Genomic DNA, 144179 nt, shown 5'->3' with positions numbered 1-144179 from the left:
AACTTGCTGAATTTGTGAACCTCTTTCTCTCGAATAAATCGTCCAATTACTCTGAATTTTAATCATTTGTTTTTCCTTACATGCGCAGCAAATCTATCGATTTTCGTTCCATTCAGATAATTCCTTCTTGGTCCTTTTTTTTCCAGAGTGACATTTGGGGTTTCCATGACACCTTCGTCGTATTCCAACCACACTCGTCATCTGTGGAACGCGCTACGCATCTCAAGTGGCAGCGAGCAATTGAGCCTGAAGACAGACAAGGGTTTTTGGCGGTAGGCGGGCGGCCGAGACAGATGGAGCTTCGCGGGATGTCGGACGCAGGCGGCGGAAGACGGGCGTAACCGGGCGAGGAGACGGCAGGTCGCGCCCCCTACACATCATCATCTGGCGCTCGCATAGCTTACGAGCGGCCGCCATCCGTCACGCGGCGAGCACACGTAGGCCGTTAGCAGGCGGCCCACGCGCCAGCGTCGCATTCGCGGAGCCGGCGCGAACGTGCGCGCGCTGCAAATAGCGCGGCCATCGGCCACAAAAACCACGCCGCGCAGATTCGCCCCGTAATTCCCGTCCGACCCGATCGTGACCGCGCCCCACGATGGCTGCAGTGTGGCCCCGATACTTCTTTTTAGGGAGATGCCTGTGCCGCGTAGAAGCCTTACAAATCTCCGTGTGCCAGAGACGCTACGGACTGGGGGCAGGTATTCTCCGCCGACGGCCTTAAGAAGCTAACAGCTTGTCTGGCCTGGCTGCGGTCACAGTATTACCGATATCTGTGGATTCCACCGACGATCGACACCGTCCAAAGGCGGCCGATGTTTTCAAATTAGTACGCCACTAAGTGCGCGGTCACATTGCAGGCGATCGCATCGCCCGAACGTACAGATTTCGGACGACAGTCGGTGAAATTCAGATCACATTGATTTCGTCAATCATATTGGTCGACAAAACATGGATTGTAAGAAACTGATAAGTTTAGTCAAATGAACTGTTTGTGGCATCCTGAGGTAGAAAAATATCATAATCGGGATATAGTTCGGAGTCTATGGACTGAAACCGCAGGTTTACTGAAAATAACGAGAAGGCAAAATCTTTAGCGGAAATTTTAGATGCTGGAAGCAATTGACACCACGAATCCTGCAGGGCTGTCTATAAATCCGTAAGAGTAGGAGCGGGTAGAGATCTCTCCTGGGAAGCACGTGTTAAGGCATATTCATGTCTGGGGAGTTTGGTGGCCATCGGAAGAGTTTAAACTCAGCAGAGTGTTCCTGGAGCCACTCTGCCGCAATTTTAGACATTTGGGTTGTCTTATTGTCCTGCTGGAATTACCCAAGTACGTCAGTATGCACAATGGACATGAATGGAGGCAGGCGATCAGACAGGATGCTTACGAACGGTTCACCTTTCAGAGTCGTATTTAGACGTATCAGGGGTCCCATATCACAACAACTGCACACGCCCCACACCATTACAGAGCCTCCACCAGCTTGATCAGCCTCTACTGTCATGCAGGGTCCATGCATTCACGAGATTGTGTCCATGCCTGTACATGTCCGTCCGTTCGATTCAATTTGAAACGAGACTCGTCCGACCGATTAACATGTTTCTGGTGTTGACGGGCCCAGGTGACGGTAAAGCTTTGTGCCGTGCAGTCATCAAGGGTACACGAGAGGGCCTTCGGGTCCGAAAACCTATACAGATGATGTTCCGTTGAATAGTTCGCACGCTGACACTTGTTGATGGCCCAGCACTGAAATATGCAGTAATTTGCGGAACGATTGCACTTCTGTCACATTGAACGATTCTGTTCAGTCGTCATTGGTCCCGTTCTTGCAGGATCTTTTTCCGACCGCAGTGATGTCGGTGATTTGAGGTTTTATCGGATTCCTGATATTCATGGTACATTCGAGAAATGGTCGTACGGAAAAATTCCCACTTCATCGCTACCTCGGAGATACTGTGTCGCATCGTTCGTGCGCCGATTGCAACACCAAGTTCAAACTCACTTAAGGCTTGATAACCTGCCATTGTAGCACTAACAACTGCGCCAGACACTTGCTGTCTTATATGGGCGTTGCGGGTCGCAGCGCAGTATTCTGCCTGGTTACTTATCTCTGTATTTGAATATGCATGCCTATATCAGCTTCGTTGGCGCTTCAGTGTATTAAGACAGTATTAAGCAGAGAATACGCTATCAGTGAAAGAGGGAATCATAGTATGTAATTGGACTGGGTTTCACACTTCATGAGATGGGTGGACCGTATTGTCAGAAGGAGGAAGAACGAACTCGCCTCTTCCCGCCACATGTACGTAGTGAAACTGAGTTATTGCTTCGACTTCGACCAAGTACGTTTTCGAAAGGTTCTCTCACCGTGTTTTGTAGATGCGGTTGGTAAGCCGTTTAGCATATGCTCATTACGTACAGCTTCGGCAGGTGACGGCAGAGGCGTCCAGTAACGCACGCGGCCCCGGAGCTGGCAGGCCGGTGAAAGCGGCGCTCAGCTGTCGCCGTGGCGTGTGTCTGGGAATAGAACCGGGGGAGATGCGACAGCGCGGCTGACAGCCCGAGAGGCGAACAGCCGTCACTTGTCTGCCGGGAGTCGCGTGGCGGCGGTGACAGACGTTGGCGCGCGGCTGGAGGAGGGGGGGGGGGGGGGCCTTCTGTCAAGGCGGTGGAGGCGAAGGCGCAGCTTAAGTGTCCGAGCGACGCGCTCAACACGGCCTACATCCGGGGCAGGGATCCGCGAAGCGCCGTGCCGGCTAGCGGCAGCAGCTATTCGAGAACCACCAACGGAAAATCTAGCACTGCAGCGAATCAGTACCTCGGACATAGAAGGCTATGGTCGATGACCTTCACTCTCGATCGGCATCGTAGGCGTCTCTGCGGCCTTGGTCAAACTGTTGTACACTCCTGGAAATGGAAAAAAGAACACATTGACACCGGTGTGTCAGACCCACCATACTTGCTCCGGACACTGCGAGAGGGCTGTACAAGCAATGATCACACGCACGGCACAGCGGACACACCAGGAACCGCGGTGTTGGCCGTCGAATGGCGCTAGCTGCGCAGCATTTGTGCACCGCCGCCGTCAGTGTCAGCCAGTTTGCCGTGGCATACGGAGCTCCATCGCAGTCTTTAACACTGGTAGCATGCCGCGACAGCGTGGACGTGAACCGTATCTGCAGTTGACGGACCTTGAGCGAGGGCGTATAGTGGGCATGCGGGAGGCCGGGTGGACGTACCGCCGAATTGTTCAACACGTGGGGCGTGAGGTCTCCACAGTACATCGATGTTGTCGCCAGTGGTCGGCGGAAGGTGCACGTGCCCGTCGACCTGGGACCGGACCGCAGCGACGCACGGATGCACGCCAAGACCGTAGGATCCTACGCAGTGCCATAGGGGACCGCACCGCCACTTCCCAGCAAATTAGGGACACTGTTGCTCCTGGGGTATCGGCTAGGACCATTCGCAAACGTCTCCATGAAGCTGGGCTACGGTCCCGCACACCGTTAGGCCGTCTTCCGCTCACGCCCCAACATCGTGCAGCCCGCCTCCAGTGGTGTCGCGACAGGCGTGAATGGAGGGACGAATGGAGACGTGTCGTCTTCAGCGATGAGAGTCGCTTCTGCCTTGGTGCCAATGATGGTCGTATGCGTGTTTGGCGCCGTGCAGGTGAGCGCCACAATCAGGACTGCATACGACCGAGGCACACAGGGCCAACACCCTGCATCATGGTGTGGGGAGCGATCTCCTACACTGGCCGTACACCACTGGTGATCGTCGAGGGGACACTGAATAGTGCACGGTACATCCAAACCGTCATCGAACCCATCGTTCTACCATTCCTAGACCGGCAAGGGAACTTGCTGTTCCAACAGGACAATGCACGTCCGCATGTATCCCGTGCCACCCAACGTGCTCTAGAAGGTGTAAGTCAACTACCCTGGCCAGCAAGATCTCCGGATCTGTCCCCCATTGAGCATGTTTGGGACTGGATGAAGCGTCGTCTCATGCGGTCTGCACGTCCAGCACGAACGCTGGTCCAACTGAGGCGCCAGGTGGAAATGGCATGGCAAGCCGTTCCAGCATCTCAACGATCGTCTCCATGGGAGAATAGCAGCCTGCATTGCTGCGAAAGGTGGATATACACTGTACTAGTGCCGACATTGTGCATGCTCTGTTGCCTGTGTCTATGTGCCTGTGGTTCTGTCAGTGTGATCATGTGATGTATCTGACCCCAGGAATGTGTCAATAAAGTTTCCCCTTCCTGGGACAATGAATTCACGGTGTTCTTGTTTCAATTTCCAGGAGTGTATCATTTCACCAAGCCTGCACACAACACTGCATTTCATCCAGATAGCGCGAGAGTTTGAAGGTGGATCTCTGTGCAAGCTAAACGGTTTGATAACCTGAATCGTACTGTTCCGCGTTCTTTAATGGTTCAAATGGCTCTGAGCGCTATGGGACTTAACTCCGGAGGTCATCAGTCCCCTAGAACTTAGAACTACTTAAACCTAACTAACCTAAGGACATCACACAATTCCATGCCCGAAGCAGGATTCGAACCTGCGACCGTAGCGGTCGCGCGATTCCAGACTGTAGCACCTAGAACCGAATGGAAACCCTAGCCGGCCGCGTTCTTTAACTGTGGAGTACGTTTCCAGCTGTCCCATCTATAGCACAGCAGATCTGTACCTGCAGGACATCCAAAATGTGTACAGTCCTCTGACAACGTGCCACTGTTGCGCAATGGTCTTAGCGTGGGACGACAGGCGTACCTTATTTTTCAAATTCCCTGCTTATATGGTCCATCTGCTATTTTATTATGGAAATGCAATGAAGAGTTCCAATTTTACATTTAATGTGCCGCGGAAATCTGAAACCTTTACATCCAGGCAACCCACATCTGGAGCGGCTTCTTTGGATTTTATTCAACAAGTTTAAATTCCATATAGTGACAAGTGGCAATACGTCCGTAATGTTTGAAGTGAATACCCATCTGCCATTTTTTCTGTGGTTAATGTCGTCTGCTATGTCGCCTGCCTTGAATTTGACTAACTTCAAACAGCTCATGTTAGATTTATTTAATTATTTACATTGTTTAGACCCTTAGAGGATCACATAAAGCAAATTATGAACTATGGTTGTTACTCTTCTCGTTCGTCCATAGCTGTTTCATCAACCCGCTATGCTTAGCTCGACGTTCATCTGCCCACTTCCTTCTAGGTACCTTGGGCTTGTCTTCTGACGAAATTTCCCAGCTGTAGACTTTATGTCTGAAGACGTTTCGATCTCCTATGTCTGTCGGTGAGACTTTGACGTTTTTTTACATCAATTTGGAACTGTTTTATCCAGAATGTTGTCGTTTTCAGTTTCTGTCAGTACGTCAAAATTTTCTTTGCTGTCGGTTGTCATCTGGTTTCATGATGTAGCCGTAGAATTTCAGTCGTCATTTGCGGAAATCTGTTTCGATATTGGAATATTCTTCTGCGACTGATTTTGCGGATGATTTTTGTTTCAGACTTTTTTGGTATTTCCGAGGTCTCTTTTGCAATTAAGGTTTAGAGTCTCGCTGGCGTAGAGTCTTTCAAGTTTGATAACAGTCATGCAGTGTCGAACTTTTGTGTTGCTGTTCACGCATTTTTTATTGTAGACTCTCGCAGCTTTACCATACGCTTTCCGCATTTTGAGTTCCCGTGTTTTTTGTGCTAATCTTTCTGTACCTGTAGGATGAATAATTTCTCCTAAGTACTGGAAGCGGTTAACCTCGTTTAATGTGCCATATTTTGTGATTAAATTTTATGTTTTGATGTGTTTTGTAACCATGAATTTAGCTTTAGAAAAAGAAATTTGCAGTCCAAATTTCTCGGCACATTCTTTGAGGACTTCAATCTGATGGATTGTTGTTTGTTTATCACCACAAAGGATTGCGGGGTCACAGCGAAGGCTAGGCATGTGACGTCGATGTTATCCTCCTCTTTTCCTAGTCTGATGTGTTTCCAGATGTTTTGATTTTCAGTTCTTATTCCCATTCGTTGATGATTTTGTCTAAAACGATGTTGAGAAGTAGTAGAGAGAGGCCGTTGCCCTGCCGGACGCCAGTCTTGGGAAAAGGTTGTGAGATTCTCCGCTGAAGTTGTGTCTGTTAGAGTTTGTTGGATGAGCCGTTGTGTTAGCTTCTTTTTTCTCAAGAAACAGTAAACAGCGTTGATTTATGTGTACACTGACAGCGACAAGGGAAGTTTCAGTCGAAATATGGATAAATTTTTCGATGTAGATGAAACTGCAAGACGACACAACACATTTTCGTCCACCCATAATAACTTCCTGTTGCTCGCAAGGCAAACGTAAATCAGTGCAAAATGAGCAGGTACCACTTGAAGGTTATGGAGTAAACTTCGAAATGCTTTGTGGTCAGCTAAAAAAAATGTAGAGATGTAAAAGCTGTATAATTACTAAATTACTGACTTACTACGTGCTACTGATGAATCATTAAGAGTATTATTGATCGACTTGTCGAAAGCTCGCTTTCTGCGTCCTAGTTGTGAGATTTCATCTTTTTTTCTTTTTCTTTTGCCTTGAATAAAAGGCGCGTCTGATCATTTGTGTCGTACACACAGTTCTCTTAAAAGTGATTTGAGCAGATGAACCCCGTTGTAGTTCGCAACAATTTGTACAATTTCATATTTACCATACATCTGTACGTTAGCTACTTCGCTTCGTGCAAATGAACACTAACCACACTCTAAAAACTAAACTTAACTCCTCCCGAACAGGCCATGAAGGCCCAACGCTACCGACAGGCCGCCGTGTCATCCCCAGCCCACGGGAGTTACTGGATGCGGATATGGAGGGGCATGTGGTCAGCAAACCGCTCTCCCGGCCGCATGTCAGTTTCCGAGACTGGAGCCACTACTCTTCAATCAAATAGCTCCTCAGTTTGCCTCACAAGGGCTAAGTGCACCCCGATTGCCAGCAACGCTCGACAGATCGGTTGGTCACCCATCCAAGTGCTAGCCCAGCCCGACAGCGCTTAACTTCGGTGATCTGACGGGAACCGGTGTTACCACTGCGGCAAGGCAGTTAAACACACTTTAAGCGTGTTGAATTGATATTTCTCTAAACAAATTACAAAGAAAAATTAAACGATTCACCAAACAAACCAAATAAAGCAGTTCACTGTACACACAGACAAACGATAGACTGGCTCGTCTCAATTTTCTGACCACCGTCAATATAGCGGCTAAGTTGCCGCTGGTCGCCGCAAGAAACACTGCAACTCGTGTGTTAGCTACTCTATGAAATTTAAACTCGTTGGTGTTATTCATCAATTCTGTTACAGGGGTTGGACGAAAATTTGGGAACAACGCGAGAAATGAGATTTTCACTCGGCAGCGGAGTGTCGGCTGATATCAGATTTTCTGGCAGATTAAAAGTGTGTGCCGGACCGAGACTCGAACTCGAGACCTTTGCCTTTCGCGGGGAAGTGCTCTACAATCTCAGCTACCCAAGCACAACTCACACCGCGTCCTCAGAGCTTTACTTCTGTTAGTAACTCGTCTCCTACCTTCCAAATTTCACGGAAGCTCTCCTGCGAACCTTTACAGACCTAGCACTCCTGGAAGATAGGACATCTCAGAAGAGCCTCGTTTTGCTGCCCTCCATGGTAGGTCATCCTGGGCTTACATTTCAGCAAGATAAGGCCCGTCTACTGCTTTTCTTCGTGTATGGCAAATCCTACTTTGATCAACAAGGTCGCCAGATCTCTCCCAAGCTGAGAATGTTTGAAGCATTAAGGGCAGGACCATAAAACAGCCTCGATATTTTGACGATCTAATGCAGCAGTTGGACAGAATTGGGCGTGATATCTCACAGAAGGACATCCAACAATCAATGCCAAGCCAAATATCTGCTTGCATAAATGCTAAGGTTGGACCAACGTGATATCGGCTTGCTCGGTTTGTGAACCTCCTTCTCTTGATGAAATAATCTAATTTTACTGAATCTGTAATCATTTGTTTTTCTGTATACGTACATCACATCTATCGATTTCCGTCCCATCCGGATAATGCCTTTGTGGTTTGTAGTTCTTTTTCTTTTTGTCTTCGAGTATATTTTCGTCACGTGTATGCTGCGTACAACAGACCCAGTATCGTGCTCACAATGGAGATTTAGAGCCCCTAGAGGGAGTTCTTGTCTCACGGAGGGGGCAGCGGCGCCTTTGAAGTCGGAGAGGCGTGCCGGGGCTAGGCTTGCAGCCGGCAGGGTCGTCTGTAGGCACGGTGCACTCTCCGCTCTGGCTTGCAAGGCGGAGAGGACGTATTGGTCTGCGATGAATGGGAGCTGTTGTTGGTCGATATATGGTAGCTTCTTCCTGTTATGAAAGCAAGATTACTGAAATCATCAAAGTTCTGAAAGAACGGGTAGAATTTTATCTTTCCGTCGACATAGAAATGTTTAACGGAATTCTAACCAACTGGAGAAGGATGCTGGAATGCGTCACCATGGAGAATGAGTTAACCACTCAGGCGTCCACCTGAAAATGTTTGGGGAATAGCTTTTCCTTTCTAATACACGGTGGGGAAAATAAAACTGGCCCTGACGAATGGATACGATAGGACGAGAATGTATGTAGCATTAACGGAGGAGGAAGAGACCTGCAGTTACTCTAACAGGATGGAGCGATTTCCCACACAGCCGGCCGAACCTCGGAACACATTTACACAATACCCACGCCTCAGCAGAGGTGAGTCTGATCGCGGCCCCAGCTGGCCACACAGGTCAGCTGATCTGTCAGGGTGCGGTTACTCTGTGTGGAGAACACTGAAGACTAGGGTGTGCCGCAACAACCCTCATAGTCTTCAAGAACTGCAACAGGACATGTCGGATGAGAATGCAGCAATTCCAACAGTCCAGCTTCGATCTGCCTTCTGCAGTTTGCTGAACAGGGTCCAAAAGTGGCAAGAGATGAATGGTGGCCAGTTTCAACATCCTTTCCGCCGCTGTGTTTCTGTGTACCCTGGAACTCTGATCTCTAGGCCACTTTTATTTGCCCCGCCCTGTAAAATTTCATTGTCTCAGCTTAATTCTTTATTTTAGTTTTGCTTCTTTATTACTAGTTGTATTTTGCATTATGAGGAAAGCAGTGAGAATGACCATAAGCTGAGTGTCCTAAAATCACGAGATGGGTTCTCCTATTTGAAAACGTCCCGTGTTCGACGCCAGAATGCAGCGGCGAAGGCACGGTGGCACTGACATCGGTGGATTCCGTCGCCGAACGACACAGACCAAAGGCGGCAGTTCTTTCCAAATCACTATGCCTGCACGGGCGCAGTGTCACAATACATGTACGTACAGACATCGGACGATATCCGGTGATATTCAAATCAGACTGTATTCTTCAGTCGAACTTATAGACATTCTCACATACGAAAAAAGGACTGTGAGAAACTTTCAAGTTTAGTCTAAGAGAGAAGTATTTGGCGTACTAAGGATGGAAAGTATTATAATGGAGATATGGATCAAAAATAAGGACTGAACTTGCAGATTTACCGGAAAGCAGAAGCAGGCGAAATCTTTAAAGGCTTTTTTTTCATTTTTAAGGTACAGGGTGTTTCAAAAATGACCGGTATATTTGAAACGGCAATACAAACTAAACGAGCAGCGATAGAAATACACCGTTTGTTGCAATATGCTTGGGACAACAGTACATTTTCAGGCAGACAAACTTTCGAAATTACAGTACTTACAATTGTCAACAACAGATGGCGCTGCGGTCTGGGAAACTCTATATTACGATATTTTCCACATATCCACCATGCGTAGCAATAATATGGCGTAGTCTCTGAATGAAATTACCCGAAACCTTTGACAACGTGTCTGGCGGAATGGCTTCACATGCAGATGAGATGTACTGCTTCAGCTGTTCAATTGTTTCTGGATTCTGGCGGTACACCTGGTCTTTCAAGTGTCCCCACAGAAAGAAGTCACAGGGGTTCATGTCTGGCGAATAGGGAGGCCAATCCACGCCGCCTCCTGTATGTTTCGGATAGCACAAAGCAATCACACGATCATCGAAATATTCATTCAGGAAATTAAAGACGTCGGCCGTGCGATGTGGCCGGGCACCATCTTGCATAAACCACGAGGTGTTCGCAGTGTCGTCTAAGGCAGTTTGTACCGCCACAAATTCACGAAGAATGTCCAGATAGCGTGATGCAGTAATCGTTTCGGACCTGAAAAATGGGCCAATGATTCCTTTGGAAAAAATGGCGGCCCATACCAGTACTTTTTGAGGATGCAGGGACGATGGGACTGCAACATGGGACTTTTCGGTTCCCCATATGCGCCAGTTCTGTTTATTGACGAAGCCGTCCAGGTAAAAATAAGCTTCGTCAGTAAACCAAATGCTGCCCACATGCATATCGCCGTCATCAGTCCTGTGCACTATATCGTTAGCGAATGTCTCTCGTCCAGCAATGGTAGCGGCGCTGAGGGGTTGCCGCGTTTGAATTTTGTATGGATAGAGGTGTAAACTCTGGCGCATGAGACGATACGTGGACATTGGCGTCATTTGGACAGCAGCTGAAACACGGCGAACGGAAACCCGAGGCCGCTGTTGGATCACCTGCTGCACTAGCTACGCGTTGCCCTCTGTGGTTGCCGTACGCGGTCGCCCTACCTTTCCAGCACGTTCATCCGTCTCGTTCCCAGTCCGTTGAAATTTTTCAAACAGATCCTTTATTGTATCGCTTTTCGGTCCTTTGGTTACATTAAACCTCCGTTGAAAACTTGGTCTTGTTGCAACAACACTGTGTTCTAGGCGGTGGAATTCCAACACCAGAAAAATCCTCTGTTCTAAGGAATAAACCATGTTGTCCACAGCACACTTGCACGTTGTGAACAGCACACGCTTACAGCAGAAAGACGACGTACAGAATGGCGCACCCACAGACTGCGTTGTCTTCTATATCTTTCACATCACTTGCAGCGCCATCTGTTGTTGAAAATTGTAACTATTGTAATTTCGAAAGTTTGTCCGCCTGAAAATGTACTGTTGTCCCAAGAATATTGTAACAAACGGTGTATTTCTATCGCTGCTCGTTTAGTTTTTATTGCCGTTTCAAATATACCGGTCATTTTTGAAACACCCTGTATGAGTCTTCTTTCTGGTTTGATGCGGCCGGCCATGAATTTCTCTGCTCCGCTAAACTCCTCATTTCAGAATAGCGCTTATACCCTACGTCCCCAATTATTTGTTGGGAGTATTCAAACCTCCTCCTCCCCCTACAGTTTTTTTTTCTCTCTACAGCACCATCTAGAACCATACAGTTTATTCCCCGATGTTCTACCATTCTATACCTTCTTCTTGTTAGTGTTTTCCAAATGTTCCTCTCTTCACCGATTCTGCGGGGAACCTCCTCATTCTTTATCTTACCAGTCCATCTCATTTTCAACATTCTTCTGTAGCACCACATCTCAAACGCTTCGATTCTCTTTTGTTCCGGTTTTCCCTGCGTAAACCCACAGAAGATAACACAGGAAGAGATGAAATATTTTTGGATAAAGCAAAACTAAACAAACAGTACCTTGCATACGGCGGAATTTCAGTCCAATTTTTGTTAGTAACCACGGAAAGAATTAAGAGCCTCTGCGTCGAGATGAAGATTATTCTATAAATTTCGCTAAATCAGAGCGATGCTTTCCGCGACAATTAGTCCTGTACTCAGCCAGTGCCGGCCAGTGTGGCCACGCGGTTAAAGGCGCTTCAGTCTGGAACCGCGCGACCGCTACGGTCGCAGGTTCGAATCCTGCCTCGGGCGTGGATGTGTGTGATGTCCTTAGGTTAGTTAGGTTTAAGTAGTTCTAAGTTCTAGGGGACTGATGACCTCAGATGTTAAGTCCCATAGTGCTCAGAGCCATTTGAACCATTTTTGAACTCAGCCAGTGATGCACACAAGACTTAAAATAAAATTGCCACAAGACGTTTATGCAGCGTTCTGGCTTCAGGTATTTACGCCGGCACATTAGACTGAGTTAAACGTAAACAGCACGTGTGTATTTTTCCTCTAGTATTGTGTATTACTTAGGTGATGCGACTATTCAATGTCACCGAAAGGTAAACAACACGGAAATTAATCCGTAGAATGTTGGTCACGAGATCGTTTACTCGGCGGGAGAGCGCTAGGGAGATGCTCAACAGGCTTCAGCGGCAGGCGCTACAGGAGAGGCCTTGTGCATCACGGCCTTACTGCCGAGGTTTAGAGGACGTGCTTTCCAAGAAGAACCCGGCAACACATTACTTTCTCCCACGTATGCTTCGCGTAAAGGTAACGACAAGAAAATTAAAGAAATGGAAGGCATTAGTGCAATAACCAGTTGTTACGTTTACGTAATTTCGTTTAAAACAAAAAAATTGTCCATTTTGAAAAAAAATGTTGCAATAGACCTTTCTTTTTCAAGTCTTTATTTAGGTCACCAGCACACTGCAGTATCTTATTACATAAGCAAATAAAGATTAATTATGATATTTAATGTATTTTAGAAAAATGGACTTGTCTCCCTCTTGCACCAAACAACTTTGTTTTTAATATGATGTCAAATAAATAAACAGTAACTAAGGAAACAATAACTAATAGCACTGTGCATCCTTTCAGGTTATTGAATGTTATGTGGGGTCTGATAATTTATAAAAGCGTACCATAATAAGAGTCACCTTTACAGAAGTTAATTGCGCTTCTCATGAACTGTATGTAGCACACGTAACAATTCTGCCACAGACCAATTTATTATAAAGTTCAGTGTCCGAGCCCGGCCCATACCTGTGGAGCTTCATGGCATCTTTATATTTCGCAACTTTAACCACCAAAGGCACTTCATAAAATTTTTCCTCGGGAGAATTCAACGTAGTTGAGGCTCTCTGAATGACGAACTCATGATACACAAGTTGTGATAATAATACACCACTGCGAAGTAAAGGCTTCCTTTCAGTGGAGTATTCAAAGAATTTGCACTTTGAAACAGTTAACTTCTCATTATCAGCATTCGTCGTGTTGGACGGAAACAGCTTTAGATGTGGGACAGGAAGTCTAAGAATAACTCTTGTCTAACATGAACCAAAGTGAACTTGTTGGATGTACTTCACGTGCCAGAATCTGACAACTGTTTGGGGCAATGACAAGGCAAGCCCTTGACATGTCTTGTTCTTGACAAAACAGCCGACGTCAACAAGTACATTCCCTATGTTATTGTTTATTGATCCCTACAGACAGGTCTCTTTCTTACACCACACGATTGAGCAGTTTTCAAACTGTGGAATGATAGCAAAATTTTATTTTATGCCTAAGTGGATATATTTGGTTATTGCAACAATGCCTTTAATTAGAGGTCATACGGATATTTACCAACAATCATTGCTTTTCACGTGCCATTCGTGTATGCAAAAAGAAAGGGGTGAAAGATAGTGCTAGCGGAAATAACCTGTGCCTCTCACCGTAAGGCGGGTTGCAGAGTATGGCTACAGATGTAGAGTGTAAATTCTATTCTCGGTACTAGTTTTTTTTTTCCTTTTGCTTTATTCTTTTGAGTCACAAAGCACTTACATTGATCAATCTATGGAAGAAGTGAGGGAACTATTCTCGTTTATGTTTGTGTTAAGGGAGCGAAAGGAAAAGGGTCGTCCATTAATGGACCCAACTCCCCCTTGGTGAGATGTTGTGGGACTCCCACCTCCCCATCACGTGGGGCTTACCCTACAGTTTTTAAATAATTAAACTTATCTATGTTTTTTGCTTTTGCTTCATACTCCTGAAAATACTGCTAGGTACCTGAAATTAATTTTATGAAAGAATATGTTATTAGTTATAATAATAGACTTTTCTGAATATTCTCGGCCATTTGGCAGCATTCAAGAGAATTAATTTCATTAAACTCGTTATAGAGCACCTTCATCGTAGTTATCATTTTCACCTCTAATTTCACGGAAAAAAGTAGTACATTGATTTAGACTGTGTATTAAACAGCATTTTTAACAAATTTTCTTTAACCTTGGGAATCCTGAGTAGTATTCGAACGGACAGACAAACATACAGATTGTCGGACAAAAACTCCGCGAAGTAGTACTAACCACCCCGCAGATCCATGAAAAAATGACCTTTTATTCATTATGTTTGTATTAGGGGAGCGAAAGGAAATGTCATTGGACCTTTACTTACTTTGCAAATGAAAGACAGCATTGTTCGTACCTTCCTTTGAACCATATGATTACCTAGTTCTTCAATCTCTTGATTTATGCGATCACTAAGAGAATATCGTCGGTGAACTTCGGCTTAGCTTCCTTCCACAAACGATTAACTTCTTGGCTGCGCTTTTGTTTCGACTTGTCGGCATGCTTAACACACATACTGTAATAGTTTTTACACAAATTTATTTTTAACACAAAATATCGACTTTATATGCGTTGCAGAATATCACGAGTGACTCCCTCACTGGCTGACACGCAGTGGTTTCGATCGGCGCGGCAGGAAGCTACCCGTATGAAATCTGACACATGGTGTGGCTCTTGTTTCAGATCGGAAAATTGCGGGCATGCACACGCTTAAAGCATTCAGCTCACGGAGGCCATAAACACTGTTGGGCACTTTAATATTGTCTACGCTCGGGATTTGCTATCCAAAGCAAAATACTGTCCGCTATAATAATGTATATCCTCTGACGCGAGATTTTCATAGCCCCCCCTCATCTTTAATGAGATTTTGTGAGATTTCTGCCGGACTTCTTCTCCCTCCCATTTTTTGAGCTCACGTAATTAATGGGCATCCCCAAAGGTAACTGCAGATGACGAGTCGCGGACTCGAGAACATTCAACGAGGGTGGTGCTTAAGGCCTAAGCTAGTTCCGACGGCTGCTCTCACCTGGCGGCCGGTGCTACCTCGGGTTGTTTGGTCTGCCTACGTTTACAGGAGGCAAAAACGAAAAAATCCGGCCCTGTGAGCGAAGCCCGCAGACTGTAAGGGCGTCAGCTGCAATCTCCGACGCCCTTTAAATGTCGGCGGGCGTTTTCTCTCCTTCCCTCCACCTCTCTCTCTCTCTCTCTCTCTCTCTCTCTCCCTTACCCCCGGGAAAACTCGACTGTAATTCGACGCGACCGCAGCGCCGCTCTGCGGTTTAAAGCTACAGGATGTGGCGGGTAAAAGCTGACTACTGAACTCCAGGAATCCACATCTCAGGCATCCACCAGCGAAAGATGCAGACAGCGCGAGAGGGAGATAGATGTCAAGTGCACAATTTCTCTCTCCCTGACCATCCGCGCAAAAAAGTTTGCTGCAAGCAGGTAACGGAATGTTATACAGGGTGAAAAGTATTTAAACCGACAAACTCTTGGAGGTTGTTGGGGACATCAAAACAAATATTTTTCCCTAATGTCATTTTTTACTATGAGGATTATTTAAACTGGTGGAGGGCGTATTACGCTCTTCAGTTGTTAGCGCACCACAACGGACTAGCTGCACAGCGGGTTTATCAACAACAATATCCTAATCGCCGTGTCCCGCATCATACGACCTTTGCTGCTGTGTACCAACGTCTGCGTGAGACCGGGTCATGTAGCGGATTACCTGGACAGGAATGCGGTCGTACGGTAAGAACGCGGCAATTTGAGGAAGCTGTCATGCAGCATGTGGAGCGGGGTCCTTCAATCAGCACTACACATAACATGGGGACGAATCAGAAGAATGTAAGAACAATTCTTCGAGAGCAATTGTTACGTCCATTTCACTTACAGCGTGTTCACAACCTGGAAACAGTTGATTATCCACCCAGAGCACAGTTTTCGCAGTGGTACCTCGAACAGTGTGAAATGCATCCTACACATCGTTCGCAACGTTCGGGTGTGATGGAGTCTTAAACATGCACAATTCGCATGTTTGGATGAGGATAACCCACATGCCACAGTTACTAGCGCTCATCAAGTGCGGTTCTTCGTTAATGTGTGGGTCGGTGTTGTTGGGGACTGTTTAATTGGGCCGTATCTGCTACCTAGACCATTAAATGGCGGGTACTATTACAATTTGCTCGCCAGAGCATTGCCAGAATTGCTGGAAGACGTCCGGCTCCCTACAAGATAACGCATGTGGTTCTAACATGACGGGGCGCCGGCACATTTCAGTCGTCGTGTGCGTCGATTCCTGGACCGACAGCTCCCAGAAACGTGGATTGGCAGAGGTGGTCCTGTACCACGGCCTGCTCGATCACCAGATATGTCCGCTCTGGATTTTTTGTGTGGGCAGAGATGCGCAACCTTGTTTACGCAACCTTTGTTGCATCAGAAGAGGATCTGGTTGCCCGGATAGTAGCACCAGCAGGAACAATTCAGGAAACTCCTGCAATGTTTGCCCGTGTTAGACAGAACATGATCCGACTGTGTAACCTTTGTTTACGTGTCAATGGAGGCATTTTTGAAAATCTACTGTAATTGAAATTGGGTTGTGTTAATGTGGTGTCTCTTGGTCATAAAAAAATGGAAAAGTGTTTGTTGGTTTAAACAATTTGCCTCCAGAGAAATCTTCCTCTACTGGTTTAAATATTCCCCATAGGAAAAAATGAGAGTTTGTCGGTTTAAATACTTTTCACTCTGTATACTGTATGAGCGCTACCGTGTACGTTTCTGTAGCAATGCGAGAAGTTTTGCACGTTACAAGTTGAAAGTAAATTGCACTTAGTGGCATCATATGTTTTATTTACATGTTCTCCTGTTAGCGTCTCGTTGCAGTTCCAAACTGAAAAAGCCTCTTAATGTCAGGGAAATCGATTAATGAAACGAAACCAGCACCCCGACTTGAAAATTCTTTTGTGGAATAAAAGGAGTGTCCAGAGCAGAACTATAGTTCACTGGTGTACTCGTCTCACCAAGTGAAAACATCCACTAATGTTATATAAACGTATGTACGTATGTACATGATGACAATTATTGAACTATACGAAAAAAACGTAAATTAGTTACAAACTACGACGTGCACACATTTTATTCAACATGTAAACGTTATTACACATATTCGGATTTAGGTTATGACATGTGCGACATGCCTGCCATCATTTGCGATGATGTGGCCCAGAGGAATAGCGAAATTCCGCATGATCCGCTGAAGTGTCGAAAAGTCGATGATATCGATGACCTCCTGAATGGCTGTTTTCAGCTCAGCAATGGTTTTGGGGTTATTGCTGTACAGCTTGTCTTTAACATAGCCCCACAAAAAGGAGTTTAATGTGTTCATATCTGGATACTACGGAGCCAACTGAGGCCCATGCCAGTGGCCTCTGTGTGCCCAAGATCCAGAATGCGGTCCCCAAAGTGTTCCTCCAGATCACCAAACACTCTCCTGTTTCGTCTGGGTGGAGCTGCGTCTTGCATAAACCACATCTTGTCGAAATCAGGGTCACTTTGGATAATGGTGATAAAATCATCTTCCAAAAGCTTCACGTACTGTTCCGTAGTCACCGTGCCATCAAGGAATATCCCACAGATTATTCCGCGACTGGACGTTTCCCATCACATAATCATCCGCTGAGGGTGAAGAGACTTCTCGATCGTGAAATGCGGATTCTCAGTCCCCCAATTCACCAATTTCGCTTATTGACGAACGCATCCAAATGAAACTGGGCTTCGTCGCTAAACCAAACCATACTAATTCCCATCGTGCCCCGCGGCCAACCGCGCAGGTTGAACGTCCTAACGGAATCCGTTCAGAAGTTAGGACTATTTTATTTCATATAATTCAATAATTGTTAACCTGCATGTATGTCTGGATGTTTCCCATCTCCTCCTGAACCACTGAACCAATTTCAACCAACTCGCCACGCACATCGTTTACTGTCTGGCAAGAATCCCTGTTGGGATAAGAACCACGTACCTATCAATACCACGACGGGCGAATACTCATATTTTAGTCATCCAGTATTTGGCACTCACTGACTTGCAAGAAACTTTACACATAATTTCAAACCTCCACGTAACTTTCTTTCGCTGACGACCCCCACAAAATGATCAAGGGGAAAAAAGTTTTCGCTTGCTACATTTTAGATGTTCATGCTTTAAAATTTGCGCATGTAGCATGATGTTTTAATTTGTTTCTTCTTTGCTACTAACAGTATTCACATATATCACTGAACGAACCAGTAAAATTATATCATTGTACGGTATATAGTTTACGATATACGACGTCATAAACACTGAGCTGCAAGAAACTGATATTCGCTGGAGTTACAAGTCAAATATGTGTAAAAATATGGGTGAAATATTTTAGATACATGTAAAATATGTTTGACATGTGCGTACGTGGGCAAACCCACGGTTAAAAAGCCCATGCTACAATCCTAGAATGATTTAACCAAATTTTGTACACATATTAGTTGAACTGGAAACAAATACTGTGGGGGTAAGAACCATCAGGCTCCTATTTGGGGTGAGCGTTATCACGTGGAGAGAGAAGAGGCAGGAGGAAGTGGACAAATAGCAAAGAGGAGATGGATACAGGTGTTGAGAGGAGATTGTGGGCAGAGAAGGGGGAGGAGAACGGACAGGACAAATACGGGGGGGGGGGCGAAGAGATGGGCAGAGAGAGGGGGAGCCAGAGATGAAATGAGAGAGGGAGAGGACTAAATTGACGGAGAAAGAGAAGAAAAAGAGATGGACGGGGAGAGGGGGGGGGGGGGGGGGGAGGAGGAGATGGAATAACAGAATGCTGTAAGCAATTCACACGCCGGTTACTCAGCTAGTCTCCTTATGTTTAAAATGGCATTGGACAGTTAGACGAGCGAGAGAGAAAGATGCTAGCAGTGAGAAGCCACAGTGGAACGTAACGCAGAGTTGCCTAGGCTGTAGGTCAGATAACATTTCTTCATCACATACAGCGTTCCAGAGTGACCAGTGCGCACTTTCAATCTCTAGTGACCCCTTATGTCATAAACGATACAACGGGCGAAATTACGTTCGTTCGCAAAGTGCTGTCGTCGACTTTATCTCATCAGACAAACTTAGCAGGAAGACCACACCCACTATTTGTCATTCTCAGAGCAAAAGATGTGCGTCAGAAGCAATGAGCAGCGAAGCATGACTTCACGATGGAAAGGATAAAATTTTTCATTTAGCTATATTTCCTTCTACAAAAATGCTGTAATTCTGTTAACAGCTCCCCATCCCAAATCTACCAAAGAGAATGAAGTGAACAGTGGGTTTAGTGCCTCAAAACTGTGCTTCCATAGATAAATCGTAGTTCATGTGTAAAGTCACGGCGACCACATTTCATAGGCCTATGAGAAACAGGCAGTCGATATCATATTACTTTGCTTATTATTCGTTCTAATAATGCTTCATATTACTTTGAAAGGGGAAATATTATTACAGGAAAGGCAATAACTGAGGAAGTGATGCAAGAGAAGAGGAAAACTGAAGGGAGGGAATATCAATTCAAACACTACCTCCAGTGATCCAAATAGATAACAGCGCTTCTCACATTTCAGCAATGGCTCCTGGAAGCACGAGGCAAATGAAGGTTCGTGGGACTAGTTTGTTAAAGCAAATGGTTGTCGTTCTTCTGGTTTACTTACAAAACTTTATACAATATTACTGTTTTTATTAAAAGAAGATTATACTCTGATGCATACGCTCTATAAAATTAGTACATATTTTACCTCAATAAATGACAGCCAGCGGACAACATTCAACAATATTGTGCACTTTACATTGTGAAAAAAAGTTTGTATTACGTTATTAAAGTCAAATATACTAACATTTATTTTTTACTTGTGTCTCGTGTTGTCTTGTTAGAAGCCGGATATGTCGTCTATAACACACAGCTTGCCACTAAGTGTAAGCATAAGTCATAAATATTTTAATAATAATTTATTACGGCACGATTGTTTTAAAATATCTAATATTCAAATTACTGGCTTCGACGCCAAGTTTCCATCTTCAGATGTGATTAGCGCACTAAAAAGTATCGTCAACGTATTAAATTAGACAGTATGAACATCATGAAGTTTAATATGTGTCAATGAATGTACATCGTACTGCCACACAGTACAGAAAGATCGTGACGTAATAAATTATTTTCAAACATTTGTGAAGGTCGCTTGCTTCCATTTGGCACTATGCCAGTTTTTTAAAAAATATGAATATTTTATCAGCAGTGTAGCCAATTAAATATTGTTAAATTTACTGTATATTTTTTGTTCAGATATTTAGATTTTACGGAGGCTATTAGTAGAGGAGACCGAGGCACATTTACGCGGATTTATTTTAGGAATTTTTTAAATTCTTTCATTAGGTTTATCGTGTTTGAAATAGTTTAGTCTTATAAAATGGTTATTAGAGTATAACTTGGTATCTATCCTTCTAACTCAACATTATATTTAAGAGTGCAGCGTGGGGGGAAAAATGGCCCGAAGAACAGAGATCCAGAGTGCAAAGAAACAAAGGGGAGGAAAGGAAATACAGTACTAACCTGACTATACCAGATGTTGAAAGTGACAACAATTCATCTCTTGGCACGTTTGGGCCCAGTTAGCAAGCTGCTGAAGGTAGATCGAAGTTGGACTGCTGGAACTGATGCAGTCTCATCCGATATGTGCTGCTGAAATTCTTGAAGACTACGAGAGTTGTTGCGATACACTTTAGACTTGAAGGCTCCCCACACGAAGTAATCGCACACTGACGGGTCCGGCGGCCTAGGTGGCCAGCTAGTCACGCTACCAGACTGACCTCTGCTAAAAAGTTTATCAGACGTGAAGATTGTGTAAATATGCTCCAAGGTTCGGCCGACTGTGGGGCAGTTGCTCCAACCTGTTGGGGCATGGTTATGTGCAAACGTTCAGGTCCACTCATCCGGACCACTTTTATTTGCCCAGCCTGTTATTTTATATGGGGTCAAAGTGCCAGGTATTGGGCAAGTTTACACATCTATGGGTGCACGCTTACGCATGTCATGCAACACAATAATAAGTATCCAAATCATAATACTAAAATTACTCAAAATGTGTCTCATCGATATCAAACAAAATTACAGGTTTACTTACTCTAATTAACGTGGTAAAGTTCAAAATTTTTCTGGCAGTAGACAAACTTTTTGGCGAACTTCCACCTTTTAGAACAATATGGCCTAGATAGAAGTTTGAATGTTAATTAAAGGCCAATTCATTATCATTGTCCGAGTTGCAATTTATGCACACAAAAATGTGTTTTCTGTGGCACAATCTTCGTGAGCCCAGCTTTTAATCTAAGGCACTCGACCGATTCTTGGTTTCTTTTTATTGACAGCACAGTTCCAAGCAATAAATAAAAAGGCTTTTTTCATTCACATCATCAGAGTGCTGCACATTATAAGAGAAAGAAACATGAGCTGGATGGGACATTCCTTGAGACTGGAGTACTTGCTAACAGACGCTTGGTAAGAACTAACCTGTAAGAGATGATCGAGAGGAAGGAGGAGATACAAGATGATAGACGACAATAAGGGAAGTAGAAATTACACTGACATTAAGAGGATGGTGCCGCGCGGGATTAGTCGAGCGGTCTCAGGCGCTGCAGTCATGGACAGTGCGGCTCGTCCCGGCGGAGGTTCGAGTCCTCCCTCGGGCATGGGTGTGTGTGTTTCTCCTTAGGATAATTTAGGTTAAGTAGTGTGTAAGCTTAGGGACTGAGGACCTTAGCAGTTAAGTCCCATAAGATTCCACACACATTTGAACATTTTTTTAAGAGGATGGTAAAATGCAGGACAACGTAGAGAGCTACTACGTGAAAACCTGCATTTGTGCAGACCACGAATGATATCAGAAGTAGAGCTATCCACATTTTTTCTTGTTCTTGCTTTCACCAATTTCTTACGCTTATCAGTCCTTGCTCTCAGGTATTTAATTCTTTCTACTTCAGAGTCATTAGGTTTAAATAACTTCTGTTTAGTTATTTCTACTTTTCATTCTCCTTCCTTTCATTTTTTGGATTGCATTTCCAACTGTTGTTGTTTTATAGTTTCCTTGACTGGAGTATCAGTGCTAAATAGTGCATAAAAGTGCGTAAAACGTTTCCCATCGACATGTTTGAATTAGTTTCTAAACTGCAGCAGTAACGTTCAGGCTTTCCAATTATCCAAATCCACCTTGTAAAGTTGAATAATCTCTTCTGAACGAAGATGTATTTATGTATTTTCAATTCTAAAAGGTACACTCCGTAGCGGCTTCGATATCTGAGCAATAAAATTTTCTCGCCTTGCACAAAAACATAAATATGTTCACTCGACTGGCTCCGTGAAGTTTGTGAGAGCCCTCAGTAGATGGCATTGTCGGTAGCACTGTAGCAAGAATGGTTCCCGAGAAAAATGCTCTGTGTAAACGTGCCCCGTGCGTAGAAGTGCTCCGGTCTCCTCTGTTTCGTGAGGTTAGTTTACATAGAATTAATATGCAGATTTCCTTACTAAATAATTAATAAAGTGTATCAACTATATTTTGGCTTTGACTTCTTGCTCTACTTATTTCTACGTAATTTCTTTCTTATACACTACTGGCCATTAAAATTGCTACACCACGAAGATGACGTGCTACAGACGCGAAATTTAACCGACAGGAAGAAGATGCTGTGATATACAAATGATTAGCTTTTCAGAGCATTCACAAATATGGCGCCGGTGACGAAACCTACAACGTGCTGACATGAGGAAAGTTTCCAACCGATTTCTCATACACAAACAGCAGTTGACCGGCGTTGCCTCGTGAAACGTTGTTGTGATGCCTCGTGTAAGGAGGAGAAATGCGTACCATCACGTTTCCGACTTTGATAAAGATCGGATTGCAGCCTATCGAGATCGCGGTTTATCGTATCGCGACATTGCTGCTCGCGTTGGTCGAGATCCAATGACTGTTAGCAGAATATGGAATCGGTGGGTTCAGGAGGGTAATGCGGAGCGCCGTGCTGGATCCCAACGGCCTCGCGTCACTAGCACTCGAGATGACAGGCATCTTATCTGAATGGCTGTAACGGATCGTGCAGCCACGTCTCGATCCCTGAGTCAACAGATGGGGACATGTGCAAAACAACACCTGCGCGGCCCCGGCCGCATTGTGCCCCGAGTGGTGTCTGCGATCCCGCCTAAGCAGCAGGGGATCTGCGAGTACTCTCCACCGGGTCACCGCCTCCGGAGCGACCCGCGAACGAACAGTTCGACGACGTTTGCAGCAGCACGGACTATCCGCTCGGAGACCATGGCTGCGGCTACCCTTGACGCTGCATCACAGACAGGAGCGCTTGTGATGGTGTACTCAACGACGAACCTGGATACACAAATGGCAAAACGTCATTTTTTCGGATGAATCCAGGTTCTGTGTACAGTCGCATCCGTGTTTGGTGACATCGCGGTGAACGCACATTGGAAGCGTGTATTCGTCATCGCCATACTGGTGTATCACCCGGCGTGATGGTATGGGGTGCCATTGGTTACACGTCTCGGTCACCTCTTGTTCGCATTGACGGCATTTTGAACAGTGGACGTTACATTTCAGATGTGTTACGACCCGTGGCTCTACCCTTCATTCGATCCCTGCGAAACCCTACATTCCAGCAGGATAAAGCACGACCGCATGTTGCAGGTCCTGTACGGGCGTTTCTGGATACAGAAAATGTTCGACTGCTGCCCTGGCCATCACATTCTTCAGATCTCTCACCAACTGAAAACGTCTGGTCAACGGTGGCCGAGCAACTGGCTCGTCACAACACCAGTCACTACTCTTGATGAACTGTGGTATCGTGTTGAAGCTACATGTGCAGCTGTACCTGTACACGTCATCCAAGCTCTGTTTGACTCAATGCCCAGGCGTATCAAGGCCGTTATTACGGCCAAAGGTGGTTGTTCTGGGTACTGATTCCTCAGGATCTATGCACCCAAACTGCGTGAAAATGTAATCACGTGTCAGTTCTAGTATAATATATTTGTCCAATGAATACCCGTTTATCATCTGCATTTCTTCTCGGTGTAGCAATTTTAATTGCCAGTAGTGTATTAGCGTGACATCGCCACCCTCTGAGAGCGTGGCGGCACTAGAGAAGTTCTGCTGAACGACCGGACTGCAGAATCCAGGGCCGCGGCCCCTGCAGGAGCTCCCCGCGCCCGCAGTCACCCTTCTGGGTAGGCATAGCTCGGAGGTCCGTGCCCCGGGCCGGAAGAACAAAGGCGGCCGAAACAAAGGGGCGGTCCCATAAAACGGTAATCACCTGCGCGGCCCCGGCCGCATTGTGCCCCGAGTGGTGTCTGCGATCCCGCCTAAGCAGCAGGGGATCTGCGAGTACTCTCCACCGGGTCACCGCCTCCGGAGCGACCCGCTGCTGCTGCTGCTGCTGCAGCCGCCTCAGCCGCAACGTACAGACGCAGTCGCGCTGCACTGGGGATCACCTGGTTGCGCCCCTCACCTACTGGTTCCCTCGCTACTCGTTAAACGCAAGCGGCGTCTGACAACTCCCCGTACGCCTCTTGACTTTGTACAGTGGGGAAATCAAAATTTGTGTCATTAGCATCCCTGCTTTAAAGCTGACCAAGACACAACCGTCAGTATTGTATTGTTTTGTTTCCGTATTGCAGTGTTTCACTTGTGAAGCGATGGCTGATATGAATGGACAGCGTGATACTGTTGTGGAGTCACTAGTGGCTGTGTGTGTGGGTGCACGAACGTCAAGAAGAAGAACAAACAATACAAATTTGTAATATGATGACATGGTTGTTATTTGAAGACAAATGTTGATGGTGTTGAGACAGCAACCAGCCACACATTTACTTACCATTCTTTTATTCTAAAGGTTCCGTTACCGGTTTCAAATCATTACGATTCATCTTCAGATGGTTTTCATGTTTTCATTACAACATGTGGTGCGTTTTTTTTACAGATTAATTGTCGAGAAATGTCGGTTTGGAGTGTTCGTTTTCATAGTTTTCGTACATTCCCACTGCATTCTTATCGTTGCACACGTAAAATCGATTCTGTGACAAATCTAAAGTGTTCAGTAAGGAAAATTTACGTGTGCAACAATAAGAATGCAGTGGGAATGTACGAAAACTATGAAAACAAGAGCTCCAAACCGACATTTTACGACATTTAATCTGTGAAAAAACGCACCGCATTTGTAATGAAAGCATGAAAATCGTTTGAAGATGAATCGTAATGATTCGAAAACGGTAACGGTACCTGTTGAATAAAGGAACTGAAAATAAGTTTGTGGCTGGTTGCTGTCTCAACACCATCAAGAACAAACAATGACAGCCGCGCGGGGTAGCCGCGCGGTCTGTGGCGCCTTGTCACGGTCCGTGGCGCCTTGTCACGGTCCGCGCGGCTTCCCACGTCAAGGTTAGAGTCCTCTCTCGGACATATATATATATATATATATATATGTGTGTGTGTGTGTGTGTGTGTGTGTGTGTGTGTGTGTGTGTGTGTGCTGCTCTTAGCGTAAGTTAGTTTAAGTTAGATTAAGTAGTGCCCGACGACCTCAGCAGTTTGGTCCCACAAGATCTTGCCACAATTTTCCAAAACAATGACAGATGTAATGAGTTCGCTTAGAGAGCGTTTCTATGCGATCTGAAGCAGAACTTGGACGTAAATTTCAATTTACGCCTCGAAACTTAGTTATCTTTGGTCCCATTTGCAAGCTGTCTACTCATGTGGTTGCCGGTAAGTATCCCCAAGAAACAACTAGTTCGCTCACTCGGCTGCAGGAATTAGGTATATGGATACGTTGGATGTCTGCCTTTCACCAAAATGCGAGAACAGATTAATAAGATATGCTACTGATAGACCCATGGTACACGAGACATGTCAGAACACTGTCGCAGAAGCAAAGGAAAAAGCAAGCCAAACTTAAAAGAACTGAAAATGCACAAGATTGACGATGTTTACTAGCACTATCTTCAGTACGATATGCTTTTAACAGTCTCCAAATCAAAACTCTGTCTCGAAATATGGCATCAAACGCAAAGAGATCGTATGTAAAGTACACCAGAAACAAGACGCAATCAATACCTTCACTGCGCAATAGCAATGGTAATATTACTAATGACAGTGCCACTAAAGCAGAGTTACTAAACACTGTTTTCCGAACGAAATTCTTTCACCGAAGAAGACGAAATAAATATTCCACAATTCCAATCAAGAACTGCTGCCAACATGAGTAACTTAAGAAGTACATATCCTCGGTGCAACGAAGCAGCTTGAATCGCTTAATAAAGGCAATGCTCCGGTCCAGACAGCATACCAGTTAGGTTCCTTTTGGAGTATGCTGATACAGTAGCTCCATACTTAGCAATCATATACAACCACTCGCTCGTCGAAAGATTCGTACCTAATGACTGTAAAGTTGCACACCAACACGCATATTCGAAAAAGGAAATATGGGTAACCCACTGAATTATAGACTAGTATCAACAACGTCGATCTGTGAGTGTGTGAAATGTGTGTGAACTCTTATAGGACTTAACTGCTAAGGTCATTAGTCCCTAAGCTTACACACTACTTAACCTAAATTATCCTAAGGGCAAACACACACACCCATGTCCGAGGGAGGACTCGAACCTCCGCCGGGACCTGCCGGCCGGGTTGGCCGAGCGGTTCTAGGCGCTACAGTCTGGAACCGCGCGACCGCTGCGGTCGCAGGTTCGAATCCTGCCTCGGGCATGGGTGTGTGTGATGTCCTTAGTTTAGTTAGGTTTAAGTAGTTCTAAGTTCTAGGGGACTGCTGACCTCAGAAGTTAAGTCCCATACTGCTCAGAGCCATTTTGAGCCGCCGGGACCAGCCGCACAGTCCATGAATGCAGCGCCCTAGACCGCTTGGCTAATCCCGCGCGGCACGACGTCGATCTGCAGTAGCATTTTGGTACATAACACTGTATTCCAACATTATGAATTACCTGGAAGAAAACGATTTATTGACAAACACCCAACACGGGTTCGGAAGGTGTCGTTCTTGTGAAACACAACCGGCTCTATATTTTCAGGAAGCAACGAGTGCTATCGACAAGGTATGTCAAATGATTTTGACACCATTCCTCACAAGTGACTGCTAATGCTAACGTAAGGCGCATGAAATAGATAATAGTAAGGAGGTGAAGTATTCATGCATAAACTGCGTTTGCATGCGGCCCATGTTTTTCGTTTTAAATGCTACAAGAATTTTCACAGCTATTAATAACTCACAAGCACAAATTTTCAGGACTCTCTGCATGGGATTAGGATCCTGCATGGTGCTACGAGAAATTATTTTTAGCTTTTTAGTCCGTTTTAAAAACGAGTTATATTAAAAAGTTTTTTATTTAAATAATAACTTTCTGGGTTTTAGTCTTCTGTGTGTCAAATTCTTCAATCGATGTCAAACATTTTCATGAGATTACAACAGGGATATGTAGTCGATTCCAGGATTATTTCAGTTTCTCTTCACCCGAGTCGACAACCAATGCACTACTTCCTCCTACGACTATCTCACGAAAAGATCTCGAAGGTAACAGAGAGAATCGAACTCACACGTAGAGCTACCAGCAAGCGTTCTTACCACGAAAAGTGGAACAGGAAAAGGGGGAAATAGCAGTGGTACAGAAAGTATCCTCCACCGCACACCAGGCAAGAAAGCGAGTCAATATTGCACTGCCATCCAGATCTGAGCTAAGATAAAATTTTCAAGTCTGTAGCTCATCGAAAAGTTAATTTAAAATCAGTTGCAAAATCTGTATCGAACAAACTGACAAGAAAGCGACCTAATAAATATGTGCTTAAAAATGGTGCCTCAATTTCGTACCTTCACCGCATGACCTCTGCATTGACCGTATCGTGCGTTGCAAGCACTACAGGAAGCACATCACCTTCCATCGTTACTAAGTCGTCGTGAGTACGCCCACTAACGGATTCCAAGCATTAACAACAGAGAAAGGTTGATATTTACCATTACACGGAAGGGGAAGGTTTCATAATTGGCTGCCTTATGCGGGAGAAACTGTTTTACTGCTGAGGGAGGGCAAACTGACTATCATCTTATAGCGGTAAATGTTAAGACGCCGTCGATCGGCCATCAGCGTCGCGTCGTATAGAGACGTGCAGTTTCGTGGCATAGCGACAGACTTTATGGCAGCGTTAACGACGCAGCGACTGGCGCCAGTCCGTCGATAAAGCGCGGTAGTTAACGACAGTGTCTCACTCAAATACTTTGGAACGTTTCTCCGCCATCATTCTCCCACCTCTCTACAGCTGCAATAGTTCAGTGCTGCAGTGGAAACTTCACAGCACCTTCTCCTGTAAGCCCTAATTGTAATAAAGGAGATTACGGCTTAACATTCGCCGACCACTTGCTTATTCCGCCTTCAGAGATACAGAACAATACAGGCCACAATGTCTATAATTTGAGGAGAATATATCTCCTTAATGGGAGTACGTATGCCCAAAACCTTCAATTTAAAACTGCAATACTGATGACACCTTAGAATCTTTAACACAAAGAAACCTGAAATTTTTAAAGAAGTTTGTACAACTCCTTTGCTGATTTCTGAAGCTGATTCACAACGTGCAGATTAAAACCGTGTGGCGGACCGAGACTCGAACACAGGACCTTTCCCTTTCGCTGGCAAGTACTCCACCAGCTGAACTAGGCAAACACGACTTAAGGGCTGTCCCCACAGCTTAAATTCCGCCAATACCTCGTCTCCTACCCTCCAAACTTCACAGAAGTTCTCCTGCGAACCGAGTTTCTGTTAAGTTTGGAAGGTAAGAGACGGAATTAAAGCCTTGGGGTGGGTCGTGAGTCGTGCTCGGGTAGCTCAGTTGGTGCACCTCTTGGCCGTGAAAGGCAAAGGTCCCGCCCACTGTCAGGTCTCCGTAGACATTCTGCAAGCGCCTATGATTACATGTGTTGCTCTGGTTTTCTCCCAAAGGAAACTCAGTGACAGCTGTCTACTTGGAACGCCATTTTGAAGGCTACGTATAGCGACGACACCTATCGGAACTTCATGAGACTATAGGCGCTGAAGCGGGAATATCCCAAGATCTCCCCCAACAAATTCCGCATTTTTTTCAACCGAAATTGGCCGAGAAAAGGAAGTGTTGCACTACTTATTGAACGACTCTCTTAAGTGTATCTAGTAGATAGTGTCGGAAGTTCCATGCGGCTTTTCGCGGATGATGCTGTAGTATACAGAGAAGTTGCAGCATTAGAAAATTGTAGCGAAATGCAGGAAGATCTGCAGCGGATAGGCACTTGGTGCAGGGAGTGGCAACTGGCCCTTAACACAGACAAATGTAATGTATTGCGAATACATAGAAAGAAGGATCCTTTATTGTATGATTGTCTGATAGCGGAACAAACACTGGTAGCAGTTACTTCTGTAAAATATCTGGGAGTATGCGTGCGAAACGATTTGAAGTGGAATGATCATATACAATTAATTGTTGGTAAGGCGGGTGCCAGGTTGAGATTCATTGGGAGAGTCCTTAGAAAATGTAGTCCATCAATAAAGGAGGTGGCTTACAAAACACTCGTTCGACCTATACTTGAGTATTGCTCGTCAGTGTGGGACCCGTACCAGATCGGGTTGACGGAGAAGATAGAGAAGATCCAAAGAAGAGCGGCGCGTTTCGTCACAGGGTTATTTGGTAACCGTGATAGCGTTACGGAGATGTTTAGCAAACTCAAGTGGCAGACTCTGCAAGAGAGGCCCTCTGCATCGCGGTGTAGCTTGCTCGCCAGGTTTCGAGAGGGTGCGTTTCTGGATGAGGTATCGAATATATTGCTTCCCCCTACTTATACCTCCCGAGGAGATCACGAATGTAAAATTAGAGAGATTCGAGCGCGCACGGAGGCTTTCAGACAGTCGTTCTTCCCGCGAACCACACGCGACTGGAACAGAAAAGGGAGGTAATGACAGTGGCACGTAAAGTGCCCTCCGCCACACACCGTTGGGTGGCTTGCGGAGTATAGATGTAGATGTAGATGAATGTAGATGTAGAACGTTATTGTAACGTAAATTTACGTTGTACTACTGGTTTTCGCGGGTGGTTTCGAAATGAAACTACCGTCGCAATTTGTAGTTTTGACACAAAATGTATTAAAATTTGTTCCCATTTTTGCTTGTTATTTAGGACTATAATTTTGTTAGATGTTTGGAGTTCATGAATGTTTCGAGATGTGGGATTTTGTCTACGAGAAATGCGAATTTTTTCATTCAAATATACACTATATGATCAAAAGTATCCGCAAACCTGACTGAAAATGACTTAAAAGGTCGTGGCGCCCTGCATCGCTAACTCTGGAACTCAATATGATGTTGACCCATCCTTAGCCATGATGACAGCTTCCACTCTCGCAGGCATAGGTTCAATCAGGTGCTGGAAGGTTTCTTGGGGAATGGCAGCCCATTCTTCACGGAGTGCTGCACCGAGGAGAGGTATCGATGTTAAACGGTGAGGCCTGGCACGTTCTAAAACATCCCAGAGGTGTTCTATACGATTCAGGTCAGGACGGTGTGCAGGCCAGTACATTACAGGGATATTTAGTCGTGTAACCACTCCGCCACGAACCAAGATCAATACAGGCCTGTGCTGTAATAGTGCCACTCAAAACAACAAGGGGTGCATGCACTGCCCCCCCCCCTTACCTGAAACACACAACCTCGCCATAACACCACCGAATTTTACAGTTGGCACTACACACCTTGGCAGACGACGTTCACCGGGCATTCGCCATACCCACACCCTGCCATCGGATCGCCACGTTGTGTAACGTGATTCGTCAGTCCACACAACGTTTTTCCGCAGATCAATCGTCCAATGTTTACGCTCCTTACAACAAGCGAGGTGACGTTTAGCATTTGCTGGCGTCATGCGTGGCTTATGAGCAGGCGCTCCACCATGAAATCCAAGGTTTCTGACCTCCCGCCTAACTTTCATAGTGACTCCAATGGATCCTGACGCAGTCTGGAATTCCTGTGTGATGGTCTGGACAGCTGTCTGCCTATTACACGTTACGACCCTCTTCAACTGTCGGCGGTCTCTTTCAGTCAACAGATGAGGTCGGCCTGTGCGCTTTCGTGCTGTACGCGTCCACTCACGTGTGTACTTCACTACCACATCGGAAACAGTGGACCTAGGGATGTGGACAGACGTATGACACGAGTGACACACAATCACATGACGACTTTCGAAGTCCGTGAGTTCCGCGAAGCGCCCGGTTTTGCTCTCTCACGGCATCTAATGACTACTGAGGTCGCTGATATGGAGTACCTGTCAGTAGGCGGCAGCACAATGGGCTTAATGTGGAAAACGTGCTTTTGGGGGTGTCCGGATACTTTTGATCATATTGTGTATCACATGAAATTATAGTTGGTTGAAAACTGTATTTCCGGTGGTTACAAAGTGAAACCAGCTCCTTTAAATAACTGGTAGTTTAATTTTTGCCAGTTTTTTCTTGCATTTGTTGCTTACTATGATTATAGAGATTAATTTCGTGAAAAAGTTCATATTGTTGGGACTCAAAGGGTTACGAGAGCGTGCATTCTGGCCGCGACACCGAATGGGTGTTGGAACGACGTGTCAAAAGCTCCCAAACATGGAGAAAGAGAAGATTTTGTCATCCCTGCAAAGGGCACAAAATGTAAAGGCACTCGACTGGTGTCGCTAACGAAGATCATCCAACAGTTTCAACCCTCCGCCGAGTGTGTCCTTTACAGAGGGAGAAACCTGGAGAGTTCTCAAGACGGGGAAGAAACCCCTCAAGTGGAAGGGTTCGGCGGCGAGCTGACCCCCGAGGGCTGACGCGTCCCGCTATCGCCGACTCCCGGGCCACCAAGAGCTTAAAGTAGAACTAATGAAGGCGTAAGCGACGCGGCCAGATAAGGGCGCCGTCGTCTAGCCCGCCATTTGCATACGCAATGTATGCACGCACACGCGCTCCTCTTATTGCGTGCGGCGCCCTGCTGTCAGCCTCCGTGGGAAGGGGGCGCGGCGGGGGTGGGAGATTTACGCACCCCGCTTTGTCCTCGCAGTCCTTTGTCGCAGGCACCGCCGCCAAACGCACGCACATGCCTCGGCGCTGCTATATATACCGGATTTTTAGGGTCAGCGCCACCTCTCCACGCACCCCCTGCTTTCTCCCTCCGTGTGTTCCTTCCCGCCCATGTCCTAAGGCCTATTTGATTCATTTTCTAACGCAGCTGTCGTCAAACTATTTTGCCCAAGACCCGCTGACATAATGGGAAAATGGTTCAAATGGCTCTGAGCACTATAGGACAACATCTGAGGTCATTAGTCCCCTCGACTTACAACTACTTAAACCTAACTAACCTAAGGACATCACACACATCGATGCCCGAGAAAGGATTCGAACCTGCGACCGTAGCAGCAGCACGGTTCCATACTGAAGCGTCTAGAACCACTCGGCCTCAACGGCCGGCATTATGGGAAAACACATCGGGCTGCATATGTACCATTCTTACTGCTAATTGGCAATCTCCATAAATTAGTATTTTATGAACCGACAACAGACTAGCTATAGTAAGGGCGCGATCGTTGGCCGCCGGACCCCAAGATGTGAAGAGAGTATGTGAAATGTTCATTAAACTCGTCTCGATTCGGAACACTTCGTGTCGGCTGTTCGCTGCTTCAGACTGCTGCCACCCTCAGTGACTCCAGAGCTGTGACAACGTAATCGTCTGACGAAATTTTATCCTGTTTTTTATGCGAGCAGATTATTAATAATGTAACAACATTAATTCTACTTTTATTTGAATGTGATAAACACCCAGGTAACGAAAGTCATGGGATATCTCCCAATATTGTGTCCGACCCCCTTTTAGTCCGACGCAGTGCAGCAACTCGATGCGGCATGGACTGAACTTGTCGTTGAAGTCCGCTGCAGAAATACTCAGCTATGCTGCCTCTATAGCCGACCGTAACTGCGGAAGTCTTGCTGATGCAAGATGTTGTACACGAACTGACCTCTCGATTTCCAATCAATGGTGGGATCAGCTGGACCAGAGGACCCCTTGCATACCATGTACACACAGCCCGCACCATTATGGTCCCACTCCCAGCTTGCACAGTGTTTTGTTGACAACTTCGGTCTATGGCTTCGTTGGCTCTGCGCCACATTCTAATCCTACTACGACCTCTTAACAACCAAAATCTGGACTCATCTGACCAGGCCACGGTTTTTCAGTCATCCAGCGTCCAACCGATATGCTCATGAGCCCAGGAGAGGCGCTGCAGGCGGCATCGTGTTGTTAGCAAAGGCACTCGCGGCAATCGTCTGCTGCCATAGCCCATTAATACCAAATTTCGCCGCACTGATCTAACGGTTACATTCGTTGTACGTCCCACATTGAGTTCTGCGGCTATTTCATGTAGTACCACTAACAACTGTACGCGAAAGCCGCTGCTCTCGGTCGTTGAGGTCGTCGTCCACTGCGTTGCCCATGGTGAAAAAAATGGTTCAAATGGCTCTGAGCACTATGCGCCTTAACTTCTGAGGTCATCAGTCGCCTAGAACTTAGAACTAATTAAACCTAACTAACCTAAGGACGCCACACACATCCAAGCCCGAGGCAGGACTCGAACCTGCGACCGTAGCGGTCACGCGGTTCCAGACTGAAGCGCCTAGAACCGCAAGGCCACACCGGCCGGCTGCCCATGGTGAGAGATAATGCGTAAAACTGCTATTCTCGGTACACTTTGGACACTGTGAACCTCGGAATATTGAATTCCCTAACGACTATCAAAATGTAATTTCCCATGCGTGTAGCACCAACTACCATTCCGAATTCAAAGCATGTTAATTCCCGTTATGGGGACACAATCACGTCGGAAACCTTTTCGCATGAGTCAACTGAGTGTTCTGTAGAAAACTACAATCTAAAGTAGCTCTTAACGATAGTTGACCTTTTTGGATCCGGCTGTTTGTCGCTACACGTATATTATTATAAAATACGGCTGAGAACCGCGGGATGAACGAGAACTCTATTGGGGCCACACGCAACCTGCGAGCGGCAGTTTGACGACCACTATCTAGCGGATGATACTCTGTTTTAACACTACATTGTTTGCTCTAGTACGACCAACTACTAAGGATGCTGCCTAAGAGTACAGCTGTCCACCTCGGCTACTGTTAGGTTCGTGCAACGAATTGCTAAGCGAAGGGCCCTGGGTTCGATTCCGGTCCGGTTCGAAGATTTTCCCCGCTCGGGTACTGAGTGTTGTATTGCCTTTACATTGCTATCGTCATAATTGACACTACTACTGAGATGGCTGAATGGAAATGCTGGAAAGCCAATAAATTGAAAAAAAGGGACTATAGCTCATGGCGTACCACTTCCGTATTGGGACACCTCCATATAATTCGGAATTGGCAGCTAGGTGCCACGAGATTCGGACGCACTACAATAAAAGGAGGCGGGCAGTACTGTGTTGCAGAGAAGCAGTCACAGCAGAATGTGTCGGTCAGTCACTTCGGACGTCGACTAATCATCGCCTCACACCTGACCAACACTTCTAGAGCTGCCCATGGTGTGTGGCTGTGAAAGAAGTGAAAACGCGAAGTAACAACTACAACTAAACTGGAAACATGCAGATCTACTCGTTCATCTACATCTACACTACTGCCCATTAAAATTGCTACACCTCGAAGACGCGAAATTTAATCGACAGGAAGAAAATGCTCTGATATGCAAATGATTAGCTTTTCAGAGCATTCACACAAGGTTGGCGCCGGTGGCGACACCTACAACGTGCTGACATGAGGAAAGTTCCCAACCGAGTTCTCATACACAAACAGCAGTTGACCGGCGTTGCCTCGTGAAACGTTGTTGTGATGCCTCCTGTAAGGAGGAGAAATGCGTACCATCACGTTTCCGACTTTGATAAAGGTCGGATTGTAGCCTATCGCGATTGCGGTTTATCGTATCGCGACATTGTTGCTCGCGTTGGTCGAGATCCAATGACTGTTAGCAGAATATGAAATCAGTGGGTTCAGGAGGGTAATACGGAACGCCGTGCTGAATCCCAACGGCCTCGTATCACAAGCAGTCGAGATGAGAGGCGTCTTATCCGCATGGCTATAACGGATCGTGCACCCACGTCTCGATCCCTGAGTCAACAGATGGGGACGTTTGCAAGACGACAACCATCAGCCCGAACTGATAGACGACGTTTGCAGCAGCATGGACTATCAGCTCGGAGACCATGGCTGCGGTTACCCTTGACGCTGCATCACAGACAGGAGCGCCTGCGATGGTGTACTCAACGACGAACCTGGGTGCACGAATGGCAAAACGTCATTTTTTCGGATGAAACGAGGTTCTGTTAACAGCATCATGATGGTCGCATCCGTGTTTGGCGACATCGCGGTGAACGTACATTGGAAGCGTGTATTCGTCATCGCCATACTGGCGTATCACCCGGCATGATGGTATGGGGTGCCATTGGTTACACGTCACGGTCACCTCTTGTTAGCATTGACGGCACTTTGAACAGTGGACGTTACATTTCAGATGTGTTACGACCCGTGGCTCTACCCATCATTCGATCCCTGCGAAACCCTACATTTCAGCAGGATAATGCACGACCGCATGTTGCAGGTTCTGTACGGGCCTTTCTGGATACAGAAAATGTTCCGACTGCTGCCCTGGACAGCACATTCTCCAGATCTCTCACCAATTGAAAACGTGTGGTCAATGGTGGCAGAGCAACTGGCTCGTCACAATACGCTAGTCACTACTCTTGAAGAACTGTGGTATCGTGTTGACGCTGCATGGGCAGCTGTACCTGTACACGCCATCCAAGCACTGTTTGACTCAATGCCCAGGCGTTTCAAGGCCTTTATTACGACCAGATGTTGTTGTTCTGGGTACTGATTTCTCAGGATCTATGGACCCAAATTGCGTGAAAATTTAATCACATATCAGTTCTAGTATAATATATTTGTCCAATGAATACCCGTTTATCATCTGCATTTCTTCTTAGTGTAGCAATTTTAATGGCAAGTAGTGTAGTTCAAACAAAATTTGTTTGATACATTTTTTATTTTTCTTCTTTGTTAAAAGAATCGTTGAGTTACATTAACCTCGCTACCCAATATTATACAATTACTAGCTGACAAACCCAACAGTACCCAGGTATTCATTTTGCAATTTTTCTATTAGGAACGAAAACAAAAAATTAACTTTGTTTGCATTGTAATATCGAAAAATATTTCATTTCCTGTATTCGCGAAAAAAAACTTTAAAATTAGGCAGTATAGTCAGTGTGAGATGATCCCGGATAGGTTCTGTATGCCGGGCAGAGCTGCTTCGCATGTCTACAGCGCGACTTTGTAAACGTCTCTACGGCAACGTATTTTCACAGTCACACTATGTGATCAAAAGTATAAACGTCTCTACGGCAACGTATTTTCACAGTCACACTATGTGATCAAAAGTATACGGACACTTGGCTGAAAATGACTGAAATGTTCGTGGCACCCTCCATCGGTAAAGCTGGAATTCAATATGGTGTTGGCCCACCCTAAGCCTTGATGACAGCATTCACTCTCGCAGGCATTCGTTCAGCCACGTGCTCCGAGGTTTCTTGGGGAATGGCAGCCCATTCTTCACGGAGTGCTGCGCTGAGGAGAGGTATCGATGTCGGTCGGTGAGCCTGGCACGAAGTCGGCGTTCGAGAACACCCCAAAAGTGTTCTAAACGATTCAGGTCAGGACTCTGTGCAGGCCAGTCCATTACAGAGATGTTATTGTCGCGTAACCACTCCGCCACAGTCCATGCAGTATGAACAGGTGCTAGATCGTGTTGAAAGATGCAGTCACCATCCCCGAATTGCTCTTCAACAGTGGAAAGCAAGAAGGTGCGTAAAACATCACTGTGCTGTGACAGTGCCACGCAAAACAACAAGGGTGCATGCCCCCTCCATGGAAAACACGGCCACACCATAATACCACCGCCTCCGAATTTTACTGTTGGCACTACACACGTTGGCAGATGACGTTCACCGGGAATTCGCCATACCCATACCCTGCCATCGGATCGCCATATTGTGACATTCGTCACTCCACAAAACGTTGTTCCACTGTTCGATCGTCCAATGTTTACGCTCCTTACAACGAGCGAGGCGTCGTTTGATATTTCCCGGCGTGATATGTGGCTAATGAGCAGCCGCTCGACTGTGAAACCCAAGTTTTCTCATCTCCCACCTAACTGTCGTAGTACTTGCAGTGGATCCTGGTGCACTTTGGAATACCTGAGTGATGGCCTGGATAGATGTCTACCTATTACACATTACGACCCTCTTCAAATGTTGGCGGTCCCTGTCAGTCAACAGACGAGGTCGGCCTGTATTCTTTTGTGCTGTACGTGTCCCTCTACGTATGCAGTTCACTATCACATCGGAAACAGTGTACCTAGGGATGTTTAGGAGTGTGGAATTCTCGCATACTGAAGTATGTCACGAGTGACACCAATCACCTGACCACGTTCGGAGTCCGTGAGTTCCGCGAAGCGCCCCATTCTGCTCTCTCAACAAGTCTAATGACTACTGAAGCCGCTGATATGACAAACCTGACATTAGGTGGCAGCACACTGCACCTAATTTGAAAAACGTATGTTTTTGGGGTGTTCGGATACTTTTGATCTCGTAGTATTTATAGACGTCTATTCTTTCCGCCTACAGCCGTTTGCGCTCCATAGTTTAAAGCTGTCAGAAGCACTGCCAAGCGTCAGGGATTTCCTTAATTTAACTCGATTGTAGGAAAGTCTGAGTAGCAAAGAACAAAAGTGTTAAGTATTAAAACTTCATGCACGGTACGGTCTTTTTTCGTGCTTCTCAGTGTTTTTGACGTCACAGTGTCGTACAATGATCAAATTGGCAGGTACATTCAGCGGCATAAGTGGCTACTGTCTACGAAATATGTTGCGAATAGAGTTAGCAGCACTGAAGTAATAAATTTAAACGTCATGCATGATGCGCCAGTTCTTCACGCATCTCATTATTTATGACGTTGTATTTGCTGAACTATGATAGGTAGGCGGTTCTTACTCCACTGTGGTGGTTACCAGGGGGTAAGGGATTTGTGTTCCGAGTGTGGTTGAAATCGGTCCAGTGATTTACTTTATATATGTATATATTCAGCTAACTAAACAGGCGCTCTCGGAAATGTATAACGGATCTCAGGTCGAGAGTAATACAGGTGTACTAGTATATATTCAGCTTTAAAAAATAATTTACGGAGGTTGAGCACGTTAGCTGCCTACGTTCCCATAACTTCTCTTAGCACGCAAAAGCTATGAAGCGGACATAACATTATCACGTATATGTAGCAAGAAATGGGCAGAGACATAGTCGTTCAAGCATCCTTCACGTATAACTTCCATTTCTTACAGAATGTCTGCTTGTCTGAAACCTGCATCGCGTCAGAGCTGTAGACAACAGGCACTGAGAAAAGTAATCATCGTCCAGAAAGGGGTGGACGCCGACCACCCCCACCCTCTGAATCAGACTTCCCCCTCACCTGGGAACGCTACCGGGGCGAGGGCCGAACAATCAGTCCCTGAACGGCGGTCGGGCCTAGACGGCATAAAGGGCCTGGCTTTTTATTCCCTTTCAGACGAGCCCGGCGCGAGAGGCTTTGGCACACAATAGATACAAATCGATGCGTGCTCTTTTATGCGGAAGCGGCTCACAGGTGAGAGCCGGCCGCCTTCTCATTTTTCTTGACGACTTTTTTTGTCACCGTTCCGTCCGCCCTGAACACGCAGTCGCCTATCAAAAACCCTTCCCCACATTGGGAACTGTATTAAGTGGGACCAATTGTGCGAGCGCCCGGCTGAGTATTCAATTATAGCCCTCCGGTCTCACGGTGCCTTCAACATAGACACACAAAACTTTTTTCGAAGAAAATTTAATAGCCAAGATCGCATTCAATACTGATTATTCCTGATGACAGGCTACAACACTGTCGTCTTCTGATCTGTAAAGTAATGCATTTACGTAAAGTACAGTCGTTCTTTATATATGCCATTGCAAATAGTCCGGTTGCAGTATGACTGTATCACAAAGCCACGTTAACATTACAGTGGTTAGTACGTAGCACATTCCACACAGGTTTGTCAAAAATAAAAACAATACAGTTAGAAAGCACCTCTTGCAACTAGGGATGTCCACATACACAACATTTCAGTGACGCTTGTTACATACAGAACTGCCTAGCACTGCACTTTTGTACACTTGTTTACGTTTACATGAAAACTTATTTACATAATGGAGCCGTAGTCTTTGAAGTACACAGTTCACCTCTGCCGAAAAGCGCACCTTCAACTCTTTTGAACTGTGAGCTTCAAACAATACGGATCCATGATGTATTTAATTCGTCATGTAAACGTAAAAACTTGCACAAATGTGCACTGTTACACAAAATAACAGTCAACATGAGTCAGTGGAATGTTATATGTTAGACATCCCTAGTTGCACAAGATGCTGTTTAACTGTATTGTCTTTATTTGCTAAACTTGTTTCTATTTGTTGCAACTTGAGCTGACTGTGCTACATACTCTCTACTGTAATGTCAACAGGCCATGTGTATTAGAGTCGTAATGGAGCAGGACGTATCACGAAAGGTTTTTTAAAGGTATGAAAACTGAGAAATACCATTTCCTCAGTTGTATGGCAAATATAAATAATGATTGTACAACGCTCTAAGTAAATGTATCACTTTACAGATTAGAAGATGACAGTTTTTGCAGCTGAAACCGATCATCAGGAATAAATAGTATTGAAAGCAATATCGGCTGTTAAATTTTCTTCCAAACAGTTACAGATTGGTCCTTCTTATCTCTAATTTCGAGAAATTTTGAACAACCTTTTGTATGTGAACCGTTCACGAAATCTGACAAATACTTGTACGTGAAACAGTTTTTATTTGCTACTACCTCTTCCCCCACAGCTTCGCATGTGTATCCATTTGATGCTTATATTGAACACATCTCCTCCTGCATCTCCTCTCTGCGCCCACCTCTTCCTCCCTCTATCAGCCACTTCATCCTCCTACCTCTGTCTGTTTGTCAGCCTGTCTCTCTCTCTTCCCCATCTCTATCCTTTTCCTCTAACAACTCTCTCTGACCATATCTACCTCCCCATCCCTCTCACCACATGTTCCAGTCTCTTTCCATCTCCACCTCCCCCTCTTCTTTTTCCACTTGTCCACTATCCCTCTACACCTTCCACCTGACTCATGCATCTCTCCATCCATTTCCTCTTCCCCACACTCTGTCCATCCCCTCTTCTATCCATCTCAAACAGTCACCAACCTTACTCATCAGTACATGAGCCCTTCAATACATTTCAGTTAGGCATGTCACCATTAACTTCCGCAACATACCTGTCATGCATGGCAGGCTACCCATCAACCCCTTGAAAACCATTTATTTGCCACTGACATACAGGACACCATTCAAAGCAGATCTATAAAATAGGCTGATACTACCATAACACAAAATGCTTATCATGCAGGGCAGCCTACATATCAGGGCCCAGAAAAACTGTTTCTTGCCCCTGGCATGTAGGCTGCCCTGCAAATCAGGTTGATTTGGAAGACCAATGTTGTTCCAAAACAACATGCCTGCCGTGCATGGTAGCCTCTACTTAAGGGACTGGACAAACATGTTTCTGCCCATGTCTCTACTCCCATTGGAGCTAGGACGTTATAAATTCCACAGTGCTGATACTGTTGTTTCTGTGCTAAATTTGGTTGATATCGGCCCAGGGGTTTGGTAGGATATATAACAGATATGGTTAATTTTGTAATAATCTCATATACTTACCTGCTTAAGATTAAACAGAACCAAGGCTTTACAAGACCTCCCTTCCCCCCCACCTCCCCCACATACGTACTCAGACAGCCCCTCAATAGTGGAATCGTTGGTCAATGTGCTTAAAGCTAAGATAAAGCCTGGTGACACTACAGGCCACCCTAGTTGCAACCATTTGTTCGGAACATTGCCAGCTGCATTGCGACGAATCAACCAGAGACAAAGGCAAAAGTCCTGCAATTCATTGGTCCATGTCCAAGAGCATGTTCACAAAATCGAACAAACTAACGCCTCAATAGTGAGCGACATTATTTATACACATCGTCAAATATTCCATAACATCCTCACAATGCTCACCGGATAAATGGTTCAAATGGCTCTGAGCACTATGGGACTCAACTGCTGCGGTCATCAGTCCCCTAGAACTTAGAACTACTTAAACCTAACTAACCTAAGGATATCACACACATCCATGCCCGAGGCAGGATTCGAACCTGCGACCGTAGCAGTCGCACGGTTCCGGACTGCGCGCCTAGAACCGCGAGACCACCGCGGCCGGCTCACCGGATAGCACGCCACTTCTGCGATTTGAGGAGGTACGCCGGCTCCAGATCCTTCCTGGAGTATTAGCGACTGGACAGTGTGCCGATCAGCCTGGATGGGATTTTCAGGCAGTTACCCCGTCTGACTAGGTGAATACAGGGCTGGTATTAGCGTCCTTCCCACAGTTATACGATTTGCAAACACTGCAGGAAAGTTCTAACACTTTCACGCGTCAGAACACTACACACAAACAGACAGGATATACAATTTCCGTCCCGAGGGGTGGTGGCAGGAAGGGCATCTGGCCAAATCCAGACTAACATGAAGAGCCTGTGAGGACACGGAATAAGACAAGGGTAAAAAGAATTAAATTAATTAGAATGCCCCGGGATCAGTTAGAAAATGTCAAGATAAACGAAACAGGCAATCTTTCAATTCACACTGCGCATTCTGTCGACTACATTACAGTCGAGGTACTTCATATGAGACTATCTAACATCACACTACAGGGTCAGTTACATTAATCTGACAACCGCCTATGCTCGTCGCCAACGTGCAATAACCACTTACAGACGGCAAGTGAATGCACTAGCAGTGGAGGATATATGAAGTGTGACCAGGGGATGTAGAGAAACTGTGCAGTCGTTGTAATGCGGAAACGGGGCGATTTATCCGACGTTCAGAAGGGCATTACCAATGGCTTTAGGGTACAGAGTTGAGAGCATTTGCGAAACGGCTAAATCTGTAAAATGTTCGCGTGACGCAGTGATTAAAGGACACCATGCATAGGAAAATGGCGCTATCGAAAACTCCCGCTCAGCCAATGATGGTGCACCAAGGGCCATAGATGACAGGAGTGAACGACGGCTGTAGAGATGTGTGCGGGCGAATAGACGTGCAGTTGAGCAACAGATCGCCCAAATGAACTGAGGGGCTACCACCAGCGCATCTTCAACGACATTTCTGCGAACGTTGCTGCGTGTGGGGCTTCTGCAGCAGGCACCTACTAAAAAGCGCTGATTGACGTTCTTCGGCGACGAAGGTTGGAGTCGGCGCGTCAACACAGCAATTTCACGTCCACTGAGTGGCTACGGGTGGCCTTCTCAGACGAATCACGTTTTACGCTCCATCGGCGTGATGCGTCTGAAAGCAAACATCCTGCAACAATCGTCGGAGGAAGGAGCGCTACGGTCTGGAGAACGTTTTTGTGGCATTCCCCGGGTGACATCGTTGTTCTGGAAGGCGTAATGGATCAACACACGTATACATTTATCCTTGGGGACCATGCCAACCCCACATGCAGTATGGTTTTCCTCGGTACAGCAAGACAATGCAACACATCAGACAGTTTTCTGTGGTCTGAAGAGCACCAGCGTGATTTACCACACTCCCCTGGCCACCAAACTCTCAGGATTTGTACCCAATGGAAATTGACCACTTTGGCAGGGCTCTTCATGCCATGGAACGTCAATCGAGAAACCTAGCGCAGCTGGTCATGGGACTGGAGTCGGTATGGCTCCACATCCCTGTCGGTACCTTGCTGAAAGTCATATTTACTATGCTCCTACACGTGTCGCAGATTTCCGTGCTGCAAAAGTTGGTTATTCAGGTTTCTGATAGGTGGTCACAGTACATCTACATCTACATGGTTACTCTGCAATTCACACTTAAGTGCCTGGCAGAGGCTTCATCGAACCATTTTCATACTACTACCCTATCATTTCACTCCCGAATGGCGCGTGGGAAAAAGGAACATGTAAATTTTTCCGTTCGAGCTCTGATTTCTGTTATTTTGTTATGATGATCATTTCTTCCTACGTAGGTGGGAGCTTTGATTTCTCTTATTTTGTTATGATGATCATTTCTTCCTACGTAGGTGGGTGTCAACAAAATATTGTCGCATTCGGAAGAGAAAGTTGGTGATTGAAATTTTGTAAATAGGTCTCGCAGCAAAGAAAACCACCTTTGTTTTAGTGACTGCCACCCCAACTCGCGTATCATATCATTGACACTCTCACCCCTCTTGCGCTATAACACGAAACGGGCTGCCCTTCTTTGCACTTTTTCGATGTCCTCCGTCAATCCTACCTGGTAAGGATCCCACACCGTACAGCAATATTCCAGCAAAGGACGGCCAAGTGTAATGTGGGCTGTCTCTTTAGTCGGTTTGTCGCATCTTCTAAGTGTTCTGCCAACAAAGCGCAGTCTTTGTTTCGCCTTCCTCACAATAATATCTATGGGGTCTTTCAAGTTTAAGTTGCTTGTAATTGTAATTACTAGGTATTTAGTCGAATTGACAGCCCTTAGATTTGTGCGATTTATCGTATACCCAAAATTTATCGGATTTCTTTTAGTACCCATGTGGATGACCTCGCACTTTTCTTTGTTTAGTGCCAATTGCCACTTTTCGCACCACACAGAAATTCTCTCTAGATCATTTTGTAACTGGAATTGATTGTCTGATGATTTTACTAGACGGTAAATTACAGCGTCATCTGCAAACAATCTAAGGTGGCTGCTCAGATTATCACCTACATCATTTATGCAAATGAGGAAGAGCAGAGGGCCTATGACACTACCTTGTGGAACGCCAGGTATCACTCCTGTTCTACTCGATGATTTGCCTTCTATCACTACGAACCGTAACCTCTCAGAGGAAAACATGAATCCCATCACACAACTGAGACGACACTCCATATGCAAGCAACTTCATTAATAGTCGCTTGTGAGGAACGGTATCAAAAGCCTTCTGGAAATCAAAGAATATGGAATCGATTTGAGATCCCTTGTCGACAACACTCATTACTTCATGGGAATAAAGAGCTAGCTATGTTGCACGATAACGATATTTTCTGAATCCGTGTTGGTTATGTATCAATATGTCATTTTCTTCAAGGTGATTCATAATGTTCGAGTACAGTATATGCACCAAACTTCTATTGCAAATTGAGGTCAGTGATATGGGTCTGTAATTCAATGGGTTACTCCTATTTCCTTTCTTGAATATTGGTGCGACCTGTGCTACTTTCCAATCTTTAGGAACAGATCTTTCGTCAAGTGAGCAGTTGTATATGATTGCTAAGAAAGGCGCTACTGTGTCTGCATACTCTGAGAGGAACCTGATTAGTATACCATCTGGACCGGAAGACTTGCCTTTCTTAAGTGATTTGAGTTGTTTCGCAACACCTAAGATATCTACTTTTATGTCACTCATGCTAACAGCCGTTCTGGTTTCGAATTCTGGAATATGACTGGACAGTGTACGTCCTAAAGGCTTTAACCACAGATGTGTCAATACCTGACATTTAATTACAAAATATAGTACCTACAATGTTACATTTTTGGTAAATTTCAAATGCGTAGGTGCCCGCAAACGGCGTACTTTCATAACATATAAAATACAACATGAGAGAGCATTTACTACGATGCGTCATTTCCGTCATTTTATTGGCACAAATCGTACGAAAAGCAACACGTTATCGAGAGATCCTCAATATCCCACTGCTTGGAAGCAACATAACTCGTAGGTCCTTAGTCACAATATAAATTCCACTACATACGGGCTTCAATTTCAAACAACGTCATCGAATATGGCACCTCGCAAGTTCTTTTTGTGGCGTATGAAGCGATCCTGCAGATCGCTGACTACGTTCCAGAGCAAAAAAACTGATGCATCTTATTCTGCCCTTCATGTTTGGAAATGCTCCGCATCGTGAAATTCCACTCCGCGACGTCACTACACTCGTTCAGCTCCACGTCCACGGTCGTTTTCACGACCCATGCGACCGTATCGCGTCCCACCAGTGGCTTGCAGCCAGCACTCGAGGGGTCGCCACAGAGCCGAGGTCGGGTCAGGACTATTGTGTCCCGGGCGATATACAGTTATGGCAGCGGGGCGTGATTGCTACCCGGAATATAATACGTCCGTATTGGACGGCCAGCCATAAAGCTGACGGTCTTTTATTTCATTGCACGGCATATTTCTGGCTTTCAATCACGATACCGGTACGGGTTAAAGGGGCAAATAAATACTTTACTTCGTCTGCAGGATTGGCTGGCACAAATCAACTGACCTTCTACTTCTCTCTCTCTCTCTCTCTCTCTCTCTCTCTCTCTCTCTCTCCCTTCTGTCTTTCTCTCTCTCACTGCGGGAGGTGCGTGAGAATCGGGTGTTGTATCTATCCTGTCTCTTCGTCTCTACATTACTACAGTAAGTCCTGTCACCCTCAACAATTTAACGATCCCCCTCCCCCACCTACTTCATTCCATTTCCAAATGCACCGTTCTTTGGTGCCTCAGGATGTGTCCTATCAATCGCTCCCTTCTTTCAGATAAGTTGCGCTAGAAATTTCTTTTTTCTCTAGATCGATTCAGTACCTCCTAAAAAGTTATTCAAACTACCCGTCTAAATTTCAGCATTCTCTTGTAGCACCACATGTCAGAAGCTTCTACTCCCTTCTTTCCTCAACTGTTAATAGTCTACGTTTCATTTCCACGCAGTTTTTGCTAACTAGTTTGTATCTTGACTAAAAGCGAAAAACTTACATTCACAGTCGACTGTTTCTACCTATTTTGAATATCTATGGCAATGGATCCCAAACTGCGAGTAATTACTCCCTGAGAGATCAAATTAAAGTTTATGAATAGTAAAAGCGAAAAGGTTTGAGTGTGTTTCGCTAACGAAACGACATTGTCATTAAAAGTCACAATGTGAACACCGCCAATGTTCAACGTCAATGTGCAATAACTAGTCACAGATGACAGGTGGCAGCACTAGCAGTGGAGGGTTTATAAAGCGTGTCGGCGGGACGCGGAAAACGGTGCGGTCTTCGTCGTTATGCGGACATGGAGCGATTTCTCTGGCGTCTAAAGGGACTGAGAATTGACTTTCGGGCCATTGGTGGAAGCGTTTCCGAGACGGCTAACTTTGTAAACTGTTTGTAGGCCACCGTGGATAAAGTATATACAGCACTTATTTTTTTGGATAGGGTCCGCTTTTAGCAAAACACAATTTTGTTTTTTAACCCAAACATGTTTCACTGCAGTTGCAGCATCTTCAGTGGGTTTTTATCTTTCATCTGTTAACGATAAAGAATGTTCTATACTGTTTTTATACATGTAACTATTAGTTTTTAAGTCGTAATTACAGATATTTGAAAAAATACATAAATTATGAATCCATACCTTTTTACTACAAGGTGTGGTTTTTCTGATGTGTTGTGTTTCTACAGTGACTGTTTTGTTCCACAGTTTGTCATCTGCAACCACTTACACCTTAAGGTAGATAAACTGTTTAGGCCAAAATTACGATTTGAAAATTGTTATTTCTATGCCTGAAATTAATTAATTCTATGTCTGTGTGTGTGTGTGTGTCTGTGTGTGTGTGTGTGTGTGTGTGTGTGTGTCAGTTTACCTAATGTTTCACTTGAATTTTCATTTTCCTCATCTTCATCACTGTAAGCTGGTAAACAGTGAAACAGTAACAGTGGCAACTCAGTATATAGTGTTTGACAGTGACGAAGATGAGGAAAAAGGAAATGTAAGTAAAACATTATGTAAACACACACACACACACACACACACATAGAATTAATTAATTTCAGGCATAGAAATAACAATTTTCAAATCGTAATTTTGGCCTAAACAATTTATCAAGGTGTAAGTGGTTGCAGATGACAAACTGTGGCCTGGTTCACGCACTCATGCTGACTGCTGTTCAAAGGCTGGAATTTGTGCGCTAACATCGAAACTAGACACCAGTGAGTGACGACAGGTGGCTTTTCAGATGAATCACGTTCCTACCTCGGACAGATGGGCGTTGATGCGTACGGCGTGAAATACCTGAAAGCAAAGGATGCAGGCCGGAGGTGGGAGCTTTATGGTCTGGGAAATGTTACCGTGTCAATCGCTGGGTGATCTCGTCATTACGGAACGCACAGTAGATCAACATAAATATGCAGCTTTCATTGGAAACCACGTCCATCCCTACATGCAATTTGTCTTTCCTCGATATCATGGCATCTACCAGCAGGGCAATGCAAAATGTCATACAGTTCACGGTGTACGTGTGTGGCTTGAAGAGCACCAAGATCAGTTTAATGAACTTCCCTGACCACCAGACTCCCCGAATTTTATCCCAACCGAGAATCTGTCCGGCCACGATCGGGATGTGCGCGACATGGACACTCAACCGACAAAACCTAGCTCAGCTGGACATAGCACTGCAGTCGGCATGGCTCTACATCCCTGTTGGTACCTTCCATAACCTCATTTACTGTCTTCCTGCACGTCTCGCAACGGTTCGCACTGAAAAAGGTGGTTATTGAGGCCTTTGACAAGTGGTCACAACATAACTGGACAGTAAATTTCATAACACTGTAATATTGACTTCATAAATTACAAATAATTAATTTTTTAAATACTATCATTAATGCATGACACAATGTTGTGGAGGTTACAGCATGTAAAACCAAAGGTATGAAGGACACCATCCTCAAATAGTCCACGGACCATATGCACCCCCTGTACCACGCATCTATGACTATAAAATTAAGACATATACGTCAAATATGTTTAAATATCTACTGAAAATGCCTTCTCCGAGTTACAGGTACTCGTGGTCCTCGCAATGGACCAGAAATTGCTTTTTTTTTGAAATGGTTCAAATGGCTCTGAGCACTATGGGGCTTAACATCTGACGTCATCAGTCCCCTACAACTATTTAAACCTAACTAACCTAAGGACATCACACACATCCATGCCCGAGGCAGGATTCGACCATGCAGTCGCGCTGTTCCGGACTGAAGCGCCTAGAACCGCTCGGCCACCGCGACCGGCGGTTCATTTTTCATTTCGTAACAGATGAACGAACTAACTAACAGTGCAAGTCAACAGTAACTGTGCAATGGCTACAATATTACTGTAGGGCCTCAACAGTACTGTTATTGTTCTTAATGGTAGTAGTCAGGCACAAAGTGTAGGCAGCATTAAGTCTTCCAGTTTCTGTCAGTTCAGAGGTACTGAGTCCAGCAAACATGTGATATACAAACAGTAAGCAGATTGCACACGTTTAACTTGGTTGACTTTAAATGTTGCGAGTTGTGAGTGAAGCAAGTGTCACTAGGGAAGGAAGGAACGAAGATTAAGATAGACATCGAAGTCATTAGAGACGCATCAGAAGCCTGGATTGTTTCAAGGATGGGGAAGGAAATGAGTTGTGTCCTTTCTAAGCAATCATATTGGTGTTTGCCTGGACGCCGATTTGACCCGTCCTTCTCCCAAACGCGAGTCAGTCTGCTAACCACTGCGCCAGCTTACTCGGTGTGTCACGAGGAAGCATGTTTCGTAACAAATGTTTACCCTCAATGTGGATAGTTACCTTTCTTTTCTGAGAAGGAGTTTCAGGTATCACTCGCGATGCATTGATAGTTTCATCATTCCATAAAAAATGCTTGTTAGCAATAAGCAGTGCAAGTTCTCTCATTGACTCATTAGTTTGTTGTTTATTAAAACACTTAAAAAACTGAATGTCATTTACCTTTCGTCGTTTTGAAAATGAAAGTGTTCAAATAAAATTCTTTTTCATTCTATAGTTTAACTAGGCGTTAATATTGATGATGTTGGAGAGGAGAGGATACTAGCTAATATCTGATTGCACTGAGGCGTAATAGTCTCAAAAGAGGAGAACCACTGTTCTATTGCCTAGCAATCGTCTATTCGAAACTTACATGCATTTCAACCTATTTTGGCTCAGTCAGCCTTGTCAGTTCCCTGTAATTATCAATATTCCATTTTGGTTCAACGTATTGGGCATGGCGTGTAACTAAACTGATACCCAGTTTTTTAAAAATAAAGTGACAGAAGTTTAAAATCGTGAACTACAGAAGTACAAGCGTCCTGAATTTTTCTACAATGTTTTCTCAAAAGCAATTAATTCTCGACTCCAGACAATACCCTATTATGATTGACAAATCACCACCGATTTCAGAATATCATTCAAGTACAGACGACGTTTTTCCATTGCGATTTAAGTATCAAAAGAGGAGGAATTCAATAAGGATGTTCACCTGTCTTGAGAGGCTTTACTGCCACCTTTGTTACTATAAAGAAATATAAATTTCGGAACGTAACAACGCGTTACGGTTAACCTACTGGTCTTACCATCTCTAAAAATCTTTCTATAACGTTATCACAACTTTTCTTCAACTCTAGAACAAATTGTGACTCATTATTAGCACACTACTTCTACTACAACAACAACAACAACAATAACTACTACTACTACTACTACTAATAATAATAATAATAATAATAATACGTCTTTCCCCGTCTTAGTATCATCTATCAAATCGTTATTTCTGTAATTTGTTGTAAGGAGTGAAAAAGTGTGGTACTCAGTTTATATTCAAATTATGAAGAAACCTTGGTAATATTGAACACACTGCCTCACACAGCTAAACCCGACAATAACAGTTCACTTGCATTAAAGTGTTACCAGGAAAATAAATGTATGCACAGAATCACTTATAGAAACCTACAAGTCGCCTTAATTCTGGTGTTCTCTGTGGTTACGCGAGTGAAAGTGAATGAAGTATGAAGATGCATCAGACATAAGAAAGATTCATACTCAAAGGAAAAGGGTTTTAGCAAAATGGAGTAGAACGGAAGTAACTAGACACCTACAATAACTAATTATTGGAAACTTACAGTCTTTTGTCTGCTGGAGTGATGTGTTTCAAAGAATTCCTTGTGCCACTAACCTATAAAGAAGAAAAACAATTTTAGAAAGTCTCAATGACAAAAAGCATATGATGAAATACACTTTTATGAACAAAGTACAAAAATCATTGGTTACAGCTCATCAGATTTTTCTGAATTACACCGAACAAATTATTGACGATTGATTTTTCAGTAGGCATGAAAAAAACGAGGTTATTAACCAACTGTCTGCCAAACCTGGACCCGAACCTGGGATCTTTGCTTTTCGTGGGCAAACACTCCACCCATTACTTCGTCGACTCAAATTAGCACACACTCAGCTGCAGAGCGATAATTTCACTCTGGAAGAAAGTCCCCCAGACTGTGGCAAATCTACATCTCCTCATTATCCTTTCTTGCAGGAATCTCGTCCCGCGAGATAGGCAGCAGGACTTCTGTAAAGTTTGAAAGGTACGAAATCATATGCTGGCGGAAGCAAAGCTAGGAGACTAGGTCAGGAGTAGCTCAGTTGGTCGACCACTTTCCGGCGAAAGCCGCAAGTCCCAGGTTTGAATCCTGGGCCGACATACAGTTTTAATCGGCACGAATCTTAAGTATAAGAGTAATTATTTGGAGAAGGGGTACAAATATATGCGTCTAGAGTCTCCGGGAGAAGAGAGACAAGAAAATGTAGATCACGTCGTACAATGAAGGCTTTCACGACCGCATGGTACTGTTGTTGATAATTCTTCCGGGTTATATGGACGTGGTCCATGGAATTCTTCTATTCCTAACGTTTCATCCAATACTACGTTGGACATCCTCAGAGGTATGACTGGTCCCGCTGAGTCCTGCCGACAGTCATACCTCTGAGGATTTCCAACGTGGTATTGGACGAAACGTTAGGAATAGAAGAATTCCATGGACCACGGCCATATAACCCGGAAGAATTATCAACAACAGTAGATCACGTCGGTTAATGTATTATCCTTGACGCCTGCGTACCACCAGTTTCATCGCTGAGCGTGTGAAAAAGATTTACTACCTAAATCGGGCTCAAACTGATAGCTAATTGTTGATGTATAGTCAATTGCAGTGCAAATTTTTTTCCGTTACGGTTCAGTGAAGTTCATCGTCACATATGCTGTCATCAACAATTTACAAACAGTCATTCCATCGAGTTCAGTCATGATTCTGGTCTTTTGCATCCTTCTTTGGTAACTGTTCTGACGCCTGCTAGGACTGATCAGGTACATTAACGGTGTAGAAAAAGTAAACCATTCATGAAATGAAAGATTGCTCTGAACTTATCAGTGGCTTGTAATGCATATTCCATCCCATTAAATGATATATATGGCTACAGAAAAGCAAAAATAATTGCTAGCCTGTCTTCTGTGTGTATTGATATATTATCTCTCATGTTTTAATTACAATCTATCACGGGCAGCGTGCACAGGACGGACAATTACACATACTGTTGGTATCACTCTATCGACAACACTCTTTGGCTCGTTTCGATATTTATCGCAGTACAGTTTCCGCTCATAATGTAAACGTTGCAGTTACCAACTAACATATGAATTAAAAATGTTTGTAAAGTACGAAAAAGTTCACTAGAAATCCTATTTTGTCGTAACCGAGAAGTCTTTCGTGGCGGGTAGCTGTGTTAATTGCTCTCTGTGCACTTTTCGCGTTAATTCTCTAAGAGGAGACAGGAGACAGTGACGCTTACAGAGACACAAAGAGATAATGACAGTGAGTTGGGCTGGACGAGCAAGTGAGAATGAGCAATTGGAAGTGGATGGGTATGAGAGGCTTACAGCGATGGACTAGCGGGTGTAAGCGAGCTACAGTCAGGGGAGCTTATTGCATGTTAAAAAGAGCACGAATTTGTTCTTATACCAATGTTTTTCCGAAAATTTTTAAAGGTGGTGAGGAAGGTAGAATGAGGAAGCTGGTACCCACTTTTCAATAGGAGTCTTTTAAACGAGTACATTAGCCTTTTCTGTGCTCCGATAGGAGAATTTTTCCATTGATATAGTACTTAATCAGGACATTTGTAGTATTGAGTGTCGCCAAAATACAATTTCTGACGCCCATTTTGAAACGAAAATAAGCGCGGGCCTTTTTCTATCCTACGAGGCGTAGGTAGGAATTGTTTATCGTCACTTGCTCCGGTGAGTACACCGAACCAGGACGAAACGAATGCCGGCTGCTGTGGCCAAGCGGTCCTAGACGCTTCAGTCCGGAACCACGCGGCTGCTACGGTCGCAGGTTCGAATCCTGCCTCGGGCAAGGACGTGTGTGATGTCCCTAGATTAGTTCACATGTTAAGTCCCATAGTGCTTAGAGCCATTTGAACGAAAGGAATACACGTTCCCGTAAGTCCGCAATAGACTGTGTTCGCGAAGTGGACGAAGCACCAGCAAGTCCGGGACGTAGCGAAGTCGGCGTAACAATACAACAGTTCCAAATCAATAATCACTCGAGACAGGAAACAAATTAAGTCAAGAATGATATTTTCACTCTGCAGCGGAGTGTGCGCTCATATGAAACTTCCTGGCAGATTAAAACTGTGTGCTGGACCGAGACTCGAACTCGGGACGTTTGCCTTTCGCGAGCAAGTGCTCTACCAACTGAGCTACCCAAGCACGACTCACGCCCCGTCCTCACAGCTTTACTCCTGCCAGTACCTCGTCTGCCACCTTCCAAACTTAACAGAAGCTCTCCTGCGAACCTTGCAGAACTAGCACTCCTGAAAGAAAGGATATTGCGGAGACATGTCTAAGCCACAGCTTGGCGGATGTTTCTAGAATGAAATTTTCACTCTACAGCAGAGTGTGCGCTGATATGACACACAGTTTAATCTGCCAGGAAGTTTCATATCAGCGCACACTCCGCTGCAGAGTGAAAATCTAATTCTGGAAAATTAAGTTAACTTGGCTGTGCAGTGGCGTACGAACAGCTACACAGTACAGCGAGCAATGAGCTCAGCGGTAAACAGACACCGCCGTGTGGCGTAGCCGCGTGACGTGCATTTCTCGGCGGTGGCTCCCCTTACGACTGCGGCCCACAGCGACCGCTCGCAGCGCTAGTATGACATTTTCACGTCCGTGGTAGGCGAGGAAACCGAATCACTGTCGGATACAAAAGAATGAAATTTCGGTAGACGGTCTTGTGCTGCCATCAAGGAAGGAATCGTGCTGTTGCGTCTGAATGCGCGAATTTTGGTTCACCCTGTCCATACAGTGTACGGGCGATACTACAGGTTGCAGCGTGAGACGGCGGCAGTCCACGTGTTTGGGGGGTGGGCGCAGCTGTGTAGCGGCCGCTGGCCGATGACAGCTGGCCACGCCGCTGCCCGCTTTGTTCGCGTCCCGGCAGAACCGGTCGCGCTCCTCGGCTACGTGCCGGTGCCGGCCGTGCCGCGGTCGGCGTGGAGTCCCGATCTCTGACCGCAGCTGCAGACTCAGCCACGGCCGTGAGAATCCACCGCCCTGGCGTCGGGGCCGCACTTTCAGCCATCAGCGAGCGACAACAACCACTATCTGTGCCCCTGATACAGAATGCGAGGCGTCAGCTACATTACAGGGTGGACACGACCCCAGGTTCCACACCTGTAGCAACACTTCCTCATGATGTTGTTGCTGTTGACTTCAGGTCACAAATTGTTTTCATGCAGCGCCCCATTTTGAAATATCCTCTGCAAGCGTCTTCATGTCTGCATAACTACTTGTTTTCATGCAGCGCCCCATTTTGAAATATCCTCTGCAAGCGTCTTCATCTCTGCATAACTACTGCAACCCACAACCATTTGCACTTGCGCTTACTGCATTCATGCCCACGTCTGCCTCTACAATTTTTACGTCCTATCCCCCCCCCCTCCCCGCCCACACACACACACACACACACACACACACACACACACACACACACACAGCTGGTCGCTGTGGCCGAGCGGTTCTAGATACTTCAGTCCGAAACCGCTCTGTTGCTATGGTCGCAGGTTCGAATCCTGCCTCGAGCATGGATGGGTGTGATGTCCTTAGGTTAGTTAGGTTTAAGTAGTTCTAAGTCTAGGGGACTGATGATGACCTCAGATGTTAAGCCCCATAGTGCTGAGCCATTTGAACCATTTGAACACACACACACACACACACACACACACACACACACACACACAGTAACGTCTCTTCAGTATCAAACTGACAATTCCTTGATGCCTCAGAATGTGTCCTACCAACAAAACCACTCTTTCAGTCAAGTTGTGCCATTCACTTCCCTTTCCCTTAATTCGGTTCATTACTTCCTCGCTAGTTAGTCGATCTATCCAACTAGGCTTCAGAATAGTTCTGTAACACCACATTTCACTAACCAGGATTCTCTTCTCTGAATTTATTGTTGTGCACGCTTTACTTCTGTACAACCCTACATTCCACAGAAATACCTACAGAAAATACTTCCTACCACTTACATTTATATTCTATGTGTGACGACTTGAAAGAAACTACAAGTTTCTCTTCATAGCTGTGAATTCTACATCTACATCTACATTAATACTCCGCAAGCCACCCAACGGTGTGTGGCGGAGGGCACTCTACGTGCCACTGTCATTACCTCCCTTTCCTGTTCCAGTGGCGTATGGTTCGCGGGAAGAACGACTGTCTGAAAGCCTCCGTGCGCGCTCTAATCTCTCTAATTTTACATTCGTGATCTCCTCGGGAGGTATAAGTAGGGGGAAGCAATATATTGGATACCTCATCCAGAAACGCACCCTCTCGAAACCTGGAGAGCAAGCTACACCGCGATGCAGAGCGCCTCTCTTGCAGAGTCTGCCACTTGAGTTTGTTAAACATCTCCGTAACGCTATCACGGTTACCAAATAACCCTGTGACGAAACGCGCCGCTCTTCTTTGGATCTTCTCTATCTCCTCCGTCAACCCGATCTGGTACGGATCCCACACTGATGAGCAATACTCAAGTATAGGTCGAACGAGTGTTTTGTAAGCCACCTCCTTTGTTGATGGACTACATTTTCTAAGGACTCTCCCAATGAATCTCAACCTGGTACCCGCCTTACCAACAATTAATTTTATATGATCATTCCACTTCAAATCGTTTCGCACGCATACTCCCAGATATTTTACAGAAGTAACTGCTACCAGTGTTTGTTCCGCTATCATATAATCATACAATAAAGGATCCTTCTTTCTATGTATTCGCAATACATTACATTTGTGTATGTTAAGGGTCAGTTGCCACTCCCTGCACCAAGTGCCTATCCGCTGCAGATCTTCCTGCATTTCGCTACAATTTTCTAATGCTGCAACTTCTCTGTATACTACAGCATCATCCGCGAAAAGCCGCATGGAACTTCCGACACTATCTACTAGGTCATTTATATATATTGTGAAAAGCAATGATCCCATAACACTCCCCTGTGGCACGCCAGAGGTTACTTTAACGTCTGTAGACGTCTCTCCATTGATAACAACATGCTGTGTTCTGTTTGCTAAAAACTCCTCAATCCAGCCACACAGCTGGTCTGATATTCCGTAGGCTCTTACTTTGTTTATCAGGCGACAGTGCGGAACTGTATCGAACGCCTTCCGGAAGTCAAGAAAAATAGCATCTACCTGGGAGCCTGTATCTAATATTTTCTGGGTCTCATGAACAAATAAAGCGAGTTGGGTCTCACACGATCGCTGTTTTGGAATCCATGTTGATTCCTACATAGTAGATTCTGGGTTTCCAAAAGCGACATGATACTCGAGCAAAAAACATGTTCTAAAATTCTACAACAGATCGACGTCAGAGATATAGGTCTATAGTTTTGCGCATCTGCTCGACGACCCTTCTTGAAGACTGGGACTACCTGTGCTCTTTTCCAATCATTTGGAACCTTCCGTTCCTCTAGAGACTTGCGGTACACTGCTGTTAGAAGAGGGGCAAGTTCTTTCGCGTACTCTGTGTAGAATCGAATTGGTATCCCGTCAGGTCCAGTGGACTTTCCTCTGTTGAGTGATTCCAGTTGCTTTTCTATTCCTTGGACACTTATTTCGATGTCAGCCATTTTTTCGTTTGTGCGAGGATTTAGAGAAGGAACTGCAGTGCGGTCTTCCTCTGTGAAACAGCTTTGGAAAAAGGTGTTTAGTATTTCAACCGTACGCGTGTCATCCTCTGTTTCAATGCCATCATCATCCCGGAGTGTCTGGATATGCTGTTTCGAGCCACTTACTGATTTAACGTAAGACCAGAACTTCCGAGGATTTTCTGTCAAGTCGGTACATAGAATTTTACTTTCGAATTCACTGAACGCTTCACGCATAGCCCTCCTTACGCCACAGGGGAGTGTTATGGGACCATTGCTTTTCACAATATATATAAATGACCTAGTAGATAGTGTCGGAAGTTCCATGCGGCTTTTCGCGGATGATGCTGTAGTATACAGAGAAGTTGCAGCATTAGAATACTGTAGCGAAATGCAGGAAGATCTGCAGCGGATAGGCACTTGGTGCAGGGAGTGGCAACTGATTGTTCGATTGCTGACTAGAACTCCAATATGTGAACTGCTATATATGAATTAAAAGGAAGGTCAGCGTTGGCCGTAATATTGATGTTTTATTGATAGCAGACTCGATTTTCGGTCACATTGTGATTATCTTCAGTGTTGCACAAATTAAACTCAGACACTGGTATCAAGTTATCAACAACCAAAAACTGAGAAGCGATCACAATAACTGACAGCACTGAAGATGATCACTTTGTGATCGAAAATCGATTCTGCTATCAATAAAACATCAATATTACGGCCAACGCTGACCTTCCTTTTAATTTAACATATAAGGTCGTTGTGCACACAGCACTCCATGGAGTCGTCAATCAGTACTATATATGAACTTTATTTCAAGCATGATAAAAAGATTTACTTAACTTTATACAATCATTGCCACAGAACTGAGCCGAATACTTACAATTATCTTTGAATAGTAAAGTATCACTCGATGCGCACAGTCACAAATTCTTCTCTTGAAGTACATGTTCAACATTTACAACAGTACAGTTCCATCTGAGACTTGAACAGCACTGGCCTCCTAACTAGATGACGCTGACTGCTTCAGTGGAGTTCACGAACTGAGCGAGTCCATGCTCGGCTCTACATTGACTTCCGTGTGAGGGCGCTGAGGTGCTGAAAGAGAGGACGTGTCTTCAACAGTGTCTCCCATTCGTCGCTGTGGATTGCAGCGTGACATCGCTAATGTCTGTGGTGTCAATGCACGTTGTCAACTTTGATGTGCCATCACGATCTTTGGACAATACCACAAGATGTTTACAAATTTCTCTTTTTCAGAAATGTTTTTCTTGATATTCCCATCCTGCAGCCGGCCGGTGTGGCCGAGCGGTACTAGGCGTTTCTGTCTGGAACCGCGCGACCACTACGGTCGCAGGTTCGAATCCTGCCTCGGGCATGGATGTGTTTGATGTCCTTAGATTAGTTAGGTTGAAGTAGTTCTATGTTCTAGGCGACTGATGCCCTCACATGTTAAGTGCTCAGAGCCATTTTGAACCCATCCTGCATTTTATATCCTCTCTCCTTCCTCCGCCATCAGTTATTTTTCGTAACAGTGTTTTTTCAGGCACAGGGTGCGTTACTGTTTCTGTCTTTTAAACAGGAGTTTATTCGCCTTTTTTGTGCTCTGATAGAAGCATTTTTCCGCTGGTATAGTACTTAATCAGGACATTTGTTGTATTGCATGTGATACAGTATCGCCAAACTGCATTTTCAGATGTCCATTTTGAACTGATAATAAGCACGGACCTTTTTCTATCCTACGTGGCGTAGGTAGGAACTGTTTATCTTCACTTGCTCCGGCGAGTACACCGAATCATAGGGGAACGAACACACGTTCCTGTAAGTCCGCAATAGACAGAGTTCACGAAGTGGACGAAGTACCAGCGAGGCCGGGGTGTAATGAAGTCGGCGTAACAATACAATAGTCCGACGCCCGACCCAAATGTCTGTTTCAAGTGCAGCAGAGTTTTGCTGTCATGTGTACTCGCTGCCCACTCTCCAACCACACTGCGCACTATTGTTGGTACCGCAAATCACCTTTTCTCGACGTGTTAGTTAAGACCAAACAAAAATGGTTCAAATTGCTCTGAGCACTATGGGACTCAACATCTGAGGTCATCAGTCCCCTAGAACTTAGACCTACTTAAACCTAACTAACCTAATGACATCACACACATCCATACCCGAGGCAGGATTCGAACCTGCGACCGTAGCGGTCGCGCGGTTCCAGACTGAACCGCCTAGAACCGCTCGGCCAATCCGGCCGGCTAGTTAAGACCTATCGCTGGGTAACAGTGTATATAGAAAACTAACGCACACTGACCTCTGTCTCCAAGCCTCGACCCATTTGGGGCTAAATACTCTAGTCCACAGAGAACTAATACTTTTGGGTTAGGAGAAACTCGCTGAACAATTACACCACCAGCGAATAGCATTACGAAGGAATGGGTACGCAATTCGTCAGATGGAGCTGGTATTGCAGTCAAAATCAAAACCTACTCTGAAACAGGTTGAGACTGAGAAAGAGAAACCAAGTATCGCTTAATTAGCTTATGCTGGCCCGGTATCCGCAAAGATCTGTAGACTCCTACGGAAACACGGCATCCGGTGTATTGCGCTCCAGTCAACAAAGATAAAAAGCGTTCGTTCTTAAACACTATCCATGTCTCTGAAGGCCGGGCGTGTACCGCATAGCTTGCGTACTTAGCATGTATCGTGGGGCACACTATTAGATTAGTCGAGAAGGGATGGAGCGAACAACAGAGGCACACCCCGAATGTAATGATAAAACAAAATACGAGGAGAAGTCAGCATCGTGGTGGTGAAGCCAAGTTTCTGGGACACAGTAATTAAGGAGCATATGCTAAAAGAATGTGCGTTTCAGGGAATATCATAGCGAAGAGAGAGAGAGAGAGAGAGGGGGGGGGGAGAGGAAGAGAAAGGGAGAGAGAGGGAGACAAGAGAGGAGGGAGGGGGGAAGAGGGCATCAAACGGGCTTTGGGAATTGAATTCACTATCGCGGTAGGTGTGAACAATATTCAGGGATGTGAAAAGAACGATTATTCCAAGTAAAGAAGTCCAGTAAGCACGGGCTCTAAAATGCATACCTTAAAAGCTATGAACACTCGCTCAGTAGAAGAGACGTGTTTCACAGTAGCGAAGATGAACATGTGCTCAGAGCTGTTAGGGTATGCATTTTGAGCCCATGTTTAATAGACTTTTATGCTTCAAAAGATCGTTCCTGATGTATCCCTGATTTTTGACAGTTTCTCCCGTACTGCAATGGGTAGTCACACAGCTTTAGTTATAAACTCGAAAAATTAATTTACCTGATTTACTGGTTTTCTGCAGTAACAGAAATGTTGCTGCTGTGTCTGAAAGATCCAGCTAACCTATTTAGCGGATCACGAAATATGCCACACCACACATCGAGAACAAATGGCCAAGACGATTAACGTTAACAGTAAAGTGTGGACTGGTCCACTACAATGTGTTACGAAAGCTGGTGATATCCTCCCGTTCAAACGTGATCTCGTCCGTGAAAAAATTGTTGCTCTAGCACGTTATGTTCCAGACCTGTACCTCGCTACCAATTCGCTGCACGATATGCTTTCAGTAACCTTGTTTCTCCTCTTGATCTTCGAAATAACACCAGATGTTCGTTAAAAAATTGCACCAATAGCACATTTATGGTTCCACATAGCAACAGTAAATCCATACAAATAAAAATTACAAATGAAAATGGATGTACGTGTGTATGTATGTTATACATGTCTTCCTAAACCACTGGTCCGATTTCAACCAAATTTTATACACGTATCACATACTGTCTGGAAAGAATCGCTGTCGGGATAAGAATCACTTACCCATCAAAGAGGTGGAGGTGAGGATGAAAAAGCAGTGAAATAGTTTCTCATTGACAACCCATACAAAATGATGAAACGAAAAAAGTTTATCACTAACAACATTTTCACTTTTCATGCAGTAAAACTGCCACATATACCACTGGTTCAAAAATGGCTCTGAGCACTATGGGACTTAACATCTGAGGTCATCAGTCCCCTAGAACTTAGAACTACTTAAACCTAACTAACCTAAGGACATCACACACATCCATGCCCGAGGCAGGATTCGAACCTCCGGCCGTAGCAGTCGCGCGGTTCCGGACTGTAGCGCCTAGAACCGCTTGGCCACCGCGGCCGGCTATACCACTGGAAGTGCTTGCAAATATTATATATTTGACAGCACGTTGTTCAGAAGATAAGACGTCATAAATATTGAGTTGCGTGCAAATGAAACTGCAGGATAAAATTCGCTAGAGATCCGGATTTACTGGGGTGAACGTGATGACATGGAGAGAGAAGGAGGAGATAGGCAGACACTGAGAAGGAGGAGGAGGAGGAGGAGGAGGAGAAGATTGGCACAGATAAGGTGAGATGGAGAAAAGAAAGGGGAGGGGGAAATGGACAGAGAGAGGGGAGAGGGGGAAATGGAAAGAGGAAGGGGAGAGGAGGAAATGGAGAGAGAAAGTGGAGAGGCAGAGATGGAAAGAGGCAGGGGAAGGAAATGATAGGTGAAGAGTGGGTGGAGGAGGAGGTGAACAGAAGGGGCAAGCAGGAAATGGAAAGAGAAAGGTAAGAGAGGTGAACAGAGAGATGGGAAAGGAGAAGATGGACGGAGAACGGAAAGAGAACGAGATGAACATGGAGAGGGGGACGAGGAGATGGACGGGTATGGGGAGGAGGAGACAAAGAGGGGTGGGAGAGTCATGTGGAATTAAAGGGGGAGGAGATGGACAGATGGGGAAGGAGTAGATGGACAGAGAGAGGAGGGGCAGATGCACAGAGAGAGGGGAGGAAGAGGAGGAAATGGGCAAAGAGAGAGGATGAGATGGAAATGCATGAGCCAAGTGGAACAGAGAGACAGGCAGTAGGAGATGGACAGGGGAAGGAAGGATCGGGAGGAGGAGATGGACAGGCAGCATGTGAAGGAGGAGATGGCAGAGACAGGTGAAAGGAGGAAATGGACTAATAAAAGATTGGAATAAATTAATACCTTAGCAAGGCCGGGTACTCAGCTAGCCTGAAATAAAAGTGTTTTTTTGTTCCCTACTGCTACAGTAATCCCTACACTATAACAAGAAGTGCCAGTGATACACAGGTAATATTTTGAAAATGAAACTCATCGTCTACAGCCTCGCCACAAGGAAGTGGCGGCCCACGAGTTGACCCAGTACAGATGGGCGTGCCTAGGGCACGCTACGTTTACATATAGAGTGCTGCTATCGCAGCGACGTGGCGCCACACCTTACGAGCCGTTGTGTCACCCGCGCTGCCACAATGGCTGCAGCAGACGACGCGGAAGTCTCGGTAACTCGGCTGCGAGCGGCTGTGGCCACACCTATTCATACACAACAGACAGGCTGTCGCAGAGAGTCCCACGCAGAGGAAGCTGATACTCGTCAACTTCATATCAACAGCCATTTCTCTTCTACAAAGCATCTCATACAGAGGTAATGTAGCTATTATCAGCTCTAAGTCATCAGTTCTGATTGAAGTGTGTGCCTTGTGGCAAGTGGATCACAGTGTTGTTACGTTCCTTAAATCGAGCGTTAAGTGTTTAGTGATGCTCAGTCTTCCGTTTTATATGTGCAAGTTAGATTGTATGTGTGTACGTCTGGGATCTCCTTCCAAACCCCTGGACTGATTTCAACCAAAACTGGCACAGAAAGAGCAGACCTTACGAGTGTGAGCAATGTGTGCCTTATAATTCCAAGCTCCAATAGCATAATAAATGATTTTCAAGCCCATAATGTGTACCTTGCCCTGCATGACAGATGCGTTGTGGGAGTAGTATTGACGTGCTTTATTGAAGAGCACTGCACGGGCTACATGTGCTGATGTGCATGGCCGGGAACAGGTTGAAATGGATGGGAGAGGGGATAGATAGAGCGAGGAAGAGGAGGAAATGGGCAAAGAGAGAGGATGAGATGGAGATGCATGAGCCAAGTGGAACATGTAGCGGGGTAGTGAGCAGGTGGAAAGGGAAGAGGGATAGCTGGAGACGGAAAGATAGAGGAGAGGAGGATATGGTCAGAGAAAGCAAAGGAGGAAGTTATGGTCGGTTAGAGGGGTTGAGAAAATGAAGAAACGGAGGGGTAGGAGGATATGAAGAGACAGAAAGAGTGGAGAAGAGGAGATAGGCAGATAAACGTGGTTTTAAGAGGTGGGCAGACATAGGGAGGAGGAGAAGGGCACAGAGAGAGGGAGTAGAAGGTGTGCTTAGTATACGGAGTGTTTCAAAACTCAATGGCAAAACTTCAAGAAGGGATGCCTCATATGACAAGGAGAAAAAAGTCCAGTAAACATAGGCTCTAAAACGCAGTCTTTAAGAGCTATAAGCACTACGTCATCAGGATACTGTGAAACAAATCTCCTTTACTGCAATCTCTTCGCTTTTCATATTTTGAGAGGTGGTAGTACGGACCAAAACAAAGAAAAAGCCTTGTAAACACGGCGTCTATAGTGTATATCTTAAGAGCTATGAGCAGTTACTGATCTTCGCTACTGTGAAACACATGTCTTCCATTGAACAAGCGCTCAAAGCTCTTAAGGCATGCATTTTACATCCCATGTTTGAAACTTCCTGGCATATTAAAACTGTGTGCCGAACCGAGACTCGAACTCGGGACCTATGCCTTTCGCGGGCAAGTGCTCTACCAACTGAGCTACCCAAGCACGACTCACGCCCCGTCCTCACAGCTTTACTTCTGCCAGTATCTCGTCTCCTACCATCCAAACTTTACAGAAGCTCTCTGCGAACCATGCAGAACTTCTTCTTCTTTCTTGGCTCTACAGCTCATGATGAGCCTTGGCCTCTTCTACAATTTCCTTCCATCTCTCTCGGTTCTTTGCCAATACTCTCCAGTTTCTATAGCCCATCTTCCTAAGATCTTCGATTACTCCATCTTCCCATCTTGCTCTTGGTCGACCACGTCCCCTCTGCCCTTCTGGTTTCCTTGTAATATTCTTTTTGGTACTTCTGTATCATTCATGCGAGCCATATGTCCCGCCCACCTCAGTCTGGATGATTTCACTATCCTTCTGATGGGTTGGTCTTTGTATATTGTATACAACTCATGGTTGTATCTCCTCCTGCATCTTCCTCTTTCACAGATTGGGCCGATAATTCGTCTACGTACCTTTCTTTCAAATGCATCCAGTGTTTCAATCTCTTTAGTTGTTAATGTCCAGGCTTCAGAGGCATATGTAAGCACTGGTCGCATAAGTGATTTACAGATAGTTAATTTCGTGGTACGAGTCAGGAGCCTTGAGGATAGAAGTCTCGTTAGGGCAAAATAGGCTCTGTTGGCCAGTATTAGTGTCTGCTTAATTTCAAAGGAGGTATCATTTAGATATGTAACTGTCGAGCCCAGACACTTGAAATGTTCAAGTCTTCAAATGGCTCTGAGCACTATCGGACTTAACATCTGAGGTCATCAGTCCCGTAGAACTTAGAACTACTTAAACCTAACCAACCTAAGGACATCACACACATCCATGCCCGAGGCAGGATTCGAACCTGCGACCGTAGAGGTCGCGCGGTTCCAGACTGAAGCGCCTAGAACCGCTCGGCTACTCCGGCCGGCAAATGTTCAATTGTCTCAAATGTATAATTGCCCATTGTTATCGCATTTGGCATATTTTCTCTATATGCTTTTCCAGCTGCCATATATTTTGTTTTTTGTTCATTAATAATTAACCCCATGTTCCTACTGGCCTGTTCAAGAGCTGTAAATGTCTCTTCCATTGCTTTTTGGGTTCTTGCCATTATATCTATGTCATCTGCGTAGGCCAGTATCTGCACCGATTTATAGAAAAAAATGGTTCAAATGGCTCTGAGCACTATGGGACTTAACGTCTGAGGTCATCAGTCCCCTAGAACTTAGAACTACTTAAACCTAACTAACCTAAGGCCATCACACACATCCATGTCCGAGGCAGGATTCGAACCTGCGACCGTAGCAGTCGCGCGGTTCCGGACTGAGCGCCTAGAACCGCTAGACCACCGCGGCCGGCGATTTATAGAAGATCGTTCCTCTGTTCAGAAGGTTTGCGTTTCTCATCGCCCTCTCCAGGGCGACATTAAAGAGAAGGTATGCCAATGCATCCCCTTGTCGCACTCCATTTTTAATACTCAATGTGTTGGACATCATTCCTCCTATTCTTACACTACCTTGTGTTTCGCTCATTGTCATTCTCACCAGCCGTATCAACTTTCTAGAGATTCCCAGTTCATCTAGAGCTTGATATAACTGTTCTCTATTTATGTTATCATAAGCTGCTTTGAAATCTATAAAGAGGTGATGCGTGCCAACTCCAAACGCTGCAGCGTGTAAATCTCATTCTGGAAACATCCCATGTTTACTAGACTTTTTTTCTTTTTCTTATATGAGGAATCCATTCCTGAAGTCTTGCCGTCGAGCTTTGAAACACCCTGTATGCGTCAAATGCATACGTAGGCGCAGCCGCGAGGAAAAGACTGGCACTCACTGGAATACCAAAGTACGCTCACGCGCATTGCTACGGGAATGGTAAACCTCGAAAAAGTGAGGCAAAAACGAAACCCAAGACAGAGACTTGCGCCGCTGTACGAGCGTTATCTCGCCAGTAAACACGGCAGGGAATCCCCTCGGACGCCCACGGCAGTCAATGAGCGAGCAGCCCGGGATGTAGTACTCGCGAGCGACTCGTGCTGGCCGCCCGGACGCGCCATTGTGTCGTTAACCGAGCGGCGCAGGCCGGGCGTCCCGGGACGAGCCCGCGAGGCCGGTTCGGGACAAAACCGGTTTCTGCAGCCGCAGCGACCTCCGCTGCGCGCTGCGATGCGATCGAGCAGACAATGAGATCGCCCCGCTACGTGCAGTACTGAGCAACAGCCTGCACCGGCATTTCTCGCGTCAAATACAAAAGAGACTAGTGGGAAGGATACCGAAAAGCGCAATTTATCCTCGAAGGAGGTCGAATACAACAATACATTTGTCTTCTCTCGGTTCACTGTTTACCAGTCAGCGCCATTTGTCGTTGATTTGTTCAGACTTCGTGGGAGCGCCGTAGAGACGTTCACCACTCTCCAGCGAGAGACGCTACAAGAAATAAGTTGTGTCCAAAATTCCGAACATACTTTCTCAGATTAGTGAAACAGGTACTACTTCCCGCATTGCAGGGCTTAGTGTGGTTCCAACATCCCGGATCAAGAGCTTTACAATGGCAGAACTAAATAAAATACGAGCAAATGTGTGTGTGTGTGTGTGTGAAACCTTATGGGACTTAACTGCTAAGGTCATCAGTCCCTAAGCTTACACACTACTTAACCTAAATTATACCAAGGACAAACACACACACCCATGCCCGAGGGAGGACTCGAACCTCCACCGGGACACAGTCCATGACTGCAGCGCCCAAGACCGCTCGGCTACAAGAAAATAAGAGTGTGTTTCAAATCTAGTTAACCAGGCCTGATTTTCCGCGATAATGCAGTAGTGGAGGTTTTTTTTTTTTGTTTTTTTTTCCCATTAAAAGGCAGTCCCTGCTGCAGGTATTCACAACTGACGCGTTTCGTGGCATTGGCACATATTCAGAATTTCCGTAAATTAACAATAACGTATGTATTACATAAAGTTGTCACCCGAGCGTCACTGACTTAAGTAACTTATTAAAGGAACTTGCCTTACACAGAGTAGACCGCACTAATCAAAAAGTAAACATTGATTGGAACGTAACCACAATTGTCAAATATAAAACCGGGAGCCTGAAAAGGTAAATAAATTTTTATAAAAATTCTTTGTGAAACAGATAACTACTAGAAAGGACTTTCCGTGTCTATGGGCACGAAGAACCTAACCATGAGTTATTAGAAAGTCACGCCGGTGTGTGGATAGGCTTGCAGTGAACAAGCATATCGCACAATAGTAAACAATAACTCCACTATGCACTGCATTTTTCATTTCCCACCTAAAAGAACACACTGAGCATCCTAGCCTACTTTTTCTGTGCGTACAATAGAATCTTCTTCTTCTACCCTATGATACAGGTTAAAGGCAGAATGAATCCATAGATGTTATAAAAATGGATGTACGTATATAATCATGTATATGTTTGTATGATCCACATCTCCGCCTAAACCACCACACGTATTTCAACCAAACTTGGTACTCTTATTACTTACCGTCTCGAAAAAAATTCAGTGGGATTAGAAACCCCCTACCTATCAAGGAGGTGGCGGCAGGAGTAAAACAGTGGTGCTGCCCATGATGCGAAAATAGCGAAAATTTATTCATCCATTATTTCAGAATGAGAGCACTTACTGACTTGTAACAAACTTTACACACGATTTCAAACCTATCCGAAACTTTTACTTGCCCACAACTCGCACAAAATGATGAAATTAAAAAACTTTATCCCTTAATTGATTTTCTCCGTTCATGAAGTAAAACTGCCGCATCAGGAATGAAGTTTTAATTTATTACTTATTTATTATTACCTGTATTCTCGGGGTACTTTTCAGACACTATTCACATATACCACTGAAGGTACCCTCAACCTTATATCACTGTACGACACATAGTTCGGCAGATATGACGTCATAAACGTTGAGCTGCCTATAAACGAAACCGTAGGGTGAAATACGTTAGAGATACATATGAGCTATGTTTTCAAGTACACTGATGAGCCTAACATTATGACCATTGCCCATGGCGAGGCTCAATGACTCCTGGTGCTGTTGCGGGCACGTGACGCAATAAGGGAAGAATGTAAGTGGAAGAGAGACGATTGGGCAGTCATTATAGCGAAGATACGAGTCGAAATGCGGAAATCCACTGATAGAACCGGTTTTAACAAAGGGCACATTGTTGTAGCGCTGCGGCTGGAAACGAGAACCTCTGAAACGGCGGAGGTGGTTGCCTATTGGAATAAATGGCTCTGAGCACTATGGGACTCAACTTCTGAGGTCATTAGTCCCCTAGCACTTAGAACTAGTTAAACCTAACTAACCTAAGGACATCACACACATCCATGCCCGAGGCAGGATTCGAACCTACGGCCGTAGCAGCCGCGCGGTATTGGAATAAATACATATATACATAAATACATATGTGGGCAGCGCAGGGCACTTAGTTAGTAGTCGGACACAAAAAAAGAGAGAACTTCGAAAAAGACTGACAAATTTATTGAAACACACACTAAAAACAAACAAAAATATATGCTATTACATATTAAATACGTCTTGATGAAAATGCACCTCATCAGACTTCACTAAGTTCTCTCGCATCTGCGTGTCAGCTGGTAGAAGTTTCAGAGAGCGCAAGGCGAAGATTCTTCGGGTAACTTCATCTTGTTCGTTTAGTTTCCATACGACCTGCAATTTCTACGGACGGAAGCGCAGTTTATGACGTACTTCAGGAAACGATGTGACATTGTTATTGCCAAAGTTGAAGACATACTATTAGTACTTCACTCGCCTCCTCCACTTGGTAGAAGTCCGCTATGTCCTTCGTCGCCCTGGGCTTTTCTTGTTTCCACAAGATGCAGTAGTACTGAATTCTTGCTCCCATCATACAATCATATGATGATCCGCCAAGTTATCGTGTCGTATCCACTCAAAATGGCGAAGCAAGGATCGATGAACTGTGTTAGGAGGCTTGCGATCCACGCTGCAAAAGATGGTTATGCAGGCTGCCGACAGATGGTCACATTAACGTGATACGTGATGGGCAGTGTGTGTTTAACTCCCTCCTAATGGCACTGTTTCTTAGTCTGACGACTCTGGGGGGGGGGGGGGGGGGGGGGGGTTGTTTGGGGAAGGAGACCAGACAGCGAGGTCATCGGTCTCATCGGATTAGGGAAGGATGGGGAAGGACGTCGGCCGTGCCCTTTCAGAGGAACCATCCCAGCATTTGCCTGGAGTGATTTAGGGAAATCACGGAAAACTTAAATCAGGATGGCCGGACGCGGGATTGAACCATCGTCCTCCCGAATCCGAGACGACTCTGGTACAGCCTTTAACAGCTCTAAGAAATCTCATTTCAGCTGCCTGGATGTTAGTTTCTTTTAGTTCGTAAATGACCCGCAACTCACTTCCGTACAGTAGAGTAGGGACTTCATTCGTGTTAGTTTTCGTGTCTTCTTTCTAATTTAGATTTAGTAAAATAACGTCAGGGGAATGACACTGTTGCTTCTCTTAAAGGCCGCAGCCGATCTTGACCAACCGAGCTGTCGCTACGTCGCCGGTGCCTTTGACGTCGTCAAGATGTTAAACATTGAGCGACCATGCAATTCTGCTGGGTGGAAGGATGTACCATAAGATCAATTTTACCAAAACCGGACAGCAGATACTTCAATAATATCATTTTCATTATTATCAGAACTAGCGAAGCTCATCGGAAACATGCGGAGACATTGTAGTAAACAGGTACAGCTCCTCCAACTACGAGCGTCTTCCCGCGCACGCGTATTGCCTGCTCCCAGCATGATAAATTTCGACGCAGCAGCGCGATTATCATCAGTCGCGCCCTGCAGCAGTGACAGCAGCAGCTACCTCCACCTGATGATGTCGAGCAGTTGCATTGATGGCATATTGTGCGAGTTACACAATACGATCCGGCGGCAAATCCGAGAAGCGTATTTGCAACAGATCCGTTGCAAAAGCATGAAAAGTCATATTAGGTGCAGTACCGACTAAGGAAAACGCATCTCACTGTGAGACAGTTTTGTATTTACTATCAAGTGGTACAGTGTGTCCTCGTGAAACCTTTACATTTACAAATTCAGCCTGGGTATGTTTGTGCCCGCAAAATCTGTGTATTGTGGTTTAAAAACCCATATAGTCTATCATTGTTTGAATGTTTAAGAGAATACTGTTTACAATTTGAAGTAAACCATTCAATAACCTATAGAGATTTTTCCTTACAGCGTTTCGCTATTAGATATGTTACATATATATTTGTATATTATGCAGATTTAAAACAATATGTTCTACATTCGTCCCATCATTCACGTGTATATGCACACTCATGCTCATAACTTAAGGATAATTGCAGAATGTGGTGCCACACAACGTGGCACTACACAAAACTGGCGCTAATAGCATAGGCACATAGGGAACACACACGACACAGATTTGTAAGTCCACGGTATTGGTGATAAGTTGAGAAAACCGTCCCGAAACACATGAGCTACAAAACGCCACTGATTCCTGCGCATGTACCCCGACATCAATGTGGGATATGATCACCATGCACATGTACACACGCCGCACAACGGGCTGGCATGCTCTGGATCAGATGGTTGAGCAGCTGCTGGGATATAGCCTCCCATTCTTGTACCAGTGCCTGTCAGAGTTCCTGAAGTGTCGTAGGGGTTTGAAGACGTGCAGCGATACGTCGACCGAGAGCATCCCAGACGTGGTCGATGGGGTTTAGGTCTGGAGAACAGGCAGGCCACTCCATTCGTCTGATATCTTCTGTTTCAAGGTACTCCTCCACGATGGAAACTCGGTGGGGCCGAGCGTTATCATCCATCAGGAGAAAGGTGGGACCCACTGCATCCCTGAAAACGCGGACATACTGGTGCAAAATGACGCCCCGATACACCTGACCTGTTACAGTTCCTCTGTCAAAAACATGCAGGGGTGTACGTGTACCAATCATAATCCCACCCCACACCATCAAACCACGACCTCCATAAAGGTCCCTTTCAAGGACATTAAGGGGTTGGTATCTGGTTCCTGATTCACACCAGATGAAAACCCGGCGGTAATCACTGTTCAGACTATATTTGGGCTCGTCCGTGAACATAACCTGGGACCACTGCTCCAATGACCAAGCACTGTGTTCTTGACACCAGGCTTTACGGGCTCTCCTGTGACCAGGGGTCAATGGAATGCACCTTGCAGGTCTCCGAGCGAATAAACGATGTCTGTTCAGTCGTCTGTGGACTGTGTGTCTGGACACAACTATTCCAGTGGCTGCGGTAAGGTCCCTAGCAAGGCTACCTGCAGTACTTCGTGGCCGTCTGCGGGCACTGATGCTGAGACCTCGGCTTCTTGTGGTGTTGTACACTGTGGTCGTCCCGTACTGTAGCGCCTGGACACGTTTCCTGTCTGCTGGAATCGTTGCTATAATCTTCACACTTCGTGGCACACGGAGGGCCTGTGCTACGACCTGCTGTGTTAGACCAGCCTCCAGTCGCCCTAGTATTCTACCCCTCACAACGTCATCAATATGTTTTCTTTGAGCCATTTTCAACACAGTCACCATTAGCTCGTCTGAAAACGTCTGCACACTTACTAGCTGCACCGTACTCTGACATGCACCAACAAATCTCTGCTTATGTAGACTGCTGCCAGCGCCACCGTGCGACGACCGCAAGTCAAATGCACCGCATGGTCATACCTGAAGTGATTTAAACACGTAAACCGCCCACCAGAGCGTTGTTTCACCGTGTATCAGCATTATCCTTAATTTATGAACATGAGTATACAGGGTGGTCCATTGATAGTGACCGGGTCAAATATCTCATGAAATAAGCATCAAACGAAAAAACCACAAACAACGAAACTCGTCTAGCTTGAAGGGGGAATCCAGATGGCGCTATGGTTGGCCCGCTAGATGGCGCTGCCGTAGGTCAAACGAATATCAACTGCGTTTTTAAAAATAGGAACCCCCATTTTTATTGCATATTCGTGTAGTACGTAAGAAAATATGAATGTTCTAGTTGGACCACTTTTTTCGCATTAGATTTTCAGAATCCCGAGATGGTTGGAAGGCCCTACCTACGCTCCAAACGACAGTCACGTTGGTATCCCACCACTGTCCACGGCGTCTCCAGACACGTCTTCGGCCTGGAATCTCATTGACTGGAGTAGAGTTGTCTCCAGTGACTAGTCCCGCTCCGAAATGAGCCCCGATGTCCAGATAAGATGTGTCTTGAGACGCCCCGGACACGGTGCATACCCCCTCACTGTCGCACGCGATATGGCGTACCAACGAGGTCTGAGGTGTCATTTGTTTTCATAGCAGGACCCCTCTCGTTGTCATACGCGGCACCTTTATAACACAGCGGTACGTCGACAATATCCTATGCCCCGTTTTGATGCCCTTCACGGCGAGCAATCCTCGGCTTACATTTCAGAAAGGTAAAGCCAAACCCGACATGGCGAGAGTTTCTACTGCTTGTCTTAGTGCTTTCCAAATCCTGTGCTGTCCAGCAAGGTCGCCGGAACACTACCCAACTGAGAACGTTTGTAGCATTAAGGGCGCGGTTTACGCGAACTGGACAGTACTTGGCACGAATACCTTTGGACGTATTATACCTTATAAGAGTCGAGGGGCATGAAAGGGAAGCAGTGGTTGGGAAGGGAGTGAGACAGGGTTGTAGCCTATCCCCGGTGTTATTCAGTCTCTACATTGAGCAAGCAATAAAGGAAACAAAAGAAAAATTCGGAGTAGGAATCAAAATCTATGGAGAAGAAATAAAAACGTTGAGGTTTGCCGATAACGTTGTAATTCTGTCAGAGGCAGCTAAGGACCTACAAGAGCAGCTGAACGGAATGGACAGTGTCTTGACAGGAGGATATAAGATAAACATCAACAAAAGCAAAACGGGGATAACTGAATGTAGTCGAATTTTAAATCAGGTGATGCTCAGGGAATCAGATTAGGAAATGAGACACTTAAAGTAGTAAAGGAGTTTTGCTATTTGGGGAGCAAAATAACTGATGATGGTCGAAGGAGAGAGGATATAAAATGTAGACTGGCAATGGCAAGGAAATCATTTCTGAAGAAGAGAAATTTGTTAACATCGAGTATAGATTTAAGTGTCAGGAAGTCGTTTCTGAAAGTATTTGTATGGAGTGTAGCCATGTATGGAAGTGAAACGTGGACGATAAATAGTTTGGACAAGAACAGAATAGAAGCTTTCGAAATGTGGTGCTACAGAAGAATGCTGAATATTAGATGGGTAGATCACATAACTAATGACGAGGTATTGAATAGAACTGGAGAGAAGAGAAATTTGTGGCACAACTTGACTAGAAGAAGGGATCGGTTGGTAGGGCATATTCTGAGGCATCAAGCGATCGCCAATTTAGTATTGGAGGGCAGCGTGGAGGGTAAAAATGGTAGAAGGAGACACTAAAGAGATTCAGAAGGATGTAGGTTGCAGTAGGTACTGGGAGATGAAGAGTAGCGTGGAGAGCTGCATCAATCCAGTCTCTGGACTGAAGACCAGGACAAACAAAACCTAGGAGGACATCCAACAACTCTACCAATCAACACCAAGCCGAATAATTACTTGCATAAGCTCCAGAGATGGATTAGAGCGTTATTGACTTGCTCAATTTGTGAAGATCTTTCTCATGAATAAATCATCCAAATTTTCTGGAATCGTAAACTTCTATTTGTCTGTGCATGTACATCACATCTACCGATCTCAGTCCCATTCAGATAATTCCTTCTACTCGTGTAGTTTATTTTTGTCTTACAGTGCCTTTCTTTCAACAGAAGCAGACAATGTTGGTTTCGTATGCCGCGTGTGAACTGCCAACGGATCGTCAAAGAAGATCACGCCCTTTCCCAGCACAGTAAGAAAATGTCTCACGCTGCAGAACTGAGCCATCGCTGCCGATACACGTTGCGTACGGCTTGGCTATGTCACAAGAGTGCAATGTGGACGGGTATGAAGGAGTGTGTGTCAAGTCTCATTTGAAGGGTGCAGCTGGTTTCGTTTCCGGCCGCGCGCAGCAGAGCGAACTGGTGCCGTCATTAATCTGTCAGGCCCGCGAGAGCAATGGCTCGTGTAACAAGCGCTTCAGTACTTCCTCTGCGAGGGCGGGGTCGCGGCGCCCAAATTTATGGTTTAGGAAGATGTATGCCCTTGTGCGCTGCTTCGCTCTGCGTCTGGTCCATTACCGGCCGCTCAAAGCATCTGGAAGGCACATAACGGGGTTCTTTAACTCCGCGTGCATACGTCTCCGGCCCAAATAATCGCCTCAGACGCGTGTGCGACGTTTCTTCCTGCATCAACTTGAAGAGTCGGCGGGAGAAACTGCTAACCTCAGTTTAGTAAGGATTAATCTACTTTTGTCTCCTACCGGGCGTTCAGAAAGTAACTATGCAGTGCCATCTTGTGGTGTGATAAATAACTGTCAGTTATTGATGCATCTTTTCCATCGTTTAACATATTTGAACCATATTTGACCATTGACTGTAGACCAACGGCTTGTGTGACATCACTGTGACCCAGGTCGTCATGCTGACGATTGAACAAATAGTGTTTCTTGTGGGGTACGTGTTTCGCAATGGTGACAAGTTTACCTCAGCAGCAGAAGCTGAATTTGCAGCAAAGTTCCCAGGAGTGAAGATCCTAATCGCAATGCTGTACGGAACCTCATCATAATGTTTCGAAAGACCGGAAACGTTCATAAAGCTCCAAAATCAGGCAGGTCTTCTACATCCACTTCTGAAGAGAAGGTGGCGGAGGTGCAAGGCATGATGCTGCAAAGTGCAAATAAATCGATTAGACGACTAGCTCAGCAGGCCCACGTCTCTGTGGGTACCGCTCACACAATTCTCTGGACGTCACTGTCCATGTATCCGTATACACTACTGGCCATTAAAATTGCTACACCACGAAGATTACGTGCTACAGACGCGAAATTTAACCGACAGGAAGAACATGCTCTGATATGCAAATGATTAGCTTTTCAGAGCATTCACATAAGGATGGCGTCCGTTGGGACACCTACAAAGTGCTGACATGAGGAAAGTTTCCAACCGATTTCTCATACACAAACAGCAGTTGACCGGCGTTGCCTGGTGAAACGTTGTTGTGACGCCTCGTGTAAGGAGGAAATGGTTCAAATGGCTCTGAGCACTATGGGACACAACTGCTGAGGTCATTAGTCCCCTAGAACTTAGAACTAGTTAAACCTAACTAACCTAAAGACATCACAAACATCCACGCCCGAGGCAGGATTCGAACCTGCGACCGTAGCGGTCTTGCGGTTCCAGACTGCAGCGCCTTTAACCGCACGGCCACTTCGGCCGGCCGTGTAAGGAGGAGAAATGCATACCATCACGTTTCCGACTTTGATAAAGGTCGCATTGTAGCATATCGCGATTGCGGTTTATCGTATCGCGACACTGCTGCTCGCGTTGGTCGAGATCCAATGACTGTTAGCAGAATATGGAATCGGTGGATTCAGGAGGGTCATACGGAACGCCGTGCTGGATCCCAACGGCCTCGTATCACTAGCAGTCGAGATTACAGGCTGTAGCGGATCGTACAGCCACGTCTCGATCCCTGAGTCAACAGATGGGGATGTTTGCAAGACAACCATCTGCATGAATAGTTCGACGACGTTTGCAGCAGCATGGACTATCAGCTCGGAGACCATCGCTGCGGTTACCCTTGACGCTGCATCACAGACAGGAGCGCCTGTGATGGTGTACTTAATGACGAACCTGGGTGCACGAATGGCAAAACGTAATTTTTTCGGATGAATCCAGGTTCTGTTTACAGCTTCATGATGGTCGCATCCGTGTTTGGCGACACCGCGGTGAACGTACATTGGAAGCGTGTATTCGTCATCGCCATACAGGCGTATCAACCGGTGTGATGGCATGGGGTGCCATTGGTTACACGTCTCGGTCACCTCTTGTTCGCATTGACGGCACTTTGAACAGTGGACGTTACATTTCAGATGCGTTACGACCCCTGGTTCTACCCTTCATTCGATCCCTGCGAAACCCTACATTTCAGCAGGATAATGCACAATCGCATGTTGCAGGTCCTTTACGGGCCTTTCTGGATACAGAAAATGTTCGACTGTTGCCCTGGCCAGCACATTCTCCAGATCTCTCGCAAATTGAAAACGTCTTGTCAATGGTGGCCGAGCAACTGGCTCGTCACAATACGCCAGTCACTACTCCTGATGAACTGTGGTATCGTGTTGAAGCTGCTTGGGCAGCTGTACATGTACACGCCATCCAAGCTCTGTTTGACTCAATGCCCAGGCGTATCAAGGCCGTTATTACGGCCAGAGGTGGTTGTTCTGGGTACTGATTTCTCAGGATCTATGCACCCAAATTGCTTGAAAATGTAATCACATGTCAGTTCTAGTATAATATATTTGTCCAATGAATACCCGTTTATCATCAGCATTTCTTCTTGGTGTAGCAATTCTAATGGCCAGTAGTGTAAAATGTCGGTCGTGGATGAACTGAGAGATACCGATCACCCGGCATACCGATCGCCCGGCACGTGTGAACTTCTGGACCTGGTCTCTGTCCTTCCTGCAGAACAATGGTGAGCGAATTCTTGACACAACTTTTTCCACGGATGAGGCGTGGTTTCACCTCTCCGGTTACGTGAATAGCCAGAATAGTCGTATGTGGACTACGGATAATCAGCATGAATTTAAGGTGTCCCCACTACATGATCAAAAGGTTGGTGTTTGGTGCGCTGTGACTCGTAACCGCGTCATTGAGCCGATCTTCTTTCAGGACACCATAAACGCAGAACGGTACTGCACATGCATTCTCGAGTCCTTCGTGGGTGAACTGAATGAGGACGAAATTGAGAATGTCTGGTTCCAACAGGATGGTGTGACTGCACATACCACCCACAAGACGATGAACTTTTTAAAGGACATCGTCGGTGACCGCATCATCTCTCGAGGACTCTGGCCTCCGCGTTGACCCGACCTGGCTCCACCGGATTACTTCCTATGGGGTACGTTGAAGGGAAAGGCCTATGAAAGCAACCTGCACTCCATACAAGAACTCCAAGCTGCACTGACACGTCACATTCGAAACATCATTCCTGATGTTCTGCACAGTGTCTTCAACAACATGCATAAATGTGAGCAACTGTGTCATCAAGTTCAAGGGGATCCAGCATCTCTTATAACTTCCACGACTTTAATACGGCAAGTTACGAACTGCACAATTACTTATTGAACACCCTGTATTTCATATTCGAATGCATAGTAAGCTTGTAACAAGTAATTCCACATGTAACGCTAGAAAGTATTGACTTCTGTACAAATTGTATTGTCTTATTCTGTTCATGTTCTTGTCTACGAATTTATCCTTGCATACAGAGTGCTCTGAAGTTCCCCTTACAAACTTCTAAGACGTGTAAAGGGAACTAAGTAGACAATATTTTGAATTGGAATCCATGTCCCAAGACGTACTGTTCCCGTGCTGCAGCCGTTTGAAAACATGTTTGTTGGGTAAATATGCAACAGGGTAGTCACTGTGGTGAGTTGGGAATGATAACGTCGCATCGGATGATGTTATTTGACGTCTATCCTACCTCTCTGACCTGGTTCGAGCATTGTTCACGTGTCTGCGAGTGCTAGAAAAACATACACGTTTGCAGAATACACTGAAATGATCTTTCTGATTGGCGAAGCTTATGCTGCTCGTCACCTTTATCGAGATCGTTGTCCACAACGTTCGACTTCATCACATACGCTTTTCGTCAAAAGTACACAACGGCTTCGAAGAAGGGGTACCTTTCACCGTCGGCAGGCGTGACTGTCGTGCTCCAAGTAGACGCCGCACATCCGAACTGGAACAGGCCATATTGCATCGCGTTGAAGACAACTGTCAACGAGTACAAGAACAATTGTGTGTGCAATGGATGTTGCTCCCAGCACCGACTGGTATGTCCTGCATGACCAGCAAGTATATCCCTACCACCTCCAACATGTTGTTACCAACATGTTTTCAGGTGGTTGTAACATGGAAATGGTACGTTTCCGGACATGGTTTCCAATTCAAAATATCATCTACTCAGTCACCTACACAAGTCCTAGAAGTCCGTAAGGGGAATTTTAGAGCATCCTGTATAACAAGCAACAATTTTAAATATCCACTTGTGGGTTATTAATTCCTTCCATCGAATCCGCCAATTAAACGGTCTGAAATGAAATGAATCGACTCAAAGGGAATAAAATCGATGAAGATGCAATGACATCATTGCAGACCGATCAGAAATGGCGAACCTTTTGTTAGTTGGCTATGCTCGGACGCAGCTATCGATATCTCGCTAGTAGTGATACTTGAGTTCGTTCGTTTACGTAGCTTAGAGAGGTTTCACACGTAGAAGTAGTGGAGGAAGTAGGGTATCTCGGTGGAGCGTGGAGCATAGCGTAAAGTTTTATTATAGAAGTTATGTCGCTTCATGGCTCAGTGATAAAGCGACAGACTATGGATCTAAGATCTCGGGATCGATTCTAGATCCTGGGATTTTTATGTCTCTCTTCTTGACCACCGGCACTGATTGCTGATGTGAACAAATACGAGATGTGGCTCGGGATCCATGTTAAATTGTGGGTCCCCATACAATTGGTGCGGGCCGTTTATGCAAGACCCCATGTTTGAGTAGAGGTCGACCAATATTTTTAATCTGCCAGAAAGTTTCAAACCAGGTTGCACTCCACTGCAGAGTGAAAAATAATTCTAGAAACAAATGATAATTTATTCGCTCTTATAAGCATGTCTTATAATTAACAGATAAAACTGACACCAGTTGAAGTATAGAAGGTACGTGGGGCGATCAGTAAGTAGTGAACACATTTAGTACGCCACGATAGCAGTGTAGACACTTTTATTGTCCCAAGATGACCGTTTTCGACAATATTATGCTGCCATCATCTGATCTTAACGGAACTTTGTACACAACTGCCATGTAACGTGGCAGTTTGACAGCAAGTTCCATAGGATCAGATGATGGCAGCATATGACTGTTGAAACCGGTCATATTGGGACAATAAACGTGTCTACACTGCGATAGTGCCGGACGAAGTGTGTTCATCTTCAACCATACCGATCACCCCGCAGCACAACATGTGTACCTCACACCATGCAACACCTCCTTTTCTGAAAGGAGATTGGTTTTACTCAGGATTTCGATACGCAATATTATTCCACACTCTATTGGCTACAAAAACCTATTTTTCGATATAATCTCCGTTCAATATGAGAGCACTACGCCATCAACCTGAGAGGGCTTGCACGCCCGTCACCCCTCCCCCCCCCCCCCCCCCCCCTCACCATTTACATAGTACAATGCGATAGAATACGCATACATTTCGGACAGTGTAATGTAGTATATCGACGTTAATACGATTAGTTAGCATAGTTGAATAGTAAATAAAGTCCCCACCCTTCTCGCTGGTGAATATCTACACGATGTAGCACAGGAATAATTAATCGCAACAAATGATACGTAGGCTAGTTAAAGAATTATCTTAAGTAGGCGCAAACCAATGAAGCAAATCAATAGATAGCAAACATCCATCCCGACTGAGATCTTCGCTGGCGATTTCGCTCAGTTGTAAGGTAAATACCGCGATGTGAATTTATCGCCCAATCTCGCTTCTACCAGTAATAGGCAAAATATTTGAATCCATTCTAAATAACAGGACCCACAAATTCATAAACAAACTAAAGATCCTCCCTCCAGAACAAGCTGGCTTTAGACAGGAACATTCAACCATGGACCCTATCATCAGACTAGTCAGCACAACAACAGAAGCCCTAAACAGAGGTGACTGCGTATTGGCACTGTTCCTAGATATCGAGCGAGCTTTCGATAAGGTGTGGCACTGCGGGCTGGCGTATAAAATGGCCAAGCAAAATTTCCCACCTCACTATGTACGCCTCATTCTCGACATAATTTCCAATAGAACTGCAACAGTATCGGTCGGTAACCAACTCTCCAAAAAATTCTCTCCTGCTGCTGGAGTAGCGCAAGGTGCTGTCCTCTCACCCACGCTCTACAGCTTATACACCGCCGACATCCCTCGCCCCAACAAGTGGAACGAACACTTCGCCCTCTAGGCGGACGACACCGCCTACTGGTGCACGGCGCACTCGGTAGAGGAAGCGAAGAATGTAATAGCCTCCTACATACCCCAGCTAGAACAGTGGATGGCCAAATGGCGCATCAAACCCAATCCAGCAAAGAGCCAGCTGCTACTCTTCAGACACCGCAACCAAACGCAAAGTGCCAGACTAAAACAAGACGACCTCCACATAACCCTATGGCAAAAGAGAGTCGACCCCGTACAGAGTGCAAAATATCTAGGGATGACTCTCGACTCCACTCTATCATGGAAGCACCACACCGATAACATCATCAGCAAATGTAAACAAAGAATGAACCTTGTGAAGCTAATCAGCTCAAAATTCGGGGGCGCCAGTCCAGATGCAGTGCTACACACCTACAGAACATTTGTCCGACCGATCCTAGAGTACGGTGCCTGTCTGTGGACGGCCTCCAGGGCGCAGTATGAAAGAGTTGCCGCATTTTGACCGCCACAACTTGAGACGAGCGGGAAAGCTGCACTACACAACCGCCAACGACCTAGTCTATGCGGGCACCAACACCTGCCCTATATTAGACAAGATCACTCCTGAGGTAGCCAAATACGGCCGGAACAGAGTGAGAACAGATGGGATAATGAAAGACGTAATATGCAACCCAATTCACGAATACAGGATCACCCTATTTAGATACCCTTACCCCCCAGACTTCATTGCCCATGCAATTCAACGAACATACCCGAACAGCAAAGAACTCATAGATAAAATTAGAAAAAGAAGAGTGTAGTAAATACAGTGAAGTGAAGTGGCCCACTATCTCCCTCCAAATCTCTCCGACCACCCCAGTGAAGTGAAGTGCAACGACCCTCCACAAACCGTCGAACCCACAATTCAGAACAAGTTAGGAATAGAATTCACCATTTAAACTATTAGTCAGGCACATTCTAAAATAGAGCAGTAGGTTAGACGATATAAATAACTCTAGAACAAAACTCTAAACAGAGATGAAACAATCTACCAATAGATCACTATTTAGTATAAGCCTAGCATAATAAACACATTTCAACAGACGATAACCCAGTGCCATCCCGACTGGGGTTTTGGTGGTTTCCCCCAGTTGTAAGGCGAATGCCGGGATGTGGAATTCCACCACTTAGACATAAGAAAACTGACTACAAAATGGCATGAGCCAAAACATACAGAAAATCCAAGTAGGCAGGTTTCCCCACTGAAACTAATAAACAGAGTCCCAACAGCATCAAACAACCCCAGGCTGAGAAGGACCCGAGTCCTCAGCAGCCGCCACTACCCGAAAGGGTATGGCAATCCTTAAAAAAAAAAAAAAAAAAAAAAAAACCACCAGACAAAGAACTATAGATAACCAACAATAAACAAAAAGAAATAAATGTAAAACGTAAGCCGATCATCCTTACCAATGAAGAAGTAAACCATGCCGAAACAGAACATTTACCTAACCTGCATGTACTAACGCCTTAAACAGCTGCCACCAACAATAAAGTCACCATTTTAAAAAATCCGGATAATTGCTAGTAGGACTCGAGCACCGAGAGTTCCGTACAAACTTAAGTATGTATTATATATAGTTTATCGATCCCGGGAATCAAGAATTTCGACGATTTTTACCTGTTATCGACATCGATATTGGCAAGATATCAAAATATATGGCATACACGGCTGTATCTTTTGACTGCATTGACGTAGATGCTTAAATCTTCACATCGCCAAGGGATCATGGACCTTTGTATGTGACATAAATTTCCACTTGATACGTCTACCCGTTCCTCAGAATAGGGGTCTTAACAGACGGACAGACGGTCGGATAACAAATAACAAAAATATTTTTTCGTGCTATATAACTACAAATTAACAATTTGCTGATTTTTTTCTCTTATGTGTATTGTGAAACAATGCTTCCTGGCAAATGTCATGATTCTAGGTCACCAGGAAGTAGTACACTAAGGTTTTGATGGGTAGGATTGCGGGGATCAAAATATGACATTAACGGCCGTATCTTTTGGCTGCATTGACGTAGATGATTAAACGTTCACATCGCCAAGAGAACATGGACCTTTGTATGTGACGTAATTTCACTTGATACGTCTGTCCGTTACTGGGAAAAAGGGTTCTTGGCAATCGGACAAAAACAGAAGAACAACCAAGTGATCCCACAAGGGTTCCGTTTTTACACTTTGAGATGTAGAACCCTAAAAATAAAATAGGACCCGTTAGCTGCGAATCTTTGGTCAATCATTGCCCACTTGCATCTTGACTGCTTCCCAACGCGTCTGCATCTTTAATGTCACATGAAACATATACCATATCTTTTCAGCTAATCTGCCAGACGTTTCTATCCAGGAGCGGAGACGTCGGATTGTTTTCAGACCTGCCACTTCGAATTTCTTAACACTGATTCGAAACTCTCATTGTCCATTCTATTCGCGATATGATTTTGTATTGCTTCTTCATCATGAATGTAATTGCCCAGCTAGATGCTGTCTGTACAGGTTAAGGCATTAGAATCCCTTTAGTGAGGCAGTTCCGCATCCGGTCACCTAGATTTAGATTTTCCGTGATTTCCATAGTCACTTATTGCAAAATGCCCTGGATGGTCCCTATGAAACTAACATGACCGATTTTCTTCCGCATCTTTCACAGCCCAAGCATGTTTAGTAAGACCTTTGCTCCGCCTATAATGATCTGTCTTCCTTTTTTGTAATGTAATCACACATACAACCACTCACCCACCCAGCCAAGCGCCGGACGAAGTGGCCGTACGGCTCTAGCGCTGCAGTCTGGAACCGCGAGACCGCTACGGTCGCAGATTCGAATCCTGCCTCGGGCATGGATGTGTGTGACGTCCTTAGGTTTAACTAGTTCTAAGTTCTAGGGGACTAATGACCACAGAAGTTGAGTCCCATAGTGCTCAGAGCCATTTTTTTGAACCCAGCCAAACACACACACACACACACACACACAGCCTATATCTCGACCAGCTGACGGAAGCGCCCCTAGGGTCGACCGGTGACGTGTCGCGGTATCGCTTACACCGGTTAAGCTTGGTCAAGCAGCTTCCGTGCGGCGTGGCGTGTCGTGTTAAAGCAATTACTCGCGGCACCAGCTGTGCCACGGACCACAACGGCCCGGAGCATCGCTGTTACAAGATGCTCTCCCACAAACGTAGAGGGCAGTGCGAGAAACCTCGCAGTTGCTGTTGTGTGCGGACACAACGAAACTTCAGCGCATCTCTAATGGGCCGCACGAACTAAAGCTGGCGAAAGAAACGCCATCCGCAGTGCGAAGGCAACGTAGAGTCCTACACCATTGCTAGCGCGCTTTCGGTGCAGCATAAAGTGACGCACTGCAAAGTGTGGGTTGTAGTTCTGCCTCTTGATAAGCATATTAATGCTACAGCAAGCAGTCTACTGCCGAATAAGAGTTAAATACGCAAACCAAATAGTTAGGACTCAGATTGACAACCGCATCTCCATCAAATATCGTAGCACGAAAGGTAGGACATACCTGCCATTAGAAGGAGTACGTACCTGTTCCTTTTACATGTCAGAAACAGGCACTGTTTTCGAAGAAAACGTTGTTTGATATTATACATTAGTACCAAGCTGAATTGATAATGACAATCCATGGCAGGGTTTGAACGTCTCCTAAGACACCGTCAGAAGTTTACATGTTACAGAATATTTTTCCAGTAATGTTGCCATTGTCATGGATAATAACAATGAGCATATGGCATTTGTGGCCAGGAGACAGCCGCGGGGCGGTTCTGCCACCGCTCCACAAGTTCTTTAACGCCACTACGGCGACTTGCGAGTGAATGAGGATGAAATGATGATGAAAGACACACAACACCCTGTCATCTCGAGGTAGAAAAAATCCCTAACCCCGCCGGGAATCGAACCCGGGACCCCGTACACGGGAAGCGAGTACGCTACCGCAAGACCACGAGCCGTGGACTGCGATTGTAATAAAAGCCGTATTTACACAATACACGTTTTGCTTTATTTCAAAACATTTCATTGGTGAGATATTTTTTGTTTCCTTCATTCCTGACGTTATTCTATAAAAAGGTGTTTGATTTTAGTTCCTTGCACCTCACTGACACTGAATATGTTTTGGGTTTTCGTGTCACTGACACTTAATACACTTTAATTTTTGTGTTGTGTAGATTTACTTACACCTTGTGTGCATTGTTTTGATGTCGGAGGATTCAGTGTCAGTGGCAGTGAAGTGCAGGGTACTAACATCGACGTGAAGACGAACATCAGAAATGAGAATAGGAAAACTAAAAATCTGGCCACCAAAGATGCTTTAAAGTAAAACGAAACGCTTTCGGTCTAAATAATACTTTTATTACAGCCGAAAAAGATGGTATACAACCCATAGTGCTTCCATAACTAGGACTGCGGAACAGATACCTAAAAACAAACTTAAAACAGTATTATTCCATACTTCCTTGATAGAACAACTTCGCGTTTAAGTTCAATGTGGTAATTACCACTATGACTGTTAGAATTTTTATTTATTGTGACTACAAATTCAGTCCCTTATCATTTTCAAGAAACAGTTTTTAAGAGTGAACACAAAACTATGCACGTTCTATTAGATTTTACGTGTTACTAAAGTGACTACTGCCAACAAGGCCATTATTACGAGACAGCTGCAGGTTTGTACAAAAAGAGTGGAATGAAGGAGAGAAGCATTGGGGTTCAATGTCCCATTTACGGCGACGTCATTACAGACGGAACAGAAGCTCGGATTGGGGAAGGATGAGAGAGGAACACCCCGTGACGTTCGCAGAGGAACCGTCCTCACACTTAACCGATATAATGGTAATGTACACCTGGACGGTCGGACGGTGACCTAAACCACTTGCTCTCGAATGCAAATCCGGTGTCTTTCCACTGCTACGGTCGCAGGTTCGAACCCTGCCTCGGGCATGGATGTGTGTGATGTCCTTAGGTTAGTTAGGTTTAAGTAGTTCTACGTTCTAGAGGAAAAAATGGTTCAAATGGCTCTGAGCACTATGGGACTTAACCTCTGAGGTTATCAGTCCCCTAGAACTTAGAACTACTTAAACCTAACTAACCTAAGGACAGTACACACATCCATACCCGAGGCAGGATTCGAACCTGCGACCGTAGCGGTCGCGCGGGTTCTAGGCGACTGATGACCTCAGATGTTAAGTCCTATAGTGCTTAGAGCCATTTGAACCATTTGTCTTTCCACTGCACCAGCTCGCTCAGCGAATCGTGTAGTTGGTAGGTGGGACAGAAAACCGAAGACAGAGCTGTTGTGAGAATTATGGGGAAGCGGAGTATAGTCTCTATGCAAAACGGCATCCAAGACTCTAACAATCCCTATTTCGCAAAGGTTCAATAACACTGAGATCTGGTAACTGTGGTGGCCAGGGAAGTTGCGACAAATCGTCCTCACGCCCACCCCTGGGGGCCACTAGCTGTGTGAACAGGGGCACCTGTCATCTTGGAACACGGCATCACAATTGGGCAACAAATATTGTTCCAAGCGATGGACCTGACCAGCTGAAACAGTCACATAATTCGATCCTGCAGAGCAACCATTCGGCCGATGGACTAACACGATATGACTGCCCAGCTCGTAGCCGAACCCCCGCCGTGAATCATTCTTGGTACGTAAACAATGTGAAGCAAGACTAAACCGATCAAATTACTTTCTTCCGTTGCTTCACAGTCCAGATTTATAGCATCGGCACCACGATTATTTGTTATGGGCACTTGAATGACTCATGAAAGGTTTTGCAATTCCAGCTCACCCTGCAGTTCCCTGCTTACGGACCTCCATTCGTAATATTTTGTGCTGACAGAGTTCGCGAGTACGATATTCAGTGACAATCCTCTTCAATAACCGCCCTTCACGGTAGCTCATCAAACATTTTTGTAGGCATTGTGATTTAGCAGAAGACATTTTTCCGCTTTCGCTGTATGCGGTATAAATCTTCGATACGGTACGCCTTGAAACAACAAACACTTGGGCTCCCTTGGTTACGGAAGCACTCATCATACGAGCACGAATAATCTGCCCACGTTCGAATTCACTTAGCTCCGACATAATGCACTCACAAATATACAAAACAGTCTTCTGACCACAACTGACAATTGCAAAGTATTGAGGGCATTGCACAGGTGCTGTTTGCAGTCAAATACAAGAGCATGGGTTTCGAAAAAGACGATCGTGTGAAACCTACCTCGCGTTATTCGTCCACGAGACTCAGAGGGCCATAGACACGGGTTCCCAGGTAGATGTCGAGTTTCTTGACTTCCGCAAGGCGTTTGATACAGTTCCCCACAGTCGTTTAATGAAAAAAGTACGAGAATATGAACTATCAGACCAATTGTGTGACTGGATTGAAGAGTTCCTAGATAACAGAACGCAGCATGTCATTCTCAATGGAGAGAAGTCTTCCGAAGTAAGAGTGATTTCAGGTGTGCCGCAGGGGAGTGTCGTAAGACCGTTGCTATTCACAATATATATAAATGACCTTGTGAATAATATCGGAAGTTCACTGAGGCTTTTTGCGGATGATGCTGTAGTGTATCGAGAGGTTGTAACAATGGAAAATTGTAATGAAATGCAGGAGCATCTGCAACGAATTGATGCATGGTGCAGGGAATGGCAATTGAATCTCAATGTAGACAACTGTAATGTGCTACGAATACATAGAAAGAAAGATCCTTTATCATTTAGCTACAATATAGCAGGTCAGCAACTGGAAGCAGTTAATTCCATAAATTATCTAGGAGTAGGCATTAGGAGTGATTTAAAATGGAATGACCACATAAAATTAATCGTCGGTAAAGCGGATGCCAGACTGAAATTCATTGGAGGAATCCTAAGGAAATGCAGTCCGAAAACAAAAGAAGTAGGTTACAGTACACTTGTTCGCCCACTGCTTGAATACTGCTCATCGGTGTGGGATCCGTACCAGACAGAGTTGATAGAAGAGATAGAGAAGACCCAACGGAGAGCAGCGCACTTCGTTACAGGATCATTTAATAATCGCGAAACGGTTACGGAGATGATAGATAAACTCCAGTGGAAGGCTCTGCAGGAGAGACGCTCAGTAGCTCGGTACGGGCGTTTGGTGAAGTTTCGAGAACATACCTTCACCGAGGAGTTAAGCAGCATATTGCTCCCTCCTACGTATATCTCGCGAAGAGACCATGAGGATCAAATCAGAAAGATTAGAGCCCACACAGAGACATAACGACAATCTTTCTTTCCACGAACAATACGAGACTGAAATAGAAGGGAGAACCGATAGAGGAACTCAAGGTACCTTCCACCACAAACCGTCAAGTGGCTTGCTGAGTATGGATGTAAAAAAATGGTTCAAATGGCTCTTAGCACTATGGGACTTAACATATATGGTCATCAGTCCCCTAGAACTTATAACTACTTAAACCTAACTAACCTAAGGACATCACACAACACTCAGTCATCACGAGGCAGAGAAAATCCCTGACCCTGCCGGGAATCGAACCCGGGAACCCGGGCGCGGGAAGCGAGAACGCTACCGCACGATCACGAGCTGCGGACAGTATGGATGTAGATGTAGATGCAGCACCATCTGCAGGCTTGTCCAGCATCTGCATTTATAAATGTGTATAGTGTCTGTTCTTTCGGATAGGTCCATTCTGGATCAAGCAGCCGTACATTTATATGACATCGGCTGCAAGGGTACTGAAATGAATTCAATGGTAACAAGTGAAAATTTGTGCCATACCTGCACTCGAACGCAGAGTTCCCGCTTTACACGAGCGGTCGCCTTAAACGCTTTGGCTATCCGAGTACACCTCCTCTCTAACTCCAATTCCTAACTTGTCGCACACTACCTGCGTAGCCCCTTCTCTCTCTCTCTCTCTCTCTCTCTCTCCCCCCCCCCCCCCTTCCTGTCCACCATACTCATTGCTCGTTGCCTCGCGCAGATCTAGCAAGAGCTAGGCAGAGAGAGTGCATCCTCACAGAATATTTATATGTGTATGGTGTCCTTTCGGAAGCACTCCTTGACGGCTTTAATATAATTTCCGTACTCTCTCTCCAGGCCTAGTCGCTTCTGATAACTGTTGCATGGCGTTTCCTTTCAGACGTTTCGAGCCGTACACGTGAACAGTCATCTTTCCGTTGGAGCATACAAAGCGAGCCATCTGAAAAGGCCACCCGTCGCCATTCAGTGGGAATCCCTGTTGCGGTACTGGCGTGTAAGTTCCAGCCAATGGACAGCAGTTAGCATGGGTGCATGAACCAGGCGCCTGCTGCGAAGGCCCATACGCAGCTACGTTCTCTGAAACGTTGCCGAGGAGAAACTGTTGGTAGCCTCTTGGTGCATCTGGGCAGACACCAGCTCGACAGTTGCACGTCTAGTCGCCCGTACACATCTCCGCAACTGTCGTTCACCCTGTCATATATGGCACCTGGTTCACCACAGCTGCCTCGGCGCCGGTTCTGGATAGCGCCATTTTGCCATGCGTGGTATGCTTTAACCACGGCGACACACGAACAGTTTACAAACTTAAACGCTTCCGAAGTGTTTCCACAGTTGGTCCGAAAGCCAGCGATCATGGCCTTATGAACGCCAGATATATCGTTCTGTTTCCGTATTGTGCCTTGTCAGTGTGACCCGACACGCTTTACGTTCCCTCCTCTGCTAGTGCTGCCATATGCGGTGGTCCCATTAATGTGACTGGACCGTTTAGGAAGAACTGCTACGGCATAGCAGAAAAGGAAACTAAAATAAATACGCAATGGGGCGAATAGAAACGAATCGTTTATTCAAAGACAACTACAACGAAGTCACTTGATAGCTGGTGGTTCTCTGGATATTACAAAAGGCGCGAATGATTGTTAATTTTTTGACTATCACAGATGGTAGAGCACGATCTGCAATATGGTTCCATGCTGGCCACAAAGTTGCTAAGGAGTTCTTGTGGTAGGCTGCGTCATTCCTCCACCAGCAAATGTGGCAACTGCTCGATGGCCGTTGGTGCATGTGGACGTGCTGTAATACATCGTCCCACCGCATTTCACACGTGCTCGATGGGATTTAAGTCGAAGGGAGGGCAGGCCAGTCCATTCGCCGGAAATCCTTTCATTCGGAGAGCTCCTCCATTAACCCAGTTCGGTGCTTTCGCCCATTGTCATCCATAAAAATGAAGTCAAGGCCGAATGCACCCCTGAAAAGAAGCAGGTAAGAAAGGAGAATATTGTCACAATAATTCTGACCGGTGAATGTACCGCGTTGAAAGATTTGAAGGTCAGTACGCCCATACAACATTATGCTTCTTCATAACATGACACACTGACCGCCGAAACGATCGTGTTCGACAATGCAGAACGTACGTTCACATGGCGAAACGCTAGAAAATGTAAAGCACCCAGGAACACTGTCGAACATGATGGTTCTGGTGGCCCAGGTGTTTTGGAATGGGAAAGCACGCTGTTGCGGGGGAGTATTAACCTGGAAAACTAACGGTACACTCAGTGGCCAACGTTACTGTGACACTGTACTCCTTACCCACGTGCATATTTCCAGGCGTGCTCTTGGCCCTGCCTTCATGGATGACAAAGCGTGACCGCTCTTGGAAAGAGCGGATATTGGGCGAATGTACTGGCCTGTCCGTTCTCTCGTCATTAAATCCCTTCGAGCACGTGTGGAATGCGATGGGGAGCACGTCTACATGCACCAACAACCATCCAGCAGTTACCAACATCGCTGATGGAGAAACAGAATGGCCTACCAGAAGAACTGCTTGCCAATCTTGTGCTTAGCATTGGAGCACGTTGCCTGGTGGTCGCTCACGCTACTGAGTACTAAGTCCCGTCGTCTGCAATGTCGAGGTGTCGCAGTGACTTCAGCGTAATTGTCGTCTCTGTTCGTGTCATTGAGTATTAAATTCAGTTGCATTATCAACAATACTGTAGGAGTTCTTCTATGCATGGCGAAAGTTTCATCGAGCTATGTCACTCGGTAGTTACGCACCATGCGATGTCAGTTTTGGGGTGTACTTCAAGGTGACACTGGGAAAACTGTGATCAAGTTTCAACAAGTTTACTGACAGCAAAAGTACGTCGAATCAATTATTCAAAATGACAGTCACAGTCGCATTATTTATTTTGCCTCCAACCAGTTTCACTGAGGCTTGACAGAGCTGCTATCTGAAGCCGCCTGATTGTTTGTAGTATGTAGTAACACCACTAGGAGTTTCGTAGGCGAATACACTTGCTGGGAAATAATCCAAGCCCCGACAATGTTGTTCCGATCGGGCCCAACACAGGCATGGATAAGTTTATCCTTAATGCAGTCTAAATCCAAGGAGGAACCAACGATGAAAGATGAGAACAGCGGCGTCGGTCCCTACGACGGACTTCGAGAGCGTCCTGAGACGATGAGGTGAGCAGCATCCGCAGGATGCCAGGAGAGGCTCTCGAAGCCGGAAGAACTGGATCGTGTAGTCCACGCGGTGGCCTTTATAGCTGCAGCAGCGGCATATTCGTGATACTATTTTCTTGTCACGTGTTGTGCGGACTCAAATAGGTCCCTCGAAAGCGGCGGCTTGGCCAGCGCTGGTACCGCCATCTGGTGTACAGTCGTGACTGCGGCACGGAAGTTCGCGGTGTTAAAGCGTACAGGGGTCATGTAGACTGCACGCGTGTCCGAGGAGCGCGAGGGGTGGCCGTTCCCTTTTTCATACATCTCAGATATAGCAGATTTCGTCCTTTAGTTTTGCACACCAATGTAGAGAGAGAGAGAGAGAGAGAGAGAGAGAGAGAGAGAGAGCAAAAGCGGTCCTGTCACACCTCCCTGTGGCACACCTGACATTACTTTTGTCTCTGATGAACACTACGTTGTATTACCTACGGGCCATTAAAATTGCTACACCAAGAAGAAACGCAGATGCTAACCGACTATTTAATGGACAAATATATTATACTAGAACTGACATGTGCTTACATTTACAAGCAATTTGAGTGCATAGATCCTGAGAAATCAGTGCCCAGAACAACCACCTTTGGCCGTAATAACGGCTTTGATACGCCTGGGCATTGAGTCAAACAGAGCTTGGATGGCGTGTGCAGGTACAGCTGCCCATGCAGCTTCAACACGATACCACAGTTAATCAAGAGTAGTGACTGGCGTATTGTGACGAGCCAGTTGCTCGGCCACCATTGACCAGACGTTTTCAGTTGGTGAGAGATGTGGATAACGTGCTGGCCAGGGCAGCAGTCGAACATTTTCTGTATCCAGAAAGGCCCGTAAAGGACCTGCAACATACGGTCGTGCATTATCCTGCTGAAATGTAGGGTTTCGCAGGGATCGAATGAAGGGTAGAGCCACTGCTCGTAACACATCTGAAATGTAACGTCCACTGTTCAAAGTGCCGTCAATGCGAACAAGAGGTGACCGAGACGTGTAACCAATGGCACCCCGTACCATCACGCCGGGTGATACGCCAGTATGACGATGACGAATACACGCTTTCAATGTGCGTTCACCGAGATGTCGCCAAACACGGATGCGACTATCATGATGCTGTAAACAGAACCTGGATTCATCCGAAAAAATGAAGTTTTGCCATTCGTGCACCCACGTTCGTCGTTGAGTACACCATCGCAGGCGCTCCTGTCTGTGATGCAGCGTCAAGGGTAACCGCAGCCGTGGTCTCGAGCTGATAGTCCATGCTCCTGCAAACGTTGTCGAACAGTTCGTGTAGATGGTTGTTGTTTTGCAAACGTCCCCATCTGTTGACTCAGGGATCGAGACGTGGGTGCACGATCCGTTACAGCCATGCGGATAAGATGCATGTCATCCCGACTGCTAGTGATACGAAGCCGTTGGGATCCAGCATGGCATACCGTATGACCCTCCTGAACCCACCGATTCCATATTCTGCTAACAGTAATTGGATCTCGACCAAGGAGAGCAGCAATGTCGCGATACGGTAAAACGCAATCGCGATAGGCTACAATGCGACCTTTATCAAAGTCGGAAACGTGATGGTACGCATTTCTCCTCCTTACACGAGGCATCACAACAACGTTTCACCAGGCAACGCCGGTCAACTGCAGTTTGTGTATGAGAAATCAGTTGGAAACTTTCCTCATGTCAGCACGTTGTAGGTGTCGCCACCGGCGCCAACCTTGTGTGAACGCTCTGAAATGCTGATCATTTGCATATCACAGCATGTTCTTCCTGTCGATTAAATTTCGCGTCTGTAGGACGTCATCTTCGTGGTGTAGCAATTTTAATGGCCAGTAGTGTACTTAGAAAAGTGTACTATCGTACTAAATCGAAAGCTTTTAGACAATCTAGACATCCAGAAACACCCTGGTTTCCTCTATCCGTAGGACCGGGCACCTGTTGGCAGACCTCTGTCGAGCCGGCGTTTACCGGCAGGTGCTATCGCGACGCTACGGCCTCGGCGGCGCACAAGGACAGCTGCTTTGCGCGCCAAACCCTCATTACGCTTATCGCCAGGCGTGTCCTACATACCCGCCGCAGTAGGAAGGCCTCGCCGTGGCGTGGGAGTACCTGCGAGCGTGCTCTGCTTGTATTACACCTGCCATCAGTCCTCCACAGGGCTAGTTTAAGAACCCAGCTCCACACCGCTGTATACAGGGTACATCAAAATGTATGTTACAAAGCGTCATGGTTGAGAGATTTAAACACATTTTCTTAATAAACTTGTGTTCGAAAATGTTTCGTTGTATGCTAGCGTCTCTGATATATGGACGTAGGCAATGTAGGAAAGGAGTAAAGGAGACACTGTAAATTTCGATCGCTCTGAGTCATAAGTTCGTACCTCAGGCCCATGTGTGAAAACGTTCCCAATTAAACTGTATTTCTGCGAGAGGTCTTATGCAGGTGGTTGGACGAGGGGTCGTCTGACATTCGACGTGTCATGTGGTTCCAGCAGGATGCCGCTCCAGCACACTTCTACAGTGTGGGATGTGGCGACTTCAATGGCACCTTCGGCAACAGACGGAATGGAGGAAGAGGCTCTTGCTCACCGGCCCTGACACCACTGGATTTTCATTTCTGAGGGTACATCGAAACCCTGGCTTACGAGACACCTTAACACAAGATCTTGTGGCACGGACTCAACTAGCAGCTGGGATCATTCTGTTATGCCGGGAATCTTTCCTAGAGCTCGGAAAATCATCATCAGGCGACGCACATAATGTATCGAAGCTTGTGGCGCCCATATTGACCAACTTCTGTAAGTGAATGAAACTTGTGTTTCTTGGCATCAATGTACACACATCAAAGTTTCGCATCACCTCGGTTCCCAGACTTCCGGAACCTGTACAGAAAATTGGAATACAGATCAACATAAACATAATTTCCTCCCTTTTTATTGCTCATGAAAACCACACATTGCATGTTGTACCACCATACAGCGAGACCTTCAGGGGTGGTGGTCCAGATTGCTGTACACACCGGTACCTCCAATAACCAGTAGCATGTCCTCTTACACTGATGCATGCATGTATTCGTCGTGGCATACTATCCACAAGTTCATCAAGGCATTGTTGGTCCAGATATTCCCACTCCTCAACGGCGATTCGGCGTAGATCCCTCAGAGTGGTCGGTGGATGACGTCTTCCATAAACAGCCCTTTTCAGTCTATCCTAGGCATGTTCGATAGAGTTCATGTCTGGAGAACATGCTGGCTACTCTAGTCGAGCGACATCGTTATCCTGAAGGAAGTCATTCTCAAGGTGTGCACGATGGGGGGCGCGAATTGTCGTCCATGAAGACGAATGCCTCGCCAATATGCTGCCGATATGGTTGCACTATCTGTCGGAGGTGGCATTCACGTATCGTACAGCCGTTACGGCGACTTCCATGACAACCAGCGGCGTGCGTTGGCCCCACATAATGCCACCCCAAAACAGCGGGGAACCTCCGCCTTGCTGCACTTAATGGACAGTGTGTCTAAGGCTTTCAGCCTGACCAGGTTGCCTCGAAACACGTCTCCGATGATTGTCTGGTTGCAGGCATATGCGACACTTATCGATGAAGAGAACGTGATGGCAATCCTGAGCCATACAGTCGGCATGTTGTTGGGCCCGTCTGTGCCACGCTGCATGATGTCGTGGACGTCGGGAGTGAAGTGGCGCATCATGCAGCCTCATGCCCACATTTTGAGTCGTAACACGACGTCCTGTGGCTGCACGAAAAGCATTATTCAACATGTCGGCGTTGCTATCAGGGTTCCTCCAAGCCATAATCCGTAGGTAGCGGTCATCCACTGTAGTAGTAGCCCTTGGGCGGCCTGAACGAGGCATTTCATCGACAGTTACTTTCTCTCTGTATCTCCTCCATGTCCGAAGAACGAGACGCCTGGACACTTGTTTTGATCCCTTCCTGGCTCGAAGAAACAATGCGGACTCGATTGAACCGCGCTATTGACCGTCTAAGCATGGTTAACTACAGACAACACGAACCGTGTACCTCCAGCGCGGTGGAATGACTGGAACTGATCGGCTGTCGGACCCCCTCCGTCTAATAGGCGCTGCTCATGCATGGTGTTTACGTCTTTGGGCGGGTTTAGTGACATCTCTGAACAGTCAAAGGGGCTATATCTGTGATATTATATCCACACTCAACGTCTATCTTCAGGAGTTCTGGGAACCGGGGTGATGCAAAACTTATTTGATGTGAGTGCATTGCCTCTTTTAATCTTTGTCTAACTTGTGTGATCGAAACTGCCTGCGTTCTTCTCTACATTTCAGAGACTCTAGCACGAGAACGAAGCGTTTTCAAACATTAGTTTATTAGTACAATATGCTCATGTGGCACCTGTGTACCAGCCATCAAGTCTTGCAACATACCTTTTGATACACCCTGTGTACTTCGAAAATCACGATACAGTGCATGGCGGTAGTGTTTCGTAGCACTGTTAGTCAACCCTGGCCCTTTTTCATTCACGTATAGAACAACGCAAAAATTTCCTGTGGTTAGGATGCGATCCCCTTATTGCACTTAAGAAAACACTAAATATGTAAGAATACGAACACACTTTATAGCTTTTTCAAATTTATTTGACTTCAGTACAGTAGTCAAGCCTTAGTCACATTAAATTACAGAAAGTTTACATAAAATAGTTTCGGCGAAGCTCAGTCACCATTATCAAATGTAACAAGTATGAAATAAGTCTGCTATTAATTATACTTGTTACATTTGATAATGGTGACTGAGCTTCACCGAAACTAGTCATTTAAATTTTCTGTAATTTACTAGACTTGACTACTGTACTGAACTCAAATAAATTTGAAAAAAGTCACATTTACGGTAGCCGCGCCCCCTTAAAACAGTCATTTCTAATTACATTTTACAGCACACAGCGCAGAGTACAGGAACAGTTCGGAGACGACGATTGACTGTACTGAAGCCCCGACTTCATTCCAGACCCCGGCTTGCAATATCAATTACTTGCTCTGGTTTAGGCTCTTTAGGAGAAATAGCATCAAGGCAGACGCTATTCTGAAAGTGTCCCCAGCATACTTCAAGCAGTCATAAAGGTGAAAATTGACACACCCCTTATTAATGTCATAATTACTTAATACTTTCGATCGGATAGTGTACTTGGGCATGTATTCATTTTCTATTTACATCTATTGTCCGACGATGAAACCATAGTTTCTGCAGTACTGCTTAATACAGTGGTGAGTTCTGATTCGTAATCTGGTATATCTTCATAATCTTCCAATCACAGATTTGATTCTTTCTACTGCCCATTTCTAAGTTCAGAAAAAGAAATTCTATGCCGCTATCGACAGAACTAAAAACACGAAAAAAGCACGTATAATTGATGACTGAATTTGTTACCCAGGATTTAACAACGTTCGTCAAAGATTTGTGAAGACAACACTGTTGTACTCTTTTCTTGATAAAGGGATTAACTGATTACAGTACCAATGACTTCTGTTTTACTTACGTACGAAAAAAATCTGTTTTATCTACGCTCGCCTCTGCATATTAAGAGGTGGTATTCATCATCCAGTCTTATTTATTCTCGTCCCAGCTCACAAATGAGCAAAGGACTGCTCTTTACAACCGCTCCACAACTCTTCTTTTCAGGAAGAGAAAAGCTACTGCAGTGTCATTAATCTTTAACATATTCCGTTTCAGTAGTCTCCACAAGGTACGAGCTAGTAATAACATGTAATGTTCTTATATTGGAGGCAAGCTCACAATCATAAACTCTACTACAAACGGTGAAGTCAAAGATAAATGCGTCAGCAGTTATCGACGATGCTTCCGGTGTGCCTCAAAGAACCGGAAAGCACTTTAAATGCCCCTTTTAAGTATAAATGATCGAGTTCACTCACGTTTATATCTGAAATCCTTAATATGTTTGAGTAACAGTGCACTGTCGATGCCAGAGTCGTTAGTATTACCGCTCACGTTCTGCGGGACACAAAGAACCATTGCAATATTTCATCTCTGGCGATAAGATATTTCGATTCGAAAGATGGGACGCTGGCTTGATATTAACGTAATGCCCACATTGAGGTCACTATAGCGACGGAGCAGTCTGTCAGTCGGTCAAAAACTGGGGAATGGCCTTGCGCACGAAAGCACTCCGGGAGCCGCATGATATGTTTCAGACAGAAACACGGAAAACCGAGATCGGAATGGGATTTGAACTCTGTTCCTACTGAATAAACTTTCGGTGTTTTAGGTGTTTTAGCGACTGTCATTCCCCATTCGAGGAGATATATACAAAGCTGTTGCATAAAAGTGTACTAGAAGGAAAGGAGTGAGACAGGGTTATTTTCTGAGATTGTTATGTAATCTTTATTTCGAATATATCTTTAAAGAAAAGACGCCCTTAAAAATGTCGAAGAAGGAGAGAAACTGAACGATTTCCGCAACACTGATGATACTGTAATATTTGCTGACAGTTTAAATATTCTTCAACATCTCGCGTCCCGAATCAACTACAACAATGAGCGTTATTGCCTAGGAATCAACATAAATAAAACAAATTAATGGTCATCAGCAAGAAAGACATACCAAGCTGACCTTGAAACATTAATGGTAAACTTACTGAGCAAGTGAACACATACACCTATCTAGGAACCAACATTAACAACCAGTGGTATAGCTCGAAACAAATTGAAGTCATTATTGAGAAAGCAAGAGCCGCGTTTTGTAAAATGACTGATGTGTTCAAGAACCATTACCTCCCAGTCCAAACAAAATTAAGATTCCTACGTTACTATATATAGGGGCGATTTTAAAGTTTCCGTTCTAAGGCCGCACAGCCCAGAATCGGTATGAAAATCAGGCAAAATCCCGCTGAGCATTGAGGCAACAATCCCATCGACGTACCAGGCTGAGATTATCCGTTTGGTAAAACACCATGGCCTGCTGCATGAAAAAGTCTGTAACTGCTTGCGGCACATCTTCGTGCGACAGGAATCTGTGAGGCTTCAAGGTCTTTTTTAAGGGACCGAAGGCGTGATAATCGTACGGGGAAAGATCAGGACTATAGAGCGGGAGGTCGAGACTCTCCCACTTGACAGCGTAACTTCTGCGTTACGACTTCTTGGAACCAATCGCGAAGAATTGTGGCCCAATAAAGTGGCGCATGGTGATCCATAAAAATTCCGTCGTTGTGTGACTGCAAATGGTCTCCAAGTAACTAAACATTACCACTTGCAGTCAATGATCGGTTCAGTTGGACCAGAGGATCCAGTCCATTCCATGTAAACACAGCCCACACCATTACGGAGCCACCACCAGCTTCCACAGGTCCTCGTTGACAACTTGGGTCCATGGCCTCGTGGGGTCTGCGCCAGACTCGAACCCTACCATCAGCTCTTACCTACTGGAATCGGCACTCATCTGACCAGGCCATGGTTTCCGAGTAGCCTAGGATCCACCTGACACGGTCTAGAGCCCAAGAGGCGCACTGGAGGCTATGTCGTGGTGTTAGCAAATGCATCGCGTTGGTCGTCTGCTGCCTCAACCGATTAACGCCAAATTTTGCCGTACTGTCTTGCCAGATACGTTCTTCGTACATCCCACATTGATTTCTGCGGTTATTTCATGCAATGTTGCTTGTCTGTTGGCACTGACAACTCTACGCGTAAGCCACTACTCTCGGTCGTTCAGTGGAGACCGTCGGCCACTTTGCTGTCTGTAGTGAAAGGTAATGCCTGAAATTTGTTATTCTCGGCACACTCTTGACGCTATGGCTCTCGGGATACTGAATTCCCTGATCATTTCCGAAATGGAACGTCCCATGCGTCTAGATCCAACGGCCATTCCGCGTTCAAACTCTGTTAATTCTCGTCGTGCGGCCATGATCAGTTCGGAAACCTTTTCACACGAATCACCTGTATACAAATGACAGCTCAGCCAATGCTCTGCCCTTTTATACCTTGTGCCCGTGATACAACGCAATTTGTATATGTGCGTATCGCTATCCTATGATTTTAGTCACCTTAGTGTATATTAAGCAAGGAATATGACAACATTCATGTTCTCAGTCATATAGAGACACGCGTCAACTTTTGAGGGCGACAGTATCAACTCGATAAGAGCAACTGACCTCAGAAGTAGCTTGTGAGTGTACAAGTAAGTTCTAACTTTATTTCAGATGTATTTTTTGCCGTACACAAACACATAGCGAATGCTGCGTCGCTTCAGTGAGGCTAAAAGTGTGTTGATATGCATATAAACACGGATAAAGGGGCTACTACTAACAGAATAACAAGAAGTGCGTTGAACTATTAATCTAAAGTAAACACACAAATTGAGTAACGTGGAAGGTAAACGAATTCTTATTCTGGACAGGACAGCTGCAGCATTTAAAATGTACTCGGCAAAAACACAGTATTGATACAAGATCAGTTTGCTAAATGCGGACAAACTACAGGAAACGATTCGTGAGAACCAAAAGAGGTCATACGGACATATCGCAAATGCGTTCCAACGGAGATACACCAATTTGAGGGTGGAGATAAAAGATCTTTGACAGCAGCGTACGTTTCAGTAATTGAAAACACACATGAGAACATAACAGACAATTGATTCTGTTCTTTCTGTATTAGTATTTTACCTCCACACTCAAGAGAGCTGTGAGCAGAAACTCCATCATGCAGTTAAACACATTACTCTTCGTACCGCTAAAGGCACGTCTTTCAGCAGGGGAAGAAGGAAATGTAGATATGTCTCGCCTGTAAGGTGTTGTGGAAGGCTGACTGGTCCCACGAGACGGTCCCAAAAATCACCGCCCAAAAATTGAGGCTGAACTGATACTGATGGTTCGATGCGTTTATACCATGGGGACCCTCCGTAGACCACAAGTGAGTGTTGTGAAGTTTGACGACACCGTCGGTCGTAAAGGTAGCCTCATCTGTGAACAGACTGGATGAAAGTAATTCCAGAACCGTGGTGGCCTCTGCAACGAACCAGCGACAAAACCGTAGCCGTAGAGAGAAGTCAGTAGGTAAAACGACATATACGCATTGTAAGTGATAGGGATAATGGCAGCTGGCGGACCAACAGTCTGTTGCTGATACCTCAGTCACTGTCAAAGGTCTTTTATCTCCTCGTTCACGTGAGTGTACCTCCCTTGCAACTGGAAAACATGTTCATAGGATCTCTCAGATATCCTGCAGTTAATCCTCATTTACAAAAACCATGCATTATATTACGTAAACTGAAGATAGGTGAAAGACCGAAATGCATCTTGGCATAAATAAAGCTGTGTAATCAAGTGGCTGGTTGCTGTAGTTCTTCAAGTAACTGATACGATGTACCCATTGCCACGCACTGTGCACTGGATTGTGAGGTATTAATGTAGATGTCACTGTCAAGCAATCTGCCACTATCATTTGCGTGACAACCCAAGGGTGAAAAAGGCTATGGCAGAAAACCGTGAAGAGTTTAGTCAATGAATTTCGTCCCGTTTTATGAATGTGCGAAATATGGAAATAGACGTAGTTGTAGATATCATAGCAATGCCGCTTCCGTTTGCCAACTGGAAAACGAGTCGTTTCAGAAGGCATTTTATAACAGTATCTGCTACACGAAACCATCACCTCGTGAACGGATTAGGCCAAGAGGAAAAGGGGGGGGGGGGGAGGGACAGTTCTGAGCGGGAGGACAGAGTGTGGGCCGTTGAGGGGGGACGCAATGTGGTGGGCGTTCCCGGACACAGACCACTGCGTTTTCCGTGCAGCTGAGCTGGATTCGATAAGCGACCGCGAGTGATACTTGGGGGCAGGCGATTGTTTACGCAGCATGGGCTGCTCTGCTAGGGTATCGCTGACGCACCCTCTGCCCTCCACACAACTCCCCTTTAAGCGTTCCTGTTTATTTTTAGTGAAAATGATGGAGGCTGGATCGAACGCACAGGAACACACAATAGAATGGAAACGCGGCTGGAACTGACAGGAAACGAACGATCAGATATGTTCAGCTGTGAGCGAAGCCAGCTGAAGACATCGTTACATGCGTGGGATAGCAGGGGACGACAGTTCATCTAGGAAACAGATTGCCCTTAAAACCTATACTCGAAATAGGGAAGAATGATTAGCTTAACCATCTATGAACTGTCCGTGGTCGTTATTAATCACAGGGTACCAGAGATGCTGCTGTCTCTGTACGCACTGCTCTGGTACGGGCCACTAAGACAAGATAACGTTGTTTACAGATTGTAGACACGAACTAGAGCGGCCATTATTCTTACGCTGCCCGCGAGATTGTAACGGGAAGTGGCAAGTATCCACAATCCTATATATCTACGAAATTTACAAAATATTATCGTAGGTAAAGACAAAATGACAATTAGAATTAATAAGATGGCGTTCTCAAAAGAGTGGTATTGTCTTCAACAACACCGAATTATGTGCGACCACCACAAGGTTTCGCTGTACGGGAAATGTACAGGGATACACGACATTCGATATCACGAACGTAAATCTTAGCATGAGATGCATAAGGAATAGAATGTGCAGACTTGGAGCAAAAGAGTTTATGGGAGATCTGTTTCTATAACCTGAAAGATGGGATTAAGAGAACTCTGACGTACCAATCTTAGGATGTGAAGTGTATGTTGTAGGTGTTTGCACACAATGTGCTCAGCTGTGACGTATTACACCAGTGGTTCCCAACATGGGAGTAATTACCCCCTGAGTGATAAAATGTTCTTTCCTGAAGGAAGTTTAATAGCACTTTGGTCACGAAACTAAACTGTTTTTAAAATATCATTATTATGATTACTATTTCGTAAGAGTGTAATACTGATTACGTAAGTTAGTTATTTCCTAAACTCCGTCCGACCAGGCCTTGGAAGGCCCAAAGATACCGACTGACCACCGTGCCACCTTCAGCCGCTTGGAGACGTTGGTTCAAAAAGGGCTCTGAGCACTATGGAACTTAACTTCGGAGGTCATCAGTCCCCTAGAACTTAGAACTACTTAAACCTAACTAACCTAAGGAATCACACACATCCACGCCCGAGGCAGGATTCGAACCTGCGACCGCAGCGGTTGCGCGGTTCCAGACTGTAGCGCCTAGAACCGCTCGGCCACTCCGGCCGGATTGGAGACATTGGATGTGGATATTGAGGCGCATGTGGTCAGCACAGCGCTCTATCAGCCGTTTTCAGTTTTCGTGACCCGAGCCGCTACTACTTCTCAGTCAAATAGCTCCTCACGTGACCTCACAATGGCTGAGTAAACCCCGCTTGCCAACAGCGTTCGGCAGATCCGAGTGGTCACCCATCCAAGAGCAAGCCACGCCCAACAGCGTTTAACTTCGGTAATCTGACGGGTACCGGTGTTACCACTGCGGCAAGGCCGTTGGCTTTGATTACATAAGTTACCAACAATTAATTTTTTTTTCAAATATCTACTAGCATTAATGCGTGTCACAGTGTGATGGAGGTTATAGCTTGTGAAACGAATATACATAGGAACAACATCTTCCTCACATAGTGCGCCCACTACAGACATATTTTGTACTATGCATCAATTACAGTAAAAATGAGACTTATTCAGTACAAATGCTTAACTATCTGATGAAGATGCCTTCTGGGAGTTGTACGTAGTTCCCGCAACAGACCATAAATGGCTCCACCATTCACTTCACAACTGAATAAATGGTCTCTGGCATGGAAACTATCCTTCCCGGATATAAGCTCATTGGACCTTTTTTGTTCAGTGACCTGTCATCGATCAGTCCCTAGAGTTTGTACATGGTGGAAAAAAATCATCCTGTATAATGAGAAATTTCGTCTCGAAAAATTCTACAGGGAGAATTCCTTTCAGGCTGGAGTAGTCTGAGTAAATAAAGGCCTCACAGCACTGCGTGTATAGTGCATTGGTAATGTGTCGACCAACATTCTAATGTCAATTAATCGGCACCCGTGGCGGTTTTGGTTTTATCGGCACCGGTTAGCCACACTTCCACGGTTTACCGCATAAATCTATATTTGTTCCTCGCAGTCCATCGCACTGCAAGCAGCTGAGAGCACAGAAGTCGCAGTTCTACAAAACTACTGTGAAATGCATCACTCTAACTTTAGGCAGCAATTAAACGATTGACATCTCTGACTCACGCTTATTATTTATCCGGAGAGCTAACCATTTTCAGTGTCCTGTACTTTTCCAAATGGTTCTCTGCCAATAACAGCGTCGTTGGCTGTTAGTTGCATAGATTTGCCGTTGATTTTATAAATTCATTTCTATACATCTCTAATAATAACTGTCCAATCGTCATCTTTCTGGTACATGTACAACACTGCTTTTCCCATTGGCGTTTCTTCTTATTTGGCCATATACACACACACCGTTAAGTTTAGCTTTTACAAGTGGAAATTTATCAAATCCCTTGCGAAAGTCAAAAAAACTGTAAGGAAGACAGGGTTTAAATCCAGTCAACATCGAAGTCATTAGAGACGGAGCACAAGCTCGAATTGTGTCAAGGATGGGGAAGGAAATCAGCCGTGATCTTTCATAGGAACCATCTCGGTACTTGCCTGGAGCGATTTAGGGAAATCACGAAAAATCTAAATCTGAATGGCCGAGAACCGGAGGTTTGAACAGTCGTCCTCCCGAACGCTAGTCCACAGTCAATAAAAACTGTTGTAGCGCTGTTAATCACAGCCTGCTATATTTAATAAAAGAATTTTGTCACGATATCTTTCTGCGTGGGTGAATCCACCCTTCTACCTCTAGCAGCGTTGTACTGTTGTAGATTACCACATACAGACATTAAACGTTATCTTTAGTTCTACAGCAAACTTTCGTCAGCGTAATTCTGCAGCCTCGTTCCGAAGCACTTCTCAAAAAAACATCAGAACGCAAAAGTTGTAATTCGCACAAAACAGGTATTCAGATGCTCCAAGATGGGAGTTCGTCATTCAGCATGTGCTCTTAGTTCTGATCAGCTAATTTCCTACAAATATCTCTATTCTCGCAGTTCTTTCACGCATGCAAGTCGTCAGCAGTTCATCTTACAACGATTTCTTTTCAGAATCTACAAGATAAGGGTACGTCCCAAAAAAATCTCCAAAAACTGTTACTCTAGACTGATAAATCTTCTCGAGGCTACTGGACTACGAAACTACGGAAGAAAAACTTTGCAGGCCAAAAGTGAGTTTTTAAATCTGTTTGCATCTATTCGATTCGTTCTGTCAGCACAATAAGAGAAAGTTTAAAGACCAGCACCTGCGATGTAATTCGTAGTTTAATTTCTGAAAATAAGTCTGGAAACGCAGCTTTAATCAGTGACTCGCTTCAATATTTGCTGCGTAAAGGACCTTTAAAATAAAGTGCAATGAAAAGTACCCACAGCCATAGACTTTTCGGTCCTTTCAAGACAGTTACGTCACCATGTGAAGATGTGTGATAGCGTGAATTTATGGGTAAAGCGCAAAAGGTAGAATGTGAATCGCTCATCGACGCAAAGTGTCGTTCTGAACACCACAGGGCTGTACTAGATGGTGCGACATTGTCTTTCTTCATTCTGAGAACTAAGTCATGACTACATCACCTTTAAGAGTGGAGTAGCCGTTGGATACGTATTCGGAAGAACTGGAATTACGATCTTCATCCTGCGATCTTTATACATCCTCCGTGGTTTCCTTCAAGGACAAAAATCTAGTGCTGCGATGATTCCTTCAAAGTGTCGGGACCAATTTTGTCCTCGACTTTGTTCAGTCCGATCTACTGCTTGATCTCTCTCACCCTTAATGGCAATAGGACGTACAACAATAACATCCTTTCGATGTGTGGATCGGTTAAGCGACTATGCATGTCGAGGACATACTATTTAACATTAATTCCGAATCGCAGTAGAAACGACCATTTAGTTTTTCATATATACAGAAGTGACAATGGTGAGCAGATACTACGCTATAATTAATCGCTGTTTTTATAATTTGCTCACGAATGGGTGGGAAGGCAGAGAGAGAGAAACAGAGTGAGAGAGAAATGGAGACTGGGGGAGTTGCACCGGGAGGAGACGGGGCAGACGTTACTCTCGCATTCAATCTTAGACCTAAATGCTAACACCTGCATGTTCAGAAAGAATGTGTATCAACGAGTTAAGCAAACCGCCAATGCCGACAAGGGTTTCAAATGTGTCATTGCTTACGTCTACTATACCAACAAAATTAAATTGCAGTACTGAATAAATACATGCTTTACACCTTTAGAAGAAGATGATAACAAGTAATCAAAATGTCGACAAGTAATAGAAAGTACAAGAAAGGCGGAGCATTACTTACACGAGGATTACGACAGTGAATAAGCAATAAAAAACTTGTTCCAATAACATTTCATTTGGCGTCACGAAACGGAACAAACAACCCACCCAAGCAATATTTGAAGTAATACCCATCCTCGAAAATTGGAACTACGTGTCGTCAGAGAATTTGCAGCGCACAAAGGTGGCCATTATTTCAACCACGTTCACTCTAATTGGCAGAAACATCGTACCTAAAGAGCTTTCTGAGATGCGAGTTTCATTTGACAGTGGGGGTGGAACCGTGACAGTCACTAAAGATAATTAAAAACCAGAAAAGATTTGGCACCCCGCCTTTGCATTCTTAATAATTGACGTGTGATATACGCTAATGGCAACGGCCTTGCCGCAGTGGTAGCACTGGTTCCAATCACATTACTGTTAGGCTTGCACAGTATTTCGATGGGTATCCGTCAGGGTGTGCCGTCCGCCGTTGACCAGCGAGGTGCACTCAGCCCTTCTGAGCCCAATAACTGAGGAGCACCTTGACTGAGAAGCAGCGGCTCCGGTCACGAGACCTGAGAACGGCCAGGAGAGCGGTGTGCTGACCACACTCCCCTTTATATCCGCAACCAGTGATGCCTGCCGGCTGTGGATGATGCGCAGGTCAGACAGTACCGTTGGGCCTTCCGAGACCGGTTCGGACGGAGTTTAATTTAGATGTACACTACTGGCCATTAAAATTGCTACACCAAGAAGAAATGCTGATGATAAACGGGTATTCATTGGACAAATATATTATACTAGAACTGACATGTGATTACATATTCACGCAATTTGGGTGCATAGCTCCTGAGAAATCAGTACATAGAACAACCACCTCTGGCAGTAATAACGGCCTTGATACGCCTGAACCTTGAGTCAAACAGAGCTTGGATGGCGTGTACAGGTACAGCTGCCATGTAGCTGTGATACCACAGTTCATGAAGAGTCGTGACTGGCGTATTGTGACGAGCCAGTTGCTCGGCCACCATTGACCAGACGTTTTCAGTTGGTAAGAGATCTGGAGAATGTGCTGGCCGGGGCAGCAGTCGAACAATTTCTGTATAAAGAAGGGCCCATACAGGACCTGCAATATGCGGTCGTGCATTATCCTGCTGAAATGTAGGGTTTCGCAGGGATCGAATGAAGGGTAGAGCCAAGGGTCGTAACACATCTGAAATGTAACGTCCACTGTTCAAAGTGCCGTCAATGCGAACAAGAGGTGACCGAGACATGGCAGCCCATACCATATTCTGCTAACAGTCATTGGATCTCGACCAACGCGAGCAGCAATGTTGCGATCCGATAAACCGCAATCGCGACAGGCTACAATCCGACCTTTGTCAAGGTCGGAAACGTAATAGTACGCATTTCTCCTCCTTACACGAGGCATCTCAACAACGTTTCACCAGGCAACGCCGGTCAACTGCAGTTTGTGTATGAGAAATCGGTTGGAAACATTCCTCATGTCAGCACGCTGTAGGTGTCGCCACCGGCGTCAACCTTGTGTGAATGCTCTGAAAAGCTAATCATTTGCATATCACAGCATCTTCTTCCTGTCGCTTAAATTTCGTGTCTCTAGCACATCATCTTCGTGGTGTAGTAATTTTAATGGCCATTAGTGTATGTACATACGTCAACCGAAAGCTCACTGGATACTTGTTTACTGTGCAATACAGTGTTTATGAATTTCTCTTCCAGTTCACATATTTATAATAAAAATGGCAATTACTAGTGAGCGGACACTGATTGCTGACTACGCTATATAACTATGTTACTACAACCTTTATTCGAAATCACATTCGTTGGCTTCTGCAATTCTTAAGCGAACCGTCACTCCAACATATACCTAGGGCTGTACTGTAAATCAGTCATCACAACCAAGATTTCGAGCGGTGCACCATCAGTCTGGAAACGAAATGAGTAAAATGTTTTTTCCACTTTCAGAAGACGGCGAAAACAACTCTTACGAATATCGACAAGACGTAGAATCTCCGTACAAGCAAGTGAACGGCACGATAATTCATGATGTACAGCAAATCCCTTCCTAAAACTTCCTGTCACAATAAAATAAAGTTAGTTCGCAGCGAGCGATGGTTGCTACAAACACAACACAGTGCTCTTTGTTGGATTCACATCACGTTCACTGTCACCAACAGAATCATCGTACTTGAAATGCATACACAGGCACTTGCTGCGAGGCGTCCGTCACAACCAAGACAAGATCTGACACGTGATATTTATTGGAGAGTTATGTACAGCTCACCGCTTCCATTTTTAATAGCAGCTAATTTACGATATACAGGTTGTTACACATCTCCCATTACAGGCCTCCAAAGTTGTAGAGAGGATTTAGCCTTAAGAGGGAATCCATGTTCGGGAATTTACCGATTGGATGTAAAATAAATTTGGAGAAGGAACTCTTTCAAATTTCCCCCTTCGCAGTAGACACACAAGCTTAGTGGGGGGCGCCGTCGTCTGTGCTTGTCGTAATTGTGACAGCACGTACCATTTTCGCCTGTCTACAACGGCTGCGAGAAACGTGTACGTCGGAAACTTGCTGGGCTGACGCGCCGCACTCTCGACTTCATAAGAGGGCGTCCATCGTCTCGAAGAAGGCAACCCGACAACGAGCACTGCAAACATTGCCCGTTCCCTGGACTGCTGTACACCACACAGCTCAGAGATCATTGTCTTCGCTGTGTGCTTACCGCCAGTCGGGAGATTTGAAACTGATCCGATCTTTAAACTTATTTTACATCCAAATGGCACATCTTCTGACATGGGTTCCTTATGAAAACTTTACAACCCTTAGAACCCTTTAATTTAAATTATGAAACATCCTTTATTTACTTGGTATGCACCAAGATAATCATTAGGTATTTGTTTGTTATATACACAATACAGATTTCGGATTCATCACTGCAGTTTTACATATTGATGAAGGAAAGTGCAGTCACTGCGAGGGGAAAGTAGACCTTGGGCAACTTTACATGTTAACACTATGTCTATTTGGCAAACATATTCGCTGTCTTCGCCAGCACAGCCAAATTGTTACCTATCGTAGAACTCGAGATACGTTACGATCAATCTGTCACTAGAACAGTATTTTGAGGGTGGACTCTAACCGATAATTTGGTTGTAAGTTAGTGAAGCCAATAAATCTGAAGGTGAAATAAAGGTTAGGTTTGTAGCAAAAGACTAATCTGAAGGGTCGCCTAATGTCTACTTCGCGCCATATATGAGGCAGTTGTCTCGTTCGTAAAACTAAAACTGCGCCGTTATTTGAGAAAACTTTGCCTGTATTAGATAATAAAGTCTCAGAGTTGTCTTTTACTCCTTACGAAAATGGAGGAGAAGGGAGCCGGGAGTGTCGGCAGGAAGGGGGGAACAATCTAGGGATCTTGCCACAGTAAAAATCGCTGCTGTAGCGACCGTAATAATCCAAAGACGCTATGCGCGCGCGTTTTGAATCTTTGACAGTCTCCTTTTATCACTAGTTTCATTATAGAAAATACAAATGTAAATTTCATCTGAGAAGAGTATAAATTTTGTATCGGAGAGTTAGGGAGTCTGGATCTATATATGGCCGATGTCTTCTCTGTACGCCGTATTGCAATATGTATTGCACTAATAATTTAGTCATCTTAGTCGATGAGACAGGTAATTTAAGTAATATTCGTAGTATTTCATTAGCCTCATTCACCTGATATCGCTATAAATATTTCCTTTCTAGTAGTGTGGTGTAATCCTTGTGTGTCTGTCTGAGTATGAAACCGACTGAGACGTTGAAAGCTCATTCTCTGATTATTCATTTAATTACACTCACGGACGTGCATCTTTGTGAGATTTTTTCAGAGGTTCTTTAATTTTGACTTACAACGTAATCATTTACGTTCCATTTTTATTAGTCGTCTGGTAGAACAGATAAATGAAGAGTGGTAATGGAAAAAGTTCCAAGGACCCTTTCTTCTTCAAAAACAAGTTTTCAGTGATATTGTGTTCTTGCTACGCTGTTACATGTCCTTAGACCCAGCCCAGGTGCGAAATCAGGGAAAAATTAGTTCAAACCAGCATTATAGCAGATAGTGCATTGCCATTATCCAACCGGGACTTCTCTCTGGACTTCCAAAACTTAAAAGGTGTGTGAAGCGATTTTTGTTTACTACAGTTCTACTCGTTAAAAACTGAATGTTGCATTTACGTATTTGTATTATTACAAATAAAACGTAGTACCTGAGTATTAATGGCACTTACAACAAAAGCTTTCTTTTTGTTATTTTCTCGAAAACTGATATTTTTGAGGCTGTGTCCGAATAGAAACTGATTCTTGCAAAGAAGAAAACACCAGTCAGCCACTGTTAAAAATGAAATTTAATTATACAAATAGAGGGTTACCGACAGGTTCATCTTCGGACGGTAGTTTCCGTTTGTATCACATTTGTTGTTGCTTACATTAGTTGTTAAAAAAACAGCTAACAACTAATGTAAACAACAACGAATGTAAACAGCCGTCCGCAGATGAACCTGTCGGTTCGAAATCGGTAACGGCGCAGTATGTGTAAATAAATATCATTTTTAACGCGTTTTCGTCTTTGCAAAAATTAAATTGTAAAAACTTCCTCATTGGCGCATAGAAACAATCAAATTCCAGTTATGGAAATTCCAACGTTCTTAATAAAGTATTTGTTTTCTAATTTGTGCCTTCTTTTGCGATGGTGCGGTCTGCAGCGTAAGTCTGTAGAACCAGAAAAGCTACGCAATTTTTTAATGCAAACTAGTTATGTACAGACGGAGTTACATTGTTATAAAGAAGGTCCAGAATAGCTGCAATGTAATTATCGGTATGTGTTTCACCCAGATATGTTTCGCCTTTCATTGCCATTTTCAAGTAACCTTTGAATATAGTATTGGTGAAATAATTTACGTACATAATAATTCTTGTACATTTGATTGATAACACACTGGTACTTACTTCTAGGTGAACCTGGCGTTGTTATTAAATACTCAACAATAAGCAATATTGCAATTACGTAATGTACCAACTATTCAGCAATGGCACTTACGTCACAATTTACTGTCGGTGTAATATAGACGTCAGTTTTACCCAGACATAAGTGCCAATATGTAATCAATCAATCGTACAAGGCGTATTACGTAGCCTACGTAAATGATCTCAGCAAGATACACCGTCTTTAACTGAACGGGAATACTGAGGAAGCTCACGTGTCCATTTTTTGACAAAACTGTGTTGCCTATGATTTTGTACTTTAAACTTCGCCTAAACGGAAGAGAAATACCCACATGTACAAAATGTATTGGGTTCCTCAAAATTTTATGTTGTCGGCACTGTTTTAAACAGGGGGAAAATTCGATACGTGGCTATGAATGAAATGAAAATGCATAGTCCAAGGCTATTTCTGCCATTCCTACCAAAAGATGAAATTATCCAGAACTTCTACACTGACTTTCGCAACTGGCCAAGATGTGTGAAAGAATGAACTATATGTCGAGTATAATCCAAAAGAGAATGGAAAAGAGGCATAATTTGTTTGATTTTTGTCCGTATTAGCAACAAAGCGTAAGTTATGGTTAGATTTATGTGTCTCTATTACAAAATATCGAGAAAGCTCCCGTGTTCACTAAATAAATTCTGACTTAACATCGAGAATGCGTATCACGTGTGTGTACAGTTCATTGGCATTATTCCGTTTACATTTGTTTGACCGAAAAATGATGAGAGAAACGGAATTTCAACATAATTTTAGGATAGAGGTTGATTCTTGCAGAGAAGATAACAGCAGCCAGTCAACTTTTATAATGCTGTTGCCACGCGGTATTAGTCGAGCAGTCTGAGGCGCTGCAGTCTTGGACTGTGCGGCTGGTCCCGGCGGAGGTTCGAGTCCTCCCTCGGGCATGGTTATGTGTGTTTGTCCTTAGGATAATTTAGGTTAAGTAGTGTGTAAGCTTAGGGACTGATGACCTAAGCTGTTAAGTCCCATAAGATTTCACACACATTTGAACATTTTTGTAATGCTATTTATTTAAACAGCACCGTTTGGAAGCTAATGTAAAGTAACAAAAATATATCTTAATAAGCCGTCTGATGATGAAGCTGTCGGTTCGAAACTGGTAACAGCGCTATTTAAATAAGTAAATACCATTATAAGAAGTGGAGGTTGCCGTTATCTTCTCTGTAAGAGTGAAACCGCATTTTTTAACACAGCCACGGGATCAGAACGTCAGTTTTCGACAAAATAGCGTGACTTTAAGACTTGGAATGTTTGTTGTATCTCCTAGAAAGTTTAGGTTATTGCACATGTGGGGTTTCTCAATATTCCCGTTCACTTGTCGTGAAATATGTGAGATTTGCCACTGAGATTTTTTTCCATTTCCACGCTTCAAACAATCACTCTTCAGGGAAGGGTAGGGGGGGGGGGGGGTGCGGAGGAAGGGCCGAAGTAAATTTCATTTAAATTGACGGGTTTCAGCCTAACGTCGACCTCGGGCTACGGCAGAAATCAGTTTTTCACAAAAAGCGAGATATAAAGGGTGAGCAGCCACGAAGTGGATGGATCACGTTCACTGTCACTGATAGAGACGCAGTAAGCGAAGGGGTGTGGTATGCGAAGCACTTGTTGACTGCCACTGGAAGGTGGTAACCACTAGGGACGGGGTAGCACCGGCACTGCGGGAGACTCACCTTTTGGGCCTTGCACATGGTGTTGATGGGCTGGACGTCGTGGCTGGCGTGTCGCGAGTCGTGCACGCAGGAGGCGCAGACGGCGGCCTTGCAGACGAGGCAGTAGAGCGAGAGCGGCTCGTCGTCGTGGTGCGCGCAGAGCGCGTCGCGCGCGCGGTGGCGGGCCCTGAGGGCGGCGCGGCCGGCGGCCGGCTCGAGCAGCGTGTGTCGCGCGAGCGGGCCGCGCGCCGGGTGGCAGGCGTCGCGGCACTGCTCGCAGTACAGCACCTCGCACTGCTCGCACAGGACGGCCGCGGGCGCCGCCGGCTCCGTCTCGCACAGCTGGCAGCGCGCCGCCACGTGCCGCGTCTCCAGCACCTTGTCCACGATGGCCTGCATGGCGCGGTACTTGGGCAGGTTGTGCGCGCCGCCCTCGTCGAAGTAGACGGGCTTGCGGCACGCCGGCGCCGGGCACGACAGCGTCAGCACGCACGGCGCGCCGCCCGCCGACAGCAGGTTGGGCGTGCCCACGTAGCTGTTGGGCCGGCTGGTGCACACGACGCCGCTGTCCGTCTCGCTCAGGATGGACAGCTTGTCCACCTCCTGGTAGTCGCATCCGGCCGCCGCCCCCGCCTCGTCGCCCGCCGCCGTGCCTCCCGACGAGGACGCCGTCGACGCGGACGACGACGGCGGCGCCTGTCCGACCGCGACGACGGGCCCCGCGGCCGCGACCCCGCCGGCGGCGACGCCCCCTCCCCCCAGAGACGCCGGCTGCTGCAGGTGCACGGCGCAGTTGAGGCACAGCGCGTGGTAGCACGGCAGCAGCACCGGGTTGCAGAAGAGCTGCTTGCACGCGGGGCACCGCAGCTCCTCCTCCATCGCGGGCCGCTCGTACACTACTGACTGCCGGCCGCTCGCCGCCACGCTGCCGGCGACTCCGTCCGCGCCGCGGCCGTGCTGCTGCCATCTACCGTCCGCTACGCGAACTCGATCCTCCTTTCCACCTCTCCGCCATCTGTTCAGTGTCGACGCGACTACCACCTCTTCATTAACTCGATGGGAAACAGCCATAATTACAACATATTGTATATACATACATACACACATACATTAATACATGTTCCACAGATCATGAAAACGACATTTCGTTATGATGTGGAACGTGTCACTTTCACATCAGTTTTCTTTACGCAAAATAAAATAAATCGGGTGATGCTGCGGGAATTAGTTTTGGAAATGGGACGCTTAAAGTAACAAATGAGTTTGTTATTTCGGGAGCAAACCCTCGGCTGTTGTATATCATATTTCTGCCAATTTTTTTGTGTAGTGTTCAAGTGAACGTTCAGTGTTGTTCGTCTTTCCAAAGTGTTGCGAACAGAAACCATGCTGTCGCTTGGTGTAAATTTTATATCTCTTGCGAACAGAAACCAGACTGAGACCTGAGTTTCTCCTGGCGTATACAACTTTCAAATAACTTTCGGGAATTCAGCCAGGTAACACTTTCAGCGACCGCCGATATTTCGGCGGGAGACCACCCCGCCATTTTTAAGGCAAACTGCAACGGACAGGCGGCGCACATGCAAAATTAAAACCTCGGTTCTCGGACTGAAGCAGGAAAGATAACACACACACTGAACACTAGTGCCACCAAAGATGACCAAAGTCAGAGCTATCGACAGTGAGACTACGAATTCGCAGGTGAGGTAGCATTGATTCTGTCCCTCTTTTTTTTTCTTTTTTTTCTTTTTTGACAGGGGAGAGAGTCGGATTCCAAACAGAGTTTAAACAGAAACCGCCATCCCTGTTAACGAGGTTGCTCGCTAATTTAATCTCAACTGCCTACCTAATAACACTGTCCCAAGAGCTGGACGTGCATGCCAATATCTCGGTGTTATTATATAACATGGGATGACCAGTATCCAAGCAATGTTCGGCAATAGCACATCTACTTGGCGGCTGTAATCCTGTGTGCCGTTTATGCTCAGTACATCGGTCCGCCACGGTCCTGACAGTTTGACCAATACATGCCATGCCGCAGCTACAAGGAATACGATATACACCCGCCTTACGCAATCCAACATCATCCTTAACGGAACTCAAAAGTGCTCTAATTTTAGATGGAGGTCGGAAAACACATTTCACATCTTATTTCCGTAAAATACGACCGATCTAGTTGGACGTGTTTCCTACGTAAGTCAAAAAGGCAGTAGACTTAGGTGTTGACTCAGAATTATCATCTATCACCCGATGTACAGTTGGTCGATAGCGCAACGCACGTTCAATCTGTCTATCACTATAACCATTTTGACAAAATGTAACTTCAAGATGGGACAGCTCAGCTGGCAAAGTCTCAGCGTCAGAAACATGTGCCCTGTGTACCAAGATACGAAGTACCCCTTCACGCTGAGCCGGATGGTGACAACTATTAGCCTGTAAGTACAAGTCGGTGTGAGTACCTTTCCTGTAGACTGCATGTCCCAATGATCCATCATCCTTCCTCCTAACCAACACGTCAAGAAAGGGAAGGCAACCATCCTCTTCCACCTCCATCGTAAAACGAATGTTCGGGTGGATCGAGTTCAGATGTTCTAGAAAGACATTCAAATTCTCCCTACCATGAGGTCAAACAACGAAAGTATCGTCAACGTATCTAAAGAAACAGGCGGGTTTCAAAGGCGCCGACTCCAATGCACACTCCTCGAAGTCTTCCATAAAGAAATTTGCGATCACAGGAGACAACGGACTACCCATCGCAACTCCATCTGTCTGCTCGTAATACTGTACGCCGCCTGTCCGTTGCAGTTTGCCTTGAAAATGGCGGGGTGTTCTCCCGCTGAAATATCGGCGGTCGCTGAAAGTGTTGCCTGGATGAAGTCCCGGAAGTTATTTGAAAGAAACCAGACTGTCGCCGTGTTTTTTTAATTTTCTGTCTATTCTTTTACCTGTCTGCTTCATATGTGTTTTATTAGCATCATCAACCCTTTGTTCTATGTTTTAAGTTCCACGATTTTCCGCCATTTTACCATTTAAGTCACCGATTTTATCGCCTGCTTTTATTATTTATTATCGTCATCTTTTTAAAACAAAATTCTGCAGGCTGAAGAGCGGCGTACTAAGCTGCTGCCAGCCCGCCGCCTTCGGGAGGGAATCGAAACTCAAGAAAGAAAAAAAGGGGGGGGGGGGGAGGAGCAAGATAACTGATGATCGTCGAAGTAGAGAGGATATAAAATGTAGACTGGCAATGGCAAGGAAAGCTTTTCTGAAGAAGTGAAATTTGTTAACATCGAGTATAGATTTAAGTGTCAGGAAGTCGTTTCTGAAAGTATTTGTATGGAGTGTAGCCATGTATGGAAGTGAAACGTGGACGATACATAGTTTAGACAAGAAGAGAATAGAAGCTTTCGAAATGTGGTGCTACAGAAGAATGCTGAAGATTAGAGGGGTAGATCACATAACTAATGAGGAGATATTGAATAGAATTGGAGAGAAGAGAAATTTGTGGCACAACTTGACTAGAAGAAGGGATCGGTTGGTAGGGCATATTTTCTGAGGCATCAAGGGATCACCAATTTATTATTGGAGTGCAGCGTGGAGGGTAAATATCGTAGAGGGAGACCAAGAGATGAGTACAGTAAACAGATTCAGAACGATGTAGGTTGCAGTAGGTACTGTGAGATGAAGAAGCTTGCACAGGATAGAGTAGCATGGAGAGCTACATCAAACCAGTCTTTCGACTAATTTCCTTTACTTCACGTTTACGGTCACAACCTTTTCTCTTTGTCATCAGACTACCGATTTCGGTCTAGAATGACCATCTTAAGATCTGTTTTATAAAAACATGTCCTAATATACTGGAGTCACAGTGGCATCGTCAAATGCTATACACAAAATCAGCGTCGTCAAATGTGTATAAATAATAGTGTACACAAGAGTCATCTTGTCAGCAGCACTACTATTGAAGTCAAGATCTGAAGATCGTCATTATAGACCGAAACCGGTAACCTGATAACAAAAAAAAATTGTGTCCATAGGCGTGAAGTAAAGAAAATTTTTAATGCTATTTGGCATATGCCCAAAGATTTTTGTGGCAGCTTAACTCACCCTTTTCTGTGTCATAGTCGGATTTAACACAGAACAGTCAACGTCATCCTTTCTTCTAGTGTTGTAGCTATTCTTTTCGTTGTTATATTTGAATTGGGATGGGTTATTAATAACAAATTTCATAAGTGCATATATGTATTTCGAGTGAAATGTGAATATCCTGAGTTCCTTAAATAAATCTGTGCAAGGCGACCTTGGGTGGTCCTCAGCTATTATTCTGATTACGCGGTTTTGTCCGATGAATATTTTTTCTCATAATGATGAATTACCCCAAATATGATGCCATCTGAAAGTAGGGAATGAAAATGGGCAAAGTAGCTAATTTACTGACATGTTTATCACCAAAATTTGCAATAACCCCAGTAGCATAAGTAGCTGAACCTTACTGTTTCAGCAGATCATCAATGTGTTCCTTCCAATTCAATTTCTCATCAATGCACACACCCAGAAATTTTGAATATTCTGCCTTAGCAACAGACTTCTGTTCATAGCCTATATTTGTCAATTGTGTTATGGCATTTACTATAGAGAATTGTATAACCTGTGTTTTCTCATAATTTAGTGAGAGTCCATTTGCAGAGAACCTCTTAATAATTTTCTAAAGGACGTTATTTACAATTTTCTCAACTCATTCTTGTTTGTTGGGTGTGATTACTATACTTGCATCATCATCAAAAAGAATTAGCTTTGCATCTTCATGAACACAGAATGGCAAGTCATTAATATATATTAAGAACTGTAAGTGACCCATCGCTGAATGTTGTGGGACATAATTCTTGATACCTCTACAGTTAGAGGACTATCCGTAGTGTTAATTTCAACCTTTTGCATTCTTCCAGGTGAATAAGAATCAAACCATCTGTGCACTGTCCCACTACTACCACAATACTTAAGCTTATCTAGAAGAATTTCATGATTCACCCAGTCAAAAGACTTTGTGAGATCACAAAATATAGCAGTGGGTGATGTTCGGTTATTCAGGGCATTTCGTATTTGATCAGTGAAAGCATGTAGAGCATAACGTCATTGTCATTCTTACGTGGAAATTTCAACTATTTATTCATCATTTGATGACAGGAGAAAATACTGGACAATGAGTTACAGCAAATATATACATTTCTACTCAGATAAACGCAATTTCAAGTTCATAATGGGTTTAAGCCCAGGTTTGAAATAGTGTCAGAAGCTTCTGCAAATACCATATCCCTTCGAATGTTCTTATTGTTTTTAACGTAGATCCTTAATTACTCCTCATATCATTATGAACAGTGAAGTTTTGTCTTAATTTTGTGTGTAAGCAATGAAACTGTTAAGTTCTAAATCAGGCGTTCCCATCCAGGGGGTAATTACCCCCTGAGAGATAAAATATATGCTCATGACAGATAAACATAAAAGGGTTTCGCTGTATTTCGGTAACGAAACTAAATTATTTTTAAAAGACCATTATTATTGTCACTAGTTCATAAAATTATAATACTGATTACGAAAGATATCAGTAGCAACATTCTTTTTTTCCTTCAAATACTAGCCTTAACAGGTGACAATATGTGGTACAGGTTACAACTTGTGAAAGGAATGTATGAAGTATGTCTTCCGTACATAGTTCACCGACTACACACATACACTGTATCATGCATCCACGCCAGTAAAACTGAAACGTATACATCACATATACCGCCTCATGAATCACGGACCTTCACGTTGGCGTGGTGGCATCAATGCCTCAGCTACACAGATATCCGTAACGTAGGTGCAACCACAGCAGAGGGGTATCTGTTGAGATGCCAGACAAACGTGTGGTTCCTGAAGAGGGGCAGCAGTCTTTTCAGTAGTTTTAGGGCTAACAGTCTGGATGGTTGACTGATATATCCTCCTAACATCAACCAAAACCGCCTTGCTATGCTGGTAGTGGGAACGTCTGAAAGCAAGAGGAAACTAAAGCCCTAATTTTTCCCGATGGCACGCAACTCTACTTTATGGTTAAATAAAGACAGTAACCTCTTGGGTAAAATGTTCCGGAGGTAAAATGGTCCCCATTCGAAACACCGGATGGGAACTACTTAGGAGGATGTCAACAGCAGAAACAAAACTGGCGTTCAGCGGATCGGAGCTTAGAATGTTAGATCCCTTATCGGACAAGTAGGTTAGAAAATGGGTAGCTTGAAGTTAGATATTGTGAGAATTAGTGAGGTTCGGGGGCAGGAGGACTTCTGCTCAGGTGAATACGACGTTATAAATACAAAGTCAAATAGGGTTAATGTTGGAATAGGTTTAATAATGAACAAGAAAATGGGAATGCAGGTGAGTTACTATGAAAAGGATAGTGAATGATTATCTTAACCAAGACAGACCCGAAGCCGACACCCACCACAGTAATACAAGTTTATATGCCAAATAGCTACGCAGATGATGGAGAGATTGAAGAAATGTTTGATGAGATAAAAGAAATTATTCAGATAGTTAACAGAGACAAAAATTTGTGATAGGAGACTGGAATTCGATAGTAGGAAGAAGTAAAGAACGAACGAAGGAGAAACTCATGGGGCAGAATTTCAAAAAACACAGGGCATAATTTAATCACTTGGTTTAACAATCGTGAAAGAAGGTTGTGCACGTGGAAGACACCTGTAGACAAGGCAATGTTTCAGACAGATTATAAATGGTAAGACAGAGACTTCGGAACCAGATTTGAAGTTGTAATACATTAACAGTAGAAGATGTAGAGTGACCACAATTTAATGGTTAGAACTGCAGGTTAAAACTGAAGAACTTGCAACAAAGTAAGAAATTAAGGAGAAGGGATCTGGATAAAGTGAAAAAACGAAAGGTTGTCGTGAGTTTCAGTGGGCCATTAGGCAACATATGACTAGAACACGGGAAAGGAATACAGTAGAATAGGAATGGGTAGCTTTCAGAGAGGAAATAGTGAAGACAGCAGAGGATCGCACAGGTAAAAAGACATGACCTAGTAGAAATCCTTGGATAACACTTGAGATGTTGCGTTTACCTGATGAAACGAGAAGATATAAAAACGCAACAAAGGAAGCAGGCGAAAGAGAATACTAACGTCTAAAAAATTAGATTGACAGTAAGTGCAAAATGGCTATGTAGGAATAGCTAGAGGAGAAATGTAAGGATTTAGAAGCATATTTCAATAGGGGAGAGACCTCTACCGCCTACAGGAAAATTAAAGAGGCGTTTGAGGAAAAGAGAAGTAGATGCATGAATATCAATACCACAGACTGAAAACCGGTACTAAGCAAAGAAGAGAAAGTTGATAGGTGGAAGGAGTATACAGAGAATCTATACGAGGGAGATAAAATTGAAGACAGTATCATAGAAAGAGAAGGGGACATAGATGATGAGATGGTAGAGATGATACCGAGAGCAGTCTTTGACAGAGCACTGAAAGACCTAAATCGAAACAAGGCCTCCGGGGTACTCAACATTCCGTCAGAACTACTGACAGTCTTCGGAGAGCCAGCCATGACAAAACTATCCCGCCTGTTGTGCAATATATACAAGGTGACTCTAACTATTACAACTTAGAATAACTCCGAAAGTATAATAGGAGCTGAAAAGTTTGTGGGACAAATGTTGCATCGGGCAACGGGGGCCATAATATGACGTTGGTTTTTTGTTGCTAGGTGGGTTAGATATGAATGTCAACTTTGTTTTTTTAAATGGGATGCTATAGTTTGGTACTTATTTTCTATCGAGACAAAATCAATGACGTGTAACAGTAACGCCTTTGAAGGTCAACGAAGGTCACAAAGGTGGCATGAACGTCCATTTACAGATTGTGTTCGAAGTGATAACCATTGGTATGAATGCAGTGCAGCGATCTTCTTATCATTTATTGAGTGATATTCCTTATCACTTCGGCACTTATCGAAGCGCATGCTCTGACAATTCTCTCTCGTATATTGTGAAAATAGTACATATCCGCCGAATATGGGGTATCCATCTAACGTGCCATTGACCTGTAAACAACATTCGACGGTTTCGCAATACAACACTAATAGGAACGGTAAGACTAGTATTGTCGAATCAAGTGAATGTGAATGATGTACTCCTTCGAAGAACAAGTCGATATGCTTCTCATTTACCGAGAATGCCAACGAAATTCAGTGAGAGCTAGAGACTTCTACGCTGAAAGATATCCTCAACGTACTCACCCTACACGTCTTAATTTAAATATGTGTATGATAAATTGAGACAACTGGATCTTTAACGCATCAGAAATATGTCTGGCAAAGGAAAGTTACTAACGAGGAAACGGAAATTGGTACTCTTGCCACTGTGGTTCGAAATCCTTTTGTCAGTTAGCGTCAAATCGCGGGGGAATCTGGCATAAAAGAGAGTAGTGTTGCTCGTGTTCTGCATTGCCATAAATATCATCCTTACCATATTAGTCTCCATCAAGAATTAACGGGTACGGATTGTATGCGTCACGTTGAATTCTGCCGATGGGCTCAACTTCAGATTCAGAGGGACGACATATTTATTAATTTTATTTTATTTACTGATTAGGCTACATTCGCGAATCATGGAAATGTTAATTTTGCGTAACATGCATTGTTGGACAACTGAAAAAGCATGTTTGCTGCGGAAAGCTGCACACCAAAAACAGTGGTAGGTGGATGTATGGTGTGGGATTTTTGAGGGCAGAATTATAGGCCCCTATTTCGTCGAAGGAAATCTTAATGGTAGGAAGTACACCACATTACGGCAACATTTGGTCTATTATTGGAAGAAATACCTTTAGGAACAAGGAACAGAATGTATCAACACGATGGGTGTCCGGCACAGTTTTCGCGCCGACCCGAGTGGCCGAGCGGCTCTAGGCGCTTCAGTCTGGAACCGCGCGACCGCTACGGACGCAGGTTCGAATCCTGCCTCGGGCATGGTTGTGTGTGATGTCCTTAGGTTAGTTAGGTTTAGGGGTAGCGTCTTTGATTCATAATCAAAACGTCTTCGGTCCCGGGTTCGATCCCCGCCACTGCCTAAATTTTGATAAATAATCAGCACTGGCGCCCGAAGACTTCCGGCATAAGAAGTCAGCCTCATTCTGCCAACGGCCTTGTCAAAGAGGGCGGAGGAGCAGATAGAGGTTCAGGGCCACTCTCTTGTCCTAGGGGTGGGAAATTGCCCCTAAAGGCGGAAGAACCAGCAATGATCAACGACATGAGGATGCAGAAGGCAATGGAAACCACTGCATTAAAGACAGGTAACGTGTATCCACAGGACATGTGGCCTGTAATTGAAGAAGTGTCTTGATGATCTCTCCATTGGCAAAAGATTCCGGAATAGTCCCCCATTCGGATCTCCGGGACGGGACTGCCAAGGGGGAGGTTACCATGAGAAAAAGACTGAATAATCAACGAAAGGATAACGTTCTACGAGTCGGGGCGTGGAATGTCAGAAGTTTGAACGTGGTAGGGAAACTAAAAAATCTGAAAAGGGAAATGCAAAGGCTCAATCTAGATATAGTAGGGGTCAGTGAAGTGAAGTGGAAGGAAGACAAGGATTTCTGGTCAGATGAGTATCGACTAATATCAACAGCAGCAGAAAATGGTATACAAGGTGTAGGATTCGTTATGAATAGGAAGGTAGGGCTGAGGGTGTGTTACTGTGAACAGTTCAGTGACCGGGTTGTTTTAATCAGAATCGACAGCAGACCAACACCGACAACGATCGTTCAGGTATACATGCCGACGTCGCAAGCTGAAGATGAACAGATAGAGAAAGTGTATGAGGATATTGAAAGGGTAATGCAGTATGTAAAGGGGGACGAAAATGTAATAGTCATGGGCGACTGGAATGCAGTTGTAGGGGAAAGAGCAGAAGAAAAGGTTACAGGATAATATGGGCTTGGGACGAGGAATGAAAGAGGAGAAAGACTAATTGAGTTCTGTAACAATTTCAGCTAGTAATAGCGAATACCCTGTTCAAGAATCTCAAGAGGAGGAGGTATACTTGGAAAAGGCCGGGAGATACGGGAAGATTTCAATTAGATTACATCATGGTCAGACAGAGATTCCGAAATCAGATACTGGATTGTAAAGCGTACCCAGGAGCAGATATAGACTCAGATCACAATATAGTAGTGATGAAGAGTAGGCTGAAGTTCAAGACATTAGTCAGGAAGAATCAATACGCAAAGAAGTGGGATACTGAAGTACTAAGGAATGACGAGATACGTTTGAAGTTCTCTAACGCTATAGATACAGCAATAAGGAATAGCGCAGTAGGCAGTACAGTTGAAGAGGAATGGACATCTCTAAAAAGGGCCATCACAGAAGTTGGGAAGGAAAACATAGTTACAAAGAAGGTAGCTGCGAAGAAACCATGGGTAACAGAAGAAATACTTCAGTTGATTGATGAAAGGAGGAAGTACAAACATGTTCCGGGAAAATCAGGAATACAGAAATACAAGTCGCTGAGGAATGAAATAAATAGGAAGTGCAGGGAAGCTAAGACGAAATGGCCGCAGGAAAAATGTGAAGACATCGAAAAAGATATGATTGTCGGAAGGACAGACTCAGCATACAGGAAAGTCAAAACAACCTTTGGTCACATTAAAAGCAGCGGTGGTAATAACATTAAGAGTGCAGAGTGCAACGGGAATCCCACTGTTAAATGCAGAGGAGAGGGCAGATAGGTGGAAAGAATACATTGAAAGCCTCTATGAGGGTGAAGATTTGTCTGATGTGATAGAAGAAGAAACAGGAGTCGATTTAGAAGAGATAGGGGATCCAGTATTAGAATCGGAATTTCAAAGAGCTTTGGAGGACTTACGGTCAAATAAGGCAGAAGGGATAGATAACATTCCATCAGAATTTCTAAAATCGTTGGGGGAAGTGGCAACAAAACGACTATTCACGTTGGTGTGTAGAATATATGAGTCTGGCGACATACCATCTGACTTTCGGAAAAGCATCATCCACACAATTCCAAAGACGGCAAGAGCTGACAAGTGCGAGAATTATCGCACAATCAGCTTAACAGCTCATGCATCGAAGCTGCTTACAAGAATAATATACAGAAGAATGGAAAAGAAAATTGGGAATGCGCTAGGTGACGATCAGTTTGGCTTTAGGAAAAGTAAAGGGACGAGAGAGGCAATCCTGACGTTACGGCTAATAATGGAAGCAAGGCTAAAGAAAAATCAAGACACTTTCATAGGATTTGTCGACCTGGTAAAAGCGTTCGACAATATAAAATGGTGCAAGCTGTTCGAGATTCTGAAAAAAGTAGGGGTAAGCTATAGGGAGAGACGTGTCATATACAATATGTACAACAACCAAGAGGGAATAATAAGAGTGGACGATCAAGAACGAAGTGCTCGTATTAAGAAGGGTGTAAGACAAGGCTGTAGCCTTTCGCCCCTACTCTTCAATCTGTACATCGAGGAAACAATGATGGAAATAAAAGAAAGGTTCAGGAGTGGAATTAAAATACAAGGTGAAAGGATATCAATGATACGATTCGCTGACGACATTGCTATCCTGGGTGAAAGTGAAGAAGAATTAAATGATCTGCTGAACGGAATGAACAGTCTAATGAGTACACAGTATGGTTTGAGAGTAAATTGGAGAAAGACGAAGGTAATGAGGAGTAGTAGAAATGAGAACAGCGAGAAACTTAACATCAGGATTGATGGTCACGAAGTTAATGAAGTTAAGGCATTCTGCTACCTAGGCAGTAAAATAACCAATGACGGACGGAGCAAGGAGGACATCAAAAGCAGACTCGCTATGGCAAAAAAGGCGTTTCTGGCCAAGAGAATTCTACTAATATCAAATACCGGCCTTAACTGGAGGAAGAAATTTCTGAGGATGTACGTCTGGAGTACAGCATTGTATGTTAGTGAAACATGGTCTGTGGGAAAACCGGAACAGAAGAGAATCGAAGCATTTGAGATGTGGTGCCATAGACGAATGCTGAAAATTAGGTGGACTGATAAGGTAAGGAATGAGGAGGTTCTACGCAGAATCGGAGAGGAAAGGAATATGTGGAAAACACTGATAAGGAGAAGGGACAGGATGATAGGACATCTGCTAAGACATGAGGGAATGACTTCCATGATACTAGAGGGAGCTGTAGAGGGCAAAAACTGTAGAGGAAGACAGAGATTGGAATACGTCAAGCAAATAATTGAGGACGTAGGTTGCAAGTGCTACTCTGAGATGAAGAGGCTAGCACAGGAAAGGAATTCGTGGCGGGCCGCATCAAACCAGTCAGTAGACTGATGACCAAAAAAAAAAGTTCTAAGTTCTAGGGGACTGATGACCTCAGAAGTTAAGTCCCATAGAGCTCAGAGCCATTTGAACCATTTTGAACAGTTTTCGCTGATGGCTGAAAATGAGTTGCAGAGACAATTCCCAAATCGTTTTATTGGACGCGGAGGAGATGCGTCGTGGCCGGCTTGTTAGACAGACTTGACGCCTCTGGATTTTTTATTGTGGGGATTCGTAAAAGAAATTGTTTACAAAGACGTTCCAACTACACCTGAAGGTATGTGAGAGAGAATTGTCAACCCAAGTGCCGATGTGATAAGGAATACCACTCAGTCCATGATAAGAAGATTGCAGCACTGCATTGATACCAATGGTCATCACTTCGAACACCTTCTGTAAATGGACGTTCATGCCACCTTTGGACCTTCGTTGACCTTCAAAGATCTTGCTGTTACACATCACTGGATTCGTCTCGATAGCAACCGCTGTCAGAAAATAAGTACCAAACTGTAGCATCCCATTTAAAAAGACAAAGTTGACCTTCGTATCTCTGACGCGACCCCACCTAGCAACAAAAAATCAATGTCATATTATGGCCCCCGTTGTCCCATGCAACTTTTGTCCCACAAACTTTTCAGCTCCTATCATACTTTCGGAGTTATTCTTGGTGGAAATAACTAGAGAGTCACCCTGTATAACACAGGCGAAATAACCTCAGCCCTCAAGAAGAGTGTAACAATTACATTTCCGAAGTAACAGGTGCTGACAGGTGTGAAAATTACCGAATGTGAAAATTGCCGAACTATCAATTTAATAAGTCACAGCTGCAAAATTCTAGCATGAATTTTTTACGTAAAAATGGGAAAACTGCTAGAAGCTGACTCAAGGAAAGAACAATTTGGAATCCGGAGAAATATAGGGACACTCGAGGCAATACTTACCCTATGATTTATCTTAGAACATAGGTTAAGGGAAGGCAAACTTACGTTTATAGCATTTGTAGAGTTAGAGAAACCTTTTAACGATGTTGATTGGAATACCCTCTCTGGAACTGCGAGAGTAGCAGGGCCAGTATACAGGGAGCGAATTTTTATTGTTGTAAAATAACTAGACGGCAGTTAAAAGCCAGGAGACAGGGTTGCAGCCTATCCCCGACGTTATTCAGTCTGCACACTGAGCAAACAGTGAAGGAAACCAAAGAGGAGCAGTTGAACGGAATGGATAGCATCTTGTAACAAAGATGTAAGTTGATCATCAACAAAAGCAAAACAGACAATGTAGTATAGTCGAATTAGATCAGGTGACGCTGAGGGAATGAGATTAGCAAACGAGGCACTAAACGTATTAGACGAGTTTTGCTGTTTGGATAGCAAAATAACTGATAATGGGCGAAGTGAAGATTATGTAAAATGTAGACTGGTAATGGCAAGAATAGCATTTCTGAGAGGAGAAATTTAACATCGAATATAGATTTGAGTGTTAGAAAGTGTTTTCTGAAGGTATTTGTGTGGAGAAAGCCATGTGTGGAAGTGAAGTATGGACGATAAATAGTTTAGACAAGAGGAGGCTTTTGAAATGTGGTGTTACAGAAGAACGCTGAAGATTAGATGGGCAGATCGCGTAACTAATGAGGACGTACTGAATAGAACTAGGGAGAAATTTTTGGCATAATTTAACTAAAATGAGACTCAGTTGATAGGACACATTCTCAGACATCAAGGGATCATCTTTTTAGTATTGGAGTGAAGTGTGGGGTGTAAGAATCGTAGAGGGAGACCAAGATATGAATACAGTAATCAGATTCAGAAAGATGTAGATCGCAGTAATTTATTCGGAGATGACATGCCTTTCAGAGGATAGAGTAGCATGCAGAGCTGCATCAAACCTGTCCTCAGGTTGAAGACCACAACAACATATACATTTCTACACAGACACACAGAATCTTAAGTTCATAATCTACACTAATATTGAAAAATCGGAAGTAACTCTGTCTGATGCTCTTTCGTGACTAAATTGCTAAACCGATTTCTATGAATTTTGGTACGTAGATATTCTGAACCCTGAGGAAAACATGGACTGCTTTATAAAGTAAATAAAAAAATTGTCTCTTAAGATGGTGAAGTAGGGAATGGAACATCCTTTTCTTTTACATCAGTGAACATAAACCATGTTAATATTATTGTTAAATTTGTTTAGCCGCCACATTTGGAAGATCGATTTTGAACGTTAACGACTTGTTTGGGGTCACAACTAGGTATTTTGGGGAGTCTGATATTGAAATGTGATGTTAGGTTTGTAACTCGCATATTTATTCTGTAGAGGGCTGACTCGGACGACATTACGTTCGAAGTCTTCATCCGTCGCCTTTCAGCTCCGCTAAAGCTTTGGTTCTAAACGATCAAAGCAATATCATCAGCGTAAATAAATTTCCTGTACTTCGGTCCTGGAGTGTCCTATTAATTACAAATCAAAACGGTTTTGGATTAAAACAGAACTTTTTCGGGATACCATCATTTATATTGTCAAATCTACTTTTAGAGTATTTTTAGAACACCTAGAGGTATCTACTGTTTAGCATATTGCCAGTTGCAGAGGGTATTTTGCGCCGTGGATAGAGAGTGAAACATCCCCTTCAAAAATGTATAAATGGCAGTGCTCGAAAACCTCAGCGTTATTTGATTTTCAAACAGCTGAGCAAAACTGAACGTACTCAGACATTTCTCTCTTTACTTACTCTGATCAACAGTAAACTGACACACAACATTTATTATTATTATTATTATTATTTTAGCGCAACGCAATCTGACTTTCAGTATTCCCCATGAAAGAATGTCCCTGACTAACAATAACCTATACCTTTCACGAATCACTTACCTCACAAAAATCTTTGTTACTCGAACTACTGCAATACAGCGAGCGCCAATACTGCCAGCAAAATAAAAGATTCTAACTACTGAAGGCACTAACTACTGATAGGCATAGTTAGCAAATGAAGGATTTTGATGGAGAACATACAATGTATTTACCTTAGTAGTGTTCAGATCAGTTTATGACATCCAGTCTTACAAATTTCCTTTTTCTGACGGACACACGTCCAGAGATCGTCTGCTCTCAAAACTCTGTCATCCCTCTCACCACATCCACCGCTGCTGGCGGCTCACCTCCAACTGAGCAACGCTACGCGCTGTTCATATCCAGCTGCCCAAAACTACAATAGAGAATATTCCAACAATACAAACCTGCCACAGACTGCACACAGCACAGTCAGTGATTTTCATACAGAGCGCTACGTGGCGTTACCAACATAAAAACCTAAACAGCCTAGTTACAAGAGTGATGAATGTAAGCAGAGTTCTGTCACACCAGATAGTACTATAAGCCGCAGTTAGTTCTAAGAAGAGTCGCATTTTTTATATTGTGCTTCCGAAAACCGTTTTTGTCATAAGAGCGATTCAAATGACTTGTCTCATTTTTCTACTGCCATGGTAGTTAATGCTTATGGTAATTTTCGCGCAAGCATGACAATTTTAGAATAGGGTATTTGATTGTCTTCTGGAATAAATGGTTAATTATGTAATTTTATGCTCATAATATGATTTTTACTCATTAATTTCGGAATTTTGAAAAATGGAAATGAAATTTAAATAATTTTAAAGCCCGCCAAAAGGCTCCATTTCAGTCATGTGATGCCTGTGACGTCACTGACCAGCACGTTGCTCCTACTGTCGTAAGGCTCAATCACAGTGATATCTTGTTTTGGAATTAACGTTTCGGGAAGTTGGTTACAAATGGTGTGTGCCACATCGTACAAATAAATCTATAAACAGTTCTGCAAAATTGCTTTGAGTGTTCCAAAGAAAGAGAAGACACGTAAAACATGCTTTTAACTCGCTCATAGAAATCCAACTGAGGTAATGGTCACTACGTGTGCTTATTTCTATGAGGATTATTTTGATGTAAGTAGACACTCCGCATGATCACGTTGTCGCTTGTACCGTTATAAGTAATGGATTCTTCGCATAATCGAACCTCACTGGGAACAAGTTTTTTTTTTTTTCCTGTTCTCTTCGCATACTGCTACTGTCTTCTTAAATTTATTTTATGATAGTACAATTATGTAACAGCTTTTAATGATATATCATACGTATTGCATTTTAATATCTATTTTCATTGATTAACTTCATTTTACGTCTGATCAATTTGTGATGAATCACAAGAATGTTGTTAAGAAGCTGTATTTCATGCTCTTATTCTGAATAATCTAAGAAATCAATTAAGAGTTCCCGACCGCATTATTCTTCGTAAACAAATCGTTGAAGACTGTTGCCACTTCCAACTGTCTCCACTGACTCTGTTGTAAAGCTGCATGATTTTGACATAGAGAAAAATTCAAAATTTCTTGGAACCTACAAGGAAGTGTAATAAGACCGGGACATGTCGATAAAATGAAAATTGGTTCTGCTTAAGAAGTATTTCAGCAGCAATTAAATATGCAGTAGAACAACATATACTTTAAGGGTCTGTTGCGTCAATTGCATATTTTATATACATAATTTTACGGTGATTTAATTGATGACCTTCAGAAAAAGAACACTGTGTAAAGCTGTTGCAGGCAACAAGTGTTATTATCCTGTCTGAAAATTTGAAAATTGAGAAAAGAGGTACCGAGGAAACAGTAGTAATTTTGACAACAAGAATAAGAATAAAAATTGGCTTCTGAATGGAAGAAGTTTTCACTGTGTTTTCTTGTGCAGGCATTCAAAAGTTGCACTGGAAAACTTTTTTGGCATGGTCCGAACAAGTAATCCAGTTCCAGATTTCCTCAATTTTATGAAAATTTTGTGACATATTACTGTGTCACAGTACTTCTGTCCCAGTCACCATACAATGCGGTTATCACGTTTCGTATTTCAGAAACATAAAAATCTAGGTTGTTTTAGAAAGACGAAGAGACCGTAAACGCACCAACCTTTGGAAGGTTTCCACTGTCAGCCTTGACAAAATTACTTTCCATTGTGATCCAAAAGTTTCAACACTAAAGTTAAATCACTAAACAAGTAAACAGTTTCCAGAAAAAGTGCGGAAAAGCAATAGTAACTTCAGCTAACACTCCTGTAACACACGTATAGCTGCTTCTTACTCCTAGCCTGTGACGTCACCAGAGCTGCAGCCAAAGACAGAGCGTTTTCCACCACATGACCAAAGCCTGAAATTTAATGATTTTTAAGCTTTAATTACAGAAAAATGATAGATGTTTTGTCAGAATATTGACCGAAAATGCTATTTGAATGTTAAAATCATTTAGAATAACGACAATCTGAACCATATCTTTAACATAGGAAAATAGGCTATTGTAAACAGTATACTCATATGATCAGTTAAGCAAACGCTTCTGTCACCTGGTGTGATCTGCAGTGACTTCATCATAAAAACATGTGGCAAGAGCGTATTTTCATCAGTTGCTTGTTGAAATTTCCTCTCAAAAATATGGATTTTATTCTAAACATCGTTACACAACATATAGCTTTAGCAAAACCATTTGTACCTGGAATTTCCTTGATTGTGGTATGACAGCGACTTCATCGCAGGTATCCATATCCCAAAAGTTAGCTATTTAGAAATTATCTTATTTATTATCGGCGTCTTTTGGGCAACCATTACTACAACGGTGTCTTTACCTACCAGCCACCTTATGGTGTGCGGCTTGGGGCAGTTTGTGTACCACTGTTTTTTCCTCTTTTCCTCTTTCAGTCGCTAATGACACACGGATAGAATAATCGTTGGTAAGTTTCCGTGTAAGCCTGACTCACTCTGATTTCTCCTTCACGATCATATCGCGACATATACATGGGCGGGAACAATATACTGATTGACTCGTCTAGGAGAGTACGTTCACGGAATTTTGACAGTAAACCACACTGTGATGCCGAACGCCTCTCTTGCAGCGTCTGCCACTGCAGTTGGATTAGCGTTTCCGTAGGCTTTCGTGCCTACTAAACGAACCTGTGACGAAACGTGCTGCTCTTCTTTAGAGCTTCTCTGTTTCCCCTATCAGTCTTTCACTGTCCAGTCACAGTAATGCGACCACCTATCAGAGGGCTGAATAACCACCTTTTGCTGCATGGACCGCTGCGAGACGTGAAGGAAGAGTAAATGAGATTCTAGAAGGTACCGACAGGGATATGGCGCTATATCGAGTCCATTACCGTCGCCAGCTGCGCTAGGTGTCTTGGCCAACTACGCTATCGAGATGGTCTCACAGATTCTCGGCTAGGTTTAAATTCGGTGAGTCTGTGGACAGGGAAGTACGGTAAATCCTGGTGCTCTTCGAACCACGCACGTGCAATGCGTGGCTGGACCGTATGTATGGTAAGTGTTCCAGACAGACGAGCAGTATTCAAATATTGGTTCAAAAAGTGGTTTGTAAGCTACCTCCTTCGAGGTTGAACAATACTTCTTGAGGATTCTTCCAGTGAGTCTGTCTCACACCTGCATTGCCTGAGATTACTTGGTCTTTTCACTTTAAATCGCTCCGTGCATATACTCTCACATATTTAATGGTTGTCACTGCTTCCAGCGATAGTTCTTCAATCGTGTAGTCACATAATTATAGCTCTTTCTGCATGTTTATCCATAATACGTTATACTTACACTAATGACCATTAAAATTGCTACACCAAGAAGAAATGCAGATGATAAACGAGTATTCATTGGATGAATATATTACACTAGAACTGACAGTGATTAGATTTTCACGCGATTTGGATGCATAGATCCTGAGAAATCAGTACCCAGAACAACCACCTCTGGCCGTAATAACGGCCTTGATACGCCTGGGCACTGAGTCAAATAGAGCTTGGATGGTGTGTACAAGTACAGCTGCCCATGCAGCTTCAACACGATACCACAGTTCATCAAGATTAGTGACTGGCGTATGGTGACGAGCCGGTTGCTCGGCCACCATTGAGCAGACGTTTTCAATTGGTGAGAGATCTGGAGAATGTGCTGGCCAGGGCAGCAGTCGAACATTTTCTGTATCCAGAAAGGCCCGTACAGTACCTGCAGTATGCGGTCGTGCATTGTCCTGCTGAAATGTAGTGTTTCGCAGGGATCGAATGGAGGGTAGAGCCACGGGTCGTAACACATCTGAAATGTAACGTCCACTGTTCAAAGTGCCGTCAATGCGAACAAGAGGTGACGGAGACGTGTAAACAGTGGCACCCCATACCATCACGCCAGGTGATATGCCAGTATGGCGATGACGAATACACGCTTCCAATGTGCGTTCACCGCGATGTCGCCAAAAACGGATGCGACCATCATGATGCTATAAACAGAACTTGGATTCATCCGAAAAAATGACGTTTTGCCATTCGTGCACCCAGGTTCGTCTTTGAGTACACCATCGCAGGCGCTCCTGTCTGTGATGCAGCGTCAAGGGTAATCACAGCCATGGTCTCCGAGCTGATAGTCCATGCTGCTGCAAACGTCGTCTATCTGTTCGTGCAGATGGTTGTTGTCTTGCAAAAGTCCCCATCTGTTGACTCACGGATCGAGACGTGGCTGCACGATCCGTTACAGCCATGCGGATTAGATGCCTGTCATCTCGACTGCTAGTAAAACGAGGCCGTTGGGATCCAGCACGGCGTTCCGTATTACCCTTCTGAATCCACAGATTCCATATTCTGCCAATAGTCATTGGATCTCGACCAACGGCAGCAGCAGTGTCGCGATATGATAAACCGCAGTCGCGATAGGCTACAATCCGACCTTTATCAAAGTCGGAAACGTGATGGTACGCATTTCTCATCCTTACACGAGGCATCACAACAACGTTTCACCAGGCAATGCCGGTTGTAATGTTGTTGCTTTAATTTGAGGTGTAAGCGGTGCTGCTATTCAATAAAACCGGGTTAAAAGCTGTGAGCTGTCTGGGGAAGTTAACCTTGCATTACTGAGCAACTGTGTCACCAGGTATCCAGTCTAGCTTACCAAATTCCCAACCAGACTAACATTAATTATAACCTTTAATCGTCATACGACAACCGGTGATATATATGTATATATATAAAAGAGAATTTAAATAAAAAGAAAGAAATCAGTTTATATTTGGAAAATTATTTTAACATTGATCATTGAAATTTGAGCATATTAAACTTGATTCATAACTAAACTGGTGCCTTATTTAGGATTGTGAAAATGTGAGTTTGTAATGTTACGGAACACATCAAATAGGGAGCCAAGATTGGGAGACTACATACAACACTGCATTCATAAAATAACACACGAAGAACGTCGAAACATATGCAAGAGGAAATTAACCACAACCAACCGATTCAATTTTCACCCAAAGAAGTTACGTTCGTAGCCCAATCCTGTGCGCCATGAAATTACCACACACTGGTATACTAAATTCATACTAACTCTCTGTGAAATCTTCCCGGAAAGAATAGCTGAGGGCTACTTTGATGCTTACACCACATGCTTCACGTGGTCAACTTGGTTTACACAAAGAGTGTAACTCCACAATAATTTTGATAATTAAAATAAATTAGATCGAAAAGGAATTTACAAAAGAAAAACCTCGAACTGGTTACTATCGTCTTACTATTAATCTGATGGGTCAAACAATTGTATAAGCACGTGGTACTGGTCTCACAAAGTACACCCCACGTGGGTTGAACATAAAGAAAAGGTGCTATATTGAAAAATATTGTCAAGACGAGACGTTATTTTTGTGGCGGTGTTCGTAGCGACAAACAATTCGCTGTAGAAACGGCTTACGAAGTCACCGCCACACTTTTAATAGCGGGCCGACCGGTCCGCTGGAACAGTGAACAGAAAGATGAAAACCCAAACACTCTGATTAAATAAAAGTCGGTACTTATCTTTATTAACGAAGATACAGCAACACAGTAGTGAACTCCGTGTCTACAGAAATCTGTCTAGTTCGGGTCGGAGCGGCTAGGTCAGCGTCGGCTGACGACAAACAACAACTCTGCTGCGATGAACACACAACTGACTAGCAAGTACACAATTCGGTGGCGAGTATACAACTGAGCGGCGAATACAGAACTGTCCTAGCGCTCGCGACTCCAGCGCTTAAGAACCCAGAAGCCAGCGGTGGCGCGCGCAGACTTGCGGCGATTTCCTGTCTCGCTGGCGCTGCTTATGCGGACGGCGTCCGGACTTTGATGCTGCCAACCTTTTGGCAGCAGGCTCGGGTGGCATTACTGGCTAGGATATAACAGTTATAATCTCACGCACATTCACATTGAAGATTGATGATGCTAGTTAGAGTTACTGATCAACACGTGGTTCCACTTTACTCACAAAATAGTGACAAAGCAACTGCCGGAATATATATTCTGAACTTCACACTCGAATTACACTGCGTTGCAATTTAAGATAACATTAGATATTTTAGAGCTAAACCTAAAATAAACGTGATTAAATTTACAGTTAGGCTGAACTTAAGAAATCCGTTGTCCTACCGACTTAGCAGACACGCGCTTAGCCGGAGATCTTACCACTTCAGACGTTCGCCGCGGACAGACTGCCGTGGTCCCTTCCTGAGGGTGGCTCACAAATACAAACGGAAGTGGCCAGAGGGGCAGTTTCCTATACCAACATGACAAGGGACGGACAGGACCATACTAAGAATAGAAACCTCTCTGCTTTTAGAAAGCGTAGCTACCTGTTCCGACGTTGGTCCTACTGTTCTCTAGCAGACAGGCTTGTCTGCTACCCTCAAGCATGCAACTAGAAATACATTTGCTCATTCATCCTCTCACACAGAAGGGAAGGGGAATGACAGTATCTTATCATATACAGTATATAAAAGAAAGCGGATGTAGGTTCCGTATGAGACTGTGTGACATGAAGTACATATAAACTGTGTTTTAAAGTGTAGTAGTGTGACAGATCGTTCTTGTTTATGTGTAAAAGTAACACGTTCCACTACTCAGTCTCCTCCCAGATAGTCAGAAACGCCACAGTAAATTTAGAAGAGGAATTTATGCCGTAAATGACAACAGATTTAAGAAATTAACATGAAAGGAATCCAACAGAGACCTTTCACAGTCAACTGCTGTTTGTGTATTAGAAATCGGTTGGAAACTTTCCTCATGTCAGCAAGTTGTAGATGTCGCCAGCGGCGCCAACCTTGTGTGAATGCTCTGAAAAGCTAATCATTTGCATATCACAGCATCTTCTTCCTGTCTGTCAAATTTCGCCTTCTGTAGCACGTCATCTTCGTGGTGTAGCAATTTTAATGGCCAGTGGTGTATTTGTGTTGAGGGTCACCAGACAAACCCGAACGCCGATCCTCTACAGGTCTTCCTGCGCTTCGCTACAATTTCCAGCGTTGTGAATACTTCCTCCGTGGAAAGCCACACGGAACCTTCGACATTATCCACTAGGTCATTTACACCGTCCAGTTATATTAAAGCTGTCAAGCTGCACACCACCAATACCCACTTCGAGCATTACACAGTTATTTTCCCGACTCATCTGTGTTAACCTACATTTTCCCACATTTATAACAAGCTACAGCTCATCACACTAAACATAAACGTCCTTTTCATGCCCTCCTTCGGTTATAATTGCAGTGTGGTTTCTGAGCATGTTGTGTGTAACCTTTCACTCCCTGTATTTAGCCCCTACTAACTTCATAATTTCGAAGACTATATTCCAAACAACTGTCAAAATATTTATGTGAATCTACGTATCCTATTATATAAAGGGCCATCAAAAAGTTTCCGTGCGCCGGTATCGCAGCAGCGTATATGCAACGTAGGCAAGAGGTTACAGTGGCACTCGTGCGCCCGTTAAATGCCGAGCAAGTGCGAATACGTAAATTATGGCGAAGTTGTTATCAAATGCGTCCAAACAGGATCAACGTGCTGTTATTCTTTTCTTGGCTCTCAAAGGACTAACACCGGTAGACATCCACCGGAGAATGAAGTATGTGTGTGGGGCAACATGTCTGTCGAAAACCAGTGTTGTACAATGGTGCGCCTTGTTCTGTGATGGTTGAGATTCGACTCAAGACGCCGGTCGATCAGGGGATCAGGGAAGCCAGCTTCATCCGGCATGGTGTCTCCATCAATGGGGAACGGTATTGCACGACGCTGAAGAAATTACGGATTGCAGTTAAGGCGAAACGCCTAGCAAAATTGATAATAACACACCTCCCCATAACGCAAAAATACGCGAAAGTTACGCCTACTCCAATGGGAGACACTCGAGCACGCGCCCTATAGCCCTGATCTCTTCCCATGTCATTATTACACCTTCGGTCCCTTAAAGAAGACCTTAAGGGTCGGAGATTCCTGTCGAAAGAGGATGTGGAGCAGGCAGTTACGGACTTCTTCACACTGTGTGTTACCAAACGAGTATCTTCAGCCTGGTTAGTCGGTGGGATGGTGGCCTCAACGCTATGGCGATTTTGTCCGATTAGCGTACTGATTCTGGACTGTATGGTTATAGAAAAAAAATTTTGTACCGCCTCTTATGAAAACGCGAGTTTCCCTTTCACTAACCTACCTTATAAGATAAGTGTTTGGGCTGGAATTGCATCACCAGTTCCTACGTTTATCCGGAACTCCAACTGACCTTTTCCGAGGCTGGCTTCTACCAGTTTTTCCAGTCTTGATTCATGTCAGTATTTTGCATCCACAACTTATTAAACTGGTGGTTCGGTGACATTCAAACCTATCAGCGCCTGCCATCTTCGGAAATGGAAGTATTACAGTCTTCTTGGAACTTAGGGTGTGCACTCTGTCTCATAAATCTTGCTCACCAGTTTGTTTCATGGTTGTCAAGGCAATGTGGAAAATATGCGGGATTCTGTTACTTAAAATGTCGTCGAGCCAATCACGTATCAGAGAACTTGTTCTGTATGCCGGGACTTTTGTTAACTGTATGCAGTATGTCAAACCTGGCTGTTGACCTTCATCCTTCGTATGCAGGAATGGCTCTGAGCACTATGGGACTTAACAGCTATGGTCATCAGTCCCCTAGAACTTAGAACTACTTAAACCTAACTAACCTAAGGACAGCACACAACACCCAGCCATCACGAGGCAGAGAAAATCCCTGACCCCGCCGGGAATCGAACCCGGGAACCCGGGCGTGGGAAGCGAGAACGCTACCGCACGACCACGAGATGCGGGCCCGTATGCAGGATCCCATGCGTAATAAGGGTAAGGCTCCGTTGTGGTTGGATTTACGTTATGATTGTCTGCTTCCCTGAAGCACAGAAGCCACCCCCCTCGTCTAGGTCCATGGTTCGTGCGTGAGCGGGTTGGGGGGGGGGGGGGGGAGGATAGAAACGTACTAAAATTTTAAAAGATTAATCGGTAATTTGTGCTATATACACTTCGGTAGTCAGCTTCTTACTTTTGCTACCTAAAATCTAGTGCTACTTCTATGCAGTTGGTAATGATATTTGTGCAATACTGAATATTACAGACAATTCGGAAAAAGATCTTTTACGTGTTCAGTATCCATTTTCTGGTGAAGCAGAGCAATTATAGGACTTGTTTCTTGAAGTTTTCCCGGCGGATCGAATATTCCATCATTTTTCAGGAGCGTATCTGGGATAATATTATTAAATGTTCTAGCCGGGATCTGTGGCCGAGCGCTTCTAGGTGCTTCAGTTTGGAACCGCGCGACCGCTACGGTCGCAGGTTCGAATCCTGCCTCGGGCATGGATGTGTGTGATGTCCTTAGTTCTAGGGGATTGATGACCTCAGATGTTAAGTCCCGTAGTGCTCAGAGCCATTTGATCCATTTGAATATTAAATGTTTTACTGATATTTCGGCTGACAAACTTTCACCCATTTTCTAGATAAGTGGCTCGCAAAATTTATAGCACTTTACATTCAGGAGTCAATGGGCAAGCGTCAAAGATATCACTGTTGGTAACAAGGGCGTCAGCCATACGACTTTACACAGTGCTTACGAAGTGTTTGGTTGATTAATAAGGACGGCATATGTTGGAATGCCAAGCAGTGAAGACTTAGAGCAACATGTACTTTGAGAGGGCAGACGTGTAATGAGGGATTTCCGTGATTTGTCGAGCTGGAAACCCTCGTCTCGGTACAGCAGGTTGTCTGCTAATTTTATATTCACAGCTTCCTCGATCACTGAATCCCAGTCAGAAATAAATTTAACAGACAACCAGTTCAATAGAGACTATGGTTTCCAGGTCGACAAATCATAGAAACTCTTCATTTCCCCTCTGAGGTCTCAAAGGAAATATTGTTCTCGGTCTTCACTGCATGACATTTCAACTTATGCCATCCATAATAATCAACGAAACTCTTCGTAAGCACTCGTTGGCTGGGCAATTGCTTTGTTTTACCATGGACATTTAATAAGGGAGGTTTTCATGCCATCACAAACTACAAGCCGACGTCCGCCATGTTAGCTGTCCCAAACATTTTATCTGGTGGAACTGTTTTGGTAAAAAAATGTTAGCTTGCGTCATTTGTGGGCCTAATAGCAATTCTGATCACAATCTAAACTGTAAACACAGACTGAGATGACAAAGGTCATATGCACATATACGGATGTCAATAGCATCGTGCACACAATGAAAGGGCAGAGCATTGGCGGAGGTGTCATTTGTACTGATTGTGGCCGCACGACGAAAATTAGCAGAATTTGAACGCCGCGCGGGATTAGCCGAGCGGTCTCAGGCGCTGCAGTCATGGACTGAGCGGCTCGTCTCGGCGGAGGTTCGAGTCCTCCCTCGGGCATGGGTGTGTGTGTTTGTCCTTAGGATAATTTAGGTTAAGTAGTGTGTAAGCTTAGGGACTGATGACCTTAGCAGTTAAGTCCCATAAGGTTTCACACACGCAGACTTTGAACGCGGAATGGTGGTGACCATATCGGTTGGACCCATGACGACTGGAAAACTGTTGCCTGGTCAGGTAAGTCGCGATTTCAATTGGCAAGAGCTCGTAGTAGGGATCGTGCGTGGTGCAGACCCCACGAAGCCATGGACCACGTTGGCAACAAGGTTCTGTGCAAGCTGGTGGTGGCTCCATAATGGTGTAGGCTGTGTTTACATGGAAAATACTGGGAACTCTGGTCCAACTAATTCAATAATTGGCTGTAAATGGCTATTATCGGCTAGTTGGAGACCATTTGCAGCCATTCATAAACTTAATGTTCGCAAGTCACTGGGCCCCAACTGTTTGCGATGGGTTTGAAAATCATTCTGGACGCTTCAGTGTATGATTTGGACGCCCAAATTGCCAGATATGAATCCTGTCGAACATTTATGGGACATAATCGAGAGTTCAGTTTGTGCAAAAAATTCTGCGTTGGCAACACTTTGGCAATTATGGACGGCTACAGAGGCAGTATGTTTCATTATCTCTGCAGGGGACTTCAAATGACGTGTTGAGTCCATGCCACGTCGCGTTGCTGCACTACGCTGGACAAAACGAGGTTCGACAGGATATGACGTATGAAGTATCCCATGACTTTTGTCCCCTCGGTGTATTTCAAACGTATGTGGACTCGATCAAGCAATATGTTTTTTCCACATATGAGCTTTGGTTGCACTGATTACTTTTACAGTATTATTTGTGTGATTTTACTTTAGATGTCCTATCTATCCAACTAAAAGTCCTCTCTCTGTGGGAGCGAGTTACTGGAAACGATACAACCATAGCTAAATATGTTCTTGGAGTATTCCGGACGATAAGATAGACCGAACATCAGTTTCGTCAGTCCGTAGTAAGGAACATGCTGAATTACGACATTTGCCTTTTCGTCTTATTCGAAACGTAGTTACATCGACGAGGCAAAAAGCGCCGTATTACAGGATGCCTTCCTGACGCTGTGTTATTCACGAAAGCACCGTGACTTTTTCTCTTTAAAACAACTGTTCCGTGCGCACGACAGAAATTAAGAGCAAGAAGCAATTGTATGCAGTAGACTGCTAACGTTTTGTGGCAACTAACGTGGGGGTGCCGGCTTCAAAGGAATATACAGTGTAAGTCCGCAGCGCCATCTGCCCTTACTATACCTCCATTTAGGGTAACGCTCTACCAAGATTACGGTTCGGTAGAAACATAAATGAGCGTGTGAGAGGGGAAACTGGAAGCTGACGACTTCCTTCTGTTTCTTGTTTTTCTGTTTGTTTGTTTTGCACTTAACTAGAACTGCACATCGTTCATTGTTAGACCACTGTATATTTTATATGCGTACCCAATATAAATTGCATTTTATAAATAATAAAAATTAATTGATCGCGTTGCTTCTGTGCTTTTATGCAAGCAAAACAATTGCTTTTGATGTAAATACATTTTACGCGCTCAAACATAAAAAATCTTCATAATTATTACAGCTGTTTTGTACTCTATAGAACGTTCTTCAGCATATCAAAGGCAAGAGTATCCTGTTATTATTGATAAGTGCGAAAGATGTTTATGAATAACACAGATAAGTTTTATACAAACTCTATGAAACATTGAAGTGATTTTTGATAGTTTTCGTTTCGCGTTTCTTTTAAATTTTACCTTTTTTCGAGGAAATTAAGTTTACTCCCGCTATATGATAAATCGGTATTTTTTCCGTATAACATCCCTCTGTTTCTCTTTACAAATCAACAATTTTTGAATATAACCTGAATTAAACATTGACAATTTCAATTTTGCTCTAAACACCGTTTGTTTTTAAGCCTATAAATAGGAGGATAACTATGTAGAACAAAACTGTTCCATAAGTTACGTGGTCATATATATATATATATATATATATATATATATATATATATATATATATATATATATATCCTTAGTTTCGCGAGACGGTTCAGTGCTTCGAGTATCTAGGGGAACGTGGTACGACACAGATCGCATATGCAGACAAAGCGATCGAAAGTGAGGTAACGTCCGATAGGTATGCAAGAGATCTAACGTAAAGGTAACGCGGTTACGATCTTAACTGTCCAAGGCTACAAGGAAAACTACTGTAATGTACTCTTTCTTATGATTGACAATGGTAGCCGACGGTAGTTTTACAACTCCAACTCCATGTGCTTTACTGTTAGAGGCATAAAGTTTTACCTATGACTGATGCTCTTCTTACAAACAGAATTATCTTTCACACATGTGCGTTTACTCCAGAGAGTACAGTACCATAATTCTTGCAAAAGTCGCACCCTGAGGATGGCTGAAAGGTTGTCTGCCGAAATATCGGTACAGAGTTCCTATTTTGAGAAATTGTCTTCTTTTCAAGGCATCCTGTAAACAATTTTTCAAGTCCTTTTTTGTATCACATTTTTCTCCAGCTTTATCCATTTCTCAAAGTGTCGTTCACTTCTTCGTTCCTTGAAGGGCTTTATACAACTCATTTGGCATTACTTTTAAAATGTCACTGTTTTCATTAGGAATTAGCTATTATAAATAAACCGACACACAAAATGTGTCGCTAATCAATAAAGCGAAAAAGGCTGTGTAATGCCATAGATGCAGGCGCAGCGGGAGGCGGTGAATTGTGGTTGCGCGGGAAACACGACTGGTGTAACGCCCAGCCACAGCTCTGCGGCGACAGGCGACAGACGTAGCACTAAGCCACCAGTCGGCGTTCCCTCCGATAAGGGAAGAAAACAACCGGTTTCCGTTCCGGTTTAACGACCCTAGCAGTACCTACATCGCGTATACGCAGCCCGCGTTTCTGATACTCTTATAAGGCACCACGCTACGACAACCAACTGCCTTCGTAAACTAGTTTTTCTCGTGTGACGATCGTTGTAGTTTTCCCGCGCACATTACTGGTCCAACAATGCCTGTGTGTAACGACTGAGCATCATTATGTCGATGGCAAACTAATTATTCACTTTGAAAATATGTGCAGATTAAAAAAAAAAACAGAAAGAAGAAAAACTAATTTCAGCGCTGTTCGTATAACCATGTAGCTAGTCAGCTTATATGTAATAACGGGAGCAAAAGGCTTGTATTGTATGTACCGATGTAAAGTACCGGGTGATCAAAAAGTCAGTATAAATTTGAAAACTGAATAAAGAGATAGAGAGGTACAAATTGACACACATGCTTGGAATGACATGGGGTTTTATTAGAACCAAAAAAGTACAGAAGTTAAAAAAATGTCCGACAGATGGCGCTTCATCTGATCAGAATAGCAATAATTAGCATAACAAAGTAAGACAAAGCAAAGATGATGTTCTTTACAGGAAATGCTCAATATCTCCACCATCATTCCTCAACAATAGCTGTAGTCGAGGAATAATATTGTGAACACCACTGTAAAGCATGACCGGAGTTATGGTGAGGCATTGGCGTCGGATGTTGTCTTTCAGCATCCCTAGAAATGTCGACTTCAGGTAACCCCAAAGCCAATAATCGCACGGACTGAGGTCTGGGGACCTGGGAGGCCAAGCATGACGAAAGTGGCGACTGAGCACACGATCATCACCAAACGACGCCATCTGTCGGACATTTTGTGAACTTTTTTTGTTCTAATAAAACCCCATGTAATTCCAAGCATGTGTGTCAATTTTTACCTCTCTATCTACATTATTCTGTGGTCTATTAAGTTTTCTAATTTATACTGACTCTTTGATCACCCGTTACCATGGTTCAAAACGCGTCTTCCAGTTTCATTAAATATGCTAAATGCAGTGGAATGACAGTTGGAATTACTCCATCTGTTTGATTGCAACTCCTGATAGTAATTAAGTTTTTTCTCTTTGCTTATTTCTCAATTTTCGTATAGTTCCTAAGTAACAAACATATGGAAGAAGTTCACATATTTCAAAACATTAACCAAGGTTTTCCTCATTTAGATTCATTATTCAAGGTAAAGTTTTCATCGTGTCGATTTTAACGTTGCATGTAGTTTTACTGGAAAATTCTTTAATCAAAAGATATGGCTAACTGAAAATAATACTACCGTTGGTCACGATAAATTTCTTGTGAGCTAATCTGCATACTTTGATAAGTTAACATAAACAAATTAGAAAGACTGACATTCCAACTTTCCGGTAACATATTTCAATTTTCACAAAACTATTTATTTTACAAAATAATTAACATTAAGGTTCAGAATAAGCCACATTATCCATTACAGATCCTGTCTCTGTGCTTGTTAGATTCCAAACTTTGCCATTATACTGTTGTTGACTTAGTTCATTTGCGCAAGGTGGCATACTTCATTAATTGATCAAACCATTACTTAAGAATTTAGCATAATTTACCGTAGTTCCCTATGTGGTTCTTTTACTTGTAAAACGCGTATCCCCAATGCGAATTCATAAAACTGTTTCATAAAATTTTCCGAAATTTTAGACCACCACACATTTCATAAACAAATTTATGGTTAACGTTAGGGGGACAGCAAAGTAATGTCTATATTTACATTAAATGAAACAGATAAATTGTTAACAAGTTTTCATCTGTAATCAGTGATGTAAACATCTTCCATGTCGACAACCTTTTGCCATTTAGTGTGCAAATTTTCAATGACATATCGATAAAAAACAATTGGATGTTGAAGCAAACATTGGGAGATGGCATTCTGGATATCATCCATATTTTCAAAGTATTGGCTACTTAGAAAATGGAAATCCAATGGCACAATATCAAACGAGTATGGTGAGTAAGGAAACACCTCCCACCCAAATTCATCAATTTTTCCAGGGTTCGTTTTCGCAGTGTGGTCTTGCATTATTGTGCAGCAGAATAACGCCTTTTTTATTGACAGTCGTTGGCACTTTTCAATCAAAGGCTCGTTTACTCGAGCCAGTTGTTCACACTAAAGGTCTGCATTCACATTTCGGCCATGTTTCAGCACTTCAAAATGAGCAATCCTTTTGCATTGTACATGTGGCTTAGCTACACACCGTGGCGATTCATTCGGAGAGAGCCATCGCCTTTTGTTTTTTGGATTATCGTAGAGAACCCATGTGATACTTTAGCGATCAGCTGAAAAGAAAAAAAAAACTCTCCTGTATTGTGCCCACGGAGCAATGAGTTGCATGTGATGGATCTATTAGCTTTGTCTGTGCTTAGCAATCTATTGTAAATAAATGTTCTTGGATTGTAGGCCAAGGTTGGTGAAGTGTGTTTGACAGCTCCTCTAATGTCTGACACAGATTTGCTTACACTTCCGCCCTTAACATGCAACTGTCTAAAGTTCGTCCTCCCAATCAATACGAGTTGAAAAGTTCAAAATTACTGAATATGATTTTAGAAAACCACTTCGCCGGCCGCAGTGGGCGAGCGGTTCTAGGCGCTTCCGTCTGGAACCGCACGACCGCTACGGTCGCAGGTTCGAATCCTGCCTCGGGCATGGATGTGTGTGACGTCCTTAGGTTAGGTAGGTTTAAGCAGTTCTAATTCTAGGGGACTGATGACATCAGAGACAATTGAACCATTTGAGGAAACCACTTCATGTAAACTGAAAATGGAGAGGGGTGGAAGGAAGGAAAGGGAAGGAATTAATGATATCAGCTGCATTAGGACTTAGGGATCAGCAGCAACGAGTGAAAATGTGTGCCGGACCGGGATTCGAACCAGGGAGGTGCTGCTTAATATGCAGTGCGTTGGCCACTGCGCCACGCCGACACCGCTTTTATCGCAAACGGGTAGACTATCTCGGCACGCTCTCCGGGTGACACAAACACACCACACACACACACACACGCACACACACTCCCACCTAGCTCCACTTATCTACGGTTCCCATCCATGTGTACATCTACATTTATACTCCGCAAGCCACTCAACGGTGTGTGGCGGAGGGCACTTTACGTGCCACTGTCATTATCTCCCTTTCCTGTTCCTGTCGCGTAAGGTTCGCTGGAAGAACGACTGACGGAAAGCCTCCGTGCGTGCTCGAATCTCTCTAATTTTACATTCGTGATCTCCTCGAGAGGTATAAGTGGGGAAAAGCAATATATTCGATACCTCATCCAGAAACGTACCCTGTCGAAACCTGGACAGCAAGCTACACCGCGATGCAGAGCACCTCTCTTGCAGAGTCTGCCACTTGAGTTTGCTAAACATCTCCGTAATGCTATCACGCTTACCAAATAACCCTGTGACGAAACGCGCCGCTCTTCTTTGGATCTTCTATATCTCCTCTGTCTACCCGACCTGGTACGGATCCCAAACTGATGAGCAATACTCAAGTATAGGTCGAACGAGTGTTTTGTAAGCCACCTCCTTTGTTGATGGACTACATTTTCTAAGGAATCTCCCAATGAATCTCAACCTGGCACCTGCCTTACCAACAATTAGTTTAATATGATCATTCCACTTGAAATCGTCCCGTACGCATACTCCCAGATATTTTAGAGAACTAACTGCTACCAGTGTTTGTTCCGCTATCATATAATCATACAATTAAGGATCCTTCTTTCTATGTATTCGCGACACATTACAATTGTCTATGTTAAGGGTCAGTTGCCACTCCCTGCACCAAGTGCCTATCCGCTGCAGATCTTCCTGCATTTCGCTGCAATTTTCTAATGCTGCAACTTCTCTGTATACTACAGCAACATCCGCGAAAAGCGACATGGAACTTCCGACACTATCTACTAGGTCATTTATATGCATTGTGAAAAGCAATGATCCCCTAACACTCCCCTGTGGCACGCCAGAGGTTACTTTAACGTCTGTAGACGTCTCTCCATTGAGAACAACATGCTGTGTTCTCTTTGCTAAAAACTCTTCAATCCAGCCACACAGCTGGTCTGATATTCCGTATGCTCTTACTTTGTTTATCAGGCGACAGTGATGAACTGTATCGAACGCCTTCCGGAAGTCAAGGAAAGTGGCGTCTACCTGGAAGCCTGTATCTAATATTTTCTGGGTCTCATGAACAAAGTTGGGTCTCACACGATCGCTGTTTCCGGAATCCGGGTCGATTCCTACACAGTAGATTCTGGGTTTCCAGAAATGACATGATACTCGAGCAAAAAACATGTTCTAAAATTCTACAACAGATCGATGTCAGAGATATAGGCCTATAGTTCTGCGCATCTGCTCGACGACCCTTCTTGAAAACTGAAACTACCTGTGCTCTTTTCTAATCATTTGGAACCTTCCGTTCCTCTAGAGACTTGCGGTGTATGGCTGATAGAAGAGGGGCAGGTTCTTTCGCGTACTCTGTGTAGAATCGAATTGGTATCCCGTCAGGTCCAGTGGACTTTCCTCTGTTGAGTGATTTGCCGGCCGGGGTGGCCGAGCGGTTCTAGACGCTACAGTCTGGAACAGCGCGACCGCTAC

The 144179-nt window shown here is 44.5% G+C and overlaps 1 protein-coding gene across 1 annotated transcript; it reads right to left on the bottom strand.

The window, feature by feature from the left end:
- Positions 1-24077: 24077 nt before the first annotated feature.
- On the bottom strand, positions 24078-111634 carry LOC126417002 (E3 ubiquitin-protein ligase TRIM9-like). Its single transcript, XM_050084889.1, has 2 exons — positions 110585-111634; positions 24078-24413 (listed from the first exon to the last, which is right to left on the bottom strand). The coding sequence occupies exons 1-2, from the start codon at positions 111632-111634 to the stop codon at positions 24078-24080; spliced, it is 1386 nt and encodes a 461-aa protein (XP_049940846.1).
- Positions 111635-144179: the final 32545 nt, after the last annotated feature.

This window comes from Schistocerca serialis, chromosome 8, assembly GCF_023864345.2.
Source record: "Schistocerca serialis cubense isolate TAMUIC-IGC-003099 chromosome 8, iqSchSeri2.2, whole genome shotgun sequence".
Lineage (NCBI taxonomy): Eukaryota > Metazoa > Arthropoda > Insecta > Orthoptera > Acrididae > Schistocerca > Schistocerca serialis.
This window is presented reverse-complemented; position numbering and strand designations above follow the sequence as displayed.

What these genes read in the sequence shown, in the direction of transcription:
- LOC126417002 (XM_050084889.1), bottom strand. Translation starts at nt 111,634, where the DNA reads ATGGCTGTTTCCCATCGAGTTAATGAAGAGGTGGTAGTCGCGTCGACA. An exon ending in CCATGTGCAAGGCCCAAAAG is followed by an intron (nt 24,414 to 110,584) that starts GTGAGTCTCCCG and finishes TCCCCAGTGCAG; the next exon opens with CGCGACTGCGTCTGTACGTT.